This window comes from Ceratotherium simum, chromosome 5 (genome assembly GCF_057802395.1).
Source record: "Ceratotherium simum simum isolate JZ-2026a chromosome 5, ASM5780239v1, whole genome shotgun sequence".
In the NCBI taxonomy this organism is placed as follows: domain Eukaryota; kingdom Metazoa; phylum Chordata; class Mammalia; order Perissodactyla; family Rhinocerotidae; genus Ceratotherium; species Ceratotherium simum.
The window spans coordinates 658,076-802,254 of record NC_141904.1 but is presented as its reverse complement, the minus strand read 5'-3'; the positions used below and the strand labels follow the sequence as shown (position 1 = coordinate 802,254).

The following is a 144,179-nucleotide window of genomic DNA, read 5'->3' as shown; positions in this document are numbered from 1 at the left end:
TCAAATGAACCATTGATGAAGCTGCAAAGCTCAGCCTAACGGCGTCACATCTGTGCAACACCTCGTCCAGTGGTGTCAGAGTAGGAACTTGATGAGTATCACTAACTAGACAAGGTGACCAACCTTGTAACCATATGTTAGGCAACTAGATTTCTTTCTTTTTACTAGAATGATATTATCTAAACTGCTACAGCAAATAACTGCGTGCAATCTCATTAAGCCACCTTAGTCACATTTCAGGAAATTAGATTGTCTAAGAGATGTGGGCAGACTTTTTAGAGCAATTGAGTTTATTCAAAGATTTCTTAATTGAAATAAGAACAGAAAAATATGTGTCCATTCTTCCCTAGAAGTGCAAACACAGGATAAAAGACTTACAGAGTTGCTGAATGTGTACAGGTCTCTAAACTAGTAGAAAGTCTTGGTGTGGAAAGAGTCTAGTCACAGCAGTTACTAAGCTTTGTTAACCATCCTCTCTCCAGCACCTAACCCACAGCCTGGAAAACACAAGAGGCCGGCAATGTACTAGTGGAGATAAATTGAAGAGTCAAGGATTTTCTAAAGTAACAGCCTCTTAACTGGCCTCCCTGCCTCCACTTCTGCCTACTGCAGTCTCTTCACATCAGCAGCCCAGTGATCCTTGAAAAGTGTGGACCCAGCACGCCATCCTCGGAACTCTCCAGTGACTCCCCTTCTCACCCAGAACAAAAGGGCTCCCTCAAGATCAGCCTCTCTGTCCCTGTGAACTCATCTCCCACTTTCGGCTTTGCTCACACCCCTCCATCCACTCTGCCCTCTTACTGTGCCTCCCACATGTCACACCGTCACATGCGTCCCTCCTGGGGGCCTTCGTGCTGAGCACCTGCCCTTGCTCACATCCTTCAAGGTGCATATTTAAAACCATTGCCTCAACTCCATGCTCACCTCCATGATTTACCTTTCTATTATTTATGAACTTCTGGTAAATAATTTACTCATTTATTGGGCTCACCGTCTGTTCTGCTCCAACTGGAACGGGAGCTCCGGGAGGCAGAGATTTGTTGTTTGTTTTTCCAGAACCAGGAACATAAGTGTCCAGTAAACACTCACTGGAAAAACAACAGGACAGGAAATGTTCTGAATTCAGTAAATCAGTGTTTTTGTAGAATGCCAAAGAAAAAGTTAAAGGACCCATTAACAAAGAAGAGAAAGACAAGAAGTATTTTCAGAATAAGCTGGAGAGGAAGTTTTAGGACTGTAAAGGCAAAGGGGAGCCTTGCAGACAAAAGAAGGAAAGAAAAGAAAGAGGAGGGAACGAGGGAGGAAAGTCGGAGGGAAGACAAGGAGGCGGCATGCTGGATCAGCAGGCTCCCTCTTCAAGAGTTCTCAAGGTCTCCCCATGCACCATCATTGGTCATGGGAGGAGCCAGATAAGGACTTCAGCCCCAGCGTCCAAATCTTCACCTCAATTCTATACCTTTAATGTTTGGAGTTTCTCAATACGATTTTGTTTTAAAAGCAAAAAGCTTCAGATTAAAAATGATAATAAAAGACTGAACTGCCGCCATCAAGTGAGTCACACTGGGCGACTTCTGAGAGACACTCGCTGAAGGCTGCAGACAGGAAGGTCAGAACCGCAGAAGGGGGACTGTGGAGAAGCCCTCTCCGCAGCCAGGCTCCAGGTTCTGGAGACGCCCAGGAAAGAGAGAGGCGCTAAGGTGGAGAAGAAGGGCGCATTGGTCTTCAGGAGAGGCACACCTCAGCCTGGAGTTGGGGTGTCTATGATGAGCAGGCACAGAGCACCAAGAAAGTCAAACTCTGCTCCAAAGACCATTCAGCCGCTTGTTCATCTGGGGAGTGAGTGTGCTGGGCAGTGAGGTTACATCTTCAGAGGACGTGGAGATAAAAACACAACGCCATTCTTGGAAACTACTCAGAAAACACCGTGGAGTAGGGCTCTGTGGAACGCGGTGGGAATACAAACCCCTGAGGTTCTCAATGCTGAGAACAATGGTGTGTCCCCTCACCGAGCGTGAACCGGGTTGTTGATGGTCATTGCTGGAAACTGAGCAGTGGGATTCCTCTTCAACGGGAATTTGTGCCCACAGTGTCCAGAGACCCACTGGTGGACTTGTGACAAGTGTGTATACACAGAAGTAAAGTGGATGAATTTGGGGAGTTCATACCACACAGGCTCTTGTGAGTAGTTCAGTTTCATTTTTTGAATAATTATTAACTGTGTAAGTTTACTTGGAGCTGTGGAATCCTCTCTACACTGACAGACCCCCTGCTGTGAGCATTTCCCTTAGTGCTTTTCTTGATCCCTCTCCCCATTGTCAATCCTGTGTGGGAACCATGCGTGTCGTTTGCACGAGAATGATAACGAAGGCTGGTTGTTTGAGGAGAAGACAATAAAGAGGGGGCGGTGTTAATGTCATTCGCCTCAGTCTTACATACTGATGTTTTTTAACTTTTTCTGTCATAACTGGGGTTATTAACATGTGCTACTTTGTAGAACTTTGTGCATTGATATTGCCCTGGTTTGGTGATTTGGGTTCAGGAATTTGGGAATTTGAGTGTAACAGAAACAGGATATTTGTCAAAAGGATAAATTTCCTGTAAAGATGTATATTGATATGTATATAAACCATAAATGCAGAAACTTTTATACAATGATAAATAAAAATGGTCCCACTTATGGTAGGAGTGATTCTGTAGGAAGTAGAGAGAAATGCAGCCAACATCTCTGGATGCACAGGAAGGACTATGAAGCCCTCAAAATCAGGTGAGAAGTCGCTGAAAAAGTGGGGTTCTCAACCCAGAGAAGCGAGACCTGCTGAACACCACAGCTGCCTCCAATTCTTGAAGGCTGTCTGGTGGAAAGAAGTTTGGGCTTGTTGGGTATGGCCTGAGGGGCAGGTGTGGGCGATGCGGCTTCCTGAAGAATGGAGAGAATGTTGTGACACTCGTGTCCCTGCTCCTGGCTCTGAGAGGAGACACAGCACCGGGCATGGTGGCCACACCAACCAGCCCCAGTGGCCACATGGCCAGGACAATACAACCAAGCGTTGACAGAGCGTCTGCTCTGCTGACGATGCCACACGAGGGCAAGACCAATTGTGATGGTTTCGTTATTTGCTCTTCTGAAGCCTGGCCCCAGGGCATAGTAAACAAGAAAGTAGGAAAATATCTGTAAGCAGAAGTTGAGACAGAGCAGACGCCAGGTGGTGTCAGATTTCTGTAGAGATTAACAGACTCCATGTACCAGGTTTTTGCAAATCACAGAGATCCCAAGGAGAAGCCTGTGTGAGGAGAAAATGCAGACGCTGCCCCGGGGCCAGCGCAGCCGGGACATCTCAGCGCCTGCACTGACCCAGCCTACTGCGCGCTGCCCCAGGCTTCTTTCTGGGGACACTGCTGCCACAGGGATTTGAATGCCTGGGGTTTGGGGGTGTTTGTTTTTGTCCTCGAAAGGGACACTGTCCTGGCTTAGATCTGTTCACCAAGACCCTCGCAGCCCATCTGTCAGAAGACGCCAGTGGCTAAGAACATTGAAGAGGTTAAGGACATGTCATCCCAAAATATGCTGCACGTGGGGGCATGGGGTGTGCCTGGCGCCATGGGGTCTAACTGACATGGGAGCCATGCTATAGGACGTGTCTGAGAGGAGAAGCTGTCCCGGAGCCGGGGTGCCAGGGTTCGAATCCCACGCCACCACTGATTGGCTGTGTGATCCTCTCTCCGCCTTAGTTCCCTCTTCTGTAAAATGGAGAGAACAGTAATAGTACCCACTCCATAAAATGAGGATTAAATGAGTTAATTCCTGGAAAGAGCACATTGTAGTGCCTGGTAATAATTACTTAAGTAAGTAATAAATGATTATTATTTGAGTATTAATTTATTGTTATCATCGCTGTGTTCAAGGCAGAATCAGAGTCCTGCTCCCCTGTAAGAAAAGTAAGCCCCTTAAGTAACAACCCAACTGAGTTATCCGAGTGCCTGGGTGCCATTCTTGACATGCTGTAGAAATACCCACGTCAGGGGCACGTCGATGATGTTTTGACGTTTTCTACGCCCTTCTTCCTTTATATCTTCAAACAAAAGAGTTCACAACAGACTCACTGCTTTATTCTGTCCATCTGACCACTCAGACAGTAACTCTGACAAACATTCATTCAAATACTAAACTACCCAGTAGCTTTATGAGCCTTAGGTATCGTGCAGACACCTCAATTTCAACATCCCCAAAAAGGAACTCTAGTTCTTCCGCTTGTATTTCTAATACTTGTCAACATACTTAGCCTTTTCTAGAACCATCTTTGGTTTAGCTGTGCCACCTTACTCGATTTCCCTCAAATCCTCTCTCTGAACCCTGCTCCTGAACTTCCTTGAGTCAGGGCTCCTTGACTTGTTGCCTGGACTGCTGGGCAGTATCCTGCTCTGATCTCTTGGTGCCTCCTTCCCCGTCCTCTCGTCTACATGACCCTCCCTCGGCACAGCCGTCAAGACAACCTTTCTAGTGCAGGCTCCCCGCTGCCCGCAGGTGAAAGTGAGGCCCTGGGCAAGGTATGTGTGGTTCCTCATGTTCCTGCCACCGCCTCCTATGTTCCTCCTGAAGGCCTTTGGCTGACTCCTCCCCACCATCCCCCTTTCAGGAGCCTTCTGGGCCTTTGCTCTGGCCAGCGGCTTTCCTGAAGGACCTTCCTCCTTTCTCTACTCCAAAAACCTCCACTTGGTCTCTAAGGCCAGCCCAAACATCACGGCTGTGAAGATTCCTTTGCTTGGGCTTTCTGCCACAGGATCCCTTGGCCCTGGGCTTACACAGCATTTTAGCATTTTAACAGCAGGAAAGGCAGAGCTGGCTTAAAGGCAACAGACTAAATGCATAAATGGCTTCTGTGCCAATTTGATCAAGTGTTTTTTAAACAAAGGAACTCTCTCTTCTTATGCATCTTCATCTCAGCAACCAGCCCAATCCTCAGCACATGGTAGGTGCTCAAACATGTTTCTTGAGTGAATGAATGAAATAAATCTTTTACCTCCAGTATATTTCCACTTTTCACCAGCACAATCAAATAAAGGGAGATACACATTCTTGCCTTGTTTTAAATTATCTACGGGGGCTGGCCAGGTGGTGTAGCAGTTAAGTTTGCATGCTTTGCTTCGGTGGCCCGGGGTTCGCTGGTTCGGGACCTACTCACCACTCATCAAGCCATACTGAGATGGCGTCCCATATAGAAGAGCTACAACTCTACAACTATGATACACAACTATGTGCTGGGGCTTTGGGGAGAAAAAAGAAAAAAAAAGAAGAAGATTGGCAACGGATGTTAGTGTAGGGCCAATCTTCCTCAAAGAAATAAAATAAAATAAATAAATTATCTAGGTATAAATTTCTAGTGATCTGTTTATATATGGGTAAATGCATAAAATCAGTGGAGAGATGATACCACTTTTCTTTTGGAAGGCCAATGGACTCAGTGAAAGGAAAGGGGTGAGGACCACCATTTATTCACTCATTTGATTGCTTATTATGTGTCAGGCCCTGTTCTAGGCTCAGGGGATTCAGTGACGAGAAAAACAGACAACACCCTACCCTCCAAGAGCTTCAATTCTATAAGGAAGAGACAGAAAGGAAACAAGTAAACAAGAACAAGGTGACGTTGTCTGTGAGGAGGGTAGGAAGACCATATTTGGGTGACGTGGGAGACTGTAACTAATTAGGGATGGGGTAGACCCGGTGGTTCCTTTTCTGATGAGGTGAGACCTGACTGTGGAAAAGAGGCAGCCATGTGATGGTCTGGAGCATGGAGGGCAGCCAGGGCAAGTCTGAAGATGGGAATCTCGTGTGGCCGCACATCATTAGCAAGGGGACCACACAGTGTACCAGGTACTACACTACTGCTTCCTTGTTTCTGACTTTATATCTGATTACATCCTTGGGAGAAGGCCATCCACATGTTATAGACGGGAAGCTGAGCGTCACAGCAGTGAAACAATGTTCTCAAAGTCTCATATGTGGAAGTGGAAGGAACGATTATTCTAAATGAATTTGGACTGTCTCAAAAGTTCAAGATCAAAAGTCAGGCTTAAGTTAAATTATTTTAGACAGCATTGCCTCTTTACTGTCTATTGATAGACCACTGTGAACATGATAAGAAGCAAATCGTACAGTGAAATCCCTTAATACACTGCCGATGTTAAAAGAGACAATATTGCCCACCTTCAAGGTAAATCTGTTATATTAAGCTTTTCCTTATTTGTAAGTTACATATTTCAAAATTATTTTTATCCATTCAAAACTATGGTAGAAACTATGTAACAACAAGCTTCATTACGATGGAATTCTAAGGTCAAACTAAAATGCCTATTGATACACATACCAATAAAATTAAAAGTCACGACTAATCAGAATATAGACTATTCGAACATATTTTTCAAAGTTTAAAGATAAAATAAGAGACAGTTCAACGTTAAAAGACATTTGTCTGCTAAGCATTGTTTCCTATTGATGTAAAACGTTCTATCAATTCTTCAAGGCTGAAACAGCAGATGAAACAAGAAAATGCAACTATGAAGCAATTGTGGGTACTTCAAAAGAGCATTCAGTTTATGGTGAATACAACTGACACATACACCTTTGTTCTATTAAAAAAAATTAATCATTGGGGTCAGCAACCACCAAAAGGCTAATTTAAATGTTAATGAAAATCCCATGTAACTTTCTTCCTTTGGGCTAGAATAAACTTGAGGTGATACGGCATTTAATTACACTGACATTGAGAGATATTCCTTAAACCAAAGATACCAACAGACTCAAAATTAGAATAGCACCTCAATTAATGTACATAGAAAACTTGGCCAATTGCCCTAAAGAACCAGGCTGAAGATTTTTAGGACATACACAAGGAAAAAGACCGCCTCCAAAGTCCCGTCTAAGAAACACGTCTTCTTCTCAACTGAACAGTGAGATTCAAGTTTTGAGGAACTGGTCTATGGAGAGAAGTTAATATGGACACTTTACCTATCCAGCAACTGCCCACACATAGTGACTGGAGATCACAAAGAGAAAGACCAAAGGATTTGGGCCGGTGTGTTCCCTAACCTCAGAGAAACTTATCACCAATGTATTCCAGAGTCCCAGCCACATGGCAGAATGTGCAGGACTGTTTTCTGAGATTTATTATTCCCTCCTGCTATGCTCTTCCTGTCCCGGTGGGGATCTGCTGGTAATAATAAATACCTTACTTTACATCCTCATTAGAAATAAGGACCGTAGTTATCAATCTGATTTCAGGAGCAGAGACTGGAAGCGATGTTTCTGTGGCCTTGTGCTTCTGTCTCCCTTCAGAGGAGGGACAGAGCCGTGTCCTCAAAGGGCTCTCACTGTGGACAAGCAAGCAAACCATTTGTAGGGTTTCTGTACATCTCTTTGAGATCTGTGATTGATTAGACTTCAGGAGGCTAAGAAGTCTGACTCAGCTAGGCTGAGATTTTGTTAAGGCACAGATGAAGGCGAACTGGGAGTTTTACTTTGAAGCCAGCCCCCCAGGGTCTTAATAAAATATGCAGTAGCCATTACTTAACTACTCTGCCTTTTCGTCCTTCCTGGCAAAGCCGAAAGGACTTGAAAGAGCGTGTATTTCCGTCTCACGCCGTGGGTGCGGGTCTCGCGGTCAGTCTGGAGATCCAGCCTCAACCAGCAAGCGCAGACAGCCTATTTTCGTCCAGATGACAAACGGGGCTCGTGTTTCCCGCCACAGCCGTCGGTGAGGGGGGCTCCGGGAGCCCCGCGTGGAGCAGAGCGCAGAGACCGGGGGGTCGCTCACGTGCACCGCGGCCTCACACTCTGCACCCGCGGACCCCGATGAAGACGTGCAGAGACACCGTGCGGGCAGGTGACCGTTTCAGGAAATCACGATGGAGGAGAAATAAAACTTCCACACCGAAAAGGGAGAACGCGGAAAATGTGTGTGTGTAATGTCTCCAGTGAAACCATTCACTCCATAAATGTTGACTGCGTGTTATTTAATATTCATAATAATATAATTTACATATACTATAAACATATAACATAGAAATAATATAAATTATGCTGTATATGAATAATAAAATAAGAAGTATTTATTGACTAGAGATAAAATAGGAAACAGAGCAAGTTTTCAACTCATATTCCAGGTGAGGAAAAGACAAAAAAAAAGCAGTTCAACAAACAGACACGCAGGGTCCGGGAGTCCCAGGGCTGAGGACACACAGCGCGCGGCGCAGCGGTGACCGGGGCGAGGCCCTGAGCGCGGCCCGCGGGGACCCCCTCGTTCCGGCCGGTTCCCGCAGCACAGCCCGCGAGCACCTGCCGCTGCGGAGAAGACGCGGGGCCGGGAGGGGCGGCGGGGGAGGGGCCAGAAGAGATCCTACGCGGGATGCTTTCTTTTTCACATTTTTTTCACATTTTTATTAAATTTATGTAAACCCAAAACAACAACAACCAAAAAAACAGCACCCATTTCTTCCACCCCCACCCCCACTTCTGGCAACCACCAATTTGTTCTCTGTATCTATGAGCTTGGTTTTGGGGTTTTTGTGATTTTTTTATCTTCCACATATAAGTGAAATCATATGTTACTCTTCTTTCTCTGTCTCACTTACTTCGCTTAGCAGAAGCCCTCAAGGTCCGTCGAAGCCCTCAAGGTCCGTCCATGTTGTTGCAAATGGCAAGATTTCATTCTTTGTTATGGTTGAACAATATTCCACTGTATACATACACTGCAATTTCTTCATCCATTCATCTATTGAAGAACACTGAGGTTGCTTCCTTGTCTTGGCTATTGTAAATAATGCTACAATGAACATAGGGGTGCATATAGCTTTTCAAATTATTGTTTTCACTTTTGGGGGATAAGTACCCAGAAGTAGAATTGCTGGATCATATAGTATTTCTATTTTTAATTTTTGAGGAACCTCCATACTGTTTTCCATAGTGGCTGCACTAATTTACATTCCCACCAACAGGATGTGCTTTGAAGGTAAAGCTGATGATTCGAATTTGCTATGGATTGGAGAGGAGATGTGAGAGAAAGGGACGAGTCAAGAAAGACTCCGATATTTATGGCCTGAGCGCCTGGAGAAATAGATTTGTCACTTATTGAGAGGGACAGGATTGTGAGAGCAGCAGGTTTTCAGGAAAAATCAATAATTCGTGTTTGGACATGTTAAATTCTTTTCAATTTTTAAAATCAGCTTCATTGAGGTGTAATTCACAAACAATAAAATGCACCAATTTAAAGTGTTCAGTTGGTGAGTTTTGACAAATGTATACGCTTGTCTAACTACCCCTGCAATCAAGATAGAGAAGGTTTGCCATCACCCCAACATCCTGCTTGTGCCCTGTCCCATCCGTTCCAGCCACCACGGGCCCCGGGCAACAGCTGACCTTCTCTCTGTCCCTGTAGCTCAGATTTGCCCCTTCTGGAGTCCAGATACTTGTGGCCGTGCAGTGTGTCATCTTTTGGAGTGCTTCTTTCACTCAGAGTAATATTTGTGTGATTTCATCCATGTTGCATTATCAGTAGTTCATTGCTCTTTATTGCTGAGTATCATTTGCCTTTGTATTGTTGAGTTGTAAGAGTTCTTACTACATTTTGGATATTACTCCTTTGTCAGACGTATGCATAGCAAATATTTTCTCCTGGTCTGTGGCTTGCCTTTTCTTTTGAAAAGCAGTGTATATCGAAGAGCAGAGCTTTTAATTTTGTTGAAGTCTAATTCATCAAATTTCTTCCATGGTTTGGGTTTTTGCTTACCCCCCAAAATTTTTGCCTACCCCAAGGTTGTAAAAACTTTCTTCCATGTTTTCTTCTAGAAGTTATACAGTTTTAGCTTTCAAGATTAGCTCTGTGATTTATTTCAAGTTAGTTATCATATACGGTGTGCAGTTTATTTTTTTCCAAATGGATATACAGTTTTTCCAGTGCCATCTGTTGAAAATAATTTACTTTACCATTGGATTATGTTGGCACCTTTTTCAAAATTCAATGGACCATGGATGTGAGGGACTATTTTTGGACTCTGTTCTGTAGAATTGATCTGTATGTGTATTCTCATGGCAGTTCCACACTGTCTTGAGAACCATAGCTTTATAGTAAGTCTCGCTTTGTCCCTCCAGGTAGTGGCAGTGGCTTAGTGTTGTACTAATATTTGGATTTCCTCACACTCCCTTGGTTGACTTCTCAGCTCTTCTGATCATTTGTGTTACTATTCAAATGCATTAGCTTCCCTTTGTTGTAAATACTTAAAGTGGTCTATGTTTTCCAGGTTAAACTTGACCAATGTAAACTCTCACAAAATTGGTAGGTAGGTACTTTACCCATTATTTATGGGTAATCATTGATTACTAATAGTTATTAAGTATTAACTATCCCCACTTTACCAATGAGGAGATTGAGGCATGGAGGATTTACGTCACTGGCCCGTGTTTAAAGAGCCAGTGAGTGGCGGAGGCAAGTTTCCCAGCCAGGCAGTCCCGCTCCAGAACTCGCGCCATTAACCCTGTGCTCTGCTGGCAGACTTCATTGTGCAGAGGGTATTCCAACTTGGAACTGAGTGAAATCACGCAGAGTGGGGATAGGAAGGGAAGAGGTCAGAGGACTGAGCCCAAGATCTCCAGCGTTTAGAGCTCAGAAAGATAAGGAAGAACCAACAAAGGAGGCTGAAAAGAAGCCCTGAGTGAGAGAGGAAAGCCAGGAGCAAGGAGGGTCCTAGAAGCCGGGAGAAGACAGTGCTTCCAGAAGGGGAGTGATCGACCACGTCAGTTGCTGCCGGTAGGTCAAGTGAGTCGAGCACTGGGAATTGATCATTGAATTCTGCAGCATAGGTCACTGATGATCTTGGTAAGAACAGCTGTGGTGGAATTGCAGGGGAGGGTTAGCTCAGGTGGAGGGGGCTCCAGGAAGAACGGGAGGAGAGGAAATAGAGACGGTGAGTACACACAATCCTTCAGTTGTGTTTGCTGGGGGGGGTGGTAGTGACAGTGATGGGGGAGCTGAAGTCAGGTTTGCACGATGAAGTGGATGATCTACTGAGGAACATATCGATGATTCGAAAGTGGAGAGAGAAAACCAAAGAACCCAAGTCCTGGAGGAGGCACCTGAGGACAGATGCTGGACCCAGTGCCAAGAGGAAGGGTTGGCTATTGGAGGAAAGTAACCCTGTCACAGTCACAGGGGCGTGAGGCAGAGCGTGTGGCACAAGGTGGTTTGACAGGCTTGGTGGTGGGAACGGGTGGAAGTCTTCTTCTAGTGACTTCTACTTTCTCAATGAAATAAGAAGCTAGATCATCAGCTGAGAGCAAAGAGAGGCAAGAAAGTTGTAGTCATTTGGCAAAAATGGAAAAGGTATCAATTAGGAGAGTGGGAATTAAGTAGATCAGGGAAATACAGCAGAATGGCCAGGTGGGAGCACGAGGGACCTGCTGTGGGAATGCCGAGGAATCAAACACAAGGTTCATCAGTGGGTGCTGAAGCAGAGGCTCTCATTTGTTAGATAGCCACTTTCCTTCTAAAAACATCGTTGGGGAAATATAATACACTAGAACCTCGAATTTTTAAAAACTGACTGAAGGAATCTCCATAAAATTTACTGATTAAATTATGGTGTTACATTGAAGATAATTTTCCAATTTTGATCATTTTTACTGTGGCTATGTAAGAAAATTGCTTGTTTTTAGAAAATACACAATGAAGAACTTGGGGAGGGAAGGGACATCACGTCTGCAATTTATTCTTAAACAGTTCAAAAGAAAAGTGTGTAAGTGTAAATTAGATATACATATACATATGTACACACAATATATGTACATATATATATTTATGATGTATATGTATATTATTTATGTATGTGTATGTCTGTATGTTTGTGTGCATATATAGAGAGAGACAGACAGAAAGACAAGGAGAGCAAGACACGGAGAGAGAGAGAGAGAGAGAAAGGATAAAGCAAATGGAGCAAATGTTGATTTGGAGGGAATCTCGGTAAAAAATACCCCAGATTTGTTTATACTATCCTTACAACTTTTCTGTAAATTCAAAATTAGGTCAAAAAAGAAAAAAGAAAAAAAAAGACTGGGCCAAGATTTTCAGGTCTATCTGTGAAATGAAATACATTTACAAAATTACAAATATCTTTTATCTTATCTTGATTCTTCCATATAGTCTTATAATGTCTAGATTCAGAAATTTTAAGTAACTATTCAGAATTTATTTGTGAGAAAATCATCAAGGAAGACTGATGCTAGCTTATTTTTAATCTGTGTCTCAAGGCATTAGGGGAAATCTTCCATTGAGTTATAAATTTCTATTATGAAGAAAGAACATGGTCATACTGGTTGCTATGTAGACCATCTCTGTATTTGCATTTTTCCCAGGACTGTGCAACATAACAAAGAGCATCTTAACATGAAATTTCAAGAGCCATCCTTGATTCTTCTCCCTCTCTTTCCACATCTAGTGCATCAGAAAATGCTGTTTATTTGATCTCCCATATTCCCCCTAATCCTTCTCTTCACCCTATCATCTCTATGGTCCTCCCTCTGGTCCATGTCACCACCATCCTCAATCCCTCACTTCCCTCTATCATCTCTGTCATCTTCCCTCTGGTCCTTGTGGCCACCATCCTGAATCCCTCACTTCCCTCTATCATCTCTGTGGTCTTTCCTCTGGTCCATGTCACCACCATCACTGCTCTGCAGACCTGCTTTCACTGTTGCCCCTCCCTCCAATCCATTTTCTACATAGCAACCAAAGGCATCTATCTAAAGTCAGTCAGGTTTAAATGCTTAAAATATTCCAATGCACTTAGAATTTTATGGTCCCTTGCATATGCCTCTAAGCATCTCTCTTTCTCCTCATCCTGTCATTTCACATGCTCCAAACATACTGTATTTTCTATAGCGTCTAGAACAAGCCAGGTCTGTTCCTGTATCAGTGGTCTTGGCTGAAATGCCCTTCTCCCTAATCTCCCACATCTCAACATTTATTCAGCAAAGATTACGAAGAATCTCCTACATGCCAGGCACTGTTCTGGGCTCTGAGTTACAATAGTGAAAGACAGGGCCTTTTCACAGGGCGTACGTCTGGTCAGTGACACGCTCAGGATTTGTACAGCCTGAAGTTCACATAATTTGGGAGGCCCTCTCCTGGAAAAAAAACTACAAATTATTAATACAAAATTAGATACAAAAGTGAATACTTATTTAGAATAAGAGAAGAAATTTCAACGCCTTTCTGGGCCTCGGCGATTCAGGCCCCTTTCTTCTGAGATATCCTTAGGCAAATTCCTCAACATGCCGACTTGCTAAGGCTCCCAGAGTGTGCCCTGCCGTCCCCTCCTCACCCTGAGCCCTCCACAGCTCCCAGACTCCCCAGCACACTCAGGCGCCCCAGGCAAAACAGGGGCTCTGAAGCTTAGACTTCATGGCTTCATGGGAAATTTGCCTCTAATTCTGTGAACAAGACAGGTAATATACAATTTTACCAAAAACTATTTTCAGAGACTATAAACATATAGAAGCAGGCGGTGTGGCACAGGGCGGTGTGGCGCAGGATGCAGGAGCAGGCGGTGTGGCACCGGGTGCAGGGGCTGGCGGTGTGGCGCAGGGCGGTGTGGCACAGGGCGCACGAGTAGGCGGTGTGGCGCAGGGCGCAGGGGCAGGCGGTGTGGCGCAGGGCGCAGGAGCCGGCGGTGTGGCACAGGGAGGTGTGGCGCAGGGCGGTGTGGCGCAGGAGCAGGCGGTGTGATACAGGGCGGTGTGGCGCAGGACGGTGTGGCACAGGGCGCAGGAGCCGGCGGTGTGGCACAGGGCGGTGTGACACAGGGCGCAGGAGCAGGCGGTGTGATACAGGACCGTGTGGCGCAGGATGCAGGAGCAGGAGGTGTGGCACAGGGCGCAGGAGCATGTGGTGTGATACAGGGTGCACGAGCAGGCGGTGTGGCACAGGGCGCAGGGGCAGGCGGTGTGGCACAGGGCGGTGTGGTGCAGGACGCAGGAGCAGACGGTGTGGCGCAGGACGCAGGAGCCGGCAGTGTGGCGCAGGGCGAATGAGCAGGCAGTGTGGCACAGGGCTCAGGAGCAGGCAGTACCAAACACAGTGGGACTTCAACGCAATTCCAGAGAAAAGGTCAGACCAGAACCACAGGCCTTTAAAGGTCACAAGTTCTTTGCCTTCTTGACTATTTCTGCTGCAGCAAATTTTAAGAGGGGATTACATGGAAGGATAGCTGAAGGCTATGTTGCATTCATTGTAATACAAAGCTGTTTTATATCCAAAAAATATTTACAAATTCAGTTTTCAGAGAAAAGTAGGATTTTGCCATAAAGTAAAGAAAGCTAATAAGAAAAAGGAACCAGGACAGGCAGTTGTCACTTTCATCTTTGAGGGGGTGGTGCAGACCATCTTGCAGCGTGTTGAAGGCATATGGACCTCCCAAAGCCGTTTGGGGAATTGTCTTCGATCTCCAGGGTCTCTGCAAACAGAAGTGCATAGTGCAGTGTCTTAGAGAAATGAGTGAAAAGAATGAAGAGCAGGTTCAATTTTAACAGAAGACGAAGAGCTAGGGATGAAGAGAAAGGAAAAGACGAAAACATTTGAATTCTCAAGTACCACCCCTTAAATGCCAAAGACCCACAGCCTGTGTATCAATTTAAGGTATTGAAAGGCGTGGTCATTTGGAGTCGGAGAGAAAAGGAGATTTTTGGTAGCATTGTCCTGTCTCAATCTGGGATGAAGAAAGATGAAAACTGCGTTTCTAAACTTTTTATTGAACCACTTCTTTTAATCTCCTTGAAATTGGACTTTGTTATTTTACGAGAACTCTACTTAGCTCTGAAAGAATATTTTAACAAAAGCGTATTTCAATGCAGGAGTTTAGAGAAATTAGTCAAATGGAGCTGGCTGTCTTAATGACCATGCTGGCTTTCGTCTTCACTGAGATAATGTGCACAAACACTCAGGAACAGAGAACTTTGATATTAGTATTAATTAATTAAGGAATCAACTTTATTTTTTCCAAACTGCTGGGAAATTTTCCAACATTATTTTTGGTTTTTTTGTTTTTTTTTTTTTAAAGATTTTATTTATTCATTTTTTCCCCCCAAAGCCCCAGTAGATAGCTGTATGTCATAGGTTCACATCCTTCTAGTTGCTGCACGTGGGACTCGGCCTCGCGTTGGACGGAGAAGTGGCGCCTTGGGGCTTGCCCGGGATCCGAACCCGGGCCGCCAGCATCAGAGCGCGCGCACTTAACCGCTAAGCCACGGAGCCGGCCCAGCCAACATTATTTTTGAATCTATTCTTTCTCCACTGATTTGATGTGCCTCTTTCGTAATATACTAATTTTCCATAAACAGCTGCATCCGTTACTGGACGCTTTACTCTGTTTCCTAGATCTATTTCTTCTATAGCACCAAACTCTTTTAGGTATTTTAACTTGATTACACATTTTATTTATTATCTGGTATACTAGTCTTCTTTCCTTACTTTTCTTTCCCAAAATTGCCATTTCTATACTCACATTTTACTTTCACAAATTTACTCTGGTAACATTTTGTCTAATTCCCCTTAAAACCTTCTGGTGTTTTAATGAGATTGGTTGATTTAAATTAATAAATTAATTCCACATTAATCGATCTCTTTTTTTTTTTTTTGGTGAGGAAGACTAGCCCTGAGCTAACATCCGTTGCCACTCTTCCTCTTTTGTGGAGGAAGATTGGCCCCTGGGCTAACATCCATGCCCATCTTTCTCTACTATACATGTGGGACACCGCCACAGCACGGCTGATAAGCGGTGCATAGGTCCACGCCTGGGATCCAAACCTGCAAACCCCAGGCCGCCAAAGTGGAGCACGGAAACTTAACCACTACGCCACTGGGCTGGCCCCTAATCGATCATTTTTTACCTATCCATTGACAAGGTATCATTTCATTTATCAATCTTAATAGTTTTAAAAATGTAGTCATAAAAGTCCTATAAATTCTATAAATTTCTTAAGTATTTATCTTTTTATAACCGTTATAAATAGGATCTTTTCGTTCTTTTTCATCTAGCACAGTATTGTTTAGTGTTAGGAAAGGTTCTGACTTGTGTATATTAAATTTACAAATAGCCATCTTGCTAAAATTTATGTGATTAATTGTAAGGGGTTTTTTTTTTTTGTGATTCATCTAAATCTTCTGTGTAGAAAGTCATCTACCTGCAAAAAATAATTTTCTCCTTGTTTCCATTTCTTTTTTCCTTCCAGTATCTACATCTCATATTTCTTTCTCGGTTAATTTTTACTGGCTGTTGCTTCCTCAACAATATTAATAACAGTGTTAACACTGGAAATCTTTGCCTTTATCCTGCCTTTAATTTGAACATTTATAATGTTTCTCCATTAAGTGGTTTCATTATGCTGGATGTTTGTCAAATATCTTCAATACCTATTAGGAATAGGATAATCGTTTTTCCTCTTTTAGCCCAATATTTTGAAGAATGACATTAATCAATTTTCTAACATGTAAACATCTTTGCATTCTTGGAATGAACCTCGCCTGGCCAGGAAGCAGTATTCCTTAATTGGCCACTTAATGCTACTTACACATTTTAAAAAGATATTCATATCAATATTATCAGTAAGATTAGTTTGTAGTTTGGGGGAGGGGAGGGCAAATTTTGGTGTCATTGTTCTGCTGAACTAGTGAGTAGAAGTTGGAAGCTTTCTTTCATTCCCTATTTGCTGAAATGTTTTAAATTAGGTTGGAATTATCTATGAAATCGGTTGGGCTGATTTTTCAGAGAGTACCACTGCTATGTTTTCTGCATATTTGGTCTGTTTTCTTCTTGACCAAAAAGTCTTTTAAGTAAAAGTGTAAATTTTCAGGTAGTTGTGGTTTGAGGTGGGTTTTTTTAAATTAATTAGCCTTTTAATATCTGTAGGCTCCTTGCTGATAATCTCTTTTTCATTCCTGATTATGACAATTTGTCTTCCTTTTCTTTTTTCTTGATCACTTTTCCTAAGAGTTTGTTGATTTTGTTTGTCTTTTCAGTGGACTACTTTTGACTTTGTTAATTTTCTCTATTGTCTATTTTGTTGATTTCTTTTCTTATCTTTATTATTTCTTCTACTGAATTTAGGTTTATTTTGCTCTTTTTTTAGCTTCTTAAGGTGGAATGTTAGGCATTCATTTTACGTATTTCTTCTTTTCTAATATCAGTATTTAGAGGCATAAGTTTCCCTCTTAGCCCCACTTTGTTTTTATCTCATAAATTTTGATATGTTGTCTTTTCCTGATAATTCAGTCCAAACTATTTTCTTATTTCCCTAGTTTTTCATGATCTTCTTTGAATTTATCCTGTTTGGAGTTTGCTGATCTTCTTGAATCTATAAATTTATGTCTTTCACCAAATTTGAGAAGTTTCAGCCACTTTTTTCTTCAACTATTTTTTTCTGCCTCTATCTCTTGCACCAACTCTCTGGGACCTTTTGATATTGTCTCATTGGTTCCTGAGAGCTGAGGGGTTTTTTCCAAACTTTTTTCTGTCTGTTCTTTGGGTCGGATAATTTCTATTGACTTGTCTTCAAGTTTACTGACTTGTTCCTCTGTCATCTCCATTCAACTTGGGAGTCTATCTGCCAGTAAGGGTTTTTTTGTTATTATATTTGTCATTTCTAAAATTTCCTTTTGGTTTTTTTTTATAGCCTCTGCCTGTATCATGAGACTTTCCCTCATCCCATTCTCCTCAGGAGTGTTTTCTCTACACCACGCTGCATGGTTATAATATATAATGGCTGCATTAAAGTCTCTGACAGTTCCAATATCTAGGTACATCTCAGGGATGACAGCTGTTCATTGTCTTTTCCTTGAGAGTTAGGACATAGTCTTGGTTCTGTGTATGTAGTGTAATTTTCTCTTGTATCCTGGACATTGTGAAAATTATGTTGTTTGGACTATGGGTCTTGTTGTAATCCTCTGGAGAAACCAATATGATTTAAACAGTAAGATCTGTCTCATTTCTTTGAGTGAGAATTCAAATCCCAGCTCAATTTTCTGAGCCTTTGCTAATCTCTTTTAAGTCTGGCCTATACATTTATAGTTTGCAGGCTAGTATGAGAATTTTTTGAGTAGCCCAGTTTTCAGTTCAGTTCTTTTTAAGCCTTTGTTTGGGTCTTTCCCATGTAGGCATTGTTCCAAGGGGGTGTTAACTGGGTTAAAACTGACACTTGTGCACATGGTTCAAAGCTCAGTTCCATTTTGAAGACCTTGCCATGTGCTGGTTTAGGTCAGACTGGTGCACGCATAGATCAGGAGTTACGTCCTGTGCAGGTTCACATACAAAATTAGAAATCCCCTTCTCTGGTTTTACCCCTTCCAGGATTTCCCCTAACATACACTCCTCAGCTTGTGAAGGCCCCTTTTCCTGATTTCTATGGGGCCTACTCTTAGTGCAGAGCCACAGAGGAAAGGTAAATTCATAGATAAACGGGAAACTCACCCCATTCACTCAGTTTTTGCTCTCCTGCAATCTATCTGTTTTTGTTTCTTTTCAGAGCCCTCGAGTAATTCAGAACATTTTTGCTTGTTTGTTCTTCAGAATTTCTTCACTGTAATCAGTGGGAGAGATGGACTGTCGTGAGACTATTTCTTGAGATTTTTGCATTTGTTTCAAGATACCCTTTGCCTTTGTGCTTACATGCCGAGGCTTGCATAAAATTTTTTGTCAACTCTTTCCTCAGAGCTCAGTAGAGAGTGCCTCATTGTAAAATCAGAGGAAGTCTGAAATTTCCTGAATGTAGCCTTTTTATACCTACATCTTTGCAGAATTCTTTGTCCTTGAAATTCAATACATTCTTCAGAACATCCCTTGATAATGAACACCCTGTATCAGTGTTTCCTAGAACATGGTGGGCCTTTTAATCTGCAGTTTCAGTTCTTCTTATAAAAATACTCATTATTCTATCTTTGAACACTTTTTCTGTTCCAGGGTTTGGTTTGTCTTATTCAAAAGTACTGGAGGTCTCTGTAGGACTGATTTTTGCTCATATCTATTACATGACCTCTAATTGCCTTAATCTCTGTCTCTTTCATACCAAATCACTATGATTATCCCAAACCTTTCCTCCATTTCAGAAACTATTTCTAACACGTCTATTCTAATCCTTACTGATTCTAATTTATTCATTACTTTTGTAGTAAGCACTCTTAGTTTTCTTAGCCCTGAAATCTCCCATTTCATCTCTTTCTGCTGATACATTATTTTATTTTTTATCTTGTTTTTACTAAATTCATGTTTTTTGTAATTCTTCTATGGGCAAATCTCTTGTGGTGTGGTAGTGGGTTAAATAGTGTCTCCCCAAAATTCATGTCCACCTGGAATCTCAGAATAAGACCTTATTTGGAGCTAGGGTCTTTGCAGACGTAATTAAGCTAAGACTTGAGATAAGATCATGCTGGATTAGGGTGGTCCGTAAATCCCAAGAGACTGCCCTTATTTGAGACTGGAAAAGGACAAACAGAGAGAGACAGAGAAGAAAGCTGTGTAAAGACAGATGCAAAGGTTGGAGTAATGTGTCTATGAGCCAAAGAATGCCAAGGATTGCCAGCAACCACTAGAAGCTAGGAGAGAGGCATAGGAGAATTTCTCCTTCTAACTCCAGAAAGAACCAACCCTGCTGACACTTGATCTTGGACTCCTGGCCTAAACTGTGAGAGAATAAATTTGTTTTTATAAAGTACAAAGTTTTGGTAATTTCTTTGGGCAGCACTAAGAAACTAATATAGATTTTGGTACTGGAAATTGGAGTGCTATTATAATCTAAAATATCTGAAAATGTAGAAGTGGCTTTGGAATTGGGAAATGGGTAGAGGCTGGAACAATTTTGAGACACTTCATAGAAAAAGTCTAGATTGCCTTGAAGAGATGGTTGGTAGAAACATGAATGTTAGTGGCAATTCCAGTGAGGGCTCAGATGGAACTGAGAAGCATGGCAGAGAAAGCTTCTTAGAGAATCATCTTAGAGAATACGTATATATTACAAAATGTGCACAGAAATGTGAACATCAAAGGTGCTTCTGGTGAGGTGTCAGAAGGGAATGAGGGACGTGTTCTTGGCAACTGGAAGAAAGATGATCCTTGTCGTAAAGTAACAGAAACTTTGGCTGAATTGTGTTCTGTCGTTTGGTGGTAAGCAGACCTTATGTGCTGAACTTGGATATATAACTGAGGATATTTCCAAGCAAAGTGTGGAAAGTTCATCCTAGTCTCCTTGCTTCCTATAGTAAAATGTGAGAGGAAACAGGTAAATTGAGAAAGGAACTGTTAAGCAAAAAGGAACTAGAACTTGATGATTTGGAAAATTCTCAGCCTACCTAGATAGCATGCTCTAGAGACAGGACCAAGAGTTCTAGACAACCTTTTCCTGAAGAGATTAGGTATGTAGTTTACGGATCAAATCAACCATCTCAACAGAAGCCAGGAATAGAGGTGGGATTATCAAGGAAAGGTCTATGGAGGACTTTCTGGGCTGATGGTGTGAACTGTTGTGAGTTGCATGGGAGACCAACAAGGCTTTTGAGAATGTTATACCTGCCATATAACTGCCAGCCTAGACTGAAAGGGACAGAGATGGAACAAAGTGAAGAAAGGCTGTCAGCGTTCTGGGATCCTACAAGCAAAAAAGTGAAATGGTAAAACTATTCAGCTGCAGCATGTGCTAACTTTCAGGAAAAAAGAAGAATGACTTCAAGGGCAGAGCCACAGAAGCACAGGCCAGAGAGGGCAGGGCCACTGCCACACGCTGAGAATAAGGACATTTCCATGGGCCTAGAAGTCAGAACATCAAGCCTCAGATTATTATTCCTAGACCTTGAGTCTAGAGGAATTTGTCTTGCTGGGTTTCAGACTTGGTTGGAACCATGACTCCTTTATTCCTTCCAATTTCTCCCTATGGGGGTGTATTTTGGAAGCAGATAACTTGTTTTCTAGTTTCACTGGTCCACAGACAGAAAGGATTGCCAAGGATTGCCAGCAGTCACCAGAAGCTATCCTCCAGAACTGAGAGAGAATAAATTTCTACTGTTTTATGTCACTTAGGTTGCAGTAATTTGTTATGGCAGCCATAGGACAATAACACAGAGTGGAATTTACTTTTATTTCTTTGGCTTTGTTTTCTTATATGACAGATTTTATTTGTTTTTTTTTGTTTTGTTTTGTTTTGCTTTTAATATACTATGTTCCTGTCTTTAATGATTTTTATTGTAGGGCTTTTTATGTAGCTTTCATGCTGTTTCATTTTGTCTTAATTATTATTCAATCAAGTTGTTCTATCAAAACCTTCTTTTGGTCCTCAATAACTTGGTACATTTTTCTTGTCTTCTTTCCATGTTACTGAGAACCAATTGTTTATTCCTAAGAGCTTTGGTATGAATACCCTCATTTCTCTGATTATGCACAAAGGGGAAGAGTTAAGTCCAGCTATGACAGTCACAAGTAGATGACCTTGCCTATATGCTCTCTCATATAGTTTTATTAAAAATTCACTATATAAGAAAATGGGCTAAAGACTTCAATGAGTACCTCACACAAAGGGTATCCAAATGGACAATAAATATATGGCTAAAATGAAAAGACTGAGTTGTTGAGGATCTGGAATAATCAGAAATCTTATAGGTTGCTGATATAAATTAGTTCAACCATCTTGCAAAATTCTTTTGTCAGCATCTATCTACCAAACCAATCATATTTATACTCCATGACCCAGCAATTCCACTTCTAGATATATACCCAACAGAAATGTATGTGTTCACCAGAAGACATATAAAATGTGGTCATAGCATTTCCAGGCTGGAAACTTCTCAAATACCTCAACTATAAAATGGAAAAAAATGTTATATGCTCACACAATGGAACACCATACAGTAAGAAGAATGAACAGACTAAAACTACACACAACAATATGGATGAATCTCACAAACCTAATTTAGCAAAAAAGAAAGAGAATCTGTTACAGATGCAATGTTTATGTCCATCCAAAACTCGTATGTTGAAGCCCTAACCTCCACTGTGGCTACATTTGGAGATAATTAAGGTTAAATGAGGTCATAAGAGTGGGGCCACAATCCAATAGGATGAGTGTCCTTATAAGAAGAGACACCAAAGAGCTGGCTCCCTCTCCCTCTCTGCCACATGAGTAAGAAGGTAGACATCTACAAGCCAGGAAAAGAGCTCTTACCAGAAACCAAACTGGCTGCAACCTTGATCTTGGACTTCTAGCCTTGAAAACTGTGAGAAAATAAATTTCTCTCCTTTAAGGTACCCTGTCTGTGGTATTTTTTTACAGCAGCCCAAGGCAACTAATACAGAATCTATTGCATGATTCCTCCGTTCATATAAAGTTCAAAACAGGCAAAACTAATCCATGGAATTAGAAGTTAGAATAATGGCTACTCTCGGGAGAGGTGGAAAATGACTAGAAGGGAGCCCAGAGAGACCTCTGAGGTGCAAGCAAAGTTCTGTTTCTTCATGCAATTGCATGGATGTCTTAATTTAGTGAAAATTCATCAAGATGGATACTTACAATTTATGCATTTTTATAAATGTATGTTGTACAAAAACTATAATAAAAAAGCTGTTTGCTTGTTTGTTTTAAAGTTCAGTGCCTTAGTTCACTGCTCCTAGTCAGGCCACAGTTTTTTCGTTCTGGTTTTTGTTTTTTTACATGGAACCTCTTAGGATGCAGCTCATTCTCTCCCATTCAGCAGCTTCAGAGTCCCAGACCTTCAGCTCCCTGATGAACTTTCACCAGCTGCCATTCGCAATCCCCTTCCACTCAGGGTCTTTTTTTGTTTTTAACTACAAAACGCTGGTTCATAGAAAAGAAAATGGATTGGATTTCACCAGCAGTTCTCCAAGTGCCTCTTTGCTCAGATGATTTTGTCTTATTTTCTCTTTTGGCATCTTTTATTCTAGACCCCTAAACACTTCTGAAAGATCAATTAATTTGGATGATTATTACAACTTTTCAGACTTCTCTACCCCGCTCTCCTCCCCTGGGTGAGCCCTGGGGGACTTGCCTGCCCTGTGCATTTGTCGCTGGCAATTTGTATTTCATAGTCTCAAAGGATTTGGTGTGTTTTCCCCAAGCTGACTTCTTCAATTCTTCATTCATTCATTTCTCTTCAAACTGTGGTGACTGTGTGGGAGAGGAAGGGAGAGTGAAGAGGTGGAGATCAGTGATATTTTTTAGAATATAATTCATCTTCTTTCCCCTGCTGCTTACAGGATGGATGGAGGAGGGAATCTTCAAAATGCCTGTCATATTCTGCCTCCTTCCCTGGCTTGGTTATAGATCTATTTGTTTCATTCCTGCTGCCATACTAAAATTTCCTTTCATGCATATCTGTAGTTGTTGTTGTTTTAAATTTATCTTTAACTTTTTAATTTTTCAATTTTTGGAGAAGGAAGTGTCTGCGACATAACTTTTTTCCACCATCTTACCCCAGACAGCCCAGTCTAAGTTTACTTAACTACAAAATTACTTAGCTACCATATATTCTAAGATACGTCAGTGGGTAGTGGATTTAAAAACTTGTATAAACCCCCATAAATAATAATAATACATGTACACGGGTAAGTTTAAATTGTCAAAACTTTTAGTAAAGACTTCTGATCATAATTCACCCAAAGTGTTCTGTAGTAGAATTCTATCAATTCAGACCCCAAGGAAGAGGAAGACCATCTCCTCCTCCTCAGAGGACGGTTACCACTGCATTATTTCTTCTTGAAGACAATGAAAATGTCCTATTCACTGTGTACTGCCATGCCCCCACTGCCAACACCCTGGACAATGTCCAGTTCTAAATAAATGTTTGTGAATGAATAAATAAATTAATGGATGGGAATTTAATCATAACAAATAAGAATAAATATAGCATACTGATGTTAGAAAAAGAGAAAGAGGGAAGAAACATCTCTTAGCTATTTCTTTACACATTTAAAGCAGTTTGCCAGCATTGTGCCAAAAAGCAACCTAAGCATTTAACTTAATAAGTTAGAAAAATTAAAACCCAAGAAGAGAAAATAATTAAAAAGATTACACCAGAATTGAATGGAAAATAAACAAAGAATAAGTCGATTAACAAAATCATAACCTGACTCTTTGAAAATGCCACCAAATGAACAAATATCTTTTAAGCCTCATCAGGAAAAGGATTGAAAACAAAAACTCCGTAATGATACATTTGAAAAATCTTAATATTTTGCAAATGGTAAGTGTAATTTTTAGTAAAACATCCATTTCTAAAAGTACTCCAAGAAGAGGAAGAAAACGTGAGCTTGTCAAAGCACTGTCCCCCCAAGGATCCAGGTTCCAGATGATTCCATCACTGAGTTATTTCAAATCCTCAAGGAATAAACATTCCTGTACCTTTTAAGTCTTTCCAGATCACAGAGAAAGAAAGATCACTTCCAAGTTGTATTTCATAACATTAAAATACTGATACCAAAACCCAGCCAGAATGACGTTAAAAAGGTAATAAAGAGCTTTTGGTATAATAAGCACTATTGTAAGTGTTCTAGGAATATAAACCCACTGAATTCTCACAAAATGCTTATGAGATAGACACTATTATTATCACTCTTTACAGACAAGAAAACAGACACAGGGAGGTTGAGGAACTTCTCTGAGATCCCACAATTAGTAAATAGTGGAACCGGGATGGAACCAGCAGATTTGGTTCTAGAAGACGAGCTATTAACCATTACTGCTTGCCTCTCACCGAAAACAGCAACTGCAGGCCAACCTCATTTATGAGTGAAGATGCCACCATCCGAGACAAATTACTAGCAAGTTTAATTCAAAAGTATATTAAATGATAAAAGAAGAAAACAAATATCTTGGCCTCTTGTCCTTAGTTTACTCGTTTGTAAAATGAGGGGTTTTGAACAAGATAATCTAAGATTTTTCCAGCTCTAACATTCCGTGACTGGAGAGCCCTCAGATTCTTCCCAGGGAACAGGTGCTGAGGGTGTAATGGAAGGAAAGTCCTGAGGTCTTGATGACACTAAGAAAGAGCAAAGTGGGAGTGGGGTTGAGAGGGGATTTGATGTAAGGACTAAAGAGAAACTCCCGTCTTTCAGAACTTTGTCCAAGGGATGCCTTCTGAAAGGACAGTTGTGCACATGACATACGTAAACAAGATGTGCCAAGTAAAAACAGCTATACAAGTAAAAAGTGTCAAGTATTCTTCACTCAGCTTTTTTCTGGGATATGAAGTCATGGAGGGAACTCTATCACTATAACAACCGTTTATTACTAAGATCCTGACACCAATTCCCACGTGGGCATTTCTTCCCCACACCAAGCAATTCCCCAACACCAGGTGGGTGTCCTACAACTCAACTCAATTCTGACCCTGTCTACCCAAGATAGCATCAGATTCCACAGGTTAAGGGCTCAGTTCTGCAAGACTGCCCTCCACTTCAGATGCCGAATGCAAGCCCAGGTTGTCTCTTTTGCTTCTGACCAACCGGTTATAAATCAGAGGTTCCTACAACCCCCTCCTTGGGTTTGATTAATTTTCTAGAGCAGCTCAGAGAACTCAGGAAACCACTCTACTTGCTAGATTTCCAGTTTATTATAAAAGGATATAACTCAGGAGCAGCCAGATGGAAGAACATATAGGGCAAGGTATGGGGGAAGCCTGCAGAGCTTCCACGGTCTGGTGCCATGCCACTCTCCCCAAATCTCCACGTGTTCACCCTCCCAGAAGCTCTCTAACCCTGCCTTTTAGGGTTTTTCTGGAGGCTTCATTACATAGTTGTGATTGATAAAATCATCAGCCATTGGTGATTGAACTCAATCTCCAGCCCTCCCCTTCCCCAGAGGTGGGAGGCGGGGTGGAGTGGGACTGAAGTTCCAACCCTATAATCACATGGTTGGTTTCTCTGGCAACCAGCCCCCTTCCTTAGGTGACAAATGGGCTTTCCAAAAGTTGCCTCATTAACATAACAAAAACACCTTTATATTGCTCATTACTGTGGAAATTCCAAGGGTTTTAGAGCTCTCTGCGAGTAAAGGGACAAAGACCAAATACCTATTTCTCATTATACATCACGATATCACAATTACAAACTTGTATTTGTTACAGGTGTAGAGAAATAAAGTCGATTTTTTATATTGACTTTTTATGTTTTTCAACCTTACTAACTCATTTATTAATTCTAACAATTTTTCTGTAGGTTCTTTTAGATTTTCTAGATACATATCATTCCATTTACAGATAACAGCAGTTTTATTCCCTCCTTTCCAAACCTTATAACATTTTTATTTCTTTGTCCTGCCTTATTACCCTGGCTAGGATTTTTTGTCCAATGTTAAATGGAAATGGTGCTAGATGGCATCCTTGTCATATATTGTAAGTCTCTTGTACAGTTAATTTTTATCTAGTTAATACCATTTAGATTTAGCTATCTATTTACCTTTGCCTTCCTCATTCTCCTTCCTGCCTTTCTGAGCTTCCACCTGCACCTTCTCCATCTGCAAGAACACACTTTAATGTTTCTTTTGGTGTGGATTTGTTGGTAACAAATTCTCTTTAGTTTGTCTTCATTCTTGAATAACATATTTTTTCAAAACTTTGAAGACTATCTTTCCATTGCCTTCAGGCTTCCATTCTTCATGTTGAAAATTCAGCTATCAGCCTAATTGCTAGATCTTTGAGTTCAAGAATGTTAGTCCCTAGGCACCTGCAAAAAGCAAACAAGTCCTTGGGAGGAAGGCGATATACTAGGTTTGGACTTATACCACAAAATTTTGTATACGATCTCCAGCACTCAATCAACAATAACCAGGCACATGAGAAGAAAAGAGAACAGAAACACACTTTAGGGAAACAGCAGACAACACTGAGGAAACTACACGTAAACACCCGTCTCCCCTCCCCCACTGCTCCACTCTTGCTGCTTTTAAGACTTTTCTCCGTAACTCTGGTCTCAACATCTTTACCACAATGTACCTGGGCGTGATGTTCTTCTTTCTTTCTGTTCTTTTTAATTCAGCTTCAGCTTTTCCAGTCTGTGAATTGATAGCTTCTATCGGTTTTGGAAAATTCTCAGCCATCATCTCCAAATATCGTTCCTGCCCCATTTTCTCTCTCTCCTCTTCTGGGACCTCCATTACAAGGATGTTAGGTCTTCTCACTGGATTCTGTAGCCCCTCTGTCTGTTACCTTCGGTTCTTTATTACCCCCCACCCACCCTTTGTCTCTCAGTGCTTCCTTCTGGTTTGTTTGTTTGTTTTTCTGACTTAGCTCCAAGGTCATTAAGCCAATGTTCAACTTCGACTTAGTTCTTTCTTTTTTAAAGTTTCCAGTTATATGTCAAAATCCTCAAGTTTATCTTTTCTGTCTTGGATCATAATAAACATAATTATGTTAAAATCCATTTCTGATAATTCCATTATCTATTGCTACTTGATCTGCTTCCATTGTCTGTTCTTTCTCTAAAGTTTTGTTTCTGCTCTCTTTTCTGCTCATGTGCTGCGTTATTTTTAAGTGCTGGAAATTGTATATAAAAAACTGTGAAATAATTCAAAGCCTAGAATAATGTTACCTTTCTCCACAGAGGATTTAGATTTGCTTCTTGCTGGTGGTGAGGGACTAACAACCCTGGTACCCTAATTAGATTTTAGGGATACACATGATTTAAGCTGGCCTTCAGTTCCTAGAGGAGGCAGATTATTTAAGGTCTAGCCCTTTGGGGTCTCAACCCAGAGCACTGAGGGATTTACTACTCTCCTTTCTTTCGGCAGGCACTAGCCTCCATTGTTTTCTTTCCAGCTATGCGAAACTGTCAAAAGCACTGCTCAGTCTCAGGCTCTCAGACACCTCCTCAAGAATGGACACACGACCCTGGAGGAAAAGTGCCCCAAATTGAGGGCTCACTTCCTAGGTTACCTTTTCCTCCTGGATCTTGACCCCATGGTTCTTCACTATTTTATATTATCTCCCTTTGTTTTTCTGTTCTTCATAGTGGGAATTCTGTTCTAATTGTGCAATCTGCTATTATTGATAACTGCTTCATTTTAATTCAAACTCCTGAGGTCTCTTGGTCATTTTTTTTTTTTTCTCAACCATGATATAGCTGGATAAAAGTTACTAACCAAACACAAAAGTATCTTATAAATTTTATTTTAAAAGAAGTGAATAGATTTTAAAATTACATTTCTAGTCCTCCAAGGTATAAATCAGGCAGAAACATTTATTTTTCAGGCAGGATAACATGATCCTGTGTGACTATGTGATTGATATTTTTTTTATTGAGGTCATATTGGTTTATAACATTGTGTAATTTCAGGTGTACATTATTATATATCAGTTTCTGTATAGACTGCATCTTGCTCACCCTCAATAGTCTAGTTTTTATCCATCACTATACATATGTGCCCATTTACCCCTTTCACCCACCCCCGCCCCATCCACTTCCCCTCTGGTAACCATTAATCTATTCTCTTGATCCATGTGTTTATCTTCCACATATGAGTGAAATCACATGGTGTTTGTCTTTCTCTATCTGGTTTACTTTGCTTAACATAATACCCTCAAGGTCCATCTGTGTTGTTGCAAATGAGATGATTTTGTCTTTTTTATGGCTGAGTAGTATTCTGTCGCATATATATACCACATCTTCTTTATTCACTCATCAGTTGATGGGCACTAGGGTTGCTTCCACATCTTGGCTATAGTGAATAATGCTGAAATGAACATGGGAGTGCATAAATCTCTTTGAATTGTTGATTTCGTGTTCTTTGGATAAATGCCCAGTAGTGGGCTAGCTGGATCATATAGTATTTCCATTTTTAATCTTTTGAGAAATCTCCCTACTGTTTTCCATAGTGGCTGCACCAGTTTCTGTTCCCACCAGCAACATATGAAGGTTGTCTTTTCTCCTCATACTCTCTAAAATGTATTATTTCTTGTCTTGTTATTTATAGCCATAATGATGAGTGTAAGGGGATATCTCATTGTGGGTTTCATTTGCATTTCCCTAATAATTAGTGATGCTGAACACTTTTTCATATGTCTGTTGGCCATCTGTATACCTTCTGTGGAAAAAGATGTCTGTTATAATCTTTTGCCCATTTTTTGATCAGGTTGTTTGTTTTTTGTTATTGAGTTGTATGAGTTCTTTACATATTTTAGAAATTAACCCCTTGTTGGATATATGATTTGCAAATATTTTCTCCCAGTTGGTAGGTTGTCTTTTCATTTTGTTCCTGGTTTCCTCTGCCTTGCAGAAGCTTTTTAGTCTGATGTAGTTCCATTTGTTTATTTTTTCTTTTGTTTCCCTTGCCTGAGGAGACATGGTATTTGAAAAGATGCTGCTGAGACTGATGTCAAAAGAGTGTACTGCCTATATTTTCTTCCAGGAGTTTTATAGTTTCAGGTCCTACCTTCAAGTCTTCAATCCATTTTGAGTTCATTTTTGTGTATGGTGTAAGGTAATGGTCTACTTTCATTCTTTTGCTATGGTGTAAGATAATGGTCTACTTTCATTCTTTCAAAAGAATGAAAACTGGCTGTCCAGTTTTCCCAACACCATTTATTGAAGAGACTTGCCTTTCTCCACTGTACGTTCTTAGCCTCTTAGATTAGCTACCCGTAGGTGTGTGGTTTTATTTCTGGGCTCTCAATTCTGTTCCATTGATCTGTGTGTCTGTTTTTGTACTAGTACCATGCTGTTTTGATTACTATCGCTTTGTAGTATATTTTGAAGTCAGGGATTGTGATGCCACCAGCTTTGTTCTTTTTTCTCAGGATTGCTTTGGCTATTTGGGGTCTTTTGTTGTTCCTTATAAGTTTTAGGATTCTTTGTTCTATTTCCATGAAGAATGGCATGGGATTCTGATTGGGATTGCATTGAATCTGTAGATTGCTTTAGGTAATATGGACATTTTAACTATGTTTATTCTTCCAATCCATGAACATGGAATATCTTTCCATTTCTTTATGGCTTCTTCAATTTCTTTCAATAATGTCTTATAGTTTTTAGCATATAGGTCTTTCACTTCCTTGGTTAAATTTATTCCTGGCTATTTTATTCTCTTTGTTGTGATTGTAAATGGGATTGTATTCTTAACTTCTCTTTCTGCTAGTTCATTATTAGTGTATAGAAATACAACTGATTTTTGTAAGTTGATTTTGTACCCTGCAACTTTGCTGTAGTTGTTGATTATTTCTAATGGTTTTCTGATGGATTCTTTAGGGGTTTCTATATATAGAATCATGTTTACTTCTTCCTTTCCAATTTGGATACCTTTTAATTCTTTTTCTTGCCTAATTTCTCTGGCCAAAACCTCCAGTACTATGTTGAATAGGAGTGGCAAGAGTGGGCACCTTTTCCTTGTTCCTGTTCTCAGAGGGATGGCTTTCAGTTTTTCACTGTTAAGTATGGTGTTGGCTGTGGGTTTGTCATATATGGCCTTTATTATGTTGAGGTAATTTTCCTTCTATACCAATTTTATTCAGAGTTTTTATCACAAATAGATGTTGGACCTTGTCAAATGTTTTCTCTGCATCTATTGAGATGATCATATGGTTTTTATGCTTCATTTTGTTAATGTGGTGTATCACATCATTTGTTTTGCAGATATTGAACCACCCCTGCATCCCTGGTATAAATCCCATTGATGATGGTGTATGATCCTTTTAATGTATTGCTGTATTCAATTTGCTGATATTTTGTTGAAGATTTTTGCATGTATGATCATCAGTGATATTGGCTGGTAATTTTCCTTCTTTGTGTTGTCCTTGTCTGGTTTTGGTATCAGGGTAATGTTGGCCTCCTAGAATAAGTTAGTAAGTGTTCCATCTTCTTCAATTTTTTGGAATAGTTTGAGAAGGATAGGTGTTAAATATTCTTTGAATGTTTATAGAATTCTCCGGAGAAGGCATCTGCTCCTGGACTTTTGTTTTTTGAGAGATTTTTGATTACTGTTTTGATTTCTTTACTTGTGATTGGTCTATTCAGATTCTCTATTTCTTCTTGATTCAGTTTTGGGAGGTTGCATGAGTCCAAGAATTTATCCATTTCTTCTAGGTTATCCAATTTGTTGGCTTATAGTTTTTCATAGTATTCTCTTATAATCTTTCGTATTTCTGTGGTATCTGTTGTCATTTCTCCTCATTCATTTTTAATTTTATTTGTTTGAGCCTTCTCTCTTTGTTTCTTAGTGAGTCTGGCTAAGGGTTTGTCAATTTAATTTATGTTTTCAAAGAACCAGCTCTTAGTTTCATTGATCCTTTCTATTGTTTTTTTTAGTCTCTCTGAGATTTTTCTTGTTTGTTGAGGTAAGCCTGTAGTGCTATAAATTTCCCTCTTAGTAGCACTTTTGCTGCATCCTATAAGAGTTGGTATGTTGTATTTTCATTTTCATTTGTCTCCAGGTATTTTTTTATTTCTACTTTGATTTCTTCTTTGATCCAATGGTTGTTCAGTAGCATGTTGTTTAATCTGCACATATTTGTGACTTTCCCAACATTTTCTTGTAGTTCATTTCTAGTTTCATTGCTTTATGGTTGGAAAGGGTGCTTGATATGATTTCAATCTTCTTAAGTTTATTGAGGCTTGCCTTGTTTCCCAACATATGGTCTAAATTTGAGAATGTCCCATGTGCACTTGAGAAGAATATATATTCTACTGTTTGGGGATGGAATGTTCTATATATATCTGTTAAGTCCAGCTGGTCTAGTGTTTCATTTAAGGCCACTGTTTCCTTGTTGACTTCCTGTATGGATGATTTATCCATTGATGTAAGTGGGGTGTTGAGGTCCCCTACTATTATTGTGTTGTTGTCAATTTCTCCCTTTAGGTCTATTAATAGTTGCTTTATACACTTTGGTGCTCCTGTGTTAGGTACATATATGTTCATAAGTGTTGTGTCCTCTAGGTGGAATGTCCCTTTTATCATTACATACTGCCCCTCTTTGTCTTTCATTGTCTTTTTTTATCTTGAAGTCTGCTTTGTCTGGTATGAGTATGGCAACACCTGCTTTCTTTTGCTTGCCATTTGTTTGGAGTATCATCTTCCATCCCTTCACTCTGAGCCTATGTTTGTCTTTAGAACTGAGACATGTTTCCTGGAGTCAGCACACTGTTGGGTCTTTTTTTTTTTTTTTTAAAGATTTTATTTATTTATTTATTATCCCCCCAAAGCCCCAGTAGATGGTTGTATGTCATAGCTGCACATCCTTCTAGTTGCTGTATGTGGGACGCGGCCTCAGCGTGGCTGGAGAAGCGGTGCGTCGGTGCGCGCCCGGGATCCGAACCCGGGCCGCCAGCAGCGGAGCGCACGCACTTAACCGCTAAGCCACGGGGCCAGCCCTGTTGGGTCTTTTTTTTAATCCATCCAGCCACTCTGTCTTTTGATTGGAGAATTCAATCTATTTACATTTAGAGTGATTATTGATATAAGAGGGCTTAATACTGCCATTTTATCTCTTGTTTTCTGGTAGTTCTATATTTCAATTGTTTCTTTTCCCTTGTATTTCTGACTGCCATATCAGTTTGGTGGTTTTCCATGATGGTTTTCTCATTTTTTATGATCTTTGACTCTGCTCTGAACTTTTGTTTAGTGGTTACCATGAGGTTTGTATAAAACATCTCATAGATGAGACAGTCCATTTTCTGATAGCCTCTTATCTCCATGAGCCTAAGCAGTTTCCATCTCTTTCATCGTCCCCCTCTGAGTTATGTAGTCACAAATTATTCTGTTTTGAGTTGTGAGTTTGTGACTAAATTGAAGTGTTTATAGTTATTTTTGATGCTTTCCTTCCATTTATCTTTTATATTATAATTAAGTATTTGCTAACCTCTTCTGGTAAAGAGTTGCAATTTTCTGATTCTACCTGTCTATTTATCTCCTTACTCAAGGTTTTTTATATATTTATTTTTTTAAAGATTTTATTTATTTATTTTTTCCCCCAAAGCCCCAGTAGATAGTTGTCTGTCATAGCTGCACATCCTTCTAGTTGCTGTATGTGGGACACGGCCTCAGCATGGCCGGAGGAGCGGTGCATCGGTGCGCACCCGGGATCCGAACCCAGGCCGCTGGCAGCAGAGCACGCGCACTTAACCGCTAAGCCACGGGGCCAGCCCTCAAGGTTTTTTAAATCTTTGCTTTTTAGTTTCAGATGGGAGGGCTTCTTTCAGTGTTTCTTGTAAGGCAGGCCTAGTGGTGATGAACTCCCTCAGCTTTTGTTTATCAGGGAAAGCTTTTAGTTCTCCATTGTATCTGAAGGATAGTTTCGCTGGATAGAGTTTTTGAATTTGGGTATTTTGAATACACCATTCCATTCTCTCCTAGCCTATAATGTCTCTGATAAGAAATCTGCTGAAAGCCTGATAGGGGTTCATTTGTAGGTTATTTTCTTCTGCCTTGCTGCCCTTAATATTTTTTCTTTCTCTTTGACTTTTGGCAGTTTTAATATTACATGCCTTGAAGAAGGTCTTTTTGCATTGATGTAATTAGGAATTCTATTGGCTTCAGGTATTTGTAAGTCCAATTCTTTCTCCAGGTTTGGGAAGATCTCTGCTCCTTTCTCCCTCTCTTCTCCTTCTGGAATACCTGTAATCCTTAGATTGCTTTTCCTAATTGAGTCAGATGTTTCTTGAAGAATTTCTTCATTTTTTAAAAATCTTAGTTCTCGCTCCTCCTCCATCTGAAGCATTTCTATAATTCTATCCTCTAAATCACTATTTCTGCCCTCTATAATGCCAGCTCTATTTTTATGGCTTATACATTATTTTTTTATCTCATTAATTGTGTTCTTCATATCCAGAATTTCTGTCTGGTTATTTATTTATTTATTTATTTATTTATTTATTTATCTATTTATTTGGTGAGGAAGATTAGCCCTGAGCTAACAGCTGTTGCCAATCCTCCTCTCCTTGCTGAGGAAACATTAGTCCTGAGTTAACACCCATTGTCAATCCTCCTCTTTTTGTTGAGGAAGATTGTCACTGGGCTAACATCTGTGCCTATCTTCCTCTACTTTATATGTGGGACACCTGCCACAGTGTAGCTTGATAAGTGGTTTGTGGGTCCACACCTGGGATCCGAACCTGTGAACCCTGGGCTGTCGAAGCGGAGTGCATGAACTTAACCACTACACCACTGGGCCAGCCCATGTTTGGTTTAGGGCTTCAATCTCTTTGGTGAAGCATTCCTTGTGTGGCTTGACTGCAGCTGCTTGGCGGGTCATGCATGCATGTGCAAGCGGGACCTCTGTGCTCCACCAGCAGGTCACTCTTGTGTTGTTGGGACCACCATGCTCTAAGGGGACCTGCTAAGCTGTTGCACTAGGCAGGAGGGGAGGGACACTTTCTTTCACATGTGGGCTGGCTCTGTGCTCATGGGCAGCTTGGCTGAGCCACTGCACTTGGGGGGCGGGGCTCCCTCATGGGGGCTGAGCCACCACCACTTGGCCAGGATCCTTCCCTTGGGCAGACCACTGCAGCATGGTGAGTGCACCCGAGGGCTGGGCCACCATTCTGAAAGTGTTGGTGCACTGGTCGGGCTGTCCCTGCCTCCTCTTGCAGTCATACCCACCATTGTGTGAGGACTCGCAACCTGGATTGCTGCCACTGGGGAGGGAGAAGGGTCCGCTCACCTCGTTCCACTGCTGCCCAAGGATTTGGTCCACCCACCTTCCGATGTATGGCCATGTGGATCTCTCAGGCATCCTGTTGTGCTGTATAGGGGATCCTCTGTTGGTTAATAAATGTGTGTTTAGTAGTAACTTAGAGGGGAGGGACAAAGGGAAAAATTCACTCCACCTTGATGCTGTCATCACTCTCCATGACTGATTTCCTTATACCAACTGATCTCAGCAAATTTTACACCATATCATTGTCTTATAAAGGATACAATAGTTGCTGTCAGGCAAAGATTCCAAAGCAGAAAGTCATCTGTAACAGAAAGTTATTTAGAATCACATTTTATGATATGATGACCTTCTCTCAGTGAGATAGTTAGAATATACTGCTTAAAAGTAAAGTCTTTAGCAACAAAAATACCTGTGTTTGAGTTCTAGCCCCATCATGTGCTGGGGAAATTAATCTCTCCAATCCTTAGTTTCCTCATTTGTAAAATGGGAATAATAACAGTATGTACTTAATTAGGGATATCTTGAGAGTAAAGAAAACATTGCTTAGGAATGATTAATTTAGCGCAGTGCTTGGAATATGGTAAATATTTAATAAAGAGATTCGTTATTAGACATTATGCTAGATCACAATTTTCCAACCTTGAATCTATTGACATTTTGGACTGGATAACTCTTTTTCTGAGGGGATGTCCTATATATTGTAAGATGTTCAGAGGCATCTTGATCTCTATCCACAAGATGCCAGCAGCACCCCCTCAGTGGGATGGCCAAAAATGTCTCCAGACATTGTCAAATGTTGCATGGAAAGCAAAATTTTCCCGGTTGAGAATCTCTTTGCTGGAAAATCATGTATATATAGAATAGTCGTCATACTCCAGTAGAAAGAAATGCCAAATTTAAAGTTAGAATGCCTGAATTAATATCCTGGATTTTCCCATTCTTAGTTCTGTGAACTTCAGAAAATTCTGCAGAGGATTCTGGGAAGATGGTGGCATAGGAGGATTCTGAACTCACCTCCTCCCATGAACACAACAAATCTACAACTACCTGTGGAACAATTTCCTCTGAGGGGGATCTGGAAACCGGGTAAAAAGAACCCCCACAACAAAGAACAGCACTGATGGGGTGGAAGAGGCAGATATACACCTCTGCTGAGGAACAATCCACGTCTTAGCCACTGTACTTCACCACCGGGAGGAATCTTACAGGTACAAAGCTTTTCCTGGAGGAGCAGGGATCTGAGCGGAGGATCTATGCCACAATAGTCATCCCAGTGTTTAGACTCAGCACCACTGAGCAAAGTTCCCATAATGCCTGACTTTTCTGGCTTCTAAAACCAACAGGGAATACCCCCAGAAAAACTATCGAACCTCAGAGAAAGAAAAGCCTGCACTTAAGGACCCACACACAGGTTCACCAGTTCTGGAAACCAACAGAAACACCACAAAGAAGGGTGCATAGTCCATTGGCAAAAGAGACTGACTTATTAGGCTCAGAGTGCATCCTAGAGAGGCAAGAAGCAGCTGGGCCCACCTCCCACCAGGGACTGAGGTACTGGTGGCAGCCATTACTGTGAGCCAGTGCCATCATGCTGACATGGATGCTGAGAGATGCCGTTGGATTTCTTCCCCTCACCTGTTAGCACAGGGGGTCTACCCTGCCCACTAGAGCACCCATTTAATCCAGCTTTGCCTGGGCATGCAGCCCACCCTAGGGACTGGCCCGACCCACCAGCAAAACCTATGGAGAACTTGAGGGCCTGGGTAGGCAGGGTGTGTGGGCCCACAGGCATTGGGGCATGTTGGCCACAGCAGACTTCTCAAACAGCCACACAGGAGATCTTCCCTGCCTTCCAATTCCTGAAATGACTGTGTGCTGCCATGCCTGGGACTGACCCCACCCTGAGCTGCCCTCCTGTGAGAGCTGACAACAACCTCGCAGGTCAGAGGCCTGCATCAGTTGTGAGCCCCTGAGCTTAGCAACCAACCATGCTGAGGGCCTGACTCACTTAACAGAAAAACTACAGCAGGAATGTGCTATTAGACCTTGCAACCAGCAGTGCTAGGGCTCCCCTCACCCAATAAAATGACTGAAGGGTCCACAGCAGCCACACACAGCTGAGCATTACAATAGCCAGTAGGGGGACAGCCTAGCTTCCCCATGCATCTGCAGCAAGAGCAACCCCACTACAACAGAAGGACACACATAGCCCTCACAGGGGACAATCCTGGAACATTTGAAACTGGGGACAAGTGGGAAGCACATTGCTGGGCCCCCTAAGGCATCTCTTACATAAAACCACATTTTCAAGATTGGGGGATGTAGTTGATCTACCTAATACATAGATATAAGCACAGAGAAGTAGGCAAAATGAGGAGACAAAGGACTATGTTCCAAATAAGGGAACAGGACAAATCTTCAGAAAAAGAACTAAGAAAAACAGAGATAAACAGTCTACCTGGTAAAGAGTACAAACTAATAGTGATAAGGACGCTCACAGATTTTGGGAGAAGAATGGATGAATTCAGTGAGAACTGCAACAAAGAATTGGAAAATATAAAAAAGAACCAATCAGAACTGAAAAATACAATAACAGAAATGAAAAACTCACTAGAGGGAATCAACAGCAGAGTAGATGACACAGAAGAATGGAACAGTGGTCTGGAGGAAAAAGTAGAGGAAATCACACAAGCTGAACAGAAAAAAGAAAAAAAATTTAAAAAGAACAAGGACAGTCTAAGGGACCTCTGGGACAACATCAAGTGTCCTAACATCCCTATTGTAGGTGTCCTAGAAGGAGAAGAGAGAGACAAAAGGACAGAGAATCTATTTGAAGAAATAATAGCTGAGAACTTCCCTAATGTAAAGAAGGAAACAGACATCCAGGTAGAGGAAGCACAGAGAGGAGCAAACAAGAAGAACCCAAAGAGGCCCACACCAAGACACATTACAATTAAAATGTCAAGAATTAAAGAGAGAGAGAATCCTAAAAGCAGCAAGAGAGAGGCAACAAGTTACATACAAAGGAAGCCCCATAAGGCTATCAGCTGACTTCAACCTTACAGGCTAGAAGGGAGTGGCACGATATATTTAAAGTGCTGAAAGGAGAAACCCTAGACCAAGAGTACTCTACCCTCCAAAGTTATCATTCAGAATGGAAGGAGAGATAAAGACTTGTCCATGGGCCGGCCCCGTGGCTTGGTGGTTAAGTGAGCGCGCTCCACTGCTGGCGACCCGGGTTCGGATCCCAGGCTCGCACCGACGCTGCTAAGCCCGGCCATGCTGAGGCCAAGGCCCCACAAACAGCAACAAGAAGGACGTGCAGCTATGACCCACAACTTTCTACTGGGGCTTTGGGGGGAAAAATAAATAAATAAAATCTTAAAAAAAAAAAAAAAAAAAAAAAGACTTGTCCAGATCAGGAAAAACTACAGAAGTTTATCACTACTAAACCAGCCTTACAAGAAATGTTAAAGGGACTTATTTAAGTGGAAAAGAAAAGGCCACAAATAGGAATAAGAAAATTATGAAAGAAAAAATCACTGGTAAAGACAAATATACAGTAAAGGTGGTGGATCAACCACCTATGAAGCTAATATGAAGGTCAAAAGATGAAAGTACTAAAAATATCTATCTCCATGATAAGAGGTTAAGGGATACACACACACACACACACACACACACAAACAGGTAAATTATGATATCAAAAGTAGAGGAATATGGGCACGGATGTTAGCCCAGGGGCAATCTTCCTCAGCAAAAAGAGGAGGATTGGCAACAGATGTTAGCCCAGGGCTAATCTTCCTCGCAAAAAAAAAAAAAAAAAACATAAAATGTGGGAGGAGAGTAAAAGTGTAGGGCTTTCAGTAAGAGGCCAAACTTAAGAGATCATCAATTTAATATAGATTGCTATTTACTGGGTTATTATATATGAACCTCATGGTAATAACAAACCAGAAATCTATAATAAATACACAAAAAATTAAGAGAAGAGAACCCAAAGATAATACTAAAGAAAGCCATCAAATCACAAGGGAAGAGAGCAAGAGAAGAAGAAAGGAACAGAGAACTACTGAAATACCCATAAAAAAGTAACAAAATGGGAATAAGCACATACTTATCAATAGCTACTTTGAATGTCAATGGACTAAATGCTCCAATCAAAAGACATAGGGTGGTTGAACGGGTGAAAATACAAGACACATATATATGCTGCATACAAGAGACAGAATTCAGCCCTAAAGACACTCACAAACAAAAAGGGAAGGGCTGGAAAAAGATACTCCATGCAAATGGCAACGAAAGCTGGGGTAGCAATACTCATACCAGACAAAATAGACTTTAAAACAAAAGCTGTAACAAAAGACAAAGAAGGGCACTACATAATGATCAAGGGGACAATCCAACAGGAGGATATAACACTTGTAAACATAGGAACACCTAAATATATAAAGCAACTATTAACAAACATAAGAGGAGAAATAGACAGTAACACAATGATAGTAGGGGACTTGAACACTCCACTTACATCAATGGATAGATCATCCAAACAGAAGATCAGTAAGGAAGCGTTGGCCTTAAATGACACTTTAGACCAGATGGACTTAGTAGATATATACAGAACATTCCATCCCAAAACTACAGAACACACATTCTTTTGGAATGCACATGGAACATTCTCCAGTATAGATCACGAATTAGACCACAAAACAAGTCTCAATAAATTTAAGAAGATTGACATAGTGTCAAGCATCTTTTCTGACCACAACAGTATGAAACTAGAAATCAACTACAAGAAGAAAACTAGAAAAGCTACAAATATGTAGAGATTAAACAATATGCTACTGAACCCAACCCACCCGTGTTGAGTTAATGAAGAAATCAAAGGAGAAATCAAAAAATACCTGGAGACAAATGAAAATACCACATGCCAAAATTTATGGAATACAGCAAAAGTGGTACTAAGAGGAAGTTAATAGCAATACAGGCCTACCTCAATAAAACAATAAAAATCTCAAATAAACAATCTAACAGTGCACCTAAAGGAACTAGAAAAAGAAGAACAAACAAAGCTCAAAATCAGTAGAAGGAAGGAAATAATAAAAATCAGAGCAAAATGAACGAAATAGAAACTAAAAAAAATAGGAAAATCAATGAAACTAACAGCTAGTTCTTTGAAAACAAACAAAATTAGCAAACCTTTAGCTAGACACATCAAGAAAAAAAGAGAATAGGCTCAAATAAATAAAATCAGAAATGAAAGTGGAGAAATTACAAAGGACATCACAAAAATACAAAGGATTATAAAAGAATACTGTGAAAAGCTATATGCCAACAAATTGGATAATCTAGAAGAAATGGATAAAATTTTTAGAATCATACCACTTTCCAAAACTGAATCAAGAAGAAACAGAGAATCTGAATAGACTGATCACTAGTAAGGAGATTGAAGCAGTAATCAAAAACCTCCCAAAAAACAAAAGTCCAGGACCGGATAGTTTCCCTGGTGAATTCTACCAAACATTCAGAGAAGACTTAATACCTATCCTTCTCAAACTCTTCCAAAAAATTGAAGAGGAGGGGAAGCTTCCTGATAAATAAATGAAAAGCAATAGTATGTATTGGAGTACAGAAGGAAGCTATTTGGTATAAAACTAATTTGACCTGACTTTGTTTTTTCCAAAAGGGCCTGACATGGCCTGTTAAGCATGCATTGTACATCTGCTTTAAATATTTACTATGTCCCAAGGACAAGAATGACGCCCTTAAAGATAGGGATGTAACTTCCCCCATATCAGCATTTCTTTAAGGATAAGCATCTCTCCCTAAACTAAGGATTAATTACTAAACTGCTTGCGACCTTGTGACCACTCACCTTGTGACCACCAACCTGCTCTGTTCTGCTGTGTCAGCTAAGCAATCTTGTGACTATTGTAAAAGGGACATTCCTATCATATGTGATGTATGCTGTTTGTTCCAAGACGGTATATGACTACTCTGTACACCCCACTTCTTTGGTGCCCTTTCTTCCTTGGGGAAGGAAGGTCCTGGGCTAGTCCTCAGATCTGACTCATAATAAACTCACCCAAATTTTGATTTATAGATTGACTATGGATTATTTGCGTGACATTCCTAACTCGTTCTAGGAGGCCAGCATTACTCTACTACCAAAACCAGACAAGGACAACACAGAAAAAGAAAATTACAGGCCAATATCACTGATGAACATAGATGCAAAAATCCTCGACAAAATACTAGCAAATCGAATACAACAATACATTAAAAAGATCATATGCCATGATCAAGTGGGATTTATTCCAGGGATGCAGGGATGGTTCAATATCTGCAAATCAATCAAGGTGATACACCACATCAACAAAATGGAGAATAAAAATCACACGATCATCTCAATAGATGCAGAGAAAACATTTGACACAATACAGCATCCACTTATGACAAAAACTGAATAAAATGGGTATAGAAGGAAAGTACCTCAACATAATAAAGGCCATATATGACAAATCCACAGCTAACATCATACTCAATGGAGAAAAACTGAAAGCTATCCCTCTAAGAACAGGAACCAGACAAGGATGCCCACTCTCACCCTGCCTATTTAACATAGTACTGGAAGTCCTAGCCAGAGCAATCAGGCAAAAAAAAGAAATAAAAGGGATCCAAATTGGAAAGGAAGAAGGAAAGCTGTCACTATTTCAGATGACATAATTTTATATATAGAAAACCATAAAGAATCCACAAAAAAAACTATTAGAATTAATAAACAAATACAGTAAAGTTGCAAGGTACAATCAACATACAAAAATCAGTTGCATTTCTATACACTAACAATAAAGTAGCAGAAAGAGAAATTACGAATACAGTCCCATTTACCATTGCAACAAAAAGAATAAAATACCTAGGAATAAATTTAAACAAAGAGGTCAAAGATCTGTACACCAAAAACTATAAAATGTTGTTGAAAGAATTTGAAGAAGACACAAAGAAATGGAAAGCTATTCCGTGCTCATGGACTGGAAGAATTAACATAGTTAAGATGTCTATGCTTCCTAAAGTAATCTATAGATTCAATGCAATCCCTATCAAAGTCCCAATGACATTTTTCACAAAAATAAAACAAAGAATCATAAAATTTATATGGAACAAGAAAAGTCAGACAGAGAAAGTCAAATGGAGTAAGATTTCACTCATATGTGGAAGATAAAAACAACAACAACAAATAAAAAAATAGATACATAGCACAGATTGGTGGTTACCAGAGAGGAAGAGGGAAAGGGGGAGGGCAAAGGAGTAAAAGGGCACATGTGTATGGTGACAGAAGGTTATTAGTCTTTGGGCAGTGAATATGATGCAGTCTACACAGAAACCGAAATATAATGATGTACACCTGAAATTTATACAATGCTATAAACCAATGTTACCTCAATAAAAGAAAATAATAAATAAATATTAAAATTAAATTAAGTTTAAAAATAAGAAAATTCCTTGATTTCTCTCCATCTTGGTTTTCCCCACTGTATGTACTCATGTTGTGTGTTGGGGGTGAATATATGTAGCTATTTAATATATGTGGGAGTTCTTTTTATACTTAAAAGGATCATACATAAATAAACTGTGAAAAACAGCTCTGTAAACTTTCTCAAAATTTCATTGGCCTAGTAAAAAGAAAATAAAAATTGCCCACATGTTGATGACTCACACCCTACCCTCAAATTTTGAGACCTATGGAAACAGAGAACTGGGCATCACATAACTTTTACAGTGAAGTCAAATCTTACTAAGGAGTTAGGTCCTCAAGTCAGCAGGTAGACAAAAATTATGTAGAGCCAAAATTACCCTGGAAAACTCATTAGGAAGATGCTAAATTGGAAACCTGTAGAAGACCTCTCAGTAATTAAAATATATCCAGTATTTTGTCCACATTGGAATAGACACCTGTTTCTTTAGCTGAGCACCAGATGAAGTGTTTGACTCATGTTTAGGGGCCATGATGTTTTTTAAAAAAAGTATATTTAAAAACTGTGCTAACGCTCTAACTGGCAAAATACTCTGATGAGAGGCACAAGAGACAGGCTAAGGAAGAGAAAAAACAGGCTAAGGTTTGTGTCTCAACTCTCTTGTTCCTCTGGGGCATGTGCTCCTTGTGTGGAATAATGAGCAGCATCACACTGTTTGTGTTTATTGCTCGTTGAACCACATACATCACGGGAATTTAAGGACTCAATGGTGTGGATGGGACTCCCCTGGGTCCTCTTCCACTCCTCGATGCCTTTGAACATCCTGTTACCTTTCCTGGGAAGATCTTTCCCTCAATCTACTTAATGAACTCCTAGGTATCTGTGTGACATTCCTAAAGCTGCTTTAACCAAGCACCACAGCTGGGGGCTTAAAACAGATTGGTGGTCTCACAGCTCTGGAGGCTAGAAGTCCAGAGGCAAGGTGTCGGCAGGGCCGTGCTCCCTCTGAAACTTGTAGAGGAGAATTCTTCCTCACCTCTTCCAGCTTCTGGAATTGTGGGTTATCCTGGGGTCCCTTGGCTTGTAGATGCAGCACTATACTCCAATCTCTGTGTGATTACATTTACATAAAATTCTAGAAAAGGCAAACTGACATACAGTGACAGGGAGCCAATCACTGGTCGCCTGAGAATGAGAGAAGAGCAGGGAAGGGCAGGAGAGAGAGATTATCAAGGGGCAGGAGGAATTTTTGGAGAGTGATGGATAAATTCGTTATCTCGATTGTGGTGATTCTTTCATGGGTATGTACATACTCATGTCAAAATTTATCAAATTGGAAACTTAACTATGTGCAGTTTATTGTATGTCAATTAAACATTAACAAAGCTGCTGAAGCCAAAATAATTCCCCCCAAAACTTAGATATTGTACGGTTGTCTAATACAGTATTGATGTTCCTAACCAGCTACTGCTTTTGAAGTGTCTATCCTTATAACCACACTTCCCATTCTAACGCGCCTACTACACATGTAACAAAACAAGTTTTGCTAAGTTCAGCTCTGCATGGGTGACATTGAGACTACAGAATTTTACAGCACTAGGGAGATATTGAAAGTTTTTGAGCAGCGGAGGAGTGAAATAACGCAAGCTTCTGTTTAAGACAATCAACCAGGGAGAAAAATGAACAGCGAATTGGGATAAAGAAAAGATGAAATTGTGTTTTTGTAAGGCTAGTGGTTAAAATGTTAATATAATAAGCCCAGAAAAAGAAGAGAAGAGAAGAGAGTTCATGCTGGCTAATGTTGATTTTGAGAATTGAATGTAGGGGAGGGATTCAAGAGATCCTGCGGAGATAAAAATCCTAGGACTTGGAAACTTACCACATAGGGAGTAGTAAAGAAGTCAGTAAAGACCTCGGATGTGTCAAGGCTAGATGAACTTGGCGATGCTGATCCCAGAAAATTTACGGGTTCACGGAGCACGTGTATGTGGCGTGTCCTGCAAATGGAAGGAAGAGTGGGTCTGCCGCTCAGGGGGTACACCATGGATGTAGGTTGGGTAGTTGTCTGCCATGGGATCACAGCTGCAATAATGAGAATGGATGAAAACAATCGAGGAATACGTGGTGGAGAGATTAAAGGGGAAGAAAAGATGCTGTATTTATCAGCCACTTGGAGGAAAGAGGTCGGGAGAGGCCAGTGTGAGCACAGAGACAGCACAGCATCTTGGAAGCTGAGAACTGGACGCTCAAGACATGTATGTGTTAAAGATTTCACAAGGTCGAGGGCTGGAAATAATGGAGAACCTTAAAGAAGGTATTCAGCAAGAGGTGAGAGGCTTAGTCACAGTGGGACAACTCAGGGCTGAGAGGTGTGTCCAGGCCCAGGACAAGGCTGGGCCCGTGAGTCACGGACCTGGAGGGAAGATGGGCTTCCCTGTCATTGAAGAGTAAGAACCCGACCCTTTGCTTTGAGGCACCTCAGAATAATTTAATCATTCCCTGCTAGAATGTGAAACTGTGCCTTAGCAATTTACTGGAGACATTAGAGGAGGAGAAAAATAGTACTTTATAGAGAAACCTTTTTTACTTTTATTAACACCTACTTCAAAGAGTTATGGAGAGATTAATCTGACCCTGAATTCCTTAGCAGCAAGAAACTCGTTGAGTTTCAAATGAGTAAAGAGCAATACCGCCAGCTTAACAGACTGGGACTGGGCTCCACTGCGTCAGCTCGTTTAATACGCTGATACTGGCTCAATTTAGCAAGAATGTGACTGAACTGTCCCTCGTCTTTGTGATGTCAGGCAATCCTGGCAGAAACATCTTATTGCAATCTGCCTGCCCACCCAGCTCCGGAAGCAGCAGGAAAGGGACACAACCAGAGGGAACAGGAAGAGATTATGTTCCCCTGGGAATGTAGCTGCCGCCGCTACCAAAACCCGTTAGACCCCACGGGTGGACTAGGGGAACACAAGACAACTCTGCTGTAATACAATTAGTTTGGTAGGAGCAAAAACAAGACAGACCACATCGTTTAACCTTTTTGGAACTGTCTTTCAGTTACATACAATTTTGCACTAGTCAGTGGATCCTATTAATACTTTCATTTCTTTAATTTTCCTGGCCTAGTTTTAGAAGCTACAATGTATGGAACAAACTGTTGTGAAATAGCATTCCCAGATCACTACACTTGAAAAGACGTTTTACATCAAAAAAACATCTTGTAACAATGAGCAGTTAGTGTTCTTTAGGATTTGGCATTGAGATATTTTAAACTAATGTTATAATTAATAAAAATATACAGTAAAAGTCACTATGTGCCTGTATCTGCATATATAGATCAGGTTGAATTTTAAAGAGTTTTCTTTTCACTTGGACTTAAAGAATGTAGGTAAATGCAATAATCTGAATTGGTAAAAACGACTGATGAAAAGGATTAAGCGTGATGGGGTTAAAGATAAGCTTTATCTATGCAAACGGATTGGTATGGTATGAAATAGAAAACATAAGAATCTAAAATCAAGGTATTTCTATTTCACTTGGCTCTTTTTCTGGAAATATTTCAGACCTGAGAGAAGTTAGGGATCCATCACATTTAGGATGTGATTACACCAGCGTAAGATGCAAACTTTCCCACTCAGGGCTGGTTGGAGGCCACGTTTCTCTTCTTTATCTCGCTTGTCCTAGTTTTGACTATTTGTAATCAGCACCCGCCCAGGTCAGAGTCAGCAAGAACCAGAGATTTAAAGGTAAGCCGTGCCAAGGCTGAGCAGCTGTCCCCAGTCTGGGTTCTTCCCGAGCCAGCTCCTGTGCAGTGCTCAACTCCCCACTCTCAGGGCCACAGATGTCCACGGGACAGGCATCAGGGAGGTCTGATGGGCGTGAATCAGATGCACGTGTCCCTTGGTACGTGGTCATGGATGTCCTTAGGGTGCTGCCACTGGCGGCCCTCCCTCCGGCTCAGAATTGGTTCCAGGGTTGAGAATGTCAAGCATTCACACAAGCTGTGCTGTGAAACCACCCCTCCTGACCCTTTCTCAATATGTTGTCAATAAAGGAATTTTAGGGTGTTGTTGGGATGAAACACGTCATCACTTCCAGGAGGCAGGGCGATGAGCACATCTCCATGATGCAGCTGAGTCACGTCCTCATGTGGGGGATAAGTGCAGCTGTTCCCTGGGGACTTTCCTGTCTTGCAATATCAGAGCACACGGAACAGTTTAGCCCGAGAATAGGCTCAATTCCATGTTTTTAAATGTAATTTTCAGTCAGTCATAGTCAATCAAAAAGCCACTTGGTGAGTGAAACTTGAAGTTCCAACGTTTCTGGGTCTTATTTGTCCCATCAACATAGCTAGTTATTGCATTTGGCACATAGCAAATATCTAGATGTTTTGCCAGATTGTGAGAAGCAACAAACCTCCCATTGCTGTGTTCTATTGTATGACAGAAAGGCTACAATCTCAACAAGGTGTCCAACATCCCATCCACGACTCCCCACCACCACCACCAAACCTTCCTGCCTCAGTGAGGTGACAGATCCACCTGCTCGCCCCAAACTGTAGGAGGCATTCTAGATTCCTTCTTCTTCTTTACCTTCAATATTAAAAAATCACTAGGTCCTGTGGATTCCACCTTAAAATCTCTCCTGGAATTGCTTTAGATCATTAATTTATTTTTAAAACACCTCTCATAAGAATTACTGCGCTAGCTCTCTTAACAGATCTCTCTGCCTCCATCTTTGGCCTCCTCCATCCATGCTTCCCATGACCATCAATGCAGCATGGTCATTCTCGGGTACAGCTCTGACCCTATTGCTCCCTTGCACAAATTCCACCATGACTTTCCACTGCATGCATCAAAATGTAAACAGTTTGCAGCACACACAAATTTCTTCATTATCTGGTCCCCACCTCCTCAGTCTTCACTCAGAAGACTGCTCCCCATCTCTCCTCCCTCCCTGGGCCTTCTACACTTCAGCAATGTCAAACTAGTTGAAGCCATCAAGATATTGTGATGTATCTCATATAATATTCAAGACAAAGAGAATGTTCTCTCTGTCTTGAATGCTTTTATCCTCTTCTTTATCCGGCAAACTCCTCAAATCAAATAAAAAATGTTTAAGTGATGAAGTATTCTGATACACCCAATGACTAAAAGTTGCCCTATCACACATTTCAAATGAACCTTGAATATTACTTAGTTATGAAAATTACGGTGTTCTATTGTAAATGCTTGTTTGCATTTGCCTTACCCACTAAACTATGGCTTCCTTGATTACATAATCACCACGTCTTTCGTTTTCTTTGTGTCTCCACAATCCTGCACAGGATTCGCTTGCTTTTTCACTCAACATTATTTTTTTGAGTCATCTGTATTGATTTGTTTAGCTGCAGTTGGTTATTTTACATTCTGTGTAGTATTCTAGTATTCCATTTTATGAATGTATTACAGTATTTTATCCATTCTTCCATCCGTGGACTTTCATATTGTTTCCAGTTTTTTAATTATTATTATAGACAATGCTGCTGTGCAGTCTTCTACCTATCTCCAGGTGCCCACGCGCGGGCTTTTTTCTAGAGTATGTATCTGAAGTAGAATTGCTGGCTTGTAAATCCCGTGCTGCTTCTACTTTTCTAGATAGTGCAAATGTTTTCCAAAATGCTTTGCTAACCTGTAGTTTTTTTCAAAACTACATTGGCCTGTCAAAACTTTCATTGGCTTAGGCCAATAAAATGTAATGTTTGGTGTTCTCTTTTCAATGGAAATCAATAGTATCTCATCCAGAGAAAATGTATTTGCATTGTTTTTTGTGTGTGTGTGTGAGGAAGATCAGCCCTGAGCTAACATCCATGCTAATCCTCCTGTTTTTTTTGCTGAGGAAGACCGGCTCTGAGCTAACATCTATTGCCCATCCTCCTCCTTTTTCTTTTCCCCCCCAAAGCCCCAGTAGATAGTTGTGTGTCACAGTTGCTCATCCTTCTAGTTGCTGTATGTGGGACGCGGCCTCAGCATGGCCGGGGAAGCGGTGCGTCGGTGCGCACCCGGGATGTGAACCCAGGCCGCCAGTAGTGGAGCGCGCGCACTTAACCGCTAAGCCACTGGGCTGGCCCCTATTTGCATTGTTTTAAACGAGTCATTTCCGTTGCTATTAGTTTTCTACAAATTCCTAAACTAATGCATTTGTGTTACTATCAGTTTCCAGCAAAGGCTGCCTTTCCAGAGCTGTAAAATAACTTGATCAGTGAAAAGTCAACCCCAGGTGCCCACCCCAACAGAACCAGGTAACCCCTGGAGGATCTGCTAGCCAGGGATCTGCAAACTATGGCTGGCTGGCCAAACCCAGTAGTGATCAGCAGCCTATTTTTGTAGAGCCCACAAGCTAAGATTTTTTTTTTTTTACATTTTTAAGAGATTGTAAGAAAAAAAAAGAAAAAGATATAAAACAGAAACTTTGTCTGTGGACAAACCCTAAAACGTTAACTGTCTGGCCCTTTGTGGAACAAGTTTTCCCACCTCATGCTAGCCAGCGCCCAAACTCCATTGAGAAGACAGCCAATGATCTCTTTTGCCCTTTACAAGGACAGTTTTTTTTTCTCCTGGCAGATTTTACAAATTAATACTCTTGCCAGTGGTGTGTGAGGACTCGGTGAGCAAAACTTGGTTTTATGTTAGAGTTTTAATTGGCATTTCCCTATTAATTAATGAGGTTGTGTATCTTCTTGTATGCTATGGTCATTTCTGTTCAGTCTCCATTTTAATGCCTGTTTACGTCTTTTGTCCATCTTTGGGGATTGTTTGGCTTTTATTTGCAATTTCTTATATATTCTAATAATTTTCCACTTTTGTGTGTTAAAGGTATCTTTCCTTAGTGCATTGCTTGTCTTTTTATTTTCTTTACAAAGTTTTTTGGCAAACAGAAATACAATTTAATTTGTAATTAAATTTATCAATCTCTTTCAGTTTTGAATGTTTTAGGCCTTGAAGTCATTCTTTATTGCAAGGTCATAAACATATCCTCTTACATATATTTCTAACACTTTTAATACTTCTAAAAAATTTTGCTTATCACATTGAAATCCCTAATTCACGTAGAACTGAATTTTTTTGTATGATGTAGAAATGCAATATTTTTTCCATCTGCAGGTCTCAGCACTCTTTAAAGAATTTTAAATCCTTTCCCTATCTATGTTTAATGTCAACTGTGCATATATCAAGTTTTGTTTTATGCATGAGTCTACTTTTTTGCATCCCTATTATAGTCCATTCATTGATTTTCTTTGAACCAATAGAATATTACTATTTAGTAAATTACTATTAAAATAACTTTATAAGCCTTGTTATCTAGTAGGTTAAATCCCTTCTGCCTTGTTCTTCTTTTTCAGGGTTGTCTTGGCTGGAATTTTCCCTTTACTCTTCCATAAACATTTTATAATCAGTCTATCATATTTCTAACGGAAAAATCTATGGGGCATTTGATTGGCATTTAATTAATCTATAGATTAATTTAAGGAAAATAATATTTTTATTATATTGAATATTCAATTCCAGGTACCTGATTTATCCTTCAATTTATCTGGTCTTCTTCGTAAGTTTCAGTGAGGAGTTGTAACTTGCATGTCTCTTATGGGATTTATTTCTAGGAAATATCTTTCTACGTCTATATCTATATTTATATCTACACATATATGTATTTGTTACTGTAGACAGGTCTTTTTAAGATTGCATTTTCTAACTTTTTCTTTCTGTTGTATAAAAATGCAATTAACGTTTAATACTGATCGTATATCCAATGATCATATTACTCTCTTATAAATACTAAAAATATTTTTACAGATTGCTTTGGCTTTCCAGTGTTGGTGATCATTCTGTTTTTAAACAATGACAGTTTTGCTATTTTTGCTTAGTTCTTTCCTTCTTTTTTCTTTTCTCCTCCCTCCCTCCCCTCCCTTCTCTCTCTCTCTCTCTTTCTCTCTTTGTTTTTTTCCTAACTGCATTGTCTTGGCCCCTAAATACAATACTTACGGTTGAACCAAACTGTATGCCTAGTTTTTTGGGTCTTTTTTATACACTAACTGCATTCATTTAGCTAATGTTTTGTTTTAGCACTTTTTGCTTAGAAACTCAAGAGTTTGATCTTAACTTTCCCTTCAGATACCCTTCTGTTATTAGTCAAGGGTAGAGTAACATCATACAATGAGTTAGGAAATATTCCTTTTTATTCTGTTCTTTAGAAAACTATTTGTTAGAATGAAATTGTCCATTCCTTTGATTTAACTTAGAATTTGCCTAAAAACAATGTCTAGGCCTATTTCTTTTTCCTCCCTTTATGGGAAGACTCTTAATTGTTAGTTAAATTTATTTAATGGTTATAGGATTATTTAGGTTCTCTATTTCTTCTTGGACCAGTCTTGTAATTTGCATCTTCCTGGGAATCTGTCCATTTCATCTAATTTCACACGTGTATTGGAGAGAGCAGTCCAAAGCACTCATATTGTCTTTTCGTTTCCGCTCTCTCTGCAGTTTCTCCTTTATTCATGCCTCATGCCCTTTGATTGCAGCCTCCCCACTGGCCCGTCCTAATCACTCTCACCAATTCTGTCTTTTCAAACATCCAGCTTTCTATTTGTTGATCTTCTCTATTAAATGTTTTTCACCAATTTATTATTTTAGGGTCGTTATTTCTTTCCTTCTACTTTCTTAGCATCTATTCTCTTATTCTTTTTCTAACTTCTTGAGTTGGATGCACACCTCATTAACTTTCAGTTTTTTTCTTCTAAAGGAAAAGCATTTAAGGCTGTAAATTCTCCCCTAGAGACTTCAATTGATATTGATATGCAATATTTTCATTGTCATTCAGTTTTAAGGTTTTTTTTTTTAATTTCCAGTATGATTTCACTTTGATTCATGTGTTATTTGTTAAAAATCAAAATTCCACTGAGTAAATTTTAAAGATCTTATCGGCTTTATTCAGTGATTTGTGAGTTGACCAGCATACAATCCAGCAAAGAGAAAAGAGCTCTGAGGAGCTGTAGGAGGTGAGAGATTTTATAGGTAGGAGGAGCAGGAAGAAGGGAGCTGTACTGGCTTTGGTCATTGCAAGGTCATTTCCTCCAGGGAACTATGGGAGTCTATCAGGCAGATTTCCTAACTTGTGCTCTTTAGACGGCTCCTCACTGACTGTTTAAAATTGCATTTCTGGGAGAGCTGAAACTGTCATTAAATTAAGCCTTGGATTGGTGATTCGGGGCTTAGCATAAGCAATTCCATTTTGGGCCTGTTGTCTTGTCTTTGACATGTTTAAATGTGTGTGCATCATTTAACAATTTCTAAATGTGCATGTGGTTTTGACTTAATTTTCTTTTGTTGTGTTAAGGTCCAAGTATGTGTTATTTACGATGAAAAGTCTTTGAAATTCATTGGAGCTTGTTTAATGGTTTAATATATAATCAATATTTATAAATACTCAATGGATGCTTAAAAAATGTGTATTCTCCAATTCTTAGGTGAAATGTTCAATACATTTCCATTAGACAGGCTTTTAATATCATTATTCAGATCTTCTATATCCTTATTGATTTGTGCATGATTTATCAAATATTGAGAAAAGTGTATTAAAATCACCCCCTATCATGCTTAGTTATCAGTTTCCTCTTGTAGTTCTTCTATCGTTTTTTAAAGTATGTATTTAAAATTTACACTACTGGCTGTAATCAAGTTTAGAATTGCATTACCCTGCAGAACCGATTACCCTTCTTTTTGGTAAAATTTAGGTGTACGTGTCTGATCACAATATTGCTGCACCAGCTCTCTTTTGATTGGTATTTGTTTGATAAATCTCTTTCCATCATTTTGCTTTCAATCACTCTATAGTCTCATGTTTTAGGTGTGCCTCTTAAACAGAAGATAGCTGGATTTTGCTTATTTATTGTATTACAATCCTTGTCCTCTAGCTGGAGAATTAGGTACAATTCTGTTTATTGTCATTTTCTAATATTTCATTTTTTTCTCTTTCCTTATCTTTCTTTAGATCATCTTTTATTTAATTCTAGTTTTTTTCCTCTTTGAAAGGTTTGACCTTATGCACTCTATTTCTACTCCTTTAGTGGTTACACCAGTCATTTTTACATGTATAATTAATTCAATAAAGTCTAAAATTAGGATTATTATCTTCCTTTCCAACCACATAAGTAAGCACTTGAGAGTATTACCACTCTCTCAAGTTACACACCGCCACCGTCCAGTGGTTTTATGGATATTTTTTATCCCCATACATTTTTAAGTCAATGTGTGCTTAGATTTACCTATGTTGCTACATTCTTTGCTTACCATTCCTTCTTACATATCAGGTCTTCTATCTAGTATCATTTTGTTTCATAAGTTCATTCTCAAGGAGTTCCTTTAGTGAGAATCAGGTGGTAATAATTCTCAGTTTTTGTTGGCATAGTCTCACTGGGATCACTTTCCCATAAATTTTTAACTTGGGAGTTTTGGGGCCACACAATTAGTATAAATCCTAGCCCTACATCCATCTGAAGTCCGGCCTGATCATGAATTTTCACTGGAAGCTTTTTGGTGTAAATTTACCAGCCTGAGGAGCAGTGGGGTTTGAGTTTTGTTTTTCTTTTTTCTAGCTCATCTTTTCACTGCAGATGTTTCTTTTCAGAGGTCTCACTTTGGGAGGAATCTCTGATCTGACTTTTCTTTCACCTTGCTCTGGACCAGGCTTGGTGTGAAGTCCTTGGCACTTCCAAGTCCTGCTAAGATTGAGACCCCCTGGGTTTGGTGAGCCTCCTGGGATAGGTAGATGCCCCTAGGGCAACACCATCTTCAGCAGCCACATACCTTTCTGGATTCCTGGCTATCCATGTTTTTGGCCTCTGAGGTTTTCCTTCACTCTCTTGCTGGCTCAATGGTGCATTTAAAGGGCCTTTAAACAATACTTTATCACGCATTTATAAGTGTTGCATACAAGGACAGCTTTCAAGGATCTACGCTGCGTCGTGCCAGAACCAATGCATTCTGCTCTTCATAACTTATACACGGCAGCCAGGAGGACTACTGTCTCCTCCATCCCTATAACTCTCCAAACTGCACGACTCTGGACAAACCTCAGCTATCTGAGTTTCCTTACCTGGGGGTCTTTGTTAGATCCCTTAAAAGAGAAATCTTCCCAAACTTGCATAACCTCCTTCTGGGAAGATATTTCACATTCTTGATAAGACTCTTAAATTTTTGGTGGACTTTAATGAGATTAAGACTTCTTTTAGGAAACACACACTCTTGACTATCAGCTGAAAGTCAGAGTCTAAAAATAACTTCCACTATGCATTTTTTTCTTTTGTGTATTCTCTACATCCATTCTTTTTTCTTGTAAAATACCCCTAGGAAGAGTGAATCTTTGAATTGACTTCCCACAGGGATTTTTTTCTCTTGCAACAAGATAGAATTAAAACTATGATATATGCTCATAACTGAATAGTCTAAAAAGTTTTTATTAACAAATCTTTAATTTTTAAAAAAATTTAAGTGAATTACCTTTGTTTTCAACGTTCAGCACTAAGTTTAGAGACACTATAAACAAGTCAGACCATCTTATTTTTTACTGGTAACAGGGTATTCTTGAACTGCAAGGATCTACTGTTACCGTTCAAAGGAACTTTTTCTCTTTAAAATTTTTGTGCAAATTGGAAAACAGAACCTAGTTTGAAAAGCTTAAATACAAATGTTAACACCAGGCATATGAGTTTAACTTTCATTTCCTGCTGATTTGCAAATTTGGGGATTATTCTGGCCAAGGCATTCCCTACCACCACCAACATTCATTATTATGTTAAATAAAAGAAATGTATTAAATTTTTAATGCACATGGCTGCATATGAAGAAATTGAGGCCTGGCTACATGAAAAAAGAAAAGACTTTTCTAATCATTTTACTTTATTGTCGATTATGTAAGGTGGAAATAACATTTTGGTAATTTAGCTGAAAAGTAATAAATATTACTGGAGTGTTAGAAGATCTAGATTTCTCACAGAATGAATTTTAGTAAACCACCTTTCTATGCTTCAGTCCTTTCTGTAAAATGAGGATAATGGTAACTCAGCACTTGAGTCCAAATGAACTGGGTTCAAATTCCAGTACAGACACTCTCCAGTGGTTTTCACTTAAGGAGCTAAACTCCTTATGCTCATTTATGGGGTAATTACTCCCATATTTCAGGGCTGTTGTGAGGATTCAGTAGTGTCTGCAACATGCACCAAGAAAGTAAAGCACAGAGATGGAGAGAATACTTTTGAAGGTCAGACATTGATTTCTCTACATTAATCTAATTATTTAATGATTGTTTTTACTTTTTTAAATGTCTCCATTGTAGTCCACTTACTATTTCATTAGCAAGAACCACTTTTTCTCCTTGCTTTTCAGCTTTCTCTACTATGAAAAAGATATAATTTGTCAGTGCAAAGGGACTCCTCTCTCAAGCATTGAGTCATTTTGATGTTAAAAACAGATAATTGCAAGTTCCGGAAAACCCACCTGTATTTCAGTATGACTACTCAGAGTGTGTGTGTGTTTGCAATTGTCTGTGATTCGAAGGAGAAGAAGGATCCATGTTAAAGATACTTAAATACTTGACACTGATTATGTGAACTAAAATTCATGGAAGTAAAAAAAAATTAGGAGAGGGTTCCTTCTGAGCTCCTTGACACTTTCAGCTAGCTGCTACAGGCAGCTTTTATAAAGGAATCACCTTTGTGCAGAGTCCTTCCTTGTTTTTTCACCCCTGAGAAGGAATCCCAAGTCTTACATGAAAATGGGTGCCTCTCGGCTGCATTAAAACGGGAAGAGTGCAGGCACATCACCGCTGGTTTTAGCAGGCAGAGCAGACACACGTTAGCTGGTTTCCCCCGACTCGCTCTCCCTCCCAGCCCCTCAGGTGCACACATTCCGAGCTTCCCCAGTCAGGAGGCGGGAGTGGAGAGTTTCAGTGCAGAACGCAGACACCATCTCGGTCGAGCAAGAGAAAGAGAAGAGAGGGAAAGCCCGGAGGGCGGGGGAGAAAGGAAGGAAGGAAGAGGGAGAAGGGAGAGGAAAGAAAGAAACCAGGCGCAGGGAGGGCGGCGCGCAGGCAGGGAGGCGAAGGGGCGCGGAGGCGCGCGGAGGCGGCGCGGGGCCGGGGGGCCGGGGCGCCCGCGGTCGGCCGGGGACGGCAATGAGCCTTCGCCGGCCCTGCCGAGGCTCGCCGAGGCCGCGCGCCGCGCTCCGGGGAGCCCGAGGCTGAGAATCCCAAGAATGTCGGCGGAGCCCCTCCGGGGAGGGTGAGGCGGGGGCTTCTCGCGCACGCACCCCGGCCTGGCCCGGCCCCGCGTGGGGCAGGATTGGGGAGCCCCCGCCGCAGCCTCCAGGCCGCCTGGAGCTGTTGCTGCGCGCCGCGGTGAGCGGGGCGCGGGGCTCGGGGCGCGGGGCGAGCGGGGCGCGGGGCTGGACCGGTCCCGGGGGCGGCGCGGCCGCGTTGAGTCCCGCCGCACCGGTCCAGGGATGCGCCCCCGCCCCCGCCCGGGCGGCTCTGCAGCCTCCAACTTCTCGGGACTTCCGCCGAGTCCCGGCGGGGAGCGGGGTTGGGGGCGCGGGCTGGGGGCGCAAAGCGTGGACGAGGGGCGCAGGGAGCGGGATCTGCACTCGTCACCCCCGGGACCCCTGGGCCCTGGAGCGCGGAGCCCGGCGCGCGGGGCGGGCCGCCGGGAGGGGTGGAGGGCGGGGTTGCCCCGGGGGCGCTGCAGGTGACGCGGTCCCGCCTCGGCCCCCAGCGGCTCCGGACCCGGGCGGGGGACCGGCCTCCCGCGGCACAGACACCGGCTCGTTTGTGAAGCAAGGTTTGTTTTCTTCCTGTCTCTCCCGGGCTCCCCTGCGCTGAACTCTCTATTTGACTTTCCTAACCTGAGGGCTCTTCATTACACACGCACACGCACACGCACCCGTCTCGCCTGGAGCCTCAGTTTCCTCTTGTGTAATTGGTGCTGAGACCTGAACTCCTCGGGTGGCTGGCGGGAGTGGGTTCTTCTGTGGATGAAAGTTTCCTTACTTAGTCCTCTCTGTCTGTTTGTATTATTTGAAAATAAGGGTAATTGCAACTGAGCATGGCTGTTTAGCCGCTTGATCAAGTCTGTTCCTCCGCGTATCTGATGCATGTGGTCATTTTATTAAACTGGAAGCAGTGGTGTCCCTGTGGACGCTGCCCGGGGACATGGGCTGTGAGGCGCGCGGCTTCTTCCCTCGCGCGCCGTTCCTGGTTCCAGCACTTGAGACACTTGTCCGCTGGTTTCCTGGACTCAACGCCGTCTTTTGTTGTTTAGCCGCACTGCATATGGGAGGAATGTGGTTGGGACTTTGCGTCCAGAACCCCACGTTCCTACAAATTAAAGTCCGGGAAACAAGAAGACGATATCTCTTGAGTACCTGCCCCTCCAATTCTGCACCTGCAGTCTCACTATGGAACCTTTCTCCTGCTTCCTGTGCCTCAGTTTCCACAGTGCAAACTGTAATTGCATAGCTGACCTCAGGGGCTTGCAGAAAGGCTAATGCAGGAATGTGCTGTGAAGTTGGAAATTGCTTAGTGTATAGACTTCCCGTTAACAAACCGGCTCTCCATTTGACTGTGTGATAAAGTGATGTGTATATTCAACTGGTATAAAAATTGATGCTTTGTATTGCTTTGAAATTCAGTTTCAACTGAAGCAAAATGATCATTCATTCTTTTGGTGATGTTGGCAAGCTGAGGTTTGCAGGGTTTCTTGTTGGGTTAATCTCCTAATTCTCTATTCTCTCCTGTGGAAGTGTCCACTTTTTTGGTTTAAACTTTCTAATATATCTCCAACTAAGGTGGAATATTTTAAGGATGTAGGTATGTTTTGGTATTCCTTACTTTATATGGGACAAGTATCAACTTCATGATATTTTGTATTCTTTTGTATAATTGCCCGCTTTTCCCCTTCTCTAAAATGGGGTTTAGTGTGGTTGCGTTGGGGGTTCAAATATCTGAGGGTTGGTGATATGTCTCATCCTGAGGTTCAAGATTCTGACCTCTGCTTTCTTAAAAGAAAAGAGTGAATCCACCGGAATTAACTGGAAATGAATGAAGAAGTTAATTAGGAGGTTAAACTTGCATGGTTTCTGCTTTAGCTCGGTGCTGTTGAAAAGTGCCACTTAGGAGCAAAAGACTGAAAATTTACAGAGCATTTACAAGAGAGGCAGATGGAAAACCTGCAGGTGACTCAAAGACAAAATCCTTGTGAAGCAGGTAGAGGACTAACCAGCTCAGTCACTGCCTTCATTTCCCTATAACAATTCCTGCTGCCTTAGGTGCAGAGCCATTGAAAGCCCAGAGATCCCAGGACCCTGGTCTCAAGGGCAAGGAGAAGGAGCCAGAAGGAGGAAAGACGTGCCTGCCTCCTAGCTCTCCTGCACAGTGGAATCTGGTGGTGCCAAAGAGAAGCTTTAGTTTGACCCCCTGGCTGCCCTGGTTCCTGGCCCTAAGTTTTATCAGAGAAACTGATTGTTGTTTCTAAGAAAGAACTGAAAAGAGCAGTGGGTCATATTATACCATGAAAACGTTTCTCTAGATTGTCTTCTGACGTATGATTAGACTAGGGCAGAAATAGTCAAGAAAAGGAGATCCTCGAGCAAATGTGGTTAACGTTCAGGTATTCTTTGGGTCAGTCTCACATTCTTTTTATTGTTTACCTCTCTGTATGGTATCCAAGTGTTAAATTTGTTCTCGTCTTTTCTTTCCCAACCACCATCCCCATTAAAACCTCAAGGAGTGCAATCAATGCAATTCCATATCATAACCCCAGGGGCTGTGAGACTCAGCCAACCTGAGTTACATAACCATCAAGTAAGACAATTAACATTCAGGTATATTACATCCCACTTTCATCTAGCAGACATGATTTTCATGGTCTAATAAAATATTTTTATGTGATAGTCTGTCCTTGGTTATGGCCTCATGTAATCAAGGGGACTGCAGGCTTAAGACTTCGTATCCAGAACTTTAAAGTCCTGTTGTGGTTCACTTATTAATAACTCACTGGGGAGATTAAATTCCTAGTTATCTGCTGGCTCTCCCAGGCCACATTTCAAATGTAGAATCTGTTTCTACTTTATCCTGGGCCTCAGTTTCCACAAAAACACACCCTCGGGGGCTTGTGTGTATTCAACAAAGATCTGTAACTGTAAGAGCATTTCTGAGCAGTCACTTCATCTAGGACCTAAATTATACACTTAATGTGCATGAAGCTCTAAACAGCTAACCTGTTAGTTTGCCATGCTCTTTTCTAGAGTCAGCAGGAAAATTGACGCTGTCTGTTCTAGGCTCTGGTGAACTGGCGGTAAAGAATCACCAGGCCTAGGAGAAACCTAATGAAAGTTAATATTCAGGCTTATATCCCCTTAATTACTGCCCAAACTTGTGCAATACGATTTTATTTCAGTGACCAGATGTGTTCTTTGTAGAAAACATTTACCGGTTGTGCAGCAGTAGGCGAGTTACCCGGCTTTCCTGTGCCCCACTTTCCTAAGGTGTAGAGCTGGACCGTGAGTGTCCGCCTCACCAGGGCTACGTGAGCTCATGCGTGAGGAGCACAAGAACTGTGGCTGACACACGGGAGTGCTCAGTAACTCTCAGCTATTAGTAAGAGAAGTAGTAATATTATCAATTTGAATACAGGTTAAATAGTATCTTAACAATGGTACTGTGACCTGCAAGGCAGAATTTTTTTAATCATATATTTTTTCTCTTTTAGTTGCACAGAGAAACATTGATTATGGTTAATACCTTTCATCCCAGGGTGTAAACCATGACTTTTGGTCCAGTGAGTGACCATTTTCAGAATGTTGTCTCACCAGTTAATAGACACCCATATCAGCAGTAGCTGCGATTTTGAACTATAATAATAAAAGTTGTTTTTAAGACTAAAAATAAACTACACAAGTGTTTGTTCCTTTTTGTTTTTATCTGTATTCATATTTCAAATTAATGCTTAGTTGAAACCTCAGACTATTAGTCATTGATTTCCAAACTTGTAAAGGAAGCCAGTGGTGCAAGATATAAAGTTCACCTTTGACGTTGTCCAAAGTTCAGAAGGGTGAGTTTAGAACTTTCCTTAATGATGGTACAACAATTATTTCTTATGAACTGCTGAAGGAATCCTACGTGAGTGTGTAACTAAATCTTCTTGCTAATTTTGTTTGGCTCTTCAGTGATATATCAAAAAAACCCTACAAAAAGTTGTGACTGGGACCTCTCTATTTCATCTGGCTCTATACTCTTCACTTTCAGAATCAAAGTTTTGACTTTCAACAAAAAACTTTTATTTCTAATTTAAAAATTAGCTTAAACTTATATTAAGCCACATTAAGCATTTGGAAAATTGTATATACATTTCCTTTTCTTTGTATCTATTAGTATTTAAAAATTTTTTTTTAATATTTTGCAGCTTTTAGGTGATGGGCAGATCAGAAAGTCAGATGGATATAACTGACATTAACACCCCAAAGCCGAGGAAAAAGCAGCGATGGACCCCGCTGGAGGTCAGTCTCTCTGTCCTCGTCGTGCTCCTCACCATCATTGCCGTGACCACGATAGCGCTCTATGCAACCTATGACGGTGAGTCCCCTCACCTGTGCACACGGGAACGCGGAAGAGAGGGAAATCTTCACCTTATGCTTTTCCCGTGCTCCAAGTGAATGTGTTAAGGAGAGAGACACTGAAAGATGGTGGTGTAAAGATTCGTTTGTAAAATGTTACATCAACATGTCAAAACAAGTAACATCGACTACAGTACAATGTCATTTATATTTGAGCTCAGTTATTAATTGCCAAGTATATTTAGTGCACTCATGCTTATTTTATGAGGATTCTAATATATAACTTTACTTGATTAAAGTATACATAATTTTATGGGCAACTTCAATTAGTCAACTTTTGTTGTGTCATTGAAATTCAAAAGGGCTTCACAGGAATTTAAGAGGTCTAATGTGAGTCTTAGACATTTTTCACAGTATTAGAAAAGATTGATTCGTTAACGGGAAAAAAATGATTACCAGACTAAAACAACTGATTATTTCCATTTGATAGACCTAGGGCTTAGTGAGTAGAGATGATATAATAAATACTATTTTTCCTTCATAAACATTTTAAATTGAGGATTTCGCTGTGTTATCCCTCTATATTTTTTTCTAACTACTGACAATGATATATAACACCAGGTTTTAGTTCTTGCTTTAAGGAATTGATTGTTGATTTGGCAGTTTTTCAAAGATAGGGAGAAATTAGAAAACATGTATTACAGGTATTTATGCGTGTACCCTCCTTTTTCTAGATGGCATCTGCAAATCATCAGACTGCATAAAATCAGGTAAGAAGATGGTTTTTAAATTTAATAGTTTTACGATGTTAATATAAACACTTAAAAATCAAATGTTAATACATACATCTCTACATTTGCATTGTTTATACTTTTATTATTATAGGTCACTAATTTATAGTCAAGGAAAATCAAAATGTATTTGAATAGTAGATTAATTTATTTATTCTAAAACAGCTCTGGCTCTCCTCAGCCTGGGAGTGGATGGCAGGTGATAGAGAACGATATCTCTAGCTTTGTGGAACTTGCCGTGAAATTGGAGAAGGAAAAGCAGCGCGTTGAAATGGCCTGCGTGGTGTCGTTAGGTGTTAATTCAGAGGTTGAGAACGAGAGGGGAGTGGCAAGTGGTCGGGTGAAGCCAGGTGGGGAGGATGGGATTCGGGAGGGTCCTGAAGCGGGGCTGGGGTCTGCAAGGGAAGGCACAGAAGAGGGACCTCTAGTCAAGGAGGAAGAGGAACAGGAGCACATCGTGTGCTGAGAAGCAGTGAAAACGGACGCCACGCTTGGCGGATCGGGCCCCTTACAGAGAGCGTTGAAAATCCTTGTCCCGCCTTGATGTTCCAATAAAGGAGGACTGGGTATTTTCCTGAACAGATCACTCGACAAGGCGGAAGTTGAAAGGTGGCTCGGGAAGGCTCGACTGGGGGGTGGAGTGAGAAGTGATGAGGAGGAGGGTGGCCGCGGTGGAGGAGAGGGCAGTGAGACGGCTGGAGGGGGAATCAGAGGGCTCAGTAGAGCTGACTTGCTACATGAGGATTTGAATACTTTGGAAACGACGCCAAGTCTTACAACCTAACGGAGTGGGAAGTTGGTGGCAGTGCCCACAGAGATGGAGGAGTTAGGAGGTCAGTTACAGGGACAATGTGACTGATACGGATGTGGACACAGGGGTGTAAGCCGGGAGTAATGTCCAAGTGGGAATGGACAGCAGGAGGGGGATGGGGGTGGGGGATTTTGGATCTGTCAGCCCAGGGCTGCTCACTGAAGCCTTGTGGGCATTTGAGTTCCCACAAGGAGGAGAGAAGACATGTAAGGGCTAAGAGGAATTAGAGTAGAAGGAGAAGAGAACCAGAGAGCGGAGGGGGGTCTAGGGCTGCAGAAGTCACGGTGGTGAGAGTGAGGGAGGAGGGAGGGAAGGGCGGGCAGCAGAGCCAGCACCCAGGTGTGAGCACAGGATGTGTGCCCGTGGACGAGAGATGCTAAACCTCCTTTCCAGTGTCTATATTTCTTCTAAGAAATAGCCTGTCCCAAATGGTTTTTAACCATTTTCTGTTAGATATTCTTATCTGGGTTTTTGTTCTTCACTGACCTTTGCAAAATAATGGTGGGAAATGTCTTGGGATTCTGGTTAGAGTCTAATGTCCTGAGTATGTGCCCTTTGCTGTTCTGTATTTCTTCTTACCTTCTTTTTCCTCTGGATCTCAAGTGCTCTTGCCATTCAGCCTGAGACACGGTGTCTGGTGGGAGCTTGAGGGAGACTGATTGGGAAACCAGCCATTTGCTGCTCAACAGAATGACACGCACTTCCCATCCAAGGGCTGTCCCAGAGACAGAAGAAGTTTCTTTATTCCCCAGGACAGTGGCTGCCCAGGTCCCTTGGCTCAGGGTCACGGTACCAGAGTTGGGATGTGCCCGAGTTGTCAGTCACCATTTGCTCCCCTGTCTCCCCCTCCTCTCTGTCCACCAGCTGCCCTGTTACATGCTCATACTGTCCTGTTTTGAGAAACTCCCGCTTAGGTGTTGACCTCTAATTATCTCCAAGTTTCTCGGTCCTTAATACACTTGATGTGTCCATTAAGTCTCTAAATCTATAGGTTCTCTCTCACACTCTCTCTTTTCTTCTCCCTCCCACTCTTTTTCCTCTTTCTGTTTTCTTGCACTTTATTTTTGAAGAACCTAGATCCTTTGACTAGATAGGCCTACTTTTGTAAAACCCTGCAGGTGGTTGTGCCCCGGAGACCTGGGCAGGTCCCTCTAGTGGTCCCACCCAAGGAGCTACGTGATGTTTGGGATCTGGAATCTCAGATGTGACCTCGTGTTCAGGGGTATGGCTCTGGCTTTTTTATAGTGTTTGGCAAGTCCCAGCTCATTAAAACGTATTTGAACTGTATCCTTTAATTGTAGCTTAGAAATCATACCAAATGTAGAACACCTCGCAGAACTGTATCTTGGCAGAGAAATGTATACAATAGAAATAGCTTCAGTGGAAAACAAGGTTGCTGAGTAGCTGAGTGTTTTTCTTCATTCGTCTCTGTTGGGTCACAAGTGTTAGAATACATTCACATTCGTAGTTACTCTTCTCCCTGGGGGAAAATGATGAAACTCACCCTTATGGATACAGTCTTCACGCCCATGCCCACATACACAGTCCTCTGCTGGTTAGGAAAGCTTTTCTGCTGCAGAAAACATAACTTTTGCTTCTAGGAGTTGCTGCAAATTAAGAAAACCCTAGGGGAAATCTTGGACAGAAAAAAGCGATAAAGACAGGGAGGTAGTGAGAAGGGTGGAGTGGATGGAAAGGAAAAGAAAGATGGAAAAAAAGATGTTGAAAAAATATGAAGTCTCCTACCAGCAATTCTGTAGACTGCTTTAAAGGACTGGGAGAATTCAAACCCAAGCAGAGAAATTTTTGAGAATTGGAAAAGTCAGTATTGATACCCAAGGTGCTTACTTTATTTTTTTTTTTTTAAAGATTTTATTTATTTTATTTTTCCCCCCAAAGCCCCAGTGGATAGTTGTGTGTCGTAGCTGCACATCCTTCTAGTTGCTGTATGTGGGACTCGGCCTCAGGATGAACGGAGAAGTGGTGCCTCGATGCACACCCGGGATCCGAACCCGGGCCACCAGCATCGCAGCGCGCTCACTTAACCACCAAGCCACAGGGCCGGCCCCATGCAAGGTGCTTACTTTAGATGAATGTTGGTTCTAACTCAACTCTTTCAGGGGATAGAAGTCAAGCCATACCAAGGCAAAAATAAAATATTGCAGAAGGCTGTGGATCATCTTGAAATCTGGTTGGTGTCAGCTACTTTAAATGTGAGCATCTATAAATTTAAATATTCATAATATACCTAAAATGATGTTTATAATGCATACCTTAAATAAACTTGCCTCACTGTGAACAATTACCCCAGACCTAAAATAAAACAAACACTACTTAGCAAATACCAAGTTAAAGCAGTGTTCAAAACCCTACTATTAAAGTATGAGTAATATTATTCATCTCTATTTACCATATAAGATTATCAAAAACATGGAGTTATAAAGACTGTGTGTGATTTCTCACACTTCTCTGTCAAAATCTAAATCCTGAAATTGGCTTCCATTGCATTGCAGCCTTATTAACTCAGAAGATTTCAAGGAATCTGTACTTTAAGTCGGGGTTTCTCAGCTTCATCACTGTTGATGTTTTGGGCTGGACAGTTCTTTGTTGGGGGGATGGACTGTCCTGTGCGTTGTAGGATGTTAGCAGCATCCCTGGCCTCTGCCCACTAGAGGCCAGTAACACCCCCTCCCAGTTATGACGACTAAAAATGTCTCCAGACATTGTCCAGCGCCCCCTGGGATAGGAGAGTCACCTCCAGTTGTGTGCCACTGGCTTGAATGATCTCCGAGGTCATCCAGGGCACTTCCCTTTGTGGAAGGCAGAATCATGCCTCCCTGAAGATGTCCCCTTCCTATCCCTGGGTCCTGTGAATACGTCACCTTATATGGCAAGAGGTACTTTGCGAATGTGATTCAGTTGAGGATCTTGAAATGGGGAGATTATCCTCAATTATCTGGGTGGCCCTGTGTAATCACGAGGGTTCTTACGAGAGGAAGAGCAGGAGGGTCAGCATCAGAGAAGGAGATGTAACCACAGAGCCGAGAAAGCAGAGGTTGGAGGGAGGCAACCACAAGCTGAGGAATGTGTGCAGCTTCTAGAAGCTGGAAGGGGAGAGGAATGGTTCTCTCCCAGAGCATCCGGAAGGAATACAGTCCTGACGAGCTCTTTAGGCTCTGACCTCCAACACCGTGAGATAATAAATTTGTGTTGCGTTAAGTCACTCAGTTTGTGGCAATTTGTTCTGGCAGCAGTGGGGAACTAATAATACACCTGTCCACAGTTCTCTTGTTTTAGGGCTGCCTTTGAAGAGTTGGAACACTCTCACACACATACAAACACTGCCCGAAGAGTGTTTTATTACTAAATCGAGGTGTGTAAGGTACAATTATAGGGGAGGAATGTTAAAAATATAAATAGCAGAGTATAATAATATGATATAATAAAATAAAAATAGAAGATAATAAAATAGAATAATAACAGCTGACATTTACTGAATATGTATATGTCTGGCCCTGTTCTGAGCACTTTACACACATGAACACATTTGATCCTCATCACGACCCTGTGAGGGGTACCCTTATACCTTCTTTTTACGGATGAACAGACTTGGGCTGGGATTGCCCAGGCTGCTGGCCCCAGAAGTGTGACCACTTCTCCACGTTGCCTCAAAGGAGACCAGGAGTCGATCAACTGTTAGTACCCTGTGCCTGTACATACAGTGTATGAGGGCAGATTGCCTCTCTCCTGCTGGCACTTACATGAGATGACCCTCAGAGAGCTGAAATAATTAAATCCAGGCTCAGAAGGAGAAGTGTCTCTTAGACCCGGAAACCAGCTACTTTACTGAGAACAGTAAGCAACTTCATCAGTGATTTTAGCACATCAAACACGACATGAAATCGAGGGGTTTAAAGAAGTAAATATTAGCAGTGTTGTCCTAAGTTCTCTAGCGGGTAGAGAAACCAAGTTAAGGTACATGAACAATACAGTTCACAAGAGAGAGCAAGACCACCGGTACGGCTGTGCAGGTTGAACACTGCACAATTGTGGCAGCCTTGAGAGACAGGTGTGTGGAGCGTCAAGACCAGGATGAAATATCCCAGAACTATCCACTTCCTTTACTTTAATTCTCTACTCAGCAAACAAACTTGATGAGTATTTAATTATTAATACAAGGAAAGGAGGCATACTGTTCACTTGAAAGATATATTTAGCATGGTGAGATAATATAGTCATATTCTGATTTATTATCACTTTTGTGTGGCTTGAGCTATAACCCCTGAAGTAAATGAACCCCCCAAATGTCTGATTATTCCTGCAAGGACCAGACCCTGGTAATGCCCTGGACGAAGTATCTTGGCTTCAGCTGGCCTTTTCCTGGCAGTGACAGGGCCCTCTGCCTCACTGTGGGCCGTGGTCTTGCCTTTCTTGCCTGTTAACACCCCAGAGCCTCCAGGCAGAGAGATGCACAGCCAGAGAAGCACAGAAAGGACCGCAGACTGGCTCTTGAGGGCTGCCAGCCCAGTAACAACCTTTCAGACTAGGAGATGAGGCCGTTTCGTTAGTAATTACATTTGAAGGGATCCTCGGGCAGTAAGACCGTGGGAGGTGTCTTGGTGGAACGGTCCACACCCTGTTCATTTCAACGTGGCGCGTGGCGATTTGCTCTGGGCGGCTTCCCTGATGGCATTCTCCTGACAGTTGTGTGACAATACTTGCTTTAAAAATTCTCCAGTTAAAATTAGCATCTGTCCATCAAATCCTTTCCAAGAATTTGGAATTAAGTCACTTATGTGATAAATACACGTGTATAACATATTTTTCTTACCTTCTGGGTAGACTTTAAGCAGTAGTACAGCATCATTTTTTTATGCACAGTCAAGATATGGAAAACATAGGTAAGCTGAATTAAGTGGTTAAAGGGGAAGGAAGTTAGCAATGCCTGGAAAGCTTATTTGGAATTCAGAGGTTTGTTTTACAGCTGCAGACACTACCTATGCGTAAAGCGGGATGGGCATAACCTGTATCTTAGTCAGGATGAGGACACCATCTACACTCCACATGGTGGAGTGAGAGGCCTGGGAAGGCCCCTGCAGTTGAAGGGTCTAGCTTTGTCCTCCTCATCACCGAGTCCGCAGGGTAGCAAGGTGCTTTCCAATAAGGCTTTGATATAATATGAAGCTCATTGATACTAGATTATTTAAGGGAAATTGAAAAATAGAGAATTAGAAAGATCATAAGGGGAATGTTGCACAAGCCCTTGAATCCTGAAGGCTTTCATTCTCTGAGATCATTCAGAAAAGGGGATATAGCGGGAGGGGCTCGTTTTGGTCCTATTTCTGGCTGACTGAAAACCGTTCAAAACCACATACCCAGCCCTCACCATATACCCATGAGAAGGGCTGTGATAAAAAAGACAGACAGCCCCAGCAAGGATGTGGAGATCAGAGCCATCGAGCATTGTTGGTGGGAATGTGAAGTATTTCAGTGCATCCCAGCTCAATATGTAAGAACCATTTGGTAATTTTTATCGAAAGTTAAACATACGTTTTCCATACAACCCAGCAATTCCCTTTGTAGGTATTTACTGAAGAGAAATGAAACACATGTCCCCACCAGGACTCTTATGTGATCGTTCATTTCAGCATAGTCATAATCGCTAAAACATGGAAACAATCCAAAGATCCATCAACAGGTGAATAAACGAAATGTGGTTTAGCTATAATGGGAATACCGCACGACAATAAAAAGGGACAAACCAAGACGCGTGCAACAATGGGGATGGACCTCAGAAACATCATGCCATGTGAAATGAGCCAGACACAGCCCTGCATGTCATATGATTCCGCTTAGGTGAAATTTCCAGAAAAGGCCAAACCAGAGGGGCACAAAGCAGAGTAGCTGTCGCGTGGAGTGGGGTGGAGTGGGCATCGCTGCACACGAGCTCAGGGAACGCTCGGGATGATGGAAGTTTTCTGAAATGGGTTGTGGTGATGGTTGCAGAGCTGTATAAATTTATTAAAAATCACTGGGCAAATTTTATGGTATGCGAATTTTAACTCAATAAAGTGGCTAAAAAACAAAACAAAACCACCCTCATCCCTTTTTTCCATCTCTCCAGTGTCCACTTATGAGTAATTATCTTATATTTTGGTCTTACACTTGCTATTAAATGTTGAGTCTATTGATTCAAAATGATTATGTGTAGTTTTCAGTGCCAACCGAATCTTCGCTAAACAATTTAACTGAGTTAAAGCTGCTGTTATTTGAGTATATTAGGGTTATATGGATGAAAAGTCTATGGAAATAGTAAACCAGCTGGGAGGTTGAGATTATTTCAGGATTAGTCATTGAAGAGTGTTCGCATGCCCTGGAGTTTCGCTCTCAGAGGAGGTGGGAGATGCGCGGGTATAGTGGGGCCCGGGGACCAGTTGTCTCTGAGTCAGAGTCAGAATACGGGGTCTCCCCCAGAGCTGTCACCAGGCACAATCCTGCTCTGGAACAATGGGTGGGTTTTTCATACGGGTCCTGTGAATGCTGCCCTTGTCACCCCGACAGCTAGTAAGTCCCGAGTAAACTTGTCTGTGCCCATAGTCCTAGGACGTCTCTGTATCCATTCACTTCGCTGGCGTTCCCATCTTCCTGCTTCCTTCTCATCTCATGTAGGGGAGTTAACTTATTTTGTGTATCCCTGTAAGGCCACTTTGAATTCTTTTACAATCAGTGTAGGTTAATAATTGGATGAGTAGAATATAGATAAATTCCAGCAATAGATATGTGCAGGAGAAGACTACTAAATAGTAAATTTTATTTCAAAGAGATGCAAGTTTTATGAATAATGAAGGCACAGTCTTTTGGAAGATTACTGCTCCTTTTTCCACGAAGCCAACTTAGCACGGAAAAACTAAAATGTAAGTTCTGGCCACATCCTGTGCTGTTAGAATGTGATCTTAATCAAGTCAGTTTAACTTTCTGCATTTTATTTTCCTTATCTACAAAACTGGAATTAAAAGTGTCTCATTTTACAGCGAAACAGCAAAGACTAACGACAGCCTGTTGCATGTTACGCATCCTTCAGGGAGAGGCACCATAGGTGTGATGCGTGGAGGTATTCCATTTAAAGTGCTCTTTCATGGAAGTTCCAGAGGCACTGTTTACAGCTATTTTTAGAGCATCAAGAAGCAGTAAGTATATTTTTAAAGAGGCAGGTGTGGCTAAAAGAGAGAGAGAGGGAGGCAGAGAAAAAGAGAGTAGTACATTTTAGATAGTCTCAGGTAAAAATGTGTCATCCCTTATTAACATTGTTCCTTGACTCCTGTGCCCCCTCTTAGCACAGGGGGTAACGGTTTAGCCTGTGCATCAGTTAAAATCAGCAGAGTCAGAAATGGACACTTGGGTTTCCTGTAAAGCAGAACCTGCCAACAGGCACACGGTGATTTGAACACGTGGCTGCACTGTGCTCTCCATCGCAGACCCTCACTGCTGGCCTTTCCCTCACCCTGGTTAACCACTGAAAGCAAATAAGCCAGAAGCTGCAGCAAGAGGACAACAGCTAGATTCTTGCCATTCAAAGTGTGATCTGGGGACCAGCAGCATCCCATCAGCATTGGCTGGGAACTTGCGAAGCTGCAAAGTCTCAGGCCCCACCTCAGACTTCTGAGTCTGTGGCTGCATTCTTAGTCAAGTCCCCAGGACAGCAGTGTGGACAGTAAAGTTCGAGAAGCACTGAAGAGTAGTGGTTCTCACCTCCAGCTGCTTGTCAGGATGACTGGGGAAGCTTCTGCAATACACCCGTGTCAGACCTTCTCTGCTCCGCAACACGCGAAGTTACTGTTCTTTCCGTGGAGTAGTGTCTGTTAGGCGTTAGGAGGAAGAGCACCTTAAGGAAGTAAATTGACATGAAGGTATATAGGAATTACCTGGACACCTGCATCTTTAGAAGAAGGTATATGTTGACCACCTGATTGCTTTAGCAGGAGCAGTTTCAGACTGTGCTGCTCAGTGAAGTCTAAGTCAGAGTGGGCGAGACACAGGGCTGGTTCTCTGCTAATGATGGAGAAGCTGACCCGGAGTGTCATCCTGAATTTCCCCAGGATAATGTGGGCATGAACGTTTTCGTAGAGACTTTAGAACAACTTCTTTCCTCCTCCCTCCATTCATTTATTTCTTCATCTATTCATGCCTTTGCTTTTTTTTTTTTAAAAAAAAAACATTAATTGAGTACTTTCTAAATGTTGAGTACTTTTCTAGACACTGGGAATATGAGCTGAGATACCCTGCCCTCAGGAAAGTGGTAGTCTGGTCAGAACGACAGACTAATAAACAAAATTACCACATGGTTTGGATAGGTGCCATGACAGCGATAAGCAGAGCGTGCCACAGGCGCTCTGAGAAATGAGCATCTAAACCAGGTCAGCCAGGGAAGTGGGCAGCTTGGGTGACTGTAGCAGGAAACGTCGCCCACCAACTTCTGCAGGATAGTCGGAGATTGCCAGACCAGTGGAGCTGAGAACAGCCTGGCATGGGCTGATGCAAGATGCAAGTGAAGGCTGGGTGAGCTTGGGACCTGTGAGTGGTTCGTGGTGGCTGGAGGGTGATGAGGGATGCGCCAGGCTAGCAAGACATGATGCTGGAAAAGTTGGGGATAGGGCACATGTGACGTGGGTTGTAATTCCTCCTAAAGTCTGTAGAAAATGAATAAATAGGTTACAGGGAGCAAGTAAAGGATTTTAAGCAGAGATGTAGCTTTCTCAAGCTTGCCTCCCATCTAGCTCAGACCTGGTGGAGTGGAGGCGAAGGTTTACCCATACAAGGAAATAGTGTTCCCTTGTCCCAGGTCAGAGGGGAGGCTTCTCGGGATTGAGGAGCTGACAGAAGAGCTCGGGGCTGCGTCACGGAGGGTGTGAAGGCGTGAGAGTGGGGTGAAGAGGAGAAGTGTGGGGCGTTGGCACGGACTCAGTGGGAGTTGGATCTGGTCATCCGTGTGTAAGCGTTTGGACCTTCTGCTAATAGCAATGGGAGGTTACGGAATGAGGGGCTTTAAATGAAGCGTGACTTGATCAGAAATGTTGGGAGGGATCATTGAGTAAAGAATGGCCGTGGGCAGGAAATAGGCTACTGTGCACTTCTCTGGGGGAGAGCTAATGGTTGCCTGGATTTGAACAGTAACAGGATGGAGAGAGTGGATAGGTCTGGGAAATATTTACGGGGTAGAATCCATAAGGCATAGTGTTTGTGTAAATATGTGAGGTAGTGAAAATGAAATGAGTAAGTATAGCTCAAGTTTCTGGCTTGGGAAACTGGGTGAGAAGTGCTGCCATTCACTGAGCTAGGGGCCCACGGGAAGATCTGATGGGGTCGTAGGCTGGGCCAGTGTAGTGAAAGCTTCCCTTTGAGACCCTGTAGATTGGAGATGCTGGTAAGTCTTCCTGTGAGAAGTTCAGGGAAGTCAGGGTTGGAGATAAGGATACAGGGGTCATCAGCATATGGATGATGTGGTTGAGATTTCCCAGGAAAGAAATGGAGATTTCCAGAAGAGACTGAGGAGAAGTTGTTGGGAGATGGAAGGAAAATCAGTAATGTGTAAAAGGAAGAGAGTATGTTAAAAAATTGGAGACTGATCATTTGAGTCAAAGGCACCTGAGAGGCTGAGAAGATAAGATATGAGAGCAGAGAGGGAGAGCTTGAAGATTCAGGTGGAAGACAGGAAAAAATTGATGGATCTTATGCCTGGGGATGTAAGAGAGGATCTACGCAGAGAAAAGATGACAGAACTTCTCTTAGAGGGGGCCTCTCTCTGTCTCTTACCAGGAGAAGGAGGCAATGATGGTTTGAGTGCACATACGTTTGGGGGCTGGGGAGGATAGGAAGTTTGTGTGGCTCATCATCCAGCTACTTCAGTTTTCTCTGTGGAGAGGCAAAATCTGCCCCTGGGAGTGAGCTGGTGGAGAAAATGAGGAGGGTATTGAAGACTGGAAGGGGCAGTGTGCGGAGTGGAAGGGGAGGCTGCCTGGGGCCGTGGGGAAAGGCTGTCACAGAACTGAGGACCCTGCTGAAGTTGAAGGCCACATTTTGAAATGACATTAAACCAGGCAGTGATGGGATTTCCCAGCATCACTGATAACACCTTCAACAGATCTTTACCGAGCACTGTTCCAGGAGCTGTGGATGCAGAAGTGAGCAACACAAAGTCCCTGCTCATAAGGAGCTTACAATGAAAAAAGAGACAGACGATAAACAGACCAGTCAATAAATATATAAAATGCCTTATTAAATATCTTAGCCTAAGTCGGAAGGGAAAAGGAGGGCAGCTGGTAGACCAGGGTAGGCTCGTTTGTGGGAGCAAGGGAATGAAACGCTCTGGTGCGATGATGGTTTAAATGACGGTGCCACAGGGTGTAGGCTGGACAGAAGATGAAAGGAAAGGCCGAGGAGAGGGGGCCAGAGAAGTTGAAGTGCAGGTGTAGAGGGAATAAAGAAATGAAAAAACTCCTAGGGCTCAGAAGATCAGAGCATAGGTCACTCAGGCCAGAGGTTTCAAAGGTGGAAGTACTCTGGTTGATAACCTCAGATGTTACCACGAAAATGCATGTGCTGCCGTCGAGTGCAGGCGTAGGGGTGAGAGTTTGGAAGGTGAAGAAATTCTTTAGCTGGAGAGTAATAGACATTGTCCACAGGGCCCTGATGTCACCTGGGAAGATGGTAGAACTTCCATGGAAGGGAAGACTGGAAGCGAGGTGTCAGAGTCTTTAATAAACAGAGAAAAACGTCTAGGAAGTTAGTAGATGACAGAGATAAACTAGTTGAGGCTGGAGGGTCAATGGCAGAAGCCTACATGAGCACAGTGGATGGTGACAATGTAGCTAGTTTTGCCTTCAGTGCTGTGGAGTGCTGGCAGGAGGGAGCTCGGAGGAGGGCTCAGTGAAATCAGAGCTGGGAGCCTTCTGTGAGTCAGCTTGTGGCTTAAGTCATTCGTGCCTTTGTGCCCAAGATGGTTCCAGAAACACTCTTCTAATCCTGTCCTCTCATTAACACAAACCTTTTCTTTTCTCCTCCAGAGAGAGAGGAGAAACTCTTCTGAGTGGAGGTAAATGTTTGCTGGCAAGTGTCAGAGTGTGTAATCACAGGATGTGCCACCTGATCTAGAAATTGGTTTCCACAGGTTGGGGTTCCAGCTCATGTGCTGTCATATGGAATTGTATCACTCCAGGGGTGAACAGCAACCTCAGGGGGAGATGCTGGAGGCCCAGCTGTCTGGCGTGTTGTGGTGGAACTCCATTTGACAGAATTAGAATGACTGCCGAATTCCTTTTGTCTTTTCACTAGCCTAGATAAAAACTCAAAGTGAACCAATGAGTTCTTAACTTAAAACAAAATGTTTGTTTAAACATTTCTCAGAGGCACGATCTTCCTTCAAAATTCAAAAAAAAACAAACAGAATTGTCACATTTCAAATGTGACATCGTGTCTTTTTTTAAAACTCTTGAATCCTGAGGCGTCTGATGATAGTACCTTAGCTGTGAAGCTAAGAAGAAAGGGTTGGTCCGCAGCACAGACTGGATGATCGGGAAGTCAACAGAAGTCCATTAGCAGGTGACCAATGGCCAGCAGTGCATCTGTTTCTCGGTGCTCGATGCTTAGAGAAAAAACAAGCCAGCCAACTATAAATGATGGACACCGCCCAGGCCGTATCCTTTAAGTAGTTTCTTTTGTTAATCAAGGCTTTCCTGAACTTCAAAGAAATTCTTGCTTAAAGAACTCCCAAATCATTAAAGACTTCTAATAAGATGTGCTTGAGGATCTAGTAGTTACTTATAAATACTTTCCGAAAAGAAAGCTTTTGTTAAATCCATGGGCTTAATTTTCTGTTGTAATGAAATTAGCTGAATGAAATTAGGATGTTTTTGATACCTCTACCAGTCTAAAGCCAAAATGGATTCATTATCCCCAAAGACATGTATATAGCAATTAATAATTTCACTAACTTCAAAGACAAGAAGGAAAATATTAGTAATTGTGTTTGTCCAGCAAAATAATTTAATTATATTTGAGCGAATCAAATAAAGGAAGCAACATACAAAAAGTCTTTAACCGAACAGAAACCTTGAAGCACCATAGACACTGTTCTACAGCAAGGAAGTGACGGGCTGTTGAGAGGAAATGGCCCTTTAAACTCATATCTATGCAAATATGAATCTTTTAAAACAGAACATAAGGTAGTAGCAATAGAGGCTGTGAGGCTTTACATGATGTATTTCACCTACGGTGATAAAATTAAAACAAAGGGAAGAAGTGGGAAGATGTGGAAAGTTGACAGACTGCTGGCATTCCCTGCAGCCCCACTCTTGGTCCCGGTGGTCGCTAAGGCCACCGTCAGGGCCTCTGGCTCCACGTCCAGTTGGGCTCACGCCTGGTGAGCTGCCTTGGACCCAGCTCTGGAAGGTGGGTTCCTACACAGCTGCCTGCTGGTCCTCGTCCTGTGTAGCTTCTTTCCACGGCTCCTGGCTGGGCACTGTAGCTCCTGTAGTCTGTCTAAAACAGGATTCAGTCTCGCTGGACTGGCTCAGACTGCGTCAAACACTTAAATGTTTCTTCGTTTACTGTGGAGAGAACAGCTCACTAATTCAGTGTGCCTGCACAGAAAGCCAAGGGTCTTGCTTCTCCCTCAACCATCAGCCACCAAACCTATTGATTTTAAAAACTTAGGAGGGAGAAGTCAGCTTTTTGTCTTGTTTTATTTAACACAAGAAAATCTAGTGATGTGTGGAAAGTTAAAAAATGTTCTGATATTGCCTATCTAACTTTAAATAAACAATAAAAGTCATTTTTAATTCAAGTATAATCACATGAAAAAGAAGCCAGGGGCAAAATGTCTTAAGACTCTGGTACAGTGCGTGTGTGGTTTTTTAAGCTTTCAAACAATAGATGGTGATAATTTACTGTAAGAACACTTAATTAATTGAGAACGAAGGATTCTTTTGGAATGTCCACATGGACCAGTCATTGTGCAGGCTGTTGGCATTAGAAGTGGTGCTCCGGGTAGAGGGTGTACCTACAGGTACCATTGCTTTTATATTCTGTGGGTTACCTGGAAATATACTTGAGTTATTTCTCAGAGATTGTGCATCTCGTCCTGATAACTCATTGCCTTGTTGATGGTGTAAGGCTCTCTCTTTCACCCGACCCCATGGTCATACAAATGATGCCCTGATGTGTGAACCTTACAGAAGAGGTCAGCCGGCAGCGTGGCATCTGCAGTCCACAAGAATTTGTCTGGTATCGTGGAGAGACCTTGTCCAAGCTAGGGCTCGTGAAAGCGAGAGTCGACTTGGCAGGGCAAGTGTTAGAGATGATTTAGAACTTTGTGACTGCCGTGAAGATGGATTGAGCATAAAGATACAGCTGTCCCCGGGAGACGCCCGTGATGAGATGTCTAGACAAGGCTGGCTGTTCCTGCACCCTCAGCAGGAGTACGTCCTCCTTCCTATGACCAGATCCCTTCCCTCGAGGGACAGGATGACAGAGGCCAAGCCCCAGCTCATTAGTCCCCACACGTCTGCTTCCACCAATCAGAGACAGGCAGGGCTTCTCCTGGGGTGCTGAAGCCTTGGGAACCTAGCTCTTCATCCTCTCTCCATCCTGTCTCCTTCCTTCAGAGGGTGGCCTGCCCTTTCCCACTCCCAGGGAGCCGCTGTACGCTCCAGTCCTCTTCTGTGCCTCTTTTGTCAAAGTGGTCACCCACCTTCTCTGCCTGGAACACAGCTCGGTATCTGACTCAAATATTTGTTGAATGAGTGAGTGAATGAGGGAAGCACTCTTCTCTCCTCCGCCTTTGCCTGGCTGACTCGTCCTCCACTCCCAGCACACCCTGTACACCTACCCAAAACGCACAGCTCACGCAACTACGAAGTTGCGTGTCCACTGTCTAGCTTCACCCACTGTTATGTAATGTTGACTGTTGCTCTCTTATTCGTCCTTCTGTTTCCAGCAGCTAGCAAGGGGCATGGCACATAGTAAGTTGTCAATAAATGTCGGTTGAATAAATGAATATTTTATTCATATTTTGTACTTATTCTCAGGTTCCTTATCTTAAGGTCACGCAACCACTATTGTCTAGGGAAGGTGATTTGTCAGGGCACCTGACACACAAATACGACAGCAAAGAAGTGATTCCATTCTGGCTTTGTCCCGCTGTGAGAGTGCGAGTTCCCGGTGCCTCATTTCTCTTCAAGTCTCCTCCTTGAGCACTTTTCTGTCTGAACCATCACCTTGACCACAGTGAAGTCAGTTACTGTCTTCTCATTGTTTGCTTTACCTTGCTAGTTCTACCCTCCTAAGCTAGAACTAGGTCAACAAGGAAGCACTTTCTGTATGTATTTCTCTTTCCTACTATTTTCGTGTTTCAGGGAGAATTTTCAACAAATTTCCTACTCAGGTAAGCATGTCTCTAGGACAGAAGTCTCCACTGGTCTGGCCTTTCTTTTCCAACTCCGTTCTCCCGGAGCTTCTCCCCTCTGAGGAACTCATTTCTGCTCTCCTTGAATGGAGTCCTGTGCCCTCCTTCTGCTGGACACCACTGCCAGCTGAGTGTTGCTTTTTTCAACCATCATCGTCTGTGGCTCCTCTGTCCCTGGTTGCTCCATTCGTAGCCTGCCCGTTCAAATTCCTGGTCAGCTCACATGCACAAGCATAAGCTCGTTTACAGAAGCTCCCTGCAGGTGACTCCTGGCCTCCAGGTTACGTATAAAATAGGAGCTTTAGTTGTCAGCTGAAACGGGGAAGGTTTGGTAATTGAAGATGAGAGCTGAGCTTAACCACCCTTCCTGTCTAGATACAGTTCTGTTACAGGAGTTCATGCACAGTGTGAAAGAAACAATCTTGTTTCAGAGGAAAACCTGCAAATTCTATGAGGGCAGGGGTTGTTGTTATCTGCTTATTCTCAGTGGTACATTCAGTGCCAAATAGTGTCGGACATGCAGGGGTTCTCAAAAATATTCGCTGGAATGAAATGAAAAGTTGCAGTCTTTTCATGCTCCACAAGGAGAAGATCTTTTTGGAGAAGGCAAACGATTTAGCTTAATCAGCTGGGTCTTCTAGAATAGAAAAGAGCTATTTACTCATTAAAAAATAGAAACACAAGGTGCCGAACAGAGCGTTGTGTCAACTAAATGCTTGGTTTGTTAGTACGTACTGAAGTTAATGGTGCTCCCTGGAGAAGAGCCTTTTTACGATTTGACTTCACTTTCGGCAGCATCCTACAGGCATCGTTGACCTGGCCCATCCTCCCGCTGTGACTTTTTTGCACCACTCCCTAGCCAAAATTGAAGCAAAGGCAGAATGTTTTGAGTTGCTCTCAGTAATTACATGTTATTGAAGTCAGCCTGATTATTCTTGTGCAACAACATCCAAAATAACAAAATGTTTAAATGGAAGAAACATGGGTGTGTGGTCTTGTTGCTTCCTCCTCAGAGACTCCTGCCAGTGTCCAGGGGGCTCGGGACCCACCTCTCGAGAGTCACTAAGGGAACATGTAGCCTTTTCATAACCTCCTATATCTTTCCTTAAAAAAGGAACATGATTATTCATTAACATTATAATCCACACGCAGCCCTGTTAACTTATTTTAAGTGATATATTGTGATAAGTGATATATTTAAATTGCAGTATAATCTCTAATAGCTTTTTGCTAGCAAAGAATCTTTTAGGATTCAAAATGCAAATTGGACCTGAAAAAGAAAAGTTATTTTTAGACTTATGGCACTTTGACTTAACTGTAACACGGTTTCAGGGCTTTCATTTATTAACAGAATATGTTTTGGGTTGTGAATTTTGGAGGAATCCCTACAGGAAAATTATTGACTGTCGTCCCTTGGCTGTGAGCCATTCGTTTAAATGGGCCGAGATAAGGCTGAAGAATGTCACTAATTTGGGGAGAGTCAACTGAGGATTATTACTGTGGGCCCATTGGACTTGAGATCCCTGTGATGATCTCAACAAGTTCTAAAATCCAGGGCCAAACGAGGTGAAAAAATTCATGTAGCTATACTCATGTTATGGAGCAATTAAAATCTTAATTGAGCATCAACAAAAACAACAGTGGTGGCTGTGTAATTTAGTTTGGATTCTCTCCCTCTCTCTGTGGAGCTTCTGAAATTTTTTTTTAATGTTATTTGGAGTTATGGCAGAAGGATACTGTAGAAAAAAACATCAGTTTAAAACTGGACCTGGGCTCTGTGTCAAGTTGTGGGGTGACCTTGGGCATGGTGGACCTCTGCCTGGGTTTCCCTAAAGTGGAAGTAATGTGTCCTACTTTACAGAGCAATTGTAAGGAAGAAGACAACTAGAACCAGAGGGGCAGTTAGCATCACAGTTAAGATGCTCAGACTCTGGCCACCGGGCCGCCTGACGTCGAACCTCAGCTTTCTGTCTACCACCCGTGTGACCTTCTGGGAGCAAATGACTTATCCTCCGTTGCTGCATCTCTAAAATGGGGACAAAATATAGTTACCATGTAGAGTTAGGTGAGAGCAAATCGTGCAGAATTTAGAAAAGTGCCAGCGTGAAATCAGTGCCCGACACATGTCAACGTTGACGTCTGTTATTATTATTATCACACCAGCATCTTTGCTGAACGCAAATGAAAACCCTCTAGTTTATGTTCTATGTGTAACTCTGATAGTGAATGGATTCCAGGTTCACTATTCATAGGCTCGTGTGTGCGTATGTATGTGTGTGTGTGTGTACCTGTGCATTTCAGGTAAATTGGCCACATGTATATATGACATACAGTTATAAACTAATTACTCCTCAAGCCAGAGCACCAACAATAGGTGTCCTTTCTCGAGAGTAGATTCACCGTGTTGGAAGCTTCCCTCAGGTCGACGGTGTGAATGCACACGCGGTTTCTGAACAGCTGTGCTAATGGCTTTTCTTGGTGCTGACCAGGTAGACCAGGTAAGACTTGACCTCCACTTGGCTGGAACTTACCCAACAGGTGACAGAAGGAGTGTGAATTAAAGGATAAACTAGCCGTCCAGGTTACATTCAGCATCAGGTGTTCCCCAACCTCCCTTCAACCGAGGGGTCACAAAAGTGATTTGGGGACAAGGGTTTCATTTAAAAGTGAGGAGTGGATTGTGGAAGAATCCAGAATGTTTGCAATGAAAACCATTGGTTTTTATTAGCGTTAGTCTGTGTGCCTGCTGGTTTTCAGTCATTTTCTCCTCAGGAATGGCCCCGGGTTCCAGGCTCCAGGTCACTGCTTTTTGGATAGGGTCTTTGTGACGAGCTGTGGTTACAGTGCGTTCTCCTCGTGTTCTTGCAAACATCCTGACTTTGCCTTAGTTTTGTTTGGGGGATGTGGGGACAGCAGGGAATGAAGTCAGCAATACTTTCAGAATGTTGTCAGAGGAGGCTTTTATTTATTTTTTGTGTGTGAGGAAGATCGGCCCTGAGCTAACATCTGCCAATCCTCTTCTTTTTTGCTGAGGAAGACTGGCCCTGGGCTAACATCCGTGCCCATCCTCCTCCACTTTATATGGGAAGCTGCCACAGCATGGCCCGACAAGCGGTGCATCGGTGCGCGCCCAGGATCCGAACCGGCGAACCCCGGGCCGCCGCAGCGGAGCGCGCGCACTTAACCGCTTGCACCAGCGGGCCAGCCCCTCAGAGGAGGCTTTTAGATTGTCACAAATTGCCCAGGAAGTAATATCAGGCTTAGTGTCTGTTAGGACTGGAGGTTGGGTCAGAAATGGTGTCCTGAGGTCTTCACAAGAGCATTTGCTCCTGGGGCCCCTTCTGGACACTTCCAGAACAGTCACAAGCCAGGCCGATTATCATGATTTTAAGATACTGAAATGGAAGAGTTGTGAGGTTGGTCAAAAAGCCAAGGGCTTAAGCAATTGGGAGAGAACAAGCCGACAGCAGTTGTGTTCATAGGCCATTTCGGAAACCTCGCTCCATGAAGAGCAGGCAGAGGCAGTGAAGAGCTTCTGCCACAGAGCCAGATGTGTGGTGCGTGTTGTAAATAGACCCCCACCTATTTATGGTGTTTGACACGGAACTACAGAGTGGCCCGAGATTTCAATACAGTCGTGCCTGAGAGATTGAGTCTAATTTCTACTTAATTTCATTGCCTGTTTTGTTCATTGTCCTGATGTTTCAAAAAGCCTCAAACTAAAATGGACAAAAGTATAGACAATCCTAATCATTTGTGAATCCCCTAGTTGCTAATTCACCTGTTGGCTGCAATTTGTTTGTGACCCTCGGTTCAATACTGTGCAGACATGCATAGACACGCATTGACTGGTGGAAGATTCAAGTCGCCCATGTGCGTGGACCCAGCTGAGGTCCAACAAGGATGCTAAACAAGGGTCCTTCTCTCGGGCTACTTAGTGCCACGTTTTTCACATTGTTTGTGCTGTTTGTTGGTGATTTCGTTGTTTAAAACGTCCCCCAAGCCCAGTGCTGACGGGCTGTCTAGGTTCTTCAGTGCAAGAAGGCTGTGATGGGTCTTACGGAGAAAAGGCGTGTCGGACCGGCTTCGCTCGGGCAGGAGTTACTGTGGGCTGAGTTCACTGGGAGTGAGTCACTGATGTCAACAGGTGTCTCTAAGGTAAACAGAAACACACATAAAGCAAGATTATCTATTGATGAGTTGATGAAGATGTGATCAGAGGCTCTTAGGAACCTAATTCTGTTTCCCCAGTGGTCAATGAGTATTTGCTCATGCAGAGTTACTGGTGACTTGAGAACAAACTCCAGTGGATAACAAGAATCGACCATATTTGTTTTGTAATTCCCGTGAATTCATTCTCATGGGAAAGCATCAATGACCTCCCAAGTACGGACCAACATTAAATAAAATTAAACCCACAAAAAGTGCCCCTGTACAAAGGTAGTGTGTAGTGCCAACCATCCTGTTTTCAGTTAGCAAGCTGTCGATGTCGTTGGTGAGCAAAGCATGTATGGCAGGGGGTCCTGTGGCGTGGAGGCCCTTGGTGTTCACAGCACCCTGAGGACTGCCTCCTCCTGAGGCAGACGGGCAGCGGGTTCCCATGTAGCTGGAATTCCACCGTCTGATCACGTCTGGCAACTGGTGCAGCAGCTGTGCCTCAAGTCTGCTGCCTGCGAGGCGCAGGGGCCCCTGAGATAGAGAGAGCTTATCTTAAAGGAGCAGAAAGTCAAGCTCAACAAGAACGTCCCAGAACAAAGGCCATCGGAGAAGAGAAGTGATTCTGAGTCCAGTGCAGCATTTGCTGATGCAGCTCCCCCGGTACCAGGCCTCTTGGTCCTGTGGTTCTTGAGAGAGGGAGGCAGGGAGGTCGAGTCCGAGAGAGCTCTTCCCCTGGAGGCACACAAGCCCTCCTTGGGACTCCTTTAAGACAGTGGCAGAGGGACAGATGCATTCTCTGCATCACACGGCTCCTGCCCAGAGGGAACTGGCCATGGACGGGGTCTGGGGCAGGAAGTGGTGGAGGCAGAGTCAGTATGGCCGAGTGGAGGGCTAAGGGAGAAGTATGTGTGCTTCCCCAAGAGACTGTGCGGGGACTCAGAGGGGATGAAGCACGCTGTGAAATATGGGCTGTCTGATGTGAGCCCGTTCACACTTCCGCACTGGAAAGGCAGGAGGAAACCTGCCGAATTCATCTAAGTAGAGGGACACCTTTGCTTTCTGGTGTGGGGCTCTCTGTCCTCACCTTCCGTGTTGCTCTCTTGTCTAATCTGGTGGTTCTCCCCTGGCCACACCTTAGAGCCACTCAGGAGGCCTTAAAAAAATGCCTGGACCACCCCAAAGATTCTGATTTAATTTGTCAGGAGTGGGTCCTGGGATCCGTGTGTTGAAAAGGCGTCAAGATGATTCACGCAGTTAGCAGGGTCGAAAGGATTGCTCTAAAACGTGTCACTGAGAATTGTCACTCTCCACAGTCCAGTGCACTCCACTCCAGGACGAGACAGGCGGGAGTCCTGCTGCGTGTCCATCTCCGGAAGATGCACCCCTGGATATGCCTTGAGCATGGCTGGCCTCCAGGCCACTGTCCTCTCTGCTTTCCCCACTGTGAAGGGTCCGTCTGGTTCTTCCCTGTCCTCCTTCCTGGCCCCCACAGACCCTCCGGGTCCTGAGGGAGTCTCCTATGTCTGTCCCAGCTCTAGTTGCTGGTGGTAAGGCTGGCACTGGGGAAGGAGGGAAGCTGTGCTGTGGACAGTGTGGCCGGGAGGAGAGGATGTGGAGAAGAGGGCCGGGCAAGGGAAAGTAAGGGGTGATTTCGAGGGAATGAAAAGAAGAAAGGCAGAGGGTGCTTCTCCACGGCGTCTGCTGTGTCCGCAGTCTGGAAGGCAGAGGGTGGGCTGGAACGCACGCACCTAGGAGCCAGTCCTGGGGCTCCATCACTTACTAGCTGCTTGATCCTGGGGAAATTGCTTAATCCTGTTCCACCAGAAAGGGGTGACCCTCAGGGATTCAAAACAGGTGTGCCTGATTTAAGCCCCCCAAACATCTTCCCAGCTTATCTAGCGTCTCCTAGTCCATCGCCACAGAACAGGCCCTGGGTGATGAACACAGTAATTAATAACTTCCCAGATAATAGTTGAGCTCGTTTTTAAATTCCTATAGTCAAGTAAGTTGGGAGAATGTTACAAGAAGATTAGTTTGGAAAAAAATGGTGTGTCATTTATTATCAGCCTAGAACATTCAGGATTGTCATTCATAAGAAATAAGCTCATTGTTAATAGAAGATTACTTTTCTTGTCTTTATGTGACTAGTTTCTTAAATTAAAAATCAACTTTTTTTCTTATTGCAAAAGCGATGCATGTTCATCTAATACAAACTGGAAAATAAAGATAAGCAAATAATACAAAATTAAACACACAGATAATCCCTCCACCCAGATATAACTGCTGTAAATAAATGCCTTCTCAACTTTCTGTGTTTTTGTGCAGATTTTTAAAAATCATAGTGTGCTCTTTCTTTCACTTTACAAACTTCTGCTCCACAGCATTCCGTGTCAACACATCTGCCTTGACTGTGTCGTTTTTTATGTCTGCTTATTAAGGTGAATAATTTTATTTGTTTTTAAGCCACCTTTGTTTACTCAGAAGCCAGAGACCCACATAAGCAGACCTCTGAAGAGCCAGGTGTGGCTTGGGGAGAGGCTGCATAATTCACAACAAACACAAACTATAAAAACAATTACAACCAGCCTGACAGCTGTGCGTCTGTTTCCTATGGCCCTTCTGTCCACAAGTCTAGACTTCAAAGAAAAGTCAACAGAGAGGAGGTCCGGAGGATGAGGTGCCCATGAGACTCAGACCCGCGATAAGAGATTAGAGGACGGTCGACCAAAGACCCGGCATAAAAGTGCTAGCCCACAACTCGCTGTGGCCCCAAAACAATCATCAGAACAGAGAGCTCTCTTTGAAGTGATTGGCAGCGCCCTGCTCCATGAACTCCCTGGTGAAAGGGGGATTTACAACGGGGTAGGGGAAGGAGTTTACGAAGGTGCCTCTTTGCTGTCTTGGCCGAGTACCCCTCACAGGTGGAGGACGCTGCCTCTTTGCTTTGTCGTCCAGATGTATGTAGTTTAACTGTGCTGGGTCTCAGGTGAGGCGTTCCGCCTGAGGGGAAGGGCCGTCATCTCCTCTGGAGGACGTGGGAAATACACACACGTCCCCACGGCACTGGGTTCCCGCTCACTAGCGTGGACCTGCAGCCACCGCTCCCCTTTCATTAGGATGTTGGAATGGGCACGTGGCGTCTCCAGATCCTTGGGAGGACCTGCTCGTCGCTCTCCTTGTTCCCTCTCCTCCTTCCTTACCCGTGCACTGGTCTCCCAACCAGGAGTTTGGTGCTCTTTGTGTTGAAACTGTCCATTTCCCCAGGGAAGGGAAGATGATAGAAGTGCTCCCAAAATGGCAGCAGCCTTTACAACATTCAGTTCAAATTTTTTAAAGTATTTTCAAAAACAAGAGTTACATAAAATTGTTAAAAATGTGTGCTCAGAATGTCTTTAGTTAGCCCTTCTTTCAGGTTCCAGTTTTCTGGTTTTTCACTTTACCTGAAAGTCCTCTATGTATGTAGCGTCTTTATTTTCACGTCTCCTGTCATTGTATCTTCATTTCCTTCAAAGTTCAGGGAATGGCTTTTTCTCTCCGCCTTTTTTGGATCACTTTCCTGACCTTCACCTGAGGTTCCGAGTTAGAGTTCTCCCTGATGCGTCTTGACTGAGCGCTGTGTTGGGCCCCGTGAGAGAAGTGGAACACACATTCTCTCCTCTACCAGAACCAGGTCGGGAGACAATGGATTTTCCAACAAAAAGTGAATGTGATGCCAGCTGCAGGGCTTTGTAAGGACAGTCCTTCGTGAAGAGGAAGATTTGAACTGCACCTTGCAAGTGCCTGAAATTTCTGAACGTGAACAAATGAAAACGGGTATCTTAGTAGAGGACAGGGCAGCCTGGTCAAAGTTACAGACGCAGAAAAGCCTGAGGTGTTTCTCAGCAGAAACTGAGTACGTTCTTTTAATTGGGGCAGAAGGCTCGTGAGAAAGCAGTGAGAGGGAGCTTCACTGGATGTATCAGGGTTGGAATATGCTGTGGAATCTGGGTTTGTTGTGAATGCAAAGGATTATATTGAAGACCTTGGAGGGGAAAATGGCATGCTGACATGTTAGGACGACTTTAAGCTGACTGTCTCACAGCAGGGATTGGGGTGGGGGAGGCCTGGGCTGTAGCCTGGGTGATGGGCGCAAGCAGAGCCCGAGGATGGAGCCCGAGATAGAGTGGAGGCAGAGGGAGTGGAAGGACTGGATGGACTCTGAGTGGGAGATGAGAGCTGTGGGACCTGTGGGAGCAGGGAGGGCCGTGTAGGAGGCGGGAGTGAGGGCTCGTGGGGGCCGCAGGAGCCTCCTCACACATGCCCGTCATCGCACGCCTTCACTGAACGCTAGGTGGTGGGAACACAGAGGCTGAGTTCATCCGCAGAATAGTTAGGAAGGCAGAGAGGGATTCACAAGGAGAGCGTTAGAGCTAAGTGGGGAGTGAGCTCTCAGGAGTTCAGAGAAGCAATATTCCCTCAAGTTGGGAGTCATGAGAGCTTCAGGGAAGAGATGGGACGGAAGGAGACCTTGCAGAGCAGGTGAAATTTGGAAGGAGTGGAGGAGGAGTTAAAGGGTGGCTTGAGGGGAGAGATGTGGAGGCACAGGGCGGGAACAGAAGAGTGTCTGTGGCACTGGGAGCAAGCCCGTCTGGTTGGAGCAGAGAGTTTGTGTAAAAACAGAGGGGAGAAAAGAGAAGGGGGAGACTTGATTAGTCTAGGAAAGATGCAGAGGCCAAGGGAAAGAGTTTGTCATTTAACCCAGGCGATGTCAAGCCAGACATTTTTGAGCAAGGGACTGGCCGGTGCAAAAGGGTATTTGGGCAAGTTTAATGTGTGAAAGATGTGTGGAATGTATAAAAGTAGGGAGACGGTGCTAGCAAGGTGAGTAGTTGGGTGGCTTCTAGACAAAGGGAATGAAGCTGTAAACAAAGATGACGCTTATCTTGGAAAGAGTACAGAAAAGAGGCAAAGGAGGGACCAACGAGCCCGAGGGGGAGGGAGAAACACGAGTTCTGCCCAGGGTTTCAACCTGTGAGGCTGTGATATGGATTGTGCTGCCCACCAAAGTGTGGACATCTGCGGAGGGCTGGTTTGGAGGTGCCAGAGTTTGGTGTTGAAGAGATGGAGCTTGAGATGCAGCCAAGCAAACGGGTCCAGAAGGTGGTCACAAGGGCGGGAGGCTCAGCTGGAGACAGATTCACCATTCCAAGTTGAAAAAATCCACACAGCTCAGCAATTGTTTGAAGTTGTTAATTAATTAATTTATGTAATCAGAAAGTGAAGTATTTTCAAAAGCTCGTTTGAGAACTTACACTCTCTTGAGACAGAGGAATTCTCAATTGCTCTTTTGTTTTCATTGCAAAACAGTTCAACTTGTATGAGAAGGAACGTGGGGAGGGCAGTGGGAGGGTTTCTCACTCTTGCGGATGTGGAGATTATGGGCGTTGGCCTCCTGTACATAATAGTCTTCTCTTCAATGGTAATAATTCATATTTGATGCATTTTTCTATCAGTTGCAGCGCCTAGCACAGTGTTTTGCACATTGTAAATACTCAGTGTTGATTGATTTGTATTTTCATCGTGGTTCTCAAAGATAAAAGTGTGGACATAAGAAAAACTAACAAGTTTACAGCCAATTTTGTAATGACAGACTCTACATAAATGCAAATTGGATGTCAAATTTGATTTGCAAAAACCTTGTAAGCAAGGTCCAAGAAGTAATAACTGTAGCTTCAGATCTTTACTAGAATGATAAAACCATTAACAATCCCGCACCCTTGGAGTCTCAGAGACATTCAGAAGTCACAGCACCTTGAAGAGCAGAGTCAGCAGCTGAAGTTATCTGAGTGAGGGTGAGCTTGCTAACCCCAGGCCCGGGACGGCCAGGGCAGACCTATGTTCTTTTCATCTGAGATAGGAACTATAGAACCTCAGTATCTGAGGAGGGAAGGAGATGTAGGATATAGGTCTGGGAGGACCCAGACCTCTCAAGAGTAAAACCAACCTGCACTATATAGACTAAAGGAAAGGAAGACTATGTGCCAATAATATTCATCATTCCCCCTGAATTGATGTTCTATAAGTACAAAAAAGGAACATCAGTCCAGTTGACTTGATCATAAAGGAGAAGCAACGTGTTTCTTTTTTCCCCTTCCAAGCTACTTAAGAAACACAGCCTTCAATTTATCTCGTCCTCTCTCTGGTCTTCCAGCTGCTCGACTGCTCCAGAACATGGATGCCACCGCTGAGCCTTGCGCAGACTTTTTCAAATATGCCTGTGGAGGCTGGTTGAAACGCAACATCATTCCTGAGACCAGCTCCCGTTACAGTAACTTTGACATTTTAAGAGATGAACTAGAAGTCATTTTGAAAGGTTAGTGGAGTTGGTGTCTATGCATCAAAGATTTCTCTCTTAATTTATCAATTTTTTAAGATACAACTCTTAGTCACAAAAGGTTAACGTAGATAATCCCTCCAAGTTTTGTAGACCACCACTCAGTCACTCTGAGGGTGGTAAGCACTGAAAGGGATATGTTGGTGTCTCTTAGCATCCCTGCTTTCATTTGTAGGTACACAAACAATAAAGTTCTACCATCTCTGGAGATGGCATCTTTCTACCATTTTGCAGAAGAAGAAATTAAATGATTGTCACTAAACACCACCTCCATGTCTTCCCACCTCAGCCCTGGAGTATATTTATTCTAACCCCACTAAGACACTCTCTCTGGAAGTTGAAAAAGTTGTGTCCAGTCGTCTACTATCCTCCATCTTCTAGAAGTCTGTAGTGGTTAGTGCTGTCGAGTGGATTCCAAATCCTAGTGACCCTGGGGACAGCAGAGTGGAACCCTGCCTGGTCTTTTTGCGCCATCCCCTCACCTTCCTGCACTGGATCAGATAATGCTCCCTGCTATTCATAGGGTTTCCATGGCCAGTTTTTTTGGAAGTAGGTGGCCGGGTCCTTCCTGGTCTGTCTAGTCTGGAAGCTCCACTGAAACCTGTCCACCGTGGGTGACCCTTCTGGTGTTTGAAATCTCGGTGGCATAGCTTTCTGCATCACAGCAATACACAGCCACCACAGTGTGACAACAGACAGATGGGTGGTGTGGTTCCCTGACTGGGACACGAACTCGGGCCTCAGTGGTGAGAGCACCAGATCTTAACCACTAGACCACCAGGGCTGGCTCTTCAGAAGTTACTTTGTAGAAAAACAATTTTTGCTATTTTCCAACATACAAACAAGTAGAACAATTCATTCAATTCATTTGGAGCATGAACAGTACGATCACACAGAGGTAATTATTTCCCAGCCATCAAGAAGACTATTATATTAAATTCCAAATTCCTCTGTATTATTGTTTTCTTTTTAATCTCAATTTCAAGAAAAGTAGCTTATCTGTGGCAGAGCAGTACACATCACAGTTCACAAAAAAAGATAAGCTTGTCAAAAAGACTCATCTGACTTGGCTGATGAAACTAACTCCCAGTTCTGCACTACGAACAATGATCTGGGAAGGGGGCTGGTTTTTCCTATAGGGTTTTGGAATGGGGGGAGTGAACGTACATACACAAAAGCAGGGTTTTTAGTGATCATGCATTGAAAATGTTAATGACAGCTGCAAATGATCAGTTATACTGATGGATTTTACTAAATGCCCTCTTTCAGATGTCCTTCAGGAACCTAAAACTGAAGATATAGTAGCCGTGCAGAAGGCAAAAACTCTGTACAGGTCTTGTGTAAACGAATGTAAGTTATCTCATGTTATCTCAGTAGGAGGGTGCCAGGGCGTGCATAGACCTCATAATGCTGTGTCTTCATTGTTTCCACAGCTGTTATTGACAGCAGAGGCGGGGAGCCGCTCCTCACACTGTTACCAGGCATCTACAACTGGCCGGTGGCGACAGAAAACTGGGAGCAAGTGTACGGTGAGGCAGTTTTCCTTCTTTTTAAAAAAAATAATTGCCACGCAAAATCTGTTATTATTGTATTACAGTCTCATATGAATGCCCTAAAGCTTCTAAAGATGTACCTCACCTTTCCTTGCTTTAGGTACTTCTTGGACAGCTGAGAAATCTATTGCACAACTGAATTCTAAATATGGGAAAAAAGTCATTATTAATTTTTTTGTTGGCACTGATGATAAGAACTCTATGAAGCACATAATTCATGTAAGTTTGTGTGGCCGACAGCCGGAGTTATCTTTAAATTGTAATAAAAATTCCACACTAGTGGTCGTCATTGATGTTTAGAAGTACTGCATATTCTCATTTGAATTGTGTGAGCAAGGTGGTGATAAATTCACACTCTGTCCCTGATAACTGGATTCCCAGTTTTGAAAGTATTTTCTTAACGCCATGTTTTAGACATTCATCTCTCCTTTCTACTACCTCTGTTGTAGATACCTCTCCCTTTATAAAATAAGTGATAAGAAATGAAAGACTTCAGGCCCCTCCTATTTAGAAAAAGCCAATAATTTCTCTGTATGTTCATGGAAGGAGCAGGGTCTGGTTTATGTAAGTAACTCAGGTCTGAAGCCAGAAATTCCTAATTGCTTCCAAAAAGAACACAGAAAAGGAATTTTGAACACAATTTTGGTTCTTGCTAAAGAATACCTATACTTTTTTCCTCAGTTAAGGTAAATAAAATGCCATTCTTTTTAAATGGCTTTATTAGGTTGCTTTTTTTCCTTAATGGGAGCCATTCATTTAGGTTTACCTAAGGTGTCACCTAAGATGAGATTAATACTTAATGAATATGTTTGGAATGGACTAAAAAATTTATAGAGCTTTTATTTGGTCTCCTGTAAAAGCAACTAAACCAAAATTTGCAGGTCATAGAATCATATTCATGACACTATTGCATGCATCTTTACGGTCATTTTTATTAAAATCATGAAACAGATTGAACTCAACTCTCTTCTAGAGTGGACCCCTTTCTCCCTTCTGCCATCCTCTCCTCTGGCTCTCAAATGCCAGCATCCTGCAGAGTCTCCATGAAGGGTTCTTAAGGAGGGTTGGGAGGTTGGAGAAGGAGCAGGGCCTTCCCGTGGGGATGCCTTCTGGCTCTTTCCACACCAGTCCTCTAGGTTCTGTTCTTGTGTCCTGGCTCTTTACGTCTGCTAGGATTCTCACTTTAACCCACAAATGCTCTGGTTGGCCCCTGTACCCATCTTACCTTGCAGTGCACAGAGGCCATCTCACAGAGCCGAGGGTGTCCAGGTGGCCCTCAATGGATATTGAGGGCGGGCCAGACACACAAGAGCCCAGCTGAGTTTCCTCTTTCACACTCTGCACTGGCAGCTGGGTCCTGAGCAGAGTAGCTTTGGAGAGAACCAAGGAGGAGTCTCCTCCATCGCCTTAGGGTAGAGGATCTCAAAAAAATCTCTGGCGAGATTTCCGCTAGCTAAAAAGTTCTCAAGTTACCATGGAGGTTTTCCACCATTTTTTTTTTCCCATCCCAATTAAGGATGGGGGTAGAAGATACTGTCCCCAGGGGAGCATGTTAGAGCCTCAGGAAGCTGGATGTCCTGTAAATGTGGGATTTAGAAATTCCTCAGTCCTTGATCCTAACAGCACCTTCTCTTCTGTATTAAAATCCTTCCCAGTATATTTTTTTGTTCAGGTTTTCTTTGGTTTTCCTCAAATATCTGTAGCACAGTCTCCCAGGTTATCTAACTACACATCAGTTTAACACTTAGAAGTAGTGTGGAAACTGCTTCCTAACTGTGTGTTCACTCAGCGTCTGAGTGTTGCCCTCATGAACAGCGGGAGCGCCAGGCTGTTGCTCATATGTAGATAGGCGTGCTTGTATTTTGTCCCACTGTTCTGTATCAACTGAATGGTTTATTTTCTTCTTTTGTATATTTTTTATAGATTGACCAACCTCGACTTGGCCTCCCTTCCAGAGACTACTATGAATGCAGTGGAATATATAAAGAGGTAAAAAAAAAAAAAAAAAAACCACGAACAAACTAAAACAGAAAAAAAAAAAAAAAAAAAAACCACGAACAAACTAAAACAGAACTGGGGAAGGTGTTGGTTCCGTAAATGTTTTCCTTATGATCATTTTATAGATCAGAAGTAAGTTAAGTTTACTGTTGATGATCCTAATGGGTCACAGTGTGGTGAGGGGACTGAAATTACTTCTAAGGTAAAATTTTTAGCTAAATATATTTTTGCCAGACATTTATTTTGCCTAATTATTAAGTTCAAATAAGGGTAGAGGCTTGCACAGTATTGAAATGAAGAAAAAGATTATAAAAGGCCACAATTAGTAACACAGACAGTCAAATGGGGGTGAGATATTTGAGTCCGTCACATCTGGTTATTGTGTGGGTCATAGCTATTGGCCTCATGACCTGTCCAGCTGCTTCCTGTTGCAGAGCTGAATCTTGCAGAAGAATTTTGACTCATTATACTACATTTTCATTATCAATAACTGGGGTGTTTTTCATATTTAGGATTGCATCCTAAAAACATCAAATTTTTTCAATCCTAAAAATATTTCTTTTCATTTTAACATTTGTGGTGTCAAGGTATACCTGGCAGTCAGTGTACACATTTAATGTGGTAAAGTTTCTTTTTTGTTTGTTTTTCCAAAAAGCTGTTGTTAAGATGATGGTGTGTGTGTGCATTTTATGTCCAATGCTATCTCCTAATCTGGAGCAGGTCACTAACTGGCGTCCGTGGGCTCAACTCTGATATAGAGGCATTTTTGATTAAGCTGCAGTTTTGCTTAATTTTGGATTAGCTGCCAGTATTTTAAGAAATTGGAAGATTTCACTTGAGAATCCAGATTTCTTGATAAATTGGTAGAACTGGAAGCTCTCGGCCGTGTTCCCCTGTGGCGGCAAAGACAGAGCTGTGCGCCGTCGCCTCCTGCGGACAGGGCCTCGTTCTCCAGCTTTGAGCCGTCTGCACCTCGGTGATTCATTGATTTATATTGACTTCCCTGTCCCTGTAGGCCCCTGAGTTTGTAAATTAGTTGGGTCCTGGCTAAGCTGCAGTAACAAAGAGACCCCAAAATACTGTAGCTCAAACAAGAGGAAGTTTATTTCTGTCTCCCGTGACAGTGCAGAGGTAGGCAAGCCATCCAGGCGAGGGAGGAAGCTCTGCCCGCCGGGAATGGCTGGGACCATAGCTTGATAATCTGACATCAGCCTCTTCGAGTGTTTGTGTTCGTCTGTGTGGTTGAAGCTGGTCCACCAGTGCGCTCTTCACATTTCAGGCCACAGGGAGAAGAAAGGAGGGAAATTGGTAGTCAAATGATTCTTTTGATGTGAGTGACGCAGAGGTTGCATATGGTCCATGGTTAGGGCATTGTCACATAGCCACAGCTAAACAGAAAGGAGGCAGGAAAGGGAGTCAGATCAGGTGGCGTGTATGTGCTGTGTTGGAATGCAGTTGATGGGGAGGAAGATTCTGTTGCTAAGAAGAAGGGAGTGTGGATACCGCAGAGCCTGCGTCCACTAGTCTGGGAAAGGCTCTGTTTGCAGTCAGATGGCAGTGGTGGTCAGGTCTAGACTCAGTAATATCTTGGGTCTGTAGAGGTTATGGGTAAGGAATCTGAGGCTCAGAGGTGCCCCAGAGCGCTCAGCAAAACGGTAGCGGAAGCAGAAGTAGAACTTCTGTCCCTGTCTGTTTCTCCTTCCATCGCATCATGCCAACTTCCTAGGAGTAGTATTCACACTAGCGGAGTCTGTAAATGACCCAACGATTCCGCAAATGCAGCAGCACTGGCGCTCAAGGCTTGGGAGTTACCGTCTGCTCCTCAGGGCCTCCGGTGACCGGTCTCCACCAACAGGCACACAGCGCTCTTGCTGCCTTGCCCCTTCCCTGACTGCGGTGTCAGGTCACCCAACATTGTCCTGCTGACCTCAGGTTGCCTTTCAACCCCGTGCTTAGGCTCAAGCAACTGCCTTCCAGTGGAAGGGAGTTGGCATATGAGATAAAATCTCACTGTCATCTGGAAATGGGTAAATATTAGAATATTTCTGTATCCTCCCCCTCTTTTAAGATCCAGTCTTTTGGGGGTATTGGGGAGAGTGTGTAGCCATGGAAAAAATTCTAGTTTTCTCCTTATTTCCCCCATGGTATTTGCTTTTCTCCCCCAATCATACCACCTGTAATCCCTCACTTAGTCTCCTCTGCATCCCCAGCCAGCTGTCAAATAAAAGTTAATTCTAGTGTTTCCACTACCCTGCTACTTCTACAAGAAGTCAACCTCCTTCAGTATTTTTTTCGTAGTGTTTTATTGCTTCCTGAAAAAAAAATGGTGAAAAGGCTAAGATAACAAAATGCCGTCTAGTAGAGAAGTCATAACACTGGAAGAAATCTCAGTATCCTTGTGTCCGTGTCTCATGGTCTTCTCTGATTTTCTCCTTTATCAGCTCTGATATATGCTGTTACCTTTCCCTGGAACATTCCACACACGCACCTGCCCAGCCCTCCTCCTCGCCTCACCCTTAAATCCCAGTTTAAATTGCACGTCCTCATGAAGGCCGTTCCTGCAACTTTAGACTAGATGAAGATAACTATGTTCCCACAGCATTCGGGTTTCTGTATACGTTTTTATCTAATGTCGTTTTTTTCTAGAAAACTGTGAACTTAGTGGGAGCAGTGGCATGTCTCGCTTATCCTTCACTTTAGTCCCGGTTTCTGGCTGTAATTATCAAGTCAATACTGCCGGGTCGGGGGTGGGTGGTCGAGGGGAAGATGGCGGGGAGGAGAGGAAAGAAGAGGCAGACAAAGAAGCGGGTCTTTCGGGGTCCTTCCAGCTCCTCGCCGTGGTCCTCAGGGAAGAGTGAGCCCCAGGGCCCCACAGCTAAAGCAAGACACACGTCTTACAGGCCACGGATCCCTCTTCCTCTTTCCAGTCTCCACTATTTCTCTGCTGTGCTCAGTTTGCCTGAGATACATACAGCCACACCTTCAGTAGGTCCTGTACTTTGAGTTCCACGTTATTTTACCGGAAATACCAAGGAGTCTTGAGGATGGCGTGAGGTCACCAGCGTTTCTACCAGGAAAGTGCTCTCTGCCTCTGACTAGAGAAGCCTGACTTCTCTGCCTGTCAGTGGTTTCCAAACTGTCCTGTGGGCTCTGGTTCTGCAGATGTGCCTCAGGGGCTGGGGGTGAGGGAGGCCACACCCCCTCTTCCATCGGAAGGACCCTCATCATCATTCTTTACAGTCGTTACTCAAGCCCATTTCCCCAGGTCCTTTTTGATCCCTCCTTCTGGGATACCCAGCTCATCCAGGGATCGTCCTCCATGATTCTGAAACCAAACTTCTCATGAACAATGAAAACAGCACCTACAATTACAAGAAAGCCCATTCCACTTCACAGAACATCTTTTTGCTCTTGATGCGTTAGGAATGAAATGTTTGTGCTGTGATACTTGTATGGCATTCAAAACAGTAAAATGCCTTGTGTCACCACAGCACTAAGCGAAGAAAATAAATAATGCTTTTTTTTTAAGAACTACATCTCACTTCCTTCTTTAAAGACAAAACTTATTTTCCGTATCTTGTTAAAAGGCTTTTCTGCGTTTCAAACTTATTCTGCCCTTTTATCCCGGCAGTTTTGGTGTTGTATCCCTCTGGTTATTGTTCTAAACTTAAATACCTCAGTTCCTTCTCATTGCCTGTACTTCCCTTAGAGGGAACGTGCCCTAAGGCAACAGAAACCCAAAGAAATGTATTCTTATATTTTTTGCCTGGCAGAATCGTATGTTTTCTTTAGTGATTAAGGTTATTCATGCACACACCTCAGGAGCTGGATGGAACACGAGAAGATTTAGTCCAACCCCTCATTTTACAGATGAGGAAACAGAGCCCTAAAGAAGTTAAATGACTTGTTTAGAGCCATAGATTAGAAGATCCTTCTGTCACTTAGGAACGTTAATTATAAGCAATAGAAACCTGCTCTGATTATCGGTTTTAGATTATAAACCCTTGGAAAAAGATAGTCCTATCTAGTCTTAAAAAGGTAGTCTTTTTCTAGTCTTGTTTGGCAACTTTGATTTCATTTTTAAGACGATGACTCTGGCTGCTCCCTGGTTGACATGATACAACAGATCCCCGGGGGCCCTGCTGATATCACAGTGCCCTCTGGTCGTCAGGAGGCTCCACCCGGTCCAGGCATCTGTACTTAACAAAAATAAGGGCCTTTTTAACTTGGGACTCAGTGGACGTGACAAGACTTGTCTTGTTGTCTGTGGCGTTGGCAAGAGAATTTTTTGAGATCCATTGAACTAGTTTGTAAAAAGACGTACGCACAGCTTCCCAAACGTGCACTAGACTTAGAGGTTACACAGTACGTTCTCACAAACCTCCGGGTTCTCCTCGTTGACAACCGATGAGAGCCCCAGAGACTCCCCACGCTGGGCGAGCAGCTCCTGTGGGTCCTGCGTTTCTCCTGCCCCAGAGTCCTGCTCAGATGGGGGCTATTTCTCGTTTCCAGGCCCCAGGAATGGCTACGTGATTCTGTATGTCTGCAGCCCCTCTTTGAGGAACAAGTCTCTCCGTGTGGCAGCTGCATATCCCTGACATGCTGCCTAAGCTGGGAAAAAATTCCAAGCCTTTTTGATAGGAAACCTATTGCTTGGTGTCCCCTGTGTGTTCCCTCAGGAAACTTTCTGTGTAACATTATTAAATGGCGTCAGTGGCTGAGAACAGTTCTGTGACTGCTCAGTCACTTCATGCTCCACATTATGTCAGTTTTCTTCCTATAAAGGGGAAGGCAGAAAATGGGTACGAGCTGGGTGTCCTGGAAGCATCTTTGGAAGTGAAACCCCTGATCCATAGATTATTGTCACACTAAGGAACCCACATATCAGTCAGTCCAACTGGAGAGCAGTCTGTTCCTCCCTGCGTCTTGCTGTTAATCGTTGACAAAGATGCAGTAGTCCAGTGGCGTTCCTCTCTCCCTGTCGGGCAACTGCAGCAAATAGCAGCTTCCACCGGAGCAGGAGGAGCCCAGTTTCTGAGCAGTCCACATGTCAATGTCGTGGCTTGGTCCTGCAGAATGAAGGTAGTTCTGATTAAAGTAACAATTCACGGTCTTGAGCGTGGGCAAATATCATCTCATTGTTGGTGTGTAATGTAAAAACTCACAAAACTGCTATTATGGGTTTTACCTGACCATTTAAAGCCAATTATCATCTCTGAACCTGCTATTATGAGTGTTGGGATTTACAGTGTTTTCTTTTTAAAGGAAGGGCTACATAGCTGTTTAGGTGGATTCTTTCTTACATAAAAGATTGACTAGATCAAGGCTTCAACGAGGCTGCCTTATGATCGTCAAGAAGATAGCTGCCTCTGGCCCTTGCCCTGGTAACTAATTGCTCTCGGTGACCAAAAAGAAAAATTGAATTTCAGTTCTAAAAATATCCTGGCCAATGTACTATTTAAATGTTAATATATGTGTTGATTACTTTCTCCCCAAATGATGACAATTACTACCATTTGGCATTTTACATTTCTAGAAGTATCTCAAGGAAGAAAATTAAAACCTTACAGTAGAGTTGTATCTTGCAAAAAGGATTTAACAGCGGCAGTGAGCCTGGGTTCTGACAGCTACTAGATAAATTTGGAAGCCAGGAAAGATAATCAAGATACTAAGGCGCATGTTTTAATCAGTCACATCGGCATAGTTGCCAGGTAATGGAGCTCATCAAAGGGAGGGGTGTATTCCATGTAGCTCTGTTAAGTAGTCAAGCATCCCAGAAGCTGGTGATATCAGATGCTCTCAGTTTTCTGGGAAACTTTACCAGCTCAGCAGACGAGAAGCATTGTCCAAATTCTTGTGCTTGCTAATGCCGCGTTCTACAGTCTTTAAGTACATCTGTAAAGATAAAGGTGCTGGAGTAGAACCAGTTTGCAGAGTCAACGTAGTGCAGGAGAGCATTCTTGGTACTATTTTCTCACCTCATTAACAAAAACGCATCCCACAGACTGGAAAAACATCTCAGTAGATGGATATCGGAAAATTCAAATGAGCATCTCCCTCATAGTCAGTAGTAACTCCCTGCTGAAGGCAGAAGAATTTATAGGGTTTGAAGTACAGTTAATCCACAGCACTGCGTGCTTGCACGTTGCAATAGTTGGTCCCAGGAGGTTTGAACTCAGACATATGTGTTTACTTCAAAGTGAAACAAGAATTCTGATTACCTTTTAATAGGAAAAGAATGGAGTTGGCTAGGATATACAGGAAACACCCTTTTATTGCTGTTACCTTAGTGACGAGGTTTTTAGTAGAGACCCACAGCTGAAACAGAGATTGTTCTGTGAGTAGCAGATGCACAGAGGGAGATGGGAGCTGACCACCAGCATCGTAGGGGTCCATGAGAGAGGCAGCCCTCCCCAGGACCGTTCACTGGTGTTTGACAAGGGTCACGGAAGGCCGGTGTCTCACCCGACTTCGTCCTCGTGACTTTGGAAACGATAGTAACTGTGCATTTGCTCAGGTTCTTGCTTGATAAATACGTTCATTTTCCTTAAGTTTCTGTGTGAGCCCCTTGGTGCGTGGCTGTAAATCCAGCTGTGCCGTGGTGCTCACAGTGAGCGTGAGTGTGCCCCTGTTAGCGGGGAAATCAAACCCTCTTGAAGCTGTGACGGTGCTGAGCAGTGTCTAGCCTTCCTTTGTGTTTACCCTGTGAGCAGGTCTGAGAAGCACAGACGTCCCCACAGACTCCAGACGTGTGGCCTGGCTTCTCCAATCACGTCTGCTCATCGTCAGCCTGCTGCTGGGAACTGGAGTTTGAGCAAATTTTCATGAGTTGGGATCATAATTTATTTTAGTTGCTGGTGGACAATAATGGCTGAATAGCAGTGGGTTGAGGTTTATGAAAGTGGTATTCAGTTTCCTGGGGTTGATGCTGCTCTGAACTTGAACAAGGCAGTTACGTATTCTGTAAAACATCAATGATATAAGTAGTTTATATCTTACCTTCACAAAGTTTAAATGTATGTGAAGATAAAATGAAAAGAATTCGAGTTGTTAGAAGAAAGCTGATATCCAAATCAGTGGTATCTTAGAGAGAAATTTCACAGTCATGGGAGCCAACCATGGCATTAACTAAAACCCACAGGTTTGTGTTGGAGGAGCTCATGGGAACAGTCTCATAAAAAAATACTGCTTGGCCAGAGGAGACAGAAATAAAGATGTCCAGATGATATATGAGTTTGTGGACATCTCTTTGTGAATAGTTGAAAAAATATATATGTGAGCAGAGAAAAGGAAATTTGGTAAAGGAATTATTATTATTTAAGGAAAAAATACTAGGTTATTGCTTACCAAGAGTTTTTGCAACTGCCTTCTTTTTAAGGCAATTTAAAATAACAATTAAAAATTGAAAATTACAAAACCTTGTAAATTACTTTGTACTTTCAAAGTGATACTTTATTGTTCTGCTCTAGTTCAAAGGCACGTGGACTTTCTAAGTCTCCGTGCAGGTCATTTCTTTTAGGATCTAGGAAAGGATTTCTATTTTGTTGTGCTTTTTCTGTTACCAAAAATTAATATTGAGTTGAAAATAAATTTTAAGTTAAAGCACCGTGATGAATATTAAAAGGTTCTCCAGCAATTTTCTGTTATTTGTTTCTTGCAGGCTTGTACAGCATATGTGGATTTTATGATTTCTGTGGCCAAATTGATTCGTCAGGAAAAAGGATTGCCCATCGATGAAAAGCAGCTTTCTTTGGAAATGAATAAAGTCATGGAATTGGAAAAAGAAATTGCCAATGTAAAATGCATTTTCTCTAATACGCTGAATAATGCTAACCACTTTTTTTCTCTCTCCTCTCTATCATATTTTGAGGGTAGAAGGTGCAACTCCTTAACCAAGGTGATAAAGACATAGCTCGGTAACGGGTCACTGACTTCAAGAGGACCTTTGAAACTATCGAATTTTACAGTAAACTGCCTTCCTGACACCAGGAGACATGCTCGGTTTGACAAATATTAAACTAGATGCACTTAATTACCTGTCCAAGTGGACTTCACCGAAGTCCTAACCATTTACATCCAGCTGTTGTTGAGACGCAGGACATGCCCGAGTGCTAGCTCTGCTAGCCAGCAGAGCTGTTTTAGATTTGATATGTACAACTGTACCTTACGTTGACGAGATCGCAGAGCTTGTCTCTGTCCCTTTGCTGAGAAGTATGCGCCCTGAGCATGGCCACGTGACAGTGTGACACACTCAGGCTGCTGAGCTCAGTGGAGATGCACAGGAGCAGTTGAGCAGCAGAGTCGGGGGGTTGGTTCCTGAATTCCCTCTGGCTCCAGATGGACCCTTGGAGTCTGAGTTGGCACTTTCTTGCCTGACCTTCCTTGGAGGGGGTCTGCAGTCTCTGCGAGTGAATGCTGTGCAAGCAACATCGGGTTATTGATTGAACCCAGGGCCAGTTTCAGTCTGGGATCCACAGGGCTCTCTCTGCCGTTGCAGACAGCAGCCAGCACTCCTGAATCCCCATCTGCTTGCCGCTCAGAACCTTGAAGACTGAAGCTCTTTGAGGGCAATTTTAGCTTTCCTGGGGCCACAGGAAACCAAAACTCTCCGATCAGAACCAGACTGCACTTGGCGTGGCAGCTGGAGGAATGGCAGTTTGACAAGTCACATATGGTTCTGTGTTGGAAACAGAATTATGGAATTATGGAAGAGGACAGTTCCTTCCCTGAGTGTTTACCCTTGGCGCCTCCCCAGGCCGTGTGCCCCCTCAGTCAGCCTCAGCCCTGCAGGACTGTCTTCCCTCAGAGTTATTTGTGTCTGAATGTCCTCTCCCATCTTAGACTCTGAGACTGAGGTCAGTCTTTGTCATCTGAGTCACCTGTGTATCCCTAGCAGTGTCGGGCATTTAATTGCATGTGGGATCTGTTCAATAAATAATTTTTTAAATAAATGAATAAATAAATGACCCAAAGGGGAAATTGGATCCCTTGTCACTTGAGGAATAATGCCCGTTTTAAACTTTGCGTTTTGCCTCTTCTCACTTAAAATGGCTTTTACTCATTTCAACCACTGGTTGGGGAGTTGTTCTTGCAATTTTTTTCTTGGTTCTGCAAAAAAGTAAAACTGGGTGCTGTTGAGTGTGGAGCTAGCAGGTTAGGCAGGATGGGAGGACGGCCACCAAAGCAGGGTGCCAGCATCTCCTCAGACAACTTGTGGCCCCACTGTGCCGCATGCCAGGAATTTTCTCTGTCTTACTTGCTTTGCATTCTTGCAGAAACCATTGTGTGGCTTTTTTTTTTCCTGTCTGAAGTTTTGGTGGGACACTGAATGGTGCTGGTGGGTGGGGAGAGACAGAGTATTTGAGAGAGAAATTGGAGATGACTATATTCAAGAAAGTTATTTATAATGTGAAACAGCCACAGACACGACTGAGCTGGCCTTTAGCCATAAGGGGAAAGAGGCCTGCAAGTATTCTTATGTGGTTTGGCAGTTATCAAAATATAAAAAGCATTTTGAAGAATTTTATACTCAACACTGCAGCCAAATCTTGATAAGTGTTACTGAATGTACTTAAAATCTCTTATATTTCACTTTTCTTCTTGCTGTGACAAAATAAATTACAAAGTAAGTACAGGATAGAACTTAAATACAATTATGTTGCACCTATCCTGTATTTCTTTTTCTCCTCATATTTGGTTATATTTTTCTAAATAATTCTTAGTTCTAAAATAATGATCAAAAATTAAATCCCTAGGCTACAGCTAAACCTGAAGACCGAAATGACCCCATACTTCTTTACAACAAAATGACGTTAGCCCAGATCCAGAATAACTTCTCACTAGAGATCAACGGGAAGGTAAGTGGCAAGTTTTATAGCCTCTCTCGTTGTGCCATTTCTAAAATTGTAACGTTGAAATACAGTTTGTTAAAATTTGATGATTTCTTATTTATTGAAATAAATTGAACATCAAAATAAATTTAGATGACAACCAACCATTTGACTTCATGACAAGACCTGAAAAAAAAAACACTATTTGAAATCATTTTATTTATATTTAGTTAGAGTAAATTTCAAAGGCAAAAGTCCTTTCAAGGCAGCTATGCAATAATATTAGAAACTATCATCAAAAAGGGTTTGGAAAACATTAAAACTGAAAATCCTTCTGAAAGACCATTATATAGCCATGGACTTGGACAGTCAAATAATAAAAACACTAGACTTCTTTTTAACTCCTAAAAAGAGTAATTTATTCATGGAACTTGCCGTGTTCTCATCAAGGCCATCTATAGAGGTGTTCCGAGCAATAATGGGGAGATAGAACACAAGAGATAAGAAACACCTGTCTCATCAATTCCACTATAACCAGCAGTTGACATCTCTGTGCTTAGTTGTAATTCACGAGCTGGTGTCTGATAATCTCCACTCGGGGCTATGCGTGTGTTCTCCTGTGTCAGTTGATGCACATGATCAGGAAATGGAGTAACACTCACAGGAAAATCTACCAACTACCACATTCAGTGGTGGAATTCTCTTTGGCACTCATTACAGTAAACAAGGACTTTTCAAAAGCATAACCTATTGAGTTAGGAATTTCTCACATAGGACTTTGTAATATAATAAGTGTTTAATAAATATGTTTTGAAAGAATGGTTCAAACCACCAAAGGAAATCAAGAAAAGTACATAGCACCTCATACTTGGTAAGTGATCATATACTTATATTTATATACGGATATATATAAAATCATAGAGCCTAAGATATTGGTAATCTTAAACATTCTGAAACACTGAAATGTGACATTTCAGCAAGATTTGCATAATCTTCACTTCCACTGTTTTTTTCTTATATCCACTGGTGGTTGAGTAACTACAGTTCCCATTTAAAGAATAATAATAGAAAGACAAGATTCCATCTTTTGGCAAATCCAAACCCAGCTTTTGAAGTGTAAGGACTGCGTGCCTCTAGACCCAACACTGCAGTCGAAAATGTGTTTGTTTGGCATCCTTGCTGTGCCTCTGCTGTGACAATCGTGTGCATTCGTTTACAGCAGATCTCCACTGGGATGGATGACTGTGCTCGAATGGATTGTTTATTAATACCCACTTCTAAAAGATAAACAGTTTATACCCATATAAATTTTTGCATAAACCTAGGAAGCTTTCTTTTTAAAGCGGAGTTTCTTTTTCTTCTTTTTTTGTATTGGTCAGACCAAGAAGGTGGCACTGGCCTAATTTCTGGTGCATGTTCTCTACATTTAGAGACTTGGCTTTTGCTCTTAAATGGTTGGCTTAATTCTGCTACCTAAATAATCATGCTGCAGAACTAACTTTTATTCAAAAACTGATTGAAGCAATTGAAGTAAAACCCCAAACAAACATCAAACTGACCATTGTGATAATCATATAGTGATGCGGCTGATACCCTAACCGCGTCTGACGCCATAACCGTAACTGAGTCTTGGAATCAAGAGGAGAAATCCATAACTACTGAATATTTTGTGCTTGCTTTTTTCCAGCCATTCAGCTGGTCAAATTTCACAAATGAGATCATGTCAACTGTGAATATTAATATTCCAAATGAGGAAGATGTGGTTGTTTACGCTCCAGAATATTTAACCAAACTTAAGCTCATTCTTACCAAATATTCTGCCAGGTAGGTGTGTCAGCGTGCACATGTCCTCAAAGTCTACATTTAATGTCACATTTCAGAAGCTTTGTAGCCTCATCTTTTCTGTTGCTGGGTGGTGGGTTTTTTTATACAGAGATCTTCAAAATTTAATGTCCTGGCGGTTCATAATGGATCTTGTAAGCAGCCTCAGCCGAACCTACAAGGAGTCCAGAAATGCTTTCCGCAAGGTGAAGAAAAAATCTCTCTTTTCTTAAGACTTAAAGCTTAAAGAGATACCCAGTTATGAAGGCTTGCCATGTACACTGCTAGAATGTGGTGAACCTTGCCAAGAGACAAAATTCCAAATGTTGGTTATTCTGCCCATGTTTAAGCTGTGTTGCCTAGGAAAGCCAGTTTTCATGGGCTTCCCATCCTGTGATTGTCCACTCTGGCACCATGACTGAATTGCCCTGGAAGGAGATGCATTTGGTTATTTGAGTGATTCATGAAGGAATACTGGCTTGGTTTTTTGTTGTGTTAAGAGTGATTGCAGGGACATCTATCTCAGTCAGTTTGATTTTCGGGTGCTCGTAGCACAGTGGACGTACAGACAGATGGACAATGTTGAGATGGACAGTCCACTGGGAATACACCTCTCTGGAGACGACCAGAAGGCCTTTTATTAGGCTGCACCTACATTATTGAACCAGTGATCTTTTCACTCCTGTTGTGAGGGGAGAGGGCAGGAGGGAGTGAGGAAGGAGAAATTCTGGCAAAGGTATTGGTTGGTGTCATGGAAAGGAAATAACACTCTGATTAAAATTTTTAGTTTTTACCCATTAAAAGAAAATGCAGACATGTTTTTAAAATTAAAGAATGTAAAAATGGTGTTTTGCTAATTTCCCTTACATAAGTTAATCCCCTTATTGGTACTTAAATTCATACACATGTAGTTCTTCTAAGCACTGGAAGTTCATCTAAAACGTTAAAAAACAGAAATGTGTTTTCTTATGTACCTGATTTCTCCCCCGTTACATTTTTTGGACATTACTTCAGGTTTTTTAATGCAGTGGTAACAGTGTTATTTTGTTGTTGTTTTTTTCTAAACTGTCTAGAAGGATATTAACTTGTAATAGCCAGAAGTTCTACTGGGACATGCTCCTGAAAATATCCCTTATTTTCAGATCCTATATAAGTAAACAGTTCAGTTGGATTCCGTTTTATCGTATGCAAGGACACACGGCCTTGTGAGGAGAAGCAATGAATGTTGCGAGCACTTAGGAGACGTAAAGAATAGAGTCCTGTGAACCTGTGCCCTTCCCGTGCTCCAGCCGTCTACCTCTGGTCAAACCCCTTTCCTCCCTCCGTCCTGCAGGCCCTTTATGGCACAACCTCAGAAACAGCGACCTGGAGACGCTGTGCGAACTACGTCAATGGGAACATGGAGAATGCTGTGGGGAGGCTCTACGTGCAGGCAGCGTTTGCTGGCGAGAGTAAACACTTGGTAATGTCCTCAGCACGATGGGCTGCCGGCGCCTCTTTGTACTGCTGGCAATCACTAGTCCCTGATTTTGCTGAAATTTTATTAATCGGCAGAGAACACTGAATCATAATTTGCGATTATTTCCCAATAAATCTCATCCTCCCCACCCCAAGGGTCTAGTTGTGTTTCTGATCCTCATACTGTTTAGTCGAAAACCACCTGTCCGTTTCCAGAGGCACTGTGTTCGGGTGCCCGGTCACGTGTTCTGTCAGTACAGTCATATGTAAACTCTTCTGTCAGCAAAATTGACCAAGAATGAGTATTTTCTTAAACACCTAGAAAGTAAACTCGGGTTATTTGAAATGTAAGAAATATACTCCATTTTTCATTGTTGCTGAAATGAAGACAGTGGAACTTAAAGACACAGCAACAGAATCTATTGAAATGCTATTTTATGCTTAACTAAACTACTAATGGCAATGACAGCTAATATTTTATGTTAGTTCTTTTACAATAATGGAAACCATTACATTCTAAAGATGACGTTTTATTAATGTATATATAAGACCTAGTTAATCATTAATGTTAATAATAGCAATGTTGCTTTAAAAATATAATTATCCACATGTATCCATTTGTCTATAGATTTAAATTTATTAACATTAAGTCACATTAAGACAGCTTATAGCTCTATTTTTTAAAATTTGTGTTACAAAAAATTAATTAATGGCCTAAATTGTCATCTTCTCTTCTGGTTTGAGGTTGAGAATTTGATTGCACAGATCCGGGAAGTTTTTATTCAGACTCTGGATGACCTCCCTTGGATGGATGCCGAAACAAAGAAGAAAGCTGAAGAAAAGGTAAAAAGAAGGGCAGGGTAACTATCAAAGAAAACTTTCTTTACAAGAAAAGAGTAAGTTTTAGGAAAGTTCAGGAAAAAATATAATCAAGGATTGCATAAAATAAGAACAAGCTCCTTCAAGGTAAAGTGTTTCCAGGAACAGTTTTCATGGATAAAGATTTTTTTCTATGATTTTCATCTTTTATTATCTCTTTGCAACCAGCTCCTACTCTCCATGTTCAGTTCAAAACTTTGAAAGATCTCCAATTTTCCTTTTTTTTAAAACGAAGACTTCAAAGAATAAGAGGGAAATCTTGTGTGAACAAGTAAAGAATTAAAAGATGCTACCAGTGGTTTATATTCCTCCTCCTTTTATGAAACATATCTGATAGGCCTCTACCAATGTCTAAAAATATCCTCTCAATGTTTAATGCAAATTTCCAGCTAAATTTTTTAGAACATGCCCTATTTAGCTTTTTCTATGGCCTAGGGAGAAATAATACTAGATTTCTGTCAAGCAAATGCAAGGTGGTGTATTATTTGAGTATTATAAGGTGACCTATAGTTAGAGGGATTTGAAGGAGCCTTTTTATAACTATTCCTACCTTTTAATATCTTGCATAAGAGTAAAGGTGAGATTTCTAAGGAAATCTTAGGTTTAAATTTACTAAGATCATTTGTCTTGATAACTATATAAAACTGGAAGTAACATGTCCAGTGAAACTGTACATGCCCTATGAGCAATATGCACATGCAGCTTGATTATGCCTCTGTAGTTAGGGCGGCAGGAAGGACTCACCATTCTCTGAACTGGTGCAGAAGGAGTCCCTAAACCTATTCTGATAAGAGAGACAAGCTGAGGTCCACTTCTCTTCCAGGATTGTCTCGTGGGAGAACTGTCTTTTTCTGCTCTCACAGCGCTGGTGGGGCAGGTTAGAATTTAGGCTCCCCAGTATCGCTGTCTTTCTGTCAGTCTGTGTCCTCAGAAGCTCAAGCTGGTTTTGCTCCTCTCACATTCTGTTTATCCAGGACGTGGTTCTGTAGCCAGGAGGATTGTCCTCAGTCACCATTTCCAAAGGTGGTGTCACAAAACACCGAAGCTGCAGGTTGTTCCATGAAAGAGTCCCCTGGTCGAAAGAGTTTAGGAAACACTTCCTGTGGGAAGGCTTCTCTGCTCCCGCCATAGATTAGGCTACACGCTCCTAGGGTGGAGTTTATGGCCCCATAAATCACACTTGAGAGTTAGTACCCGTGTCATTGCCGAGCATTGCTCTTTACCGTAAGCCCTCTGGGGGCAGAAATCTTTGCCTACCATCGTATCTTCAGCCCCTTACAAAGTGCCTGGCTCATCACAGACCCTTGAACACATATAGAATGAGTAAATGGACAAATGGAATCCTCCTCTTGGACACTTACAATAACCTAATCTTGACTCTAAGAAGTCCTGCAATAAAGAAGCCTGCTTAATGTTTTTGTCACAGTATTTACCAAAGAATTTGATAATAAAGTCTTTTTACGTAGTACCTTTTATTTCTGTAGCATTTGTGTCCCTTGGAACACTCTTTGGAGAAATGTCTTATGGAAAATAAAGTACCATTGAGAGGGGGCTGATTTGTAATGAGCCTGTGGTGTGGAAACCTACACGGCAGTGCGCTTGGCCTGACTGACTCCGTGACATGGATCCTGTCTGGTCCACTGAGGAAATTCTGGGCTGAGGAAGCAGATTTGTAATAAAACCACATGCGTTTGATGGCAAACCAAATAACTCAGAGATACAGGCATAATTCCACATGAAAAATTACACCAAGTTGTTTAAGAGCACTGTGATGTGGTAGACTCAGAAGTCAAATATCTTTGAGAAAAATGAGAGAAATAAAAAAAATGGAAATAGAAATAGCAAGTAGTAAGAAAGTGGTAATAATGAAATAATGAAAATAAGTAAAATAAACTATTTTAAAGTAATAAAATTTAGAAAAGGTAGTAAACAAGTGGTAAATAGGAGCTGGTCTCACAGGAAAATTGTTTTCCATTCGTTTAATTAATGTCATTCATTTAACTTTGAGAAGATAGGTGCACTGGCTTCGGAGACCACGGGAGAAGATAAAAACTCCGGGAGCCAATATTCAGGAAATTTTCAGCACTAAACCTGTGAGCCCGTATCTGCTTCCTCAGCCAATTCAGCGAGGTGGAAAGATAACTATAAGCTGCTAGAATGGGAGCCCTAAATATTACCCCTCCTGTAAAATCGAAGGAAAAAGCTTTTCAGAGAAAAAGTTCACAGAAGTACCATACATGTGAACAATGACTTGTCAGTTCTCATTTTGCTTTTCTTGGAGAGCCTATGAGAATAGGCATTAGAAGCTAAGTTTCAGACCTATTTTTTGTTTATTTGGAACCCCAGGAAGAAGCCATTGCAAAGATCTCTGTTCAGGTGTTATTGGATATTCTTTTTGTAAACTGTAGATCAAGTTATTCAATTGCTAGTCATGGGCAAATTATAATGTTTGTATTTAAAGTTACACAATCATCCTCACATTCAATATTATAATTTTCACAGGCCTTAGCAATTAAAGAAAGGATTGGCTATCCTGATGACATAATTTCAAATGATAACAAACTGGATAAGGAATACCTCGAGGTAAGTCTGGAGAGACTGTGGGTTGATGGTACCTGAGGCCGGTGGCCACGTCGTTGCTAACCCGGGGGGTGCAGAAATTATGTGAAACAGCCACAGCCATTGGTCTTCTTATATAAAGCCTTCAATACTGAAGCCAAAACCGTATGTTTCAGTTTCAGCCGTTTGTTTCGTTGGCATGACCTGTGCGTGGTTTTTCTTTCTTTGGCTTCTGTATGCTCCATTGGAAGGGTAGTAAGAGTGACCTGCATCCTTTAAAGAGCATCAGGGTAGACGTCAGAGTGATGAACATCGGGGCACTCAGCCTCTTATCTCATCTGTCCAGGCCTGAAAAATCTAATCTTCAGGTTCCCTTCCACTTTCTGACTGTTCCTCACTTGGATAAACCAGGTCATGCCTTTTCTATTTAAAAACCCAAAAGAAAAATAGACTATTTGGGAACTGGAAACTATTTTATTCTCCTCCAATAACGGGACAGTGAAAAGAGAAGAGAGTTGATTGAAGTCACTGCAGTAGTGAGCACAGACTCCCTGAGGGTCCTGTTGCTGACCTGTGGTCTCCACGGAGACCCTGGTAACAACAAGGCAATCCTTGCCCAGGTCCGGGGACAGTGATCCTGATCCACCGATCACTGGCCTCACCTGGGGCTTGTAAGCCACAGTGCCCTGGCCTCCCTTTCCTCTTGAAGAAAAGCTTGACTATGTCTTTTCAGTGAGCTGCTGCTGCACACAAGTGCGGGGCCCTGGGGGCAGGGTCTAGTGGCTGAGAGCACAGACTCCAGCCAAGCTGCATGGGTTCAAATCCCAGCTCCCCAGTCACTCGCCTGAGCAAGCAACTAAATTGCCTGTGCCGCAGTTTCCTCAACTTTACGATGGGGATAACTGCCTGTCTTCATGGATTAGCACAGGGATTAGAAGAGTGAAAGATACATTTCAAGTGCTTAGAAAGGTGCCTGGCGTGTCGTAGGAAGTAAATGAGGATGTGCTGCTGTTGCGTGTGTCGGATAAGGATAGCATTCACACAGTGCAGCTGGTTGGACGCTCGGTCTCATCTGCTTAGCTACCCAAGAGTGGACTGAGGTAGGGATTCGCTACTACAGCAGTGACCTGCAATAGAGAACTAGGTAGTGGAACGGAAGACTTCTTTGGCAAGTTTTAATGCTCTCTGTTGCTTTATTAACTGATAGAATTTAAGAAAATAACACCTACGTTTTTTAGCAAAAGTTTCAAAGATACTGGTGTTAATATTTTTCCCCAAATCTTTTATATAATACAGTTGAACTACAAGGAAGATGAATACTTTGAGAACATAATCCAAAACTTGAAGTTCAACCAAAATAAGCAACTAAAGAAGCTTCGAGAAAAGGTGGACAAGGATGAGTATGTATATCCGGTTTCTACCGTGTTCATTCAGAAGAGCGCCTTTTCCCTCCTCTTTGTGGGATTGAGAAAGAACCTGACTTAGAATATCATTAAAAAGTACCGTGTCCTCCTCCTGTAGAGACCCCTAAGAGCATCTAAGAAGATCATACTAAAGAGGGGTCAGGGATTTAACCAGATTGAAAATGTTTTCATGAAGGTGTCCTCAGACTACCTCGTTTCTTTGGTTTCTTCTCGTTTTACGGCCTGTCCCCTCTACTTTGCTTGTGGACAAGGTCCTCAGGAATGCCCTCACCTAAGTAACCCACAGCTCCTTCAAGCCTTCTCTGAGGCCTTTCTTACTGTACTGAGAGTTCCTCTGCCCACAGCCCAGCTGTTTTCTGTCGGTGGATCATCCCACAAGTCCATCCCCTCCTGATTGCCCCGTGTAACACCTCTTTCAACCTGTGGTAGCCAAACGTGAGACGCCAGACATCACTCTCGTTGATAGCCTTCAAGTGCTCTTAATCTGCTTCTTAGTGGGGTTAGGACTGCGTGTTAGCATGAGTTTAAGGTTTATTTCTCAGTTAAATGGATGTGTCTTACCTATTGATCAGCATCTATGTTTGTGAACCTCAGTCCCTAGGACTGCTTACGTTGACTTTTTCCCACTGGGCTCAAAGCTCGTAGAGAGAAGGGCTATTCCTTTTGACCATTAAAACCTCAGCACCCTGCACAGTGCTGAACACATAGAAGGTTTTCAGTTCAAACTGAGTTAGTGAATGAGTGAGCAAGTGAAAAATACACTGACTTGACTTGTGTGCTGACTGACATGATGACATGCCAGTGTGGTGCTTGGTTCGTGCCTGCACTCGTGTATTCTTTCAGCTATTCACTTATTAAACTAATGCTCTGGAATGTGGACCAAGCCTGGGTGTCACTGGGTACTGGGAGAATCAAAGGTGGACTTGGACTGTGTTACATTACAACCGCCAAAGGTAGGAAAGACACGATGTAGGGAACTACCACCGGGAGGGAAATGCTGTGCCAGGAAGGGGACAAAGTGCCGTGGGACCATTTGAGGACAGGACTGTCCTGTTCTCAGTAAACGCACGACAGGTTGGACAGAACTCCTGAAGGCAAATGTCAGTACGTTTCAGTCCTCGTGCAGCATTCTGAGCCCGTCAGGTACGCTGAAAGAGAGACTGATTCTTTTGCTGACCTCTGGGTTTATACGGAGTAAACGTTGTCTTGTCTGGTGCTGAAAGGGGGCTGCAAATGTCAGGGAAGGTTTAGAGTCCCAGCTGGGAAAGAAGGAAGGAGAGTGGGTACATATAGTTGGTGTTATACTTGGTCGTCACATCCTGTCTCTAGAAACCCACAAAAGTCATCGAAAAGAAAACTCTGTGGGCAAATTTATAATCTGAAAAGTTTCTTACAAGTCTGAATATTTTTATTTCTTTAAAAATACATATACTTACATTTAATAATTGTTAGCACTGTGTAACTTATCTGCAGACAAACATTGCCAAATATTCTTCCTGAAAATGGCTACTATAACCTGCATCCATATGACCCGAGAAGATTTCTTCCTAATTTTAAAAACAGTTGTTGAATTATTGCTTGATGTTTCCTTTTGAAGTTAATGGGATGCCAGTTCCATAATCATTTTGTGAAATAGTTTGCACTTTTCATTCCCTTTCATCATATGTGTCAATTTTCTCTGAGTCCTTTCCTCTTTACTTTAGAGAATCAAAGCCAAAATTGTATACAATATTTTCAGGATGTTTGGTCTATAGACTGCATAGCTCAGGAGTACTTTTGGGATCCTTTCCATCCATTCTGCTAGTCAATCCAAGTGCGGTATGACTTATGAGGGCTTCTTTGCTGTACCAGCTCGTGCTTCTTCCTGGTCCACCTCCCGCCTGTAGACTGAGTGCGGGGTTCAAACTCGGCCTGTGCAGAGGAGTCCCCTGGGCAGCTTCTGCAATAGTGCTGATGCCCCTGCTAGTGATGCCCTGACCTGCGGGTGGGGACCCGGGTCCTGGTGTCGTCTTTAAGTAGCACCCCCCCTCAAGCAAGAACCCCTGCATTAGTGTTGGTTCCTTTTTGAATTGTATCACACTTGTTCATATTTAATCTTGTGAAATTTTTTATAAGATTATGGCTTTAATTTGGCCATTTAGGTTTAAAGTTTATCTTTTGTCTTCGAAAATATTGGAATCACTTTTGACAGCAATTGCATCAAGTCATTAGGATGACACCGTATAGACACAACTCATAAAAGTTCCTCATGGTTTATGGAGGTTTCTTGTAGGGAAAGTTTCTGACTTATTTTGCGTCTCCTTAATAGTAATTAAGTCACTACTCTGTTTTCTTTCTTTTTTATGTGGCATCGAGTTCAGGTCCTCATGGTGTGTGTTCAGGCAGATAACATCCATGCTTCTATTTTGTTCTCGTGGCCTGTAGTTGCCTCTCAGAGAATTACATTTTCAGATGCTCAAGATCCTCACTCCCAAGATCTTGTAGGAAAAATAGGTGTCTGTACCCAAAATTGATGGGATAAAAATGAGAAAAATTATTAATTATAGTAGGGTTATATTGTAGGATATTGAGAAAAATGATAAGGACTTAAATTTTCAAGGCAGCAATTAATTTAAATAAATTCAGTCAATTAACCAAATAGTAAGCTTCTGGGCCCTTTCCTTTCTCACATCATATACTCTCACTGGGCAGACCTGTGCACTGCTTCACATCTTCTACATTCGTTATAACCTCTGCATATTTGTGTCTGGCCCAGGTCTGTTTGCTGAGCTCCCCACCCGAATGTCTAGCTGCTACTGAAACTTATCCATGTAGGTGGTCCATCTCCCTATGAACACAGCATTTGCCATTTCCCCATATTTTCCAACAATTTCCATCTTATTGCTACCAAGACAGAAACCAGGGATTCATCTTATCATCCTGGACTGATCCCTTCCTCTCATCTCTGACATCTACAGTGATATTTACTTCAAATTCCCATCCAAAGAAAATGTTTACACCCACCGGCTGTTACTTAAATATTACACAGGCGGGAAGTGGAAAGAAGGACCCTCCATCTACCATCTCCATCGCCACTGCCTTCATTCAGACATTTCTCATTGTTCACCAGATATTACAATTTTTCCTAATCTTATCACCAGTCATCTCACATTCAGCTGATTCTCCTACTCCTGCCCTGGAGAGCTTTCAAAGACACCAGTTGAGTCATGTTATTTGCTGATGAAAACCTTCTGCTGTACCCCTGTTGTCCATATCATGCAGCTCCCCAGAGTTCCTTTAGATTCACCGGACCCCACAGCACAGCTCCAGCCACAGGAACTACTTCCAAGTCGTTGCTCCCTCTTTTCCTCCTCCTTCTCCCTCACCTCGGACCACCGTTTCTGCTCCTGTTCATCTGACAGAAACCTACACGTGGTTTGTCTCAACTAGAGCGTCACCTCCTTACTCGTAGCACCCGTTACACATTCCTCTCCACCTTGTGCCTGCGCTGGGCCCCACACGCATTTCAGTCACAGCACCTGTGCATTTAGTGCATTTAGCTGGACGAGCCCAGCTTGAAAGCAGAAATAGTGTAATTGTGTCACCAGAGCTTGAACGTTGATGAACAGAATGACACTTATTAGCTGTGTGAACTTAGACAACCTACATAAGACTTCTGAGCCTCAATGATTCCTTTATAAATGGAGGATAATATCTACTTTTGCGTTGTGGGGTCGTTGTGTTGTGTATTGTGAATGTGCCCGCCACCCAACTTAGATGCTCCTTAAATACCAGCTGCTGTTGGTCTTGATGGGACTTCAGGGTGGTGTAGAGGGGAGCATCCTAAAGCTTGTTAGGGTAACAGGGAACCCTAAGTGTAAAGCAGTTTAAAAACGAGCACTTTCATTTTTAAGGAGAGGTTGGCAAGGACATGTCATCCATCACTGTAATGAATTTTATGTAGGATGCAGATCAACAGCTTAGAGAGAGGGCTTTGATTAGAAGATGAGAAGGTCTTCTTTCTCCTTAGTTTGCATGTTCTCCCAGTCATATCACTTAGTTTATAAGTGTATTAAGGAAAAGAGTTTGATAATCATGCTGTGCCTCAGTTTCCACACCTGAAAATTGGAGGTGCCATCTGTCTTATATGGATGGTTTGAAAATAATGAAGGTATATGGAAAACTTTGAAATCTTGATGAGAGAATATTAGTAAATGTAAAGAATGACAGTGGTTATTGCAGTTACAAAATGAGAATTCTCCTTTCCAGGGGGTACTTGAGGAAGACAGAGAAACCATTGTCTTGTACTGCTGACTTCACAGGAGTTGCTTCGAGACCACTCGATGTTGAGCAATTGAACGCTTGCAGGGAAAGGGGCATTAACGATTTTGTTGTTCTAAGTTTTCAAGTTACACATGAGTGAGTGAAAGAGAAGTTTTATTGCCGGTGTTTTTGCAATCCGGTGGGTTTATTGTATCCAAAGGCTCCAACATCAGGCTGTCGACTTCTGCTTTTCTTCCCTGCTGTAAAAGGATGTCCGTGTGCTTGCACTTCATTGCCGCTTAGGTTCCTCGGGTAACAAAGAGAAGAGAAACACCTGGTCCCGTCTCCAGGGCATTTCGGTTCTATTTCCGTCCCATTGTTAGTTCAGCCTTGAGGCACTGCTGCTTAGCTGTCCCTGAATGCCCCAGACGAGAGTAAGTTGACCTGACAGAATTACGTCTCAGAAGTTTTCTCACTTCTCACTCTCCCGCTCTTTACCCTGCACACACCCATACACCTGCACACACAGACCCCTGGAGGCAGGAAGAGAAACCAAGGAGCAGGTGGTACTTGCTTCACCTCTCAGATCCACGCCTGCTCTGGGAGGCTGCTAATGTCTGGCCTCTGGCTTTAAAGGCATCTTCCGAAAACCTGCATTTCCATTATTTTAGGGCAAGAATCGCCACCTTTAGTTTTCTCTTCTGTTGTGCATTTTCTCTTTTCTGTGCTGCTATTCAAGGTCAAATTTGACTGTGTTCCATAAGTGGAAGCTTCTCCTGAAACTTTGAGGTGCTTCCAAATCAAAAGAGCTTACAGTTTTTGTTATATCACCATTTAATTTGAAAGGTATTTTCTTTGCTTTGTTAATTGAGCTTTTCCATTAACATAGTGAGAGATTTCGTGATGGACCACAAATACCAGACACTGAGCCTGGAGCTGTTATCATCGCTCTGTTTAGGATGGAATGATCTGGTCGCATTTGGATCCAGTACAATCACAGTACTCCAGGTTCTGATCGTTCCCAGGGACAGAAGGCCCTGTGCTTTTGAATCTGGGTAGTTACCCAGGGTAGTCAGAGGACGCGCCGTGAAAGATCTCAGGGGAGATAAGGCAAACCCTGCACACTAGTGCTCTGTGAACCTAACCGCCACAACTCTGATTTTACTTGAGTGTCCTGTGGTCATAAATAGCTACCCGTTTTTGAAGGTATAATTCACAGTGGACATTTTAATATGTCAAACCCTCCCTGCTGGAAAGTTACAAACGTTAAAACGCAGTCTTACACTCCTCAAAGTCGTATCACAGAAGAGCAGGAAGGCACTAACACGAAAGGTATGACATTTATTTTTACAAAAGCAGCAAACAGGAGATGGGTGCTGCCCGTTTCCTTCGCCTGTGTACTGATGGGATCTGTTGCTGTCTGAAACATTTGTTTCATGCATCTAGTTCCTTTCCTCTGTAAGATACTTATTAAGAAGAACATTCTGGATTGGCACCTTTTGCATTTCAGTATTGGCATTGTGCCTGAGTCCAGAACCAAACGATTTGATGATTTGACATTATGTGTGATTACCAAGAAAAATCTATGCAGAGTATGCGATCACTGGATCAGAAGTTCGTAATTGAGAAACTGAACCTTAAACCAGCTGAGACCTGGAAACTTGTTAACAATTAAACTTTTAACAATTATAAGCTGTTTACGTATAAAATCTACTGCCGCATTTGCTGTCAGGATGTTGAGGACACATTAGAAGTGCCTTTCTAAGGTCACCACAGGGAACAGTCTCTCCTCAGAGGCAGGGTGAGCGCATTCTCTGTTCTGCCCCTCCGGCCAGACAGCTTAGAACCGCGCTTAACCTGAGCCATCATAACTGTGCGAATATATGTAAACACAGTCCTAATGCATCATTTTTCCTGGTCATGTTTTTTATTTATAAAAATACCTTCTTTTATAATACTTTTTGGTCACACAAATGGAATCTACTTGTCCTATGTAGTTCCTGATCTCTCAGTTTTAGTCTAACACTCCTGGGCTCACAAATACATGTGTTTTTGTCACCACAGATCATGTGGGAAGCAAGTGGAGTTTAATTAAAATAAATAAATTGTATGCTTGTAATCATCAACCTGCAAGAAATTATGGATGACTCAGCTATGATGAAATTCGGGGGACTGATGTAACGGTCACACCGTCCTGTTTGAGAATGTTTTTCTCTATTTAAAACAACAACAACAAACATCAAACTAAAGAAGAAACACATTGATTCACCGCTCCCTCCATCTTCAAACTTATTTTCTTCCTAAAGAAAAATTCGTAGAATTGTTATCTAGATTTAAAAAATAGTCCCAAATCCTTTATGTGAATGTCTTAGTCGTGTTACTGGAGATAAAACCCTTACTTAGCTAGAATTTATCAGACGGTTGTTACATATGGCCCTCCCTCAGTTATTTTTAGGAGATCAAAACAGGACCACCTCTCACGTCCCACCATAGTCGCTGAAATTGCAGCTGAAGTGCTGACGGGGGCAGCTGACTCTCCTGCTCTCCTGGCCCAGCAGGCTCTGGTTTCACCTCCCTGGACGAGTTGCCCCTTCCGGGAGTACGGTCATAGTCGCCTCAGGGCCTGCCGCCTGGAAGTGGAGTAATGCAGTGAGGCCGTTAGAGAGTCTGTGGTTGTCGTGAGTGTGTGTGACAACCTTTAGGGGGTCACCTGAAGTTAACGTGGCCGTTTTCAGTGAGTGTGTAAGGATGGACGTGATGGTCCATTAAGATGTGGATGTTACTCCTATTGCACAAAGTGTTTGATGGCTGTTGACCTGCAGCCTTTGTGACGTCTGAGCAGAAAGGCATGGGACATGGGCACCCTTCCTTTCGCTTACCCTGCCCCGGAGTTATTGCCTGGAGCTGTTTTTTTCTGTTTTCTCATTCAGTCTCAGAGTTATTTATGTGTCTTTCTCTTCTCAACTAAACTAGAATCTTCTGAAGTTATGAACTGTATTTTATAAAATCTAGATTCCGTACACAGCCTAAGTCATGGTATACACAGACAGACAGACAGATCTACTTACAAACCAGGATTTCATTTTACAGTGGTCACAGAAATACACCTTTGCTTAATTAGTTGGAATGTCACATTTTTTAAAAATAACTTTAAATGGCAATCATCGGAGGCACGTTACCCGAAGGTAAGTACCTGCCAGAGGGACATTTGAGTCCCCCAGAAAGCTCTTTGTCAACCAGGAATTTAAAATTTTTAAATGTACTTGAATCTGAAGTTTAACAACCTGTACCTCAATATTCTGTCAGCTGCTTCAGAATTATTAGCATAGTTACCTAGTATGGGAACATAAAGCTAAACACATTTCAATATAACCTTAATCCATTGCCTTAATCCAATATGACCTTAATCCATTTCCAAAGAGATTCATTTGAATGGGTTTTGTACTGTGAGATGCCTCCATAAAAATTCATGCAAATGAAATAACAGATTGCAGACCTGAATACATTCTGATTTTTCAAAGAGTGGATATACTTTCAAATGTGCTCTCTCACCTAGTGAGCTAATTGTAATTTGTTGATGGTATTTCAAACAGAAAGTTAAGACTTGTCTAGGAATACTAATAATGCTTTTATTGTGGTGGGCAGACTGGGTCAGATAATGCAGTACCGTTTGTAATGAGTTCTTGTGTTTTCTGTAGGTGGATAAGCGGAGCAGCTGTAGTCAATGCATTTTATTCTTCAGGCAGAAATCAGATAGGTAAGGTCCATTCCTAAATAATTCTTGAATATTTTTCTGTTGTTCCTGACCCATAGTGAATTGCTTGACCAATTTGTAATACTCCCCATAAAAGCACAGCTCAGGCTGAGTTATTGATTTACTGAGTATACTCCTTGAAAGTACATGTGTCCATTTGCCTCTTTTCGCTATAATAGCAAAATTGAGATTAGCACAAGTCACGTTAAGTAGTTTTGTTCTTTTACGTTCTTCTCATTTGCAGCTGCATGGTTATCTTGTGTCTGAGTATCTTATTTCTAAATGCTGTTTAAAGTCCCTTGTATCTCCATAAAGTTATATTGACTTTAAGACTTTCTAAACATCAGCATCTTAAGTGGTTTAAGGTTCCAAGAGCCAACTTTCAGAGATCCAGTTTTCCTGGCAATTCTGTATGCTTGCTCTGGTGGAGACACTCCGGTATCATCTTTTTTCTAGAAGACTCCAAGAGGCTCAGAAAGCTGAAAATCTGTTATATGAGATTGAACCATATGAAATTGTGTTTACTTAACCACTTTTGATCAAAAAAGAAAAAAAATGTCATAGTTCACTAATAGTAATATCACAGAAATATGCATAGAATTAATACACGAGTGAATGTTGTAGTGGATAACTAAATGACTTATATAACAAGGGTATATTTTTTCTCTTCTTGGGAAGACCTTGACATCTTTACACTCTCTCTTAAGTATCATATAAATGGAGCCACTTTTTCTAAGGGTTTTCAGTATGTAGAAAGACACCCAATAATGCCGTACTCCCAGATGTGTTCTGAACAACAGTACAGTGGCTCTCCAGGTGGGCTCATCCAGCCCTTCACTGCTGAATGTGGTCGACAATCAAGAGGGAAGGTGATTTCAGCATTGTCCCAGACTACTCTTTTTATATCTGAGTTGGCCCTAAGCCTCATTTTTCTTGAATTCTGTTACTAATTAGAATAGAAATGATGGAAAAACCTGCAAGATTTTTACCATTGGTTAAAAAATAAACTTTAATATAACTTTTAACCCTTATTTTATTTTAAAGTTTGATGGTACCTTTCTCCTTTGCTTTTAAGCCTAGGAAGAGTTAGTTTAAGAAGATATCTACTTTTTCTTCCAGTATTTTTATTTTTGAACTAAATCCTTAATCCATCTGGAATTTATTTTGGTACATGAAATAAAAATGAATTATATGAAGTAATCAGAAAAGATTGTCTTTTTATAAGATATAGATAATAAGTAAGGCATGCGCACTTGGGTTAAAATCAGTGAGGACAAAGTCTAGGCTAATACATTTCCCAACTAGTGAAATGATTACCTAAACCCAGACCAGGGCCTGCTTAATGATCTACTCGGAACCTGTGCAGTCCATCCTTTGGAATGTTCCCAGAAACCATTCGGACCTTTTCTTAGAAGTGCCTTTGTCTCTGGATGTCTTCCCTTTGAAGACCTCTTTTTGACCTCCAGTAGCTCTGTCACTGTGAGGTCTGTTCCATTCTAGCCTTGGACTTAAACAGGATCATTAACTTTTGATGGAATCCCAAGGCATAGCGAGGCAGCCTGGACTTTGGTCCCTCCTTAGGGTAGACTGAAGGATAGAGCTTCGTTTTAATCCAACTCAGGAAGGAGCGTGGATCCTCTCAGACCTGGTGCTGATTCATCCCAACAAGAAGAGCCAGACAGACTCTCTGCAGGACTACTGTGGCATGTTCATCTCTTCAGCCCTTCCCTAGAGCAGATCCATACAGTTTAGGTCAAGACAGGACCTTGTTTGGCTCTGAATTAACCCATATCCCTCGAGCTGGCTCAAGCTTGGTCCACATCAGAGACTCCCTGATCAGAGAAGCCCTGGGAATGTTCTCATTTTGAATTTAATACCCTCAAACCAAACAAGCACACAGCAAAAGGTAAAAGTGGCCTAACATTTCTCAAAGTAGACAATTATCCTCTGGATAACCAAGCATTGTCTGTAATAAGCATTCTTAATATATAAGAAAGACTTTTTAAAGATTCTCAAGATAAATTCACCCAGTGGAAATATGAAATCCAAAAAATTATTAACCTCTTTTTGTAAGCTTGTCTGATAATAACAGCAGTTCAGAGAAAGGGAACGTGTCATGAAGAAGAGCAATCTTTGACATGTGTACGTTTTCTCTTTGACAATTCATTTAAATCTTTAAAATGGGGATTGTCTTAACTAAAAATAATTGAAGATCCAGATCTCCGTCTTTCTTCTTGATAGAAGAGTGTATGTGTGTGTGTATACATACACAGATATGTAACTTTTGCAACGCTATCTTAGTGGAGTTGGTATCATGTGCATTACACAATTAGAACTAGTATAGAACAACATGTATCTCGTAAATGACCCTCCCACCCTCACACAAATACCCTAAATTAGATCTCATACAATTTCTCATGGGATTGGTCTTTCTGTGTTATGATAAAAAAGAACGTGTTTTATTATCATGTAGGGAGTTATTCATATTAATAATTTCTACTTCTTAACTCGATTCCCACCACTTTTTGTCAGAACTCACACATGTAGGCTACATTCCAATTTTTATGCACCCCGCCACTTTACATCAATAAACAAGTTAACTTCCAGGGCAGGAAGGCATACTGAAAGTGTTTCAGTCACTGGTTCCTCTTCTTGCACATTTGCCCCATGGAGCTCTAAAAACCTTCCATGCCAGTAGGAAGGTTGCATCTGAATGCTTTGTCAAATGATCCAGGTGCTGTTGCATCATCTTATTAAACCTTAAAGTCTTGTCCAAGGAAATGATCAAGTCAGATGGGAAGTCTTACTACTGCTGCATTCTCTTTTTTCATTAACAGTGTAATTGTTTTTTTCAATTTTAGGAAATTTCTGGATTATTTGGTGTATTCAGCCTGGGTCGTCTATGACTACTTTGAGATAGTTACATTTTCTAAAGTTGTCTTACTCTTGGGAGTCTTATTTTCAGAATTGAAAAAAAAGAGTAAATGTGTGCAAACATATTACTATTCCATTTAGTATAAAAAGAATGTTTAATATTTTTCCAACAAAAATGGATTTTACCTGATTGCAGTCTTGAGCTTTATAACAAAGATTCTAAAATTGAATCACTGTGTAGCCTTAAAAAAATAAACCAGGGAAGCGAGGCGGTGGTGGACGAGGAGAAACACAGTCTTTTGTTTCAGGGGCCACTGACTTATTTAATTAACTAACTTGTTGACAATCGTGAACATAAAGAATGCACAACTAAGCTGTTGGTTATTATCAACAGTTGTGAAGTCTACTAGAAACAGTGATAAGGCGAATGGGAAAAATCCTCATCATGAGATTCAGCTGACAGAGTAGAAGGAGAAATCATAATTTGCAAAGCTGAACTTGAAGATAGTATTTAATATGAGCCATGAAAATCTTAACACTTGCCTGAAGAATAGCATATCAGGGTATAATTAAAGCAGCAGGATCTTTACAGTTAATGTTTAGTCTTGCTAGCACATTTCATAAAAGCATTTTATATAATGGGTGGATTTTAATCAAAGTACATAGTGTGGGAGATCGTGTTCACTTTAAGTTAATAAAGTACTGCACATAATTTTTATACTTTAAGCTAAAAATAATTTCTTGGCACTGTTGATAGCTCAGGCAGCTACATGTGAGGTATAACTTTCATCAAAATTCTTCAAGGGCAAAAGTATTTTTTTTTTATTATTTTGTCATTTTTAATGTTATGACAACTTTCCAGATTTTTTTTAAAGGTCTGGAGAGAATTTAAATTGCCCAGCATATTTTTAAAGTCTCCTCTCTACATATCTAATATTTATCCCTGAAACCCATGCGAGGCTGTGTCAGATTCACTCCACCTGAAAAGAGGAGAAACAGATCTTACATTTCTGAACGCCAGGGCCCGTCTCTTGAATTCTTGGCATCCCACACAGCAGTGGCCCGGGGCTTTGCATGTAATAGGTGTTGATACTAAAGATTTTTTTTCGATTACAGAACATAATGTTTCAGTTATTCAGTGGATGCTGGAGTTTTAAAACATGGATGATAAAATTATGAGGGAGGCAGAGAAGTAGGAGAGGCCATGGAGTTGAAGGCCAGGAAGAAGAAGCCGTATTTAGTTAGAAAGCAGTGAGAGCCATCCAAGGGCGTGTAGCAGGCGCGTGATGATGACGAGAGTGGCACTTGATCTGACTACAGGATCGTTCAACTTAGGATAGATTATATAGGACGTGGGAAGACCAATTAGGATGTTAAGTAATTCTTAAGGCAAGGAATGCGAGTGTGAACCCGGATGGGGGCAGTAAGGCTAATGGGAGAGACAGACAGAAGGATCCACTGGAAGGAAGGTGCATGACCTGCTCTTTCCCTAAGTAGACGGTGTAAGACTCTGAGATGAGTAGAAGATGTTCACTCTGAGCGACTGAGACCCTTAAAGTGCCTTTAGCAGGAATAATAAAGTCAGGAGCCTGATGGCATAGAGGGGAAAATGATGAGTCTGAATGTTTGACACATGAAATTTAAGGAGTTTGTGAGACGTCTAAGTGTAGAAAGTTAGCACACCAGCGTACATGTCAGGGTAGATGTATAAAAATTATGTTATTTGTTTATTTACCACGGTCTTTAGGACACTGTAGTAAATTCATTATTCATTCATCATGGATTATTCATTTATTTGTCACATTTCGTAAGCGCCTGTTATGTTCCAGACACTGGTCTAGTTTTAGGTGCTAGAGATAATGAACTGAAAACACAAATGGACTCAAAAACAAACGCTCGTAAGTACAGACACACAAATCTCTGCCCTCAAAGGGCTAATAGTTGAGATGCTGTTGGGGGGAGGCAGACAAGAAAAAGAAGGACGACATCCGTAAAGAAGGAAATCAGCAGTTATAAACGCCTCCATGGCAGTAGAATAGGGTGACGTGGTTGAGGACACCTTTGATTGAGTGGCTCTGTTTATTTAATAAGCTGTTGTTGATGGATAAATGTTAGAGATAATATTAAAATACAACGTGTGTTATAAACTAACTATTTCTCCCAAATATTCACAATGGGAAAAAGACCTTCTGAACAAAGATGATCATTTTCACTGCTCTAAACTCCTCACAGCAGAAAGCAGTCTTAGTAGAGACTATAGAGTGAATTGTGATTCTAAATCGTGGAGCGTGGTGCCACTCTGAGATTGACTCTGTTGTATTGATAAAAAAAGACCTGCTTTCGTTTCTGTCATGGAAGATTTTTGTATACAGTTGACTCAAGCGGACATACTGGAACGGCATAGCAGTCAAGAGGCACAGCCCAGGCCCGCCCTCCAGAGTAAAGCCTCAAATCCTCTCTAACGGCCTTCTTTCCTCACAGTCTTCCCGGCTGGCATTCTGCAGCCCCCCTTCTTCAGCGCTCAGCAGTCCAACTCATTGAACTACGGGGGCATCGGCATGGTCATAGGACATGAAATCACCCATGGCTTCGATGACAATGGTAAGGTGCACTGACACTCTCCTTTGGCTGAGAAATACCCTAATAAACCTGATTAAGAGGTATTATAATTTGTCAGTACAAAAACACATTTATTCATCAATGTATCATTGGCCTAATAATCACCCCACTCTTAGTGTTCCTTTTAAATTGTTGCTTAAGAAGATAAGGAATTTCTGGTCTTCTTCCAGAGTGAGGTAAGCAATGTGTGCTTTACCCTCTGAGAGACAAAGCAAATATTCACATGGAGAAGACACCGTGAGGTTTGTCAACACCAATGATAATGTTTTGTCTTGTTTCATGATTGTTCATGTCTTATCTCTCCAGACTCTTACAGGGCACAGTCCGTGTCCCAAAATCAGATATAAAATCAAAAAGGAAGGTTCCCATAAGTCTCTTACACACAGGTTGTCAGGGGCTGCTGCTTCTTTTTGCATCTTATACCTACCGCCCAGTGCAGGGCCTTGCACGCAGGAGGCACTTAAATGAGCGTATGCTACCCCAAGTAGCCAAACAGATTTAGAGTTTCAGTGAAATTTGAGATGAATAGAAGTAAAGACATGAGGTATGTAAGGAGGTGATAGTTGATGCTGTGACAAAGATTGGTTCACAGTGGAAGAAAATGGGAAGAGAACAATAGAGAGAACATAATTAGGCCTTAACTAGACCCAGCCTTAGAGAGCCAGAGAAAGGAAAGGAGACGGGGAGCGTGCGTTTAAGAAGGACTTAGTAGATGCCTGTTGACTCAGTGAACTACACAGCAATCTTCACAGGAAAGTACTGACGCTCCCCTGCTTTTTGTAAAATGGAAAAAAGGTAGGGGCACATAGAAAACTTCCTCAGGGTTACGAAGCTAGGAATTGGTGGCAGCAGGATGTGAGCTTAGGTAGTTTGTCTTCACAGCTTTTCTCTTGTTCACTACATCATAGATAACTATTAAAAAGATGATAAAATTAAGTATTAAAATCTATGACATACGTAAATGCTGCGGTAGCTCCAGAAAGGGAAAGATCAGTGTAGCTGAGGGTTAGCAAGAAAACTCCAGGAGGAAACTGTGAGTCCACGATGTGTCATGAAGGTTTGCGGCTACGAAATGAAGGCCAGAATAAAAATATCACCCTTTTTAAAGTCTCAAAACGTCAAATTAAACAGACTTGGTTTGGGTGAAAACCGTCCAATAGAAACAAGGCGTGATTTCAGGAGTGTTTGTCTGGTGGCCCTGGCTGAGGTGTCAGGAGCCAGGCAGGTGACCGTCTGGATCAATACTGAGGCAGGTCGCGAGAAGGCCCTGGCAGGCCGGTTTCATCCATTCTGGATGAGGAAGGAGGTAACGAGTTCCCATTTTACTGAAATAAATGTATTTCAGGCAGAAATTTTAACAAGGATGGAGACCTCGTGGACTGGTGGACTCAGCAGTCTGCAAATAACTTTAAAGACCAGTCCCAGTGCATGGTGTACCAGTACGGGAACTTCTCCTGGGACCTGGCAGGCGGACAGCACGTACGTCATCAGCGTTCTCGTGAAAAGTTTTAGATATGTTCAATCTTAAGTGAATTATTGATGCTTTCTTAACAATCTGAATGCAGTTAAGGGTCTGTAAGCATCTTTTTTTTAACAGCTCAATGGAATCAATACCCTGGGAGAAAACATTGCTGATAATGGAGGCATTGGCCAAGCATACAGAGTGAGTGATAACATTTTCTTCCCATTTTAGTGGTTGCAGTATGTATTTATCACATTTAATCATTCATTTAAAGCCTTTTGCAAAAAGCACATGTAATGGAAGCATTAAACAATGAATAGAAAATGGAAAATACACCGGGAGAAAGGGGACGGTAAATATGGTAACCAGAGGGGCAGTACTGCTGTGTCTGAGCTGAACAGCAGTATCTAAGCCCCCAGGAAGCCAAGGAGAAGAGGAAGCATGGAGTGTTAACGTCAACAGAAATGAGGAGACGTGAGTTCCACAGACGACACAACATTTTTCTAAGAAATAATCTCTGAAATAGATTTTTTTTTAGAACAGATGCCCCAAGAAAAGGCTTATTTTAGAGTCATCGATCAATGTACTGAACAAGACCCTCAGTTTCACAGCAGGGGAAGCAGCATTTGGGACCATAGTGAGCATAAACCACAGGTGTAGTATGAAAGCCCAGTCCAGTGGCAGTGACACCGTGAGGGACTGAAGTGATGCGGTGCCGGCACGTGGCCTTGTGGCATCCAGACTGTTATACCCAGAGGAGCGTGTCGATGGGCTACCCCTCAGAATCTCGTTTAGCTGTCCACTTGTTCGTGCATCCCACAAACGCTAGTCGAGGGCTTTCCTGTGTGTTTGGCACTGTTCTCAGTGCTGGAGATACAGCTGCAAACCTCCCATAGAAGATGTCATTATCTGATGATTTGAACAAAGGTTAGAAGATTGGTCTAGTAGATGCCATGTGCACAAGAAAAAGTAGGAATTTTCACAAGAGTGGAGGAATACGGGTCTTGGAAGCAACAAGGAGGAGTGAGGTAGTTTTGAGACCTTCTTCCAACCCTGAGGTAGCCCACAGGTGGGAAAATATGCAGAGTCTCCTTGAGAGCGTACAAGGGACAAGGTGTCCCCAGATAGAAGCAGGCTTCTCTAAGACAAAGGTTGCATGGAGTGGATGAGGATGAGGGTTATTTGTTCCCCATAGAAATGTTTGGGTAGAGGGGAAGAGGAGAGCCTTGGTGGTTGGGTCAGGAAAGAGGGAGCATCAGAGCAGTGTGGGACAGATGGCTGTGGCCTGTGACTCCACAGTGGCCGGGATGATCAGAGTGTGAGGCCTGGGAGATTAAGCAGGCTGCAGGGTTTCCAAAAGAATGAGTCCCGGCCAGGTCCTGGGGAGGACGGGCTGCTGCTTCTTCGCATGCTTGGGGATTTTTTTACTGGATGCCAGACGTGGCACATCCTACCTCTTTGAGTGCTGGATATTTTTGTTTTCCTGTAAGTATTCTTGAGCTTTATTCTGGGACACAGTTAAATCCCTCAGAAGTGGTTTGATCCTCTTGGATCTTGCTTTTACAGCCTGTTAGGTGGGACTTGGATAGTGTGCAGTCCAGGGACAGTTTTTCCCACTGCTGAGACGAGACCCGACCGTGGGAGTCCTGAGGGCTTCCAGTCTCTCCTGTGTGAGCACCGGGCTTTTGTCTCTGATCTTTTGGTGGCCCCTCGCCTGGCTGTGGGTCGTTTGCTCAGGTGCACACTCACGCTCTCAGCTGGACACCTGAGTGAGCCTCTGATCTCAAGACCCTTTGTCTGCAGCTCTCTCCACTTCAGCGCCCTGTCCTGGGTGTCCCTGAGCTCTCAGCTCCTTCTCCTCGACTCAGGGAGTCCCTTGGGCTCCAACTGGGTTTCCCTTCTCTGCGCTGTATCCTGGAAACACTCAAGGCGACAAGCTGGGCCAGTTATTTGTTTATGTCTCACAGAGATTGATGTCCTTTTTGTCTGATGTCCGTTGTCATGCAAACCATCATTTTATATATTTTGTCATCCTTTGGTTGTTTCAGTGGGAGGATATATCCGGTCCCTGTCACTCCATCTTGCCTGAAAGTAGAAGGCATTGGCACTCTTAATACTCCCATGGTTTTCTAATATACAGCCAGATTAAGAATCACTGCTGTAAAAATTGGCCAAAATCTGGGTTGATGGTCTTCCATGGAGGTCCTCACCTAAAACAAGCACAGAATTATTATAAGGAAGCAAATTACAATTGTGCAAATATTTTGTTATGTATGAAATCCTAACATCTACTGCCTTGTCCCCCGGCTAGATTGTGAGCTCCCCGGGAGAGAGCAGGCTCCCCAAGTCCCCAGTGTCTTTATAGAGTAGAGACTCAATAAATCTGTGCTAATGGCAAGTAGGAAGATATGCAATATACCTTCTGCTTATCTAATTGATCCCTTTCCTTTGTATTAAATTGGAAGTAATTCATCTCAGAAAGTTGACTGTCAATCTCTTAAGTATATTTGGTACAAAAAAACTACATTTTTCAGTAGTCTCCATAAATCCTTAGAATTAAGAACATTTTCTGACATTCACGTAACCTAAATTTCTTATTCCTAATGTAGCTGAGGTTCAGTCTGTTTTGCCCTGTCTTCAGGGGGCCACAATAATTGCTCATTCTTATTCTTAGAACCATAGGATACTAGGCCTCTAAAAGATCTCAGGAGAATCCCTTGACTTTTGACGAGAATCACCCAACGAAGTCTGGTGCAAGTCTATTTTGGTGTGTCTATTTTGCTAAGAGTAATAACCAAGCCAGACACAGCAGTTACAGACTCCCTTGGCAATCCGTTCTTCCAACGAGCTGGACTTATCCATCCATCTCTAGAACAACATTTAGATCAGGTTTCATCACTTATCTAAGTCATGCTTTCATTCAGCTGACATTTATTGATCATCTGACATGTGCTAGGCTCTTGTCATCTGTTAATCAGTATCCTGTTCTTGTCAGGGCATTTGTAAATAAATTCTAGTTTTCTTTCTAATCCATGAAATAGTTATAGGTTGCCATATCTAAATATGATGATTCTGATATAAAACATTAATTACTTGGTTACATGGTCTTTTGCATAGATTTATATATAAATTTAGAAATTATAAACATCATGCTTCTATTTCATTAACTGCCTAGGCCTATCAAAATTATATTAAAAAGAATGGTGAAGAAAAATTACTTCCTGGACTTGACCTAAATCACAAACAACTGTTCTTCTTGAACTTTGCCCAGGTATCGTATCTTTCTTGATTGACAGATATGAAAATCATTTTGAGTTATAATTTCATAGTAAGTTAGATATTGCATGCTGAGTTTTCTCGTTTTAATCAACTGTGGCAGAGCATTTGACTTGACCAACTTTCGTTGTGTATGACAGACTGTCAGATCACATTCATGGGAATTATATTTCTGATTGCCTATCACTGAGCATTATTTGAAGAGTAAATGGTTGAGGAATGCAGAATTCCAATTTAATGTTTGCAATAGGAAGGTTGCTTTTCCCCTAGTCTGCCCAAACAAATAATCCTTGACTGAACCTGAGCGTACTGGTTTCCTTTTCTGTCCCATCCCTAGGTGTGGTGTGGGACCTACAGGCCAGAGTTTGCGATCAATTCCATTAAAACAGACGTCCACAGTCCAGGCAGTTTCAGGTACGTGGGTTTGAACAGCAGTCAACGTGCTCCAGAATTGGCTCCATTACTTCCAAATTCGGAAATTGGCTTTTTCTAACTCTGATTCTATGAAATTTGGAAATCTGGTGTCTCTTTTTCTTTTGAGGGTCACAGATGGGATCAACAGAACACATCAGGGTAAATGTCATGTTTACACAAGCGTAGCCTTGACTCTCTTATCCTCAGAATATGCGTGACCCAGGCTCAGTGCTTGATGGATGCAACAAAGATGTCGCCTCGGAACCGTGGCTCTATTTAAAGCTAGCCCAAAGACATTTCTAAGAGGCTGTGAAGGGTTGAGGCCCAGATCCAAAGAAAGATTTCCATTCAACATAAAGGGGAACTTTCCAGTAATTGGAGGTGGTCCAACATGGAATAGTCAGAGCTCCAAAGCGCCCCCAAATCTCCAGGAGAGAGTTCCTTGAACAGTCCTTCAAGGATGCTAGAGAAAAGTGCTCTGCAGAGGGGAAGGTTGAGTTAGAAGATATCCAAAGTCCTTCCCAAATCAGAAAATCTGAGAGAACGTTGGATTGAAAGACAATCACTCTACCCAGTTTCTGAATGTTAAATCCTAGCTCCCTGTGTATCTATTCAGGACTAAATTCCTAATGCTGCCCTTCCCCTATAACACTTCATCATTCATTTGTTGATTAACCAGAGCCTCTGAAAAGCAAATTAAAAATTTTGTAGAGTGCTTAGAAGACAGAGTTTGAGAACAAAAGAGAAGTAATGGGCTGAATTTTAAAAGCCCTTCCTGAAATAGATGTGAATGTACTGCCCAGATCATTCACTCCTGGGGAAAAAAAACACATTCTATTATGAAACAAAATAGCACATTTACAAATTGAAGAATTTACTCAACTTTTTCTACTATCAGCGTCATGAACATCATTTAGTATTTGCCGTTACAGTTGCTTCAAAGTCATTCACTCAACACTGTTTGTTGTATGCCCACTGTGTGTATAATCCAAGGAAACTGAGTCTTGCTGGGACATCCAAATTAGCAGCTTTTTAGGTAATGAGCAACAAAAGTCCGTGGATCGATTCCCATCATGGTTTTTCCAAGTAACTTTTAGTTTTAATTTTTAGAGTTGTCTTTTTCCTTACTAAAGTCTTCAGAAGTTAGGGTATAAGAATCTAATTCTGAGGAGAACAGAGAATAGTTATAAGCTCATGCAAACCACCATAACAATCGGATTTGCCAAGGCTCTTCCCTCCATATCCCCATGAACTAAAGCATCTATCCACAAAAACCAAAGTGAATATAAGTAATATTATTGTAATACCTGGTACATCTGATATCCTCAGAGGCTGGGGGTTGCAAATTAATTAATTTTTTGGTAGCTAAAATTTGTCTTTTGAGTATCAACGTTTTTATCTTAACCACTGGATTAAAATTTCTCTGTTTAAAATACATTTTCTACCTTCCTGCCTTATTAGCACAGTATCCTGAACAAAACCTACTCTTTTTTTTGGCTGACAGACTATTGTTATGACTAGTAGTTATTGTTTCACTGTTTACTAGTTTAGTGAAATCCTCAAAAGCTAGAGTGGGGAAGTGTATATTTATTCCTACACTGAAGAGCCACCCATGGTGATACTTTTTGACTTTTCATTTTGGCTTTTTATTGGGGTTTTCCTGTCTGTTTCTGTCCTGTCTCTTGCCTGTTAACTCTGTTGCCTGCCTTTAGCCGTCCATTCCTCCACTCCGATTAGCTCAGAAAACGCATCCTTATTCTCATATGGTAAAAATGAACACAAGCTTTGAAGTAGGACACACTTGAGTTCCACCTATGGCTCTGCCGTTTACGAGCTGTTAGCCTCTGTGTCTCAATTTCTTGATGAAAAAAATGAGGATTAAATTATCATGAGAGTTGCTGGGAGCATTAATGTTAATGTATCTGAGGTTCCTCCTAACATATATATGTTTGAAATTAGTACTAGGATTATTTTTAGATGAGAGAAGCATGAACAGAATAAGAATTCCTATGAATAAAGCATCTGGACTTTATTCCATTTCAGCTGGCAAGCCAGGGCTTTCTGTTGCTCATTTCTTACGTTGGATAGTTCAGAATATCTATAACTGATCACTGGCTAAATGATATATAGATAAATATGTAACCATTTTCTACCCCCAATTTTAAACTGAAAGCAATTTTATTATAAATATGTATAACTTTATATTTGTAAAAATATGTATTATTTTATTGTAGATATGTAAAATTATTTGTAACTTTCATTTTCTTTGTTCTGGCCCAAAAGATGCCTCTTTGAGTATTTTTCATTCATAACAAGAGCAGTATGTGTTGTTGTTTTTGTAAAGGGTAAATGGATTGCCAACCTTTTGTCAAGGAAATTATTATTTTCTCTGGAGGTAGAGGGATTTCCTTGGCAAAAGGTTGAGGTTACATTTAGTTTTGGAAACAGGCTGCTTCCTGGCTGTACAAAGTAGAACATTTTTTAAAGAAACTTAAGAACTAATAGACATTGAGTTGTTGTTGAAAATTGTGCATAGTGGTTTACGTAGACACGTTTCTAAAATGGAGGGAGATTTTGTGACCTTATGCTTATGTAGCCACAGTATTAAAAACAAAATGCAAAATATACTTGACATAAAGCTGACTCTATAAACCGTTTGTTAGATCTAAATTGAATCTATAAACCATTTGTTAGGTCTAAGCTGTAATTGTTTCCTTCTTTCTAACTAAAGTCTTACGTGCTTTAAAATAAACTTCTAAAACCAGTATTTAGAACAAAAGCATTTCCCCTTGATATTCTAGAAATTGAATCGGCAATTTAAATGACTTCTGTTTGGAAATCCAGTTTTTGTTAGCCATCCAGTCACTTCAGGGAACAGTTGTTATGATAATATTTACTATGCAACCTATAAACGGGTTTCTAAAGTTATTCAGATGTACTATTTCTTTGTGGTATATAAGGGTCTGATAGTTTTTAAAGCAAGTCCAAATAGACAGAATGATGTCAGTGTACCTGCAACTAAATGGTGGTGGTGCTGCTTCTGATGCGTAAAGGGCTTGATAGTGACCGACAGTGAGAAGAAAGGGCACTTAATAGAACTAACACCTCCAATAATGCAGGAATAAAATCATCCACAGCTTAATTTCTAATACTTTTGAAAGACCCTCCTGACTAGTCTTTTATGTAGACATTTTCAAGTAATATGGCTATTTTATTCCTCATGACTTCATGATTTAGCATGCTGAAGCTAAACCTTCTTTGAAAGACTGATGTTTTCTCCATTTACCTTGAATATTAGCATTGGCTTCTTGTATTTTGTGAACATCAGCGTGGATTTGGGTGAGCCGTGTAGAATTCCTGTTAGCACTTTAATCCTTAGCTCATACCTCGGAATCTATTCAGGCATTTATTTCCTTATGAATTTATATTGGGACAGATGCTGATCAATGTGACCTTACTTTAAAAGAATCATGAACAGTAATTAATAATAAAAATTGGAGAGTTTATTCATGAATGAAGCTAGTTAACCTTGTAGCCAAGTCATTCATTTAAAAGAAGTAACAAAAGGTTGTTGGAGGACTCATTGATTGCAAAAAGCTCATTCAGTAGTTCGAAAATCCAGTTAATTGCAGGCAGGGGTAGTCAGATACGTTATGGGAAATAGTCCATCCTTGGTCACATCATGGTCAACTCCATATCTCCTAGATGGCTTTGTTTTCCAGTTTTATCGAGAAATAATTGACATACACCCCTGTATACGTTTAAGGAGTATGGCAGGATAGTTTGACTTACATGTACTGTGAAGTAATTCCCACAGTAGGCTGGGCTAACATCCGTCTTCTCATATAGATACAGTAAAAAGAAAAGAAAAAGACGTTCTCCTTGTGATGAGAACTGTTAGGATTTTCTGTCTTAACTTTCCTGTACATCATACAGCAGTGTCAGCTGTCGTCGTCGTGTTGTCCATCACATCCCTGGGACTTATAAATAACTGGAAGTTGTACCTTTGACCACCTTCCTCCAATTCCCCTCCCCTACCCTCTGCCTCTAGGTGTTTTTGATACAAGTGATGATTTGCCAAGGGAATAAACAGCAGCAGTACAATAAAATATTTTATATAATCAAGTAAAAATTTCAAGTAAATCACTTTAAGAAATCATCAATAAAGCCTTTATTATCTTCTGTTATTATAAACACAAACACAAAAACTACATAGTTTTCATATAGCATGCAATTCATGTAAGTATTCTATGTAATATTAATGAACTATGATCCCACTCTTAGAGAAGGAGTTCGTTTTTATTGATAATGTATCCACTTTTTGAAATAGGTTATGTATGTCATCCACCCCAAGGTTTGGTGTTACAAACAACCAAACACTGAGTAGACCCCTAGGAATGTCGAGGAGCCCTGGCACACTGTGGACCTGATTCTCCAGAATCAGCTGTTGGGTGAAGCCTTTGGGCGGAGAGAGGAGACGGGTGAGAGGAGAGCTAGGGGCACGTCAGGCTGGTGTTGCTGTGTTGCTAACGCAGTGGTGTTTGGGGGGGACTTTCTTGTTTTGAGGTATGTTTTTTAATTTCTTTAATGTTTTTAGAAGAAATGTAGAATTACGGCATGGGTTTCGACATTTTTACTGAAGGACTTGTCTCTGTGTGATACATCTAAGACACAATACTTTGAAAGCGTTTAATAAAATAAAAACAGAAAAGAGCAGCTCTTCCCATTCTCCGGGAGCTTGCTCCTCAGTTTGAGAAGCTGCCAGGCCACCGTGATGACCATCCCTCAGCCAGCGTTGGGGCTTCCTCTGGTGGGAAGGGGATGGATTAAGTGAATCAAGCTCTCTCTAACTCAGAGTCCATGAGCCTGGAACCTAACGGACCAAAGAGCAGTAGGAATCCCTGATGTTGGAAACCTCTTTATTCCTACATATGTGGTCACTTTTGACCAGATATCAAGTGAATTTGTTCTTGAACTTTCAGATGCAAGACAGGACAAGTCGTTATTTTTTTTTAATCAAATTAATTCAAGCTCTGAGCTCCCAACCTAAGCCAGGAGGTGAGAAATCCAATTCCAGTAGTGTTCAGTGTCCTCCTTTCTGGGGTTACACAGGGATCCAGAGCATCACGCGGGCCTAGAAATTAGGGAGTAGCCTCCATCTCCAGCCTGCCATGGTCACTGCTGGCTTCCTTGCAGTCTGAGGGCTCCATCTGAAGTCTGCTGGTGTCTGCAGAGGCACGAAGTCCTAGAAGGAGTCAACCCCGCAGCCACCGGGAGTGCCTTTCCAGGGAGTGGGGTCGGCAGGAGCAGCGGGCCCGGAGGGCAGCTTGAGGAGTGGGCAGTCGGTCAGTGCGCTTGAGCCTTGAGGAACAAGATGTCAGTGAGGAGGCGGGGAAGGGAGGCTGGAGCTATCAGGACAGCGGAGGCGGTGGAGGGAGGCTGAATTTCCTTCAAGCCCCTGGAAGGTTTTAAGTAGGAAACTGAGGAATTTGATTTAAATTTTAAAAGATCCCGGGGACTGCCGTGTGGAGAACGTTGCAGGGAGAGAAGTGCTGAGATTCGTGCTCGTTCGCACTCTGCGCGTGTGGAGATCTCACCACATCAGTCTTCCTGCCACCCAGCCCGCCTGCCTCCCATACCTCCCCAGCCCAAGGGGGGTGTGGCAGGCGGTCCCCGGGGGAGGAGAGGGAAGGCGCTGTTGGGCAGATGTGGGATGTCACCTTTGCGTCTCTGTGCTGACCTGCCTCTCCCCTCGAGTGCTGCCTGCTGCCGATAGTGGGGTGATGGTGCTGTTTTTGCCCACTGGGGTCAGAGATAAGGGGAAATTGGCAACTTGCCCTTTCCAGTTATTCAGGCTGAATCCAGTTTCTGATATCTGTGGAGTTCTTTCGGAAAAAAAGAAAATAATTGTTATCTTCCCTGTTACATCAAGTCAACAAATATCTATTTAAAGTCTAATTTATTTAAGTTATTGTGTGAGCCCTTTCAAGATACGGTGAAAAATCATAATTTTTTTCTTTGACCAAACTCTTCTTATAACTAATTCCAAATATGAATTACTCATTTATTTTACAGACACGTATAGGGTGTTTATAAATTAACTCCCCATGACAACCTTAAGATGCAGGTAGTATTATTATGTGCATTCTATGGAAAAGGAAACTGAGGCACAGAGGCTAAGTAAATACAACTCGTAAACAGGATCCCGACCGTGTGTCCCTCTTCAAAACCTGTGCTCCTAGCTCCTGTAGTTTGTTACTTCCCCATTTAAGAATTCTGTTGATGAGAAGGAACAGACTCATTCTACCCAGTTTTTTTTTCCCTTTTAAACTATAAATTCCAAGTTCACTCACTTGGCCCGCATAGAGCAGTTCCACAGAGCGCACACATGGTGTGGACATGGGTGTCAGATGCTGATGGGACTTCTGTTTGTTTGTTTCACAGGATTATTGGGACTTTGCAGAACTCCCCCGAGTTTTCGGAAGCCTTCCATTGCCCCAAGGACTCGTACATGAACCCAGAAAAGAAATGCCGGGTGTGGTGACTTGCAGAAGGCACGCAGCCCTTGGCTGACTTCCCAACACCACAGAAATGGGGAACTCGACTAGAGAGAAATGGGCCCGGGGGTCACTGTAACTAAAGGGGTGGTCAGCAGAGAGCATCCACAGCTGGGAAGTCAGTTGTCCTGGAAAGAAAGGCATGAGGGAGGAGGGAGTCTAGTGTCCATCAAATCAGTCACTTGTCACTGTATAAATGAGGCTTAACCTCTAGAGATAATATGACCGTTCCTTTGTTTCTCATATAATCTGCCAGTTTGAGGTTCTCTCTTGAAAACAGTGTTGACCCCTTGAGGCAGACCAGATTTCTAATCACAAGGAGAAAGAGGAGGCTGGAGACCCCGTTGACACCGAAAGCACAGCAGTAACGAGAGTTAACAACACGCTGCCTGAGTCCTTATTTCTACTTTTATTTGCAACATTTACGGTCCTTCAAAACTTTTCCAAAGATTTCTTATACATATGGAGGCCTTGGGACTTAAGGCGGTTTTAAACTAATTTGCCAATCGTGAGTTAGGTCACTCTGAGATCATTTCATTTTAAGTGCTCTTAGGGCTAAAACGAGTGTCTAAAACTGCTGCTTGTTGTTCCTCCTTTGACTGACACTGAGATTCTCGAGGCTCCTGCAATTTTCTAAGCAATTTCTTGTTCTCTCTCTCTCAACGCTCGGTCTTTTTAAGAGATTTGTAGTAATGTATAAATAATAATTTTTATATTTAATTGTTAACTACATTTATGACTAATTGTTGTTATAGGTAATCATTGAATATTGAAGTTTCTGACCAAGATAAATAGTTATGAACCAAGATCTGTAAAGTGATGTACAGATGAAGATTTGAGACTTTTTAAACTTATAAATCATATTGATAAAAAGTTTTAAGCACAAACTTTGAGTTAAAAATTGCCATTGGACGGTTGTCGGAGGATGCGTAAGATCGTGGCTTAAGCAGGATTTTCAGAGTTAAAGCTGTCCCTCAGGTGGCTATGGTAAAGGGAAGACGGCGTCCGTGTAGCTCTGCGTCTCCTTATCTTTCCAGGTTTGTCATCTGATGGAAATACTTTGATAATAAATTGGAAGTGTGAGCCCATTCTCACTGAGCCTGTTGTGTCAGCCGTCCAGCTTTGGAAAGTGCGTTTCTGAACAGAAATGAGAGGCTTGGGTGCCTCTGGTGGACCCGCTTCTAAAATTCTAACTCGATAGAGTTCTGCGAGGGGCCTGTCGAGTCCTTGAGAGGAGCTCATCTCTGCGACTTTTCCTGTCCTGTTGGCTGGTTAAGCGCATTTCATTACTTGGTATTTTACAAAAGAGCTGCACTTCCAAAATCCTTATTTTTTCTAACAAAACATGAAAGTCAGGGAATTTCTATCCAAAACATGAATGTTGGTTTTCCTGCCTTTTGAAAAAGGCCTATTTACCTATTTTTATAAATTGTTACTGAAATATGACATATATACAAAAACTTCATGGACATAAGTGTACAGCTCGGTGAACACAGCCCTGCAGTCAGCACTTGTGAGAAAGAGAACACCACTGGCTCCCGAGAAGCCCCTTCTCCCGACTCTCGCTTTAGTTTTCCGAGGGCGACTGCTGTCCTGACATCTAATACCATACATTAGCTTTGCCCGTTTTTGTCTTTTATGTCGATAGACTCAGTCAGCAGGTATCCATGTGTGTCTGGCTTCTTTCACTCGGCATTGCAGCATGACCTCACCTGTACTGTTGTATTTGATTGTGATTCTGTGGTTGGCAGGACCTTGAGAAGTTTCCAGGTTGGGGCTGTTTCAGATAGTGCATTTATGAACATGGCTGCATATTACCATTGTTTTTTACTTGAGATTTTAGTGGACTAATTTCCACAAGTCCTTTTTAAAATTATTATAAATGTTGAAAATATAGTTTCAACCTAACTAGGGATATCCTTATCTCTTCCCCCTTTATCATCACTACCATTATCATGGATAATTCAAAGTCTACTTACGTGTGTGTTTCCTTAAAATAAACTTAAAGCATTCCTAAGAAATATTAGTAGTTGGAACAATGGGAGCATCCAGCTCTGAAGGGAACAACTATCTCCGAATTATTTAATTTCCGCCCTGTCAGAGCAGCTGAAGAACCACAGATGAAGAGTGACTGGTACAAATTACGAAAGGCACGAGACCCCCCACTGCTCGCTCTTTAAAATGTCAGGCTCCCATCCCTATGGAGGAACTGGAGTGAAATTTTCTGGGGAAAAAAAACCTCTACAGTGCCCGGATCGCCTGTCTCTAGAAATATAAGATTTTCTGGAGCTAAGGGATAGACGAAAGTTGGACTACCAATACCTCACCATCACTCACACATGCAGATGTCGTTAATTGTACACGCACTGTTGTTGAGTTGTATGGGGACTTATGGTCTCTCTCAACCACTCTTGTCAGATAAAATCTATCTGTAATCTCACACCTAAATCCAGTTTCACCGTGGCCAAATCCAGGTCAAGGAAAGAGGTTAGAAGCTGAAATACCAAGCCGTGGGTGTTGATGTCACAAAGGGATGAAGACGGGAAGAAGTTCTGACAACACCACGGGTAAGGAGTCTGCTCCATGCTGCAGTGTCTACGTGGAGTCTAGGTTCAAGGTGGAAAGGATCCTACCCTGGGAGAAGAGGCCTTTCCTATTCTAATCCTCTTCTCCACTCATGACAAAGTGACCTTGAGCATTCAATCTGTTCTCTGCGTTCCCACCTGAAGTAAAGAGAATTAGTGTCTGTCTAGTTCTCAGCAAGAGAAGGAGAAGGTGCCCAATGCTGCCTTCCTCTTAATCTGTCCCCCAGTTAAGAGCCGCTGGGAAAGGTCATCTCAAGACTCCCATGTGAGTGCCTGAGTCCAGTTAGACCCAGTGTAGTTCAGAGAACAAGGACCAAAGTGTCATTGAGTTTGGGTCTGTGCTGTTGTTAAGTTTTCTGGAAAGCCTTTATCATTCCTGTTGTCACAGACGGAGTCCTCCAAGGAGATGATAACTCTTAGTTTGGAACTAAGACTCCACCCTGCCACAGATGGAAAATCAGAAGTTCTGTGAGGTTCCGGTCTCAAAAACACAATACAAACACAAACATTTTTCACGTTATTGCTTTTGTGTCTAGTCAGCTGTGTTCCAACCTCCTCCCCCGTGTAAGCCCCACAGCTTTTGTGTCTCGGAAAATGTTAAGGCCAAATGAAGCTTTACCTCTGTAATCTACACTTTCTGCTAGCTTCAAATTGAATCATTTTAAAAAAGAATGCTATAAACTTTTACCAATATTTCTTGTTTTCACCACCCCATTCTTCCAAAGGTACCATAGTGTTCTGATCTGATTTGTTTTCACAAGTTCAGTGAAAATGTTGCCAAATGCCATAGGGAGTCACAAGCACAATCTGATGACTTAGGCAAGAACCAGGAGTGTCTGTGCACCGTCCCTGGACTCAGGGACTTTTGTGCACCATCCCTGGACCCAGGGACTTGACTTTGGTTGATCAGGTGAAGAGAGGAGCCACAGGTGACTGGTGGCACATGTTTACTGCATTCTAATCTTTTCTTTAACAATGTTGTCTCAATGTCAGCTCCTCTGTATTTTGCATTTCCTCTAAAACAGTGAGAAACACTACTATCATTTTCAATTTCGTAGCCCAACTGCTGCGCTTCTGTTTTGTTTGACAAAGCAGATCCTCTAGGTTGTGCAAGGGAAGGCTGGCAGGAAAACCAGCTTTGGCTCTTGCTGGAAATGGCAATGAGCTGTCAGCTTGGGCAGTGTAGAAGACTGTAAGTCTAGCCATTGTGACTAACTTTTATATTTCTGGATTTCTTTTCTACCCAGAAACTAACAATTTTTTCAGGTATCAGGCATATTAACATCTGATTCCACTCCTATAAATGCACTTGCTGTCATCTCCAATCTGATCATCTCAAATCATAATACACCCTAAAAGTTTACTCTGTATCCAGGAAGACAAAAATGGGGTCAAGTACCTGGATTATCAATTACCCTGGTGTAAATCCTTCAACACATGTGCCATCAGTGCTCTATGTCCCCAGAACTATGGCATCAAAGATATAATGCCAAGATGTTCATGGCAGCTTTATCTATAATACTAAAAAAACAGGGAGAAAAAACTAAATAGCAGAAAATGTTCAGATTTGTTCAAAGAAAGTATCAAAAGGATGCAGTGTTGAATATGTATTATGATTTCAACTCTGTTAAAATATTATTGCATAGAAAAAGAGTTGGAAGAATATATGCCAAAAATTAACAGGGAATGTCTCTGGTTGATGGTATTACAGGTGATTCTTATTTCCTTTCTTTCCCTGCATTTTAAATATTTCTATAATGTGAAAACAGTACATTTTAAAAGTCACTTAAAAATGTTATTTGGAAGAAAGGATGAAGAGAGAAAATATGGAAGGGAGGGGAATGAGGGGAAAATTCACCAAAAAAGAGAAATATAATTCCCCTGAATTTAAGATGTATTATATTTAAGAAGCTATTCAGTTTGGTATCTCGGTGAACTGGGACCTGAGGAATTCGTGCAGAGGATCTGGGTCAGGAGCTCCCCACTCCCTCCAACGGGCCAGATCTCAGTTTTACAAGGTGGCTTACTGCCGAGTAGGGGAGTTTCCAACAGGTGGACCTTCCACTGACTGTGTTCGAAGTGGTTCTGTGAGGACAAAGCATGTGCTCTAGAGAGTGTGTTCCAGGGTTTCTTTCCCTGAAAATGCTAAAGGGTTGACTGGTCTGGCCACACTCTCCACCTGGTCTCTCCCAACACAAAACCCTAGCATTGGCCAAACTCTGACCAAAGTTGAGGATACAGCCTATGACACAGCTAATTCTAGGTGATTCTCTGCCTGTATTTGACTTTGGTTGAAATTGTGAAAATCCAACTCATGCTAGTTTAGCCAAAACTGGAGATTAAGCTGACCCACGTTACCAAATGTGGGGCAAGCATGAGTGACTGGGCCCTCTTTCCACGAGTCTGTTGTCGCAGACCAACTTTCTCCAAGAGGAAGCCGCGATAGTCACCCATGGCCAGGCTCAGAGATTCCCTGCCTCCTTCCCAGGGGAAGGGCAGGCTCTGACTGCAGTCCACACTTGACAAATCCTAGAGGAAACCTGATGGGCCCATTTTGGAAACATGCCTACCCCCCTGGATAGGGCACAGGCAAGTGGGATGTTGTAGAAACTATCATCAATCCCCTACAGAGTCGGAGAAGGGCGGTTTTCCCAAAAGACAAAAAACACCATTCCTAGAAGAGAAAGAACAAGAAATCAACGTCCAGAACACCAGTGACACTGGGTTTTTAGACTGTACATATTAAATTTTGAATAAATGAGAACTTTAATTTTGTTTGACCAAAATGAAGACATTATACATTTTAGTTAGACTTAATATTTAAGAAAATTAAAAGTCATCAATAAAAAAGGATGGGAAGGAAGAGAAATAATACTTATTATTTATTGTGAATGAGGCACATAATTTAGGTTGTTCATGTCAAGTTTCCATTTAGTGTAATTAACCTGTGAGTTAATGTTAGTACCCCTATTTTACAGATGATGAATTTGAGTTTCAGAGAGGTTAACTGATTTGCCCAAATTCATACAGATAGCGAATGACAAGGCCAGGGACCAAACCAAAGTATGTTGAAGTCCAAAATCTGTATAAATTCACCATCAAAGCTCTGTACATCACTGTAAAATGCATTTTGGCCAATCAAAATCAACGCATTTGTAGCTAATAATTCCCAAAACATATATCTTTTATAAAGAACAATATATTTTCCAATTTATTTTATTACTTTACATAAGCCTTTGTTGTTTTTAAAAGAACATTAAGTATTTTAAACAATTGTATCAGTAAACACTTATTGAACATCTGCTGTGTTCAAGGTTCTGTATTAGAAGCAAAAGTAAAAATAGCTAGAAAGGAAAAACGAGATGAAGTAATATTCTTTGGTTGGCACTACACTTGCCTATGACACCCAGTCACTTGTTCATTGATTCGTTGATGGGCCCCTCTTATAAAGTCTGATGCACTATGTCACAGGTAAAGCACCATTAGGAGATAAAAGTAAATGAAAACAACTGCCCTTTTAGTACAGTGGAGACACTAAAAATATACACAAACATTATGCAGTGGAATGTGTGATATGCCAATAGATAGAGAGAAAATGAAGTTGGAGAATTCAGGGGAATTTCCTTTCCTAGCATGCCCAAGACATCCCGGAGGAAGTAACACTTAAGTTGCATTTGACAGTGTGGATGGATTTTGACAATTGGGGAAGGAGGGAAGGAAATATTTCAGCTAAGTGCACCTCGTATACAAAATTCAGCAACGAGAGTGAGACCTCCACAATTACTCCACGTAGCAATGCTAACTCTGGAAGGACACAGCAAGGGGAGTGCACTCTGAGACTGTTGACACAATTATTCATTATTCACAGTTGGCTCTTTGACATGTCTTGTACCAAGAAAAGCTTCCCTTATTTATTCCAGTATCTTATGTTATTCCTAAAGCTTATTCATTGTCATTTACTTTGAAAGAGGACCTGTGCATTTCTTGCATTTGCTAGAAGTTGTGTGATAAGGATAACATTCATCCTATTCCTGGGAATTTAGAATTCTACTCTTACTCCAGTCCTGTTGCTAAAGCACAGCACTGAGCAAATAACTAATTTCTCTGAATTTCCATTGTCTCGTAATCAAAATCAGAGTCAGGATCAAGGCCTTCTCAAAACCAGAAGGCAGGCAGATGAAATGTTTTGCAAACCAAACTCCTTGGAGATGGCAAAAGATATCAGAGTGCAGAGGAACTAGGGCATAGTGTCATGGAAAAATCTAATCCAGAGAGAGCCAGATAGACCCAGGGACAGCCTGGGTCAAAGCAAAGAGCAGCCAAATGGCTACATGGCAAGCATTTGGCTCCCCTAAGCCTCAATTTCCTCCCCTTCAAAATGGTTATAATCACACGCACAGCTCTGGGAAGATACTGTACCAGCTGCCAGCAAAGTGCATTTTCAACTGCACTGAAATTTAATCCCTTGACAATTACCTCTGACTTTTCCTTGATACTAATTAAGCCTGTGAGTCTTCAAAAACATGAGAGCTTTTGGCTAAAAGACTCGAATTTTGTTTTTTCTTTTTATCATGTTGTCTTTCACGTTGCCCTAGGTGAGTTGCTTACTTGATCCCTTTTGAATCATTTTTCTCACCAGACACTCTTGAAACATAAAAGGCACAAAATGTGCAATGCTGTAAATAGCAGAAGATCTCTTCAAAAGTAAAAAGAGCAAAAGCAAGAACATACTCAAAACAAAATTGAAGTTTGGAGAGAGAGGATAATTCGGGGGAAACAGTGTACACAAGTATCTTCACTCTGCTCAGAAAACAGCATTGGCCCAGGGACCTTGGGAGGGCTCTTCAACTCCTCTGAAACTTGGTTTGCTCAGAAGTAAAGTATGAAAATGTAAATGAGTTTTTGTCATTCGGGTGTGTATTAGGCAGAATAGTGCCCCCCACAAAGATGTCTGTCCACATCCTAATTGCCAGAACCTGTGAATATGTGAGGGCTCATGGCAAAGAGGAATTAAAAGTTACAGAAGAAATTAAGGTTCCTGGTCAGCCGACCTTAAGAAGGTGAGATTATCCTGGGTTATCCCAAGGTCCTTCAAAGTGACGAGAGAGGCAGAAGAGAAGGTCAGAGTGATGCCACGTGGGAACTCCACCAGCTGTGGCTGACTTTGAAGATGGAGGAAGAGGTCACCAGCCACGGAATGCAGGCAACCTCTCGAAGCTGGAAAAGGCAAGGGAACAGAGTCTTCCCTGGAGCCTCCAGAAGGAACACAGCCCCGCCGACACATTGTTTTGGACCCAAGGAGACCCCTGTCAGATTTCTGACCTACAGAACTGTAAAATGATATATTTGTGTTTTTTAAGCCATTAAATTTGTGGTAATTTGTTACAGCAGCTATAGAAAATACACAATATAAATAAATATCCATTATATAATGCTTCAGAATGATTTGAACTTTTTGAGAATATGCTAAACTTAGATATTATCTTCTAATGGTAAAATATATGCAACTATAAAAATTCAGTCAAGAATATTTACTCTTCTTGACTCATCTGTTATCAGATAGTGAAGTGTATGGATACCACATCGATTTGAGATAACTAGATGTGAGTTGCCATTACTCTCAGCTAATAAGAGGAGTCATGATTGATTCACTCACGAAAGACTAACACGTTGGCCTTCATGAATAAACACAACTCATCCCACAGAGGTTGGGGTCTTGACTCTAACAAGCCTTGCCGATCACCCACTTTCATCTCAGCCTGCCAGCTAACTAACTGCTGAGAGGACCTTCCTTTTGTAAGCACTAATATGTCAGGAAAATATTTATGGCTTTATCCACTAAAGTATCTAAAATATAAATTGTTTAGGCAAAGCTTTGAGAAAATAGAAACCCAGAACCATGGAAATACTAATCATAAAGCAGCCTTGAGATTTTACTACACTCGGCACATTGCATTTTCCTAAAAGGTTATTTATAGATATTATTTTTATCTTAGGCAAGCTAATGACCGGTTATGTTCTCAGAAACTTCTGCACACCAGCCTCAGGAATATGTCATAAAAAGGACATATTGACCCAATGCTCAAACATTAAAAATAAAGAGATAGTCACACTGGCAAGTGCATGCTGTCCTTGGTAGCAACACCAAGAATGTTCCTGATTTTTTAACGTACGACACCTGTAAGTTCCATGTTTGCGTTACTCAGGGCTCCTTCAACATGAACGGAGTGTTGTAGATAGCACAATGAATGAACAGAGCCTGGCCTGCATGTGCTGGAGCCAGCTCTTACCAGCTCAGGAGAGCCGATTTTTGAATTTTCATGAATTTTGCAATCCAGTTGATGCCATGTTGGTAGTTTGAAATCAGCCAACACTGAAAATCAGGGTTGGCTGATTGGTTGGTTGGTTGGTTGATTTTTCCCAGAGATCCAGTTGTTCAACATTTGCTGGCACACCACTGGCCATCTAGTAAGTGAAACCAGGGTGGCCATCTAAAGTAACACACAATCTAGGGGACTTCTTATACATCTTGCTTATAGTAGATTTGTGTATTTGTGACTCTTCCCACAGAGAGCTGTAATTTTCTTATTCTAACATGTTACAATAATTTTCCAGTAGATGAAAGTAAAATATCTTGAGAAAGGGGCACCTTTTTCCTATTCACACAATGTCAGCATGTGGGCTAATGCTAACTTGAGGGGATTTAGGATTTAATCGTCGGGGAAATGATGAAGGAGTTCAAATGAGGCCACTATATCCACTTGCAAATATTTGCAAAGGCTTTAGAAAGACGCATCATTGAGCTAGGTTTTAAAAATGGAGAGATTTTTCTAGAGAAAATAGCAAGATGAGAATTCCTGAGTCAAGATTAGTAGTTGGGACAATTCTTCAAAGAGCCAATTGGGTTGTTTAATCTAACCAGAAGAAAATTCACTTCTCAAGGTAGTTTGGAGTGAAATTGTGGGCATCTAGGATTCCAAACTAAGTTGTTTAAATCTTGAAAGTGCATTTGAAGTTTTAAAGCCTGGTTTTCTGCCATAAAGGGGGTTGTGCTAACAGGAGACTAGAGACCTAATAAACGAGAATCCGTGTCTGTTTCTTCATTATCGCACCTTCAATGGTACCATACCCAGCACGTTGTAGCACTCAACTTGTTCTCTGTTTGGGGACCACGAGCTGAGTTTATGCCATTGCCCTTGGGTACCACAAAACACACCTGTTAAAACGTTTTCAATACATCCAAACTAAGCCAACGCCAAACAATTTCTTGAGTCATTTCATAAAGTGACTTTTCTATTCTTTCCTCTGGTAAATTATTTTGCCAGATTAAAATTAAGAGGTTAAAGTTAAAAGGCAAGACTAATGATAAGTAGACATAATTAGAATAGAAAATCGTGACAAAAGGCTAGAGCAGGGGAGACTTGCTTAATGGCGTGGTTCTCATTGTGTCACAGAGCCTCCAATCAGAGCCAGGGGGTGGAGCTCCAGGTGAGACCAGGCACACAGAAGAAGCAGCGGAGTTGAGTGAAATAAGGGGCACCTTAGTGAGGAGGCCCATTTCATTTCAGCCTCAGGATGGCCTCTTCCCTGAATAGAAAGTGTGCAATGCTGAGCCCCTCTCTCCTCTGGGAATCCTGGCAAACCAATGACAAAGCCCAGGTTGGCGGGGCAGCTGGGCTTGGAGCTCCACCAGAAATCCCTCGGGCATCAAATAAAGCAGATCAAGAACTTTGACTGTGAGGTCCCTGTTTATAGAGCAGGGAGAGATGGAGAGCAAGTGTCACAGTAATGTCACCCAAGAGTGTCTCTCTGTCTTAACTCCCATCCATCACGTGGGAACAAATTCCCAATCCTCTCAAATACTTCTGAGAGTCTTGTGGGGATCACACACACGTTTCATGTCAAACCAAACCCAGTACCCTTGACCGCTCAAGTTTCCCCTCCTCTCTGGCTCCAGTTTTCTGCAAAGACGACTCCTATCAATGCCAGTTCCCGGGCAGCAGCCATGCTCCAATGCCCACAAAGGGAGCTGTTCCTGCTAACCCCACCAAAGGGACAGCCACGGCCCCTGTCCCAACAGTACAGCTCAGAAAGCTGCTGCCGGACACTGAGGGCATTGTCATCTGACCAAGGGCTCCGTCTCCTGTTACTGCCAAGATTCCAGCACAGAATCTCTCCATTGCATCAACTACCATGTTATTGACCTCTTGTGATCCCACATCCCACAATGACTTTTATTTTTATTGGGCAGGGGAGGGAGAAATTATATATATATATATAGAAAATATATGCTGTATATAATAGAGTATATGATGCTATATAGGATAGAATATATAAACACTATGTGTGTGTGTGTGTGTGTATAGTGTTTATTTACCTTGTTTTTGCAGACCCCTTGACCCAGGACTCAAATTTGAACTTGTGGCGACATTCTGAGCGACAGACGATGCACTGAGCTCAGACTCTCTCTTCTTCCAAACCAGGCTTCTGAAC

General features: G+C 42.0%; 1 protein-coding gene across 5 annotated transcripts; it reads left to right on the top strand.

Moving 5' to 3' along the window:
• Positions 1-55,337: 55,337 nt before the first annotated feature.
• On the top strand, positions 55,338-134,191 carry MME (membrane metalloendopeptidase). 5 transcript variants are annotated; one of them, XM_087430362.1, is made up of 25 exons: positions 55,338-55,579; positions 55,953-56,018; positions 59,640-59,809; positions 60,525-60,560; positions 86,199-86,360; positions 87,651-87,731; positions 87,815-87,910; positions 88,035-88,153; positions 89,858-89,923; positions 97,593-97,727; positions 99,688-99,789; positions 101,450-101,586; positions 101,696-101,789; positions 102,917-103,045; positions 103,786-103,884; positions 106,423-106,503; positions 107,776-107,879; positions 115,844-115,902; positions 121,255-121,374; positions 122,738-122,871; positions 122,990-123,055; positions 126,030-126,125; positions 126,468-126,544; positions 132,989-133,098; positions 133,857-134,191. In XM_087430362.1, the coding sequence occupies exons 3-24, from the start codon at positions 59,650-59,652 to the stop codon at positions 133,086-133,088; spliced, it is 2,253 nt and encodes a 750-aa protein (XP_087286488.1). In that variant the 5' UTR covers positions 55,338-55,579; positions 55,953-56,018; positions 59,640-59,649; the 3' UTR covers positions 133,089-133,098; positions 133,857-134,191. The 5 variants fall into 5 exon arrangements, with proteins under 5 accessions (XP_087286488.1, XP_087286489.1, XP_004442272.1 ...); XM_087430363.1 differs by having other exon boundaries at positions 59,640-59,733; positions 132,989-134,191; XM_004442215.3 differs by having other exon boundaries at positions 132,989-134,191.
• Positions 134,192-144,179: the final 9,988 nt, after the last annotated feature.

Coding starts and splice junctions, on each gene's coding strand:
- MME (XM_087430361.1), top strand. CDS start 59,650: ATGGGCAGATCAGAAAGTCAGATGGATATAACTGACATTAACACCCCA. Junction 87,732..87,814: donor CAGGTCTTGTGTAAACGAAT/GTAAGTTATCTC, acceptor TTGTTTCCACAG/CTGTTATTGACAGCAGAGGC. Junction 107,880..115,843: donor GAAAAGGTGGACAAGGATGA/GTATGTATATCC, acceptor TGTTTTCTGTAG/GTGGATAAGCGGAGCAGCTG.